Genomic DNA, 113,079 nt, shown 5'->3' on the forward strand with positions numbered 1-113,079 from the left:
CAGTGAAACACACAACCAAATAAATACTTCAAAAGTTCAATCCCAATTAAATTATTATGGTTTTGCAGTAGCACAAATAGTAGCCTCAGTAGTAATGATTAAATTCAGGCGGAGACCGGGCTGTAACTGCTGTTGTAATGGTAACACACGTGTGGTCGCTCGCTCAGGTGAAGATGCTGATGCGACTGAACTGATGGAGGGAGGCAGGAGCGCGCGCGCGCGCCTTCGGGTGGAAGGGAGAGGGAGAGAAGGAAAAAGGGGGATCGTTCTCCCAGTCATATAACGCCACATCTCTCCTTCCTCCTCTTCACTGGCGGCATAAACGTCGCGTTAGCGTGCTGCTCTCCCAATTCAAAGGCGCTTTTAATGCTTTGCTATGCGGAACCAAGAGCCATGAAAATGCTTCGATTCCGGAGTCCGAGCGTCTCCTCCCTCGCGCAGGAGGTCCAGTGCACGGTTCGGCTGCTCGACGACTCCGAAATCTCGTGCAGCATCCAGGTAAGGCGCGAGCGAGCGCGTGTGCGACAGTGCGCGCGCGCGCTCAGTGATGCGACGCTCTTCTTCACTGCAAATAACGGGCATAAAGCTTATTATATCAATAGTCTACATGGTGTTAAACCGTTTAACACTTGTTTGGGCAGTATGCGCCTCGGGAGCGATGATGACGCTTTGCTCAGGGTTTGCTCGTTTCATTATCGCCTGTTAAAACAGTTACGCCCTTGACTTTCTTTGTACTCCAGAAAGATTCATGTACAGAATGCGTTTCGTCTGTAAATAGCTGAATGGCGCAGTATAGGACTATTGACTGCTGTCACTGTGTGTGATTTCCGTCGCGGTGTTTTGTAGAGGTTTGGGGAACTGAGAGCCTGACGTTAGGAACACGTGCGCGTGCATGAGTCTCGTGCGCTGATGGAGAGTTACCTTCTTTCTTTTCCAAGACACAGTGCTGAAAAAATTAAATAAAAAAAGTCTGTGATGGACAACAGTTTGCAGAGGGACCTGTTTGTTTGATCAGTAAAATCAAGTCACTTTTATTTATATCTAACACTTTGAACAACATGTTTGAGCCCTTGAGAAAAAGAAGTACACTGCATTGTTGAGAACCTTTTTTCTGTTTGACTCTGTAAAGTTGCTTTGACACAACCAGTACTGTATAAAGCGCTGTACAAATAAAGGTGACTTGAAGCATCATTTTAATATAAGTACTATGGAGATAATGGGCCTATAGTTTAAAGTACTTTTCTTATTTAATTTTTATACTTTTAACTGTTTTCGGACACTTAATTGCTTGTTTTTGTTTTTTTGTTTTACAATAAAATGTTATTTTATATATATATATATAGTTTAAGTTTATATTAAACAGTTAGTTTAACTTATTTTTCTACACACTTCAGCAGGACTTTAGTACATCTTTATACATAATTCATAACTATTTCTATTGTATGTGGAAATATGGTTAAAGTGTACTGCTGAATGCAGGGATCCGCATTTATAGTAAACTAAAATCTATTTCAATATCATTACTATTGAAACTTGTGTCATGTATTTAAATATATTTGTGATAACACATTTGTAAAGATGAAGTTGCAGTTTAGTTTAAAATGTATTAACTTTAAAGGTAAACATATAATCACTAACAGTACATTTGATTTAGTATATGTTAATCAGCACATTACAATAAGTGTACTTCTGTAAAGCACCACAAAAGATTATTAAAACATAATGAATTAAAAGGTACTTTGAAGTAAAACACTTAATTTGAGTTTATTATTACAGAGTGTATTTCTTATCTATAAGTGTGCTAAGAAACGATTGATATCTGCAAGTAGGTTTTTTAAAAAAAAAAATTTGTTTTGTTTTTTTACAAATATACTTTCAAATTTGGAAGTACACTACAAGTGGTGCAAACCATAGACAACTATGGCATGGATATAACGAGCGGTGTTGTTAGTTAGCACCTGACACTTGTGTTTGCAGATGTAATGATTTGCTCACCAAACACTACTGTGCCACTTCTTCAGATTTCTGGAAAGCCAAGGGAAGCACTGCATAATGTCTAAATGTACCGATGGTGCCCAAAATCTCTGTCTGAGCAGGCGGATCCCTAGCTTTTGAGACGCAGCCAGTGAATCTGATCCCATCATGCTCTCTATGTTCCAGTCAAGATAAATGAGCAGAACCTGTTCTGGGAAAGACTCTTGAAAATGCACTTCCCTTCAGAGCATTCTTAGAGACAACAAAAACATCCAATCCGCTGAAAATCTGCATGTAGTTTTGCTAATAAAAATATCATTGAATCTATAAAGGCCGCGAGGCAGGCGTAACGTAGTTATTGTCGTTCAGCTCTGATGCAGGCTTAAGTGTTGGATGATAACTGATGATAACGGATGATGATGTGGATGTGTAGTCGAGCTCACACTAATGCACATGCAGTCTAATGGAAGCAACATCCGTTTAGTCTCATTCATCCTGAGAAAACTACACTATGATGGTGGAGTCAGGAAACCGTCCTCTTATGATGCTCCTAGCTGGGCTTCAAGTGTAGAGAGCTACTCTTGGACCAGTGAACACAGCTAAAATGCTTTCTACAAACTTTTAAAATATCTCTTGATGTATCTGTGGAAGAGGTGAAGTGTAAGGAAGAGATGACAGAAAGAGTGATGTGCACGATGCATCCCAGTCTTTTTATATATATATATATATATACATTGTGTCTCTTTCTCCGGTGAGATGTTTATAAACTTTTGAGCTAAAAGAAGGAGCGCTCTGTTTTGGTCTTATGAATATTTCAGAAAGCCACGAGGCTCTAATGGCTTCTTGTTCTGTGATGGCTTTCTCCTGCATATTTCATGACCATCCTCATAGACAGAGGCTGCACTTTTACATGTTATAAGCACTCAGTTCTTAGTTTTTTATCAGCTACATGAGGAGTTAAATGCCGTGTTCATGTCTGCTGTCGTGCATCGTGTCGGTCAGCAGTTAGTTCTTCTCCTTGAGTTTGATTGGTCAAGAGATTGCTGATATACACACCTTTGAGTTTTCACTGTGTTTGCACATTACGTAAAGTCTGTCAGTGCAACCCAATCTCATGAGTAAACGTTGGGTGGCATTTTATATGAATTCATGCAAAGTGACTTGTACGGAAACTTAAGACTTTTAGGAAAAAAGCAAGCCTAACTTGTGATTGGTGCAGAAGCAGATCGTATGAAAATTATTTTGTACAAATTCAAACAAATTAGGCATCAATTCACCAAAGCGTACAGTAGTTTCTATATGAGACTGTGTTGGTCAGTATGTGCATTAGAGAGAATGATTCAGTGAATTTTTACCAGTAGTCTGTTAGTGATTCTACATTATATGAAAAAACTATAAATCGGACTATAATTCGTATCAGTCCAAAAATACGTCATGATGAGGAAATGAAACATATAGTGTAGACTACAGGAGCACTGAGCAGCATAGAGCGCCCTCTCGTGGCTGGAGACGGTAATGTTTTCTCTTGGTTCATTTCTCTCGGTTCATGTCAAATTAATTTTGATAAATAAGTCACACCTGACTAAGTCGCAGGAACAGTCAAACTATGGAAAAAAGTGCGACTTATAGTCTGGAAAATACGGTACGTTTGGATTATTTTTGACTTTACACGTTCATCACAATCTTGAACCATATTTTTTTATAAAAATATAAAGTGAAAGAAATTCTATTCAATTTGATTTACTGGCAACATGAAGTTGTCACGTGTGTGTTCTGTGTTTCTGTTCATCTTGCCTTCTCCTAGTTTTCCCTCTGTTGCTTGATTAGTCCATAGTTTCCACCTGTGTTAATTTCTTATCTTATTTAGTCCATCGTTTGGTTTTGTAGAAAAAGCCCTGTCTTTGCTCAGTGTGTTTGTCCTGTCGCTGTCATATAAAGATGTTATTTTCTCCTACGGTCCCATGAAGTGTTATTAAAGACTCTGTTTGTTTGACTATCTGCTTCCTTTGTACCCCTTCAAGCTCCTTCGCCTGGCAACCCGTGACAGAAGTGTGTTGAACTTTACATGTCAAGGTTGTGAATCTAATGAAAAAGAGGAATTGGGGAGAATCAATAAAATATAAATAACTGGTTGCTATTGTTTTTATTGTGTGAATTATATGTAATCATGTAAATAATAAACAGTGACTGTAGTCTGAGTCCAGATTACATGTAATCAGTTACTATCCAGCAATGATTTTTACACATTACATCATTACCGTATTTTTCGGACTATAAGTCACACTTTTTTCATAGTTTGGCTGGTCCTGCGACTTATAGTCAGATGCGACTTATTTATCAAAATTAATTTGGCATGAACCGAGAGAAATGAACCGAGTGAAAACATTACCGTCTCCAGCCGCCAGAGGGTGGAGACGGTAATGTTTTCTCTTGGTTCTAAATAAATGCGACTTATAGTCCTGTGCAACTTATATATGTTTTTTTCCTCTTCATAACATATTTTTGGACTGATGCGACTTATACGCAGGTGCGACTTATAGTCCGAAAAATACGGTACACTGTTTTGTATGAATGAGTCATTGAATTATTCACTCAACTGATACTTTCATTACTTTGATTCAAGAAAGAAACACGTCTTCTCTGTGTCGCTCTGATTTCTGAGTCAATTTTGTTTCGTCTTCATTTGGAACTATTTTCTTTGGCAAGAATAGATGAAGTAAAATGTAAGTTTCTCAGTATTAACTTCTTGTTTATTAAATGTTTGTAAAAAAGCAATGTGATGCTCGTGATCATGCCAGTGTTGTCTGAATAGCAGGGCTATGATCCTGCGGCAAACAACAATGATTTTGCATTTACTTGCAAAAATGTTGCATTCCCCTGAGAAACTTTGCATTTGCTCACAACAATTTCACGTTTTCCAAAGAAACGTTGTGCGCTTGCAGAAATTTTGCATTCTTTTGCAAAAGTACCGAGGTCCTCGGATAAATGTAGCTAACTTTGGCAAAAGTTTTGTGTTCTCTTATAAAACTTTTTGAATTTCCCTGAAAAAAAAAAACTTTGCATTTACTTGCTAAAGCATTGAAAAATAGTTCTTGAAATAGTCTTTGAAATGTTGTTTTTTTACTTGCAGTTCTATATATTTGCCATGAAACATCCAATGATTTTAAAGATTTGGATATTCTGAGGTTGTAGCTCTAGTTTTTACCTGTTTTGGACTGAATGAAACCATTTCAAGTTCTAGGCAGTGTATATTGTAATCAGCATTTTCCAGTATGTTACCGTAAGTAGTAAATGCGATGTATGTGTGTGTGTGTGTGTGTTTTGTGTGGATCAGCACTCAGTGAGTGTCTTCTCAGTGTCTGAAGGACAGATCGCTGATGCATTATTAAGGCAGATCATGCTCTTCAGTGTAACTGCTGCATCACTCATGTGCCACTGATGCTGCGCTTTTCTTCTGCATTTACAATCCTTACATGGACAAAACTGAGCCACACAGAACATTTGGAGTGCCTTTAGTGACATTAAATATGAAAAAAAAAAAAAAAAACGTATAACACTGAATGTCTTTCAAGCTGAAACTTCAGAATTTGATAGCCAGTTATAATTTCTGTTTTACTGGCGTTCAGTAATAAGAAACTGGAATTACCACGGTATTACCATTTTTAACATTTAGCTGTGGTATTACAGTGGTGTTCTTATTATTATATGTCCCTGTATATGTATCATTATTCATTATGGTATTTGGTATGTAAATACCATCATTATCATCATCAAGTTTAGCGAAATCATTATATTTATATGCAGTGGGTACGGAAAGTATTCAGACCCCATTAAATATTTCACTCTGTTATATTGCAGCCATTTGCTAAGATAATTTAAGTTCATTTGTTTTCCTCATTAATGTACACACAGCACCCCATATTGACAGAAAAACACAGAATTGTTGAAATTTTTGCACATTTATTAAAAAAGCAGTGCTGTCGATGATTTTGAAGCGTGTTGATGTGCACGGTCTCGCTCTCCTCTAATGTGTGTGTGCGGGCGCGCTTTCCGGGAGAAATGCTCATATAAGGACTTCCGTTCTCGGCTACGTCATTAGATCCACGATCGAAAAAAGAAAAAAACAGCCGAAACTTGTACCAACCCGGAAGTAAGATTTCCGGGAAGTAAGAAGTCATTCTTCTAAATTATTTTTTAAAACTCAGTCCATGTTTAGCATGAGACTCCATCTGTTTAACACTGTGAACAACTCTGAATACACGAAACACCACTGTACCCCCCCTTTAACTTAAACTGGAGTATTTTGGCTACTTTCAATAGCTTTCATTAGAAAGTTCAAAGAAAATAATTGACAAGGAATTCTTAAAGTATAAATAAAACTAAACTTCAAATTTAAAACAAACAAGAATCTGTGACATCTACCAATTAAAACACAGCAAACAAAAAGTAACCAGATATATTAAGTAACAAGGAAGTACTGTGATATTACCCTGTTTTGTGGAGATACCATGGTGTCTTATGAATGCATTTTTGCAGTATGAAAATAGTAATCACTGAGTACTCGTGATATATATCAAAGTATCATGGCTTTACCATTCGATACCTGCAGTGTTTTGAGGGGAAGGTTATGAGGACGTCAGCAGCTTTATTCAGCGGTGTCATGACTGATTGAACATTGCTATTTTGGTATTAAACCAAATGCAAATCGCCCCATCTGCAGAAATGTATCTCTCATTCCCTCTTTTCATCAATAAACGTCCAGAGGGCAAGAAGGAGAGAAGGTGGTGTTGTGCTGGAGACTATAAATAGTGCTCATGCTATTCTTATCCTCCTCCATGTCCTTTGATTATTTTTTTTGTTGCAAGAGTGACTGAAGAAAGAAGAGATGATAAAACAGGAGGGGTGTGAGTGAATGACGTCATGCTGTGGTGTTGAGTGATGTGCAGTGCACGTGTACAAACCGCTGCGCTGCAGAGACGCTGTGTGTGTGTGTGTGTGTGTGTGTGTGTGTACATCTGTGCCCAGGACACAACACTGCTTGTGTGGTTTTTATTAATGCTTTGTTAAGCCATTCTTGTTCTTTTGCTCAAACACATTTATTTTTGGAAATATAGAATTTTTGGAATATTGGAAAAAAATATGAATTTCATAAAAATATATATATCGGGGATAGAGGTAGGTTAAGTAATGATATTTATTAATATTTAAAAATGAACTTAGGTATTAATTGTATTTATTTATTGTATTTCCTTATTTAGATAGTAAGCATGCGTGTGTGTGTGTGTGTGTGTGTGTGTGTGTGTGTGTGTGTGTGTGTGTGTGCGTGTGTGTGTGTGTGTGTGTGTGTGTGTCCTCCCATTCTGTTTGTACATCAGTAGCTTGAGGCAGTGCAGTGACTGTGTGTGGTGTGTGATGATAGATATTTTAAGAGACAACAGCATTTTTGGCCATTGGGGATATATGACCCGTTAAACACACAAACACACACTGATACACACTCACTTCTGTCACTCACAGCACTTCTGCTGGACACTCCACAGAACAGCACATTCATCTACTAACTAATATTTCACAAGTGGTTTACTTCCAGGTATATATATATATATATATATATATATATATATATATATATATATATATATATATATATATATATATATATATATATATATATATACATACATACATATACACCATATTGTTAAAAATAGATTATTTCTCAGTCGGTAGTCTGATACCTAAACACAAATAATCTCAAATATAATTTTTCCCAAGTCAAACAGAACACTCTTGCATTTAAGGCTAAATGTGTATAGTATTACATTAATGTATCACATACTTTAATTCTAATTCAAAACGAATTGCTAAAATTGCATGCAATTAAAATTTAAACTATAATACATTTTCATTTAATTGGAATTAATTTGCGTATATGTTCTGGGAACAATAAAGGTCTGTTCACACTCAAAGCAGTGTATTATTTCAATCATAAGTATTTTTTTTATATATGCTAAAGTGTACCTCGTTTTCACAAGGGAACCCAGAACAACAAGATAATTCACTTAAGCTGTCCGTGTAAAATGAATAAATGTTTTATGTTGCAGTTGTGATTGTTACAGATTCATGCATTTTGAGAATAAAAGTACCACATTTGCCATCTTCAGCATCCTGTAGTTTTCGTAAGCAACATAAGTGATTACTTACTCTAAAAATGCAAGGTTTAATCAACAATCAATTCAATTTCTCTATTTAATCATTGAACGTTTGTAATAAATAGTTAACATTTTTCCAGCATGACGTGACTTTAATTGTCTTGAATGATTCCATCATCACCAGTGGATCAGTTAGAAATAGTGAGTCGCACTCACTAATAATTGAGATATTTTCTGATGCAGGAATTGCTTTATGCATTGAAAGCAGAATGGAGCAAATGTCACCTCACAAATTATTAATACAGCCAATCACATTTTCAGACGGCAGGTCTACATGCACAATCAAAAATAGCAATCAAATGTAGTCTAAATCAGTGTACATGGATGTGTTATGTTGCACGGTATATTTGAGTTATAAATCAAGAAAAGAGGAAAAAATTTATTTTATTATTTTCCTTCAAAACACTAGACAGATGTAGGAACTGATAAAGAAATGAACATGTGATACTCAGAATATGCTTACATCTTTAGGTATGTACTGAGCATGAGATATAAAGGCATCGTCTTACACCGTCGGGTCAGTTACCCTTCAGATCTGTTCGGCATTATCCACTTTCCTTCGCTTGGGGATTAGAGGATGGACAGAGAAATGCTTCTATGGTTTCAAGATTAGATTGCTCCCATTATAGCTATAAGTGTTGCACAGGTCATCAGGGTCAGATCCAGAACAATACTGGAGAACTGTTCAATGGATTCAGAGTCTGCAGTGTGAAATGTCTGTGACGTCGGCGTCACTATACAAAAATAAGGTTTTTTAGCATCTCGCGCAATGAGCATCTCAGTTTTATTTAGACAGTGTGTCCATTAAGAAGCAGTTCAGGTGGTACTTCAAGCTTGAATATCTCAGATGTTTGGAAAATTTCTTTTTAAGGATTTTACATACAGGCCATGATTAGTTCATCCAAAAGAAGATATTTAACAAACATTTCTACTGTTTCTCTCCACACGATAAAAGTCAATGGGATCCAAAATTTTCATGCAAAAACCAATGAGGTTTGATGCTTGGCCTCTGTATATACAAGTTGATCATTGATGTGACTTGAGATAACTGATACATTTTTGTAGGACACATACAAATTGGTTCAGAAAGGTGTGATTACATTTGCTATCATTCAGCAAAATTTAGCAGGTGTTATCCAGGCATTTCAATTGTGAATTTATGTGCTCAGGAATGAGCTGCAATGAGCTGGACAAGCGAATTAGCTGCACTGGCCAACAGAAAGTTACTTACTTTGAAAGTGACTTCTGTGTGAGTTGTGTGCATGTCATGCATCTCTATTGACCATAGACAATGGGCCTTTTTTTGCGTAACAAATAAAAATCACTAATGCTGCCACAATCAGGACCTGAAGCTCCGCTGAGCGTCACTAAAACACGCCTCTCAGAAACAACGTCATGCAACCTCATCGTTTCACCAACAATGAGAAGTTATCAGAAAACTAATAAGAAATAAATCAACATGCGCAATCACACACGAACATGATAAAGCGTGCTTTGGTAACTATTCAAAATCAAAAGCATTGATGTTTTAACTATAGAATAAATGATACATTGATCATAATAATTTAGTTTATCAGGACTCAAAATTAATCACACATAAATACACTTATTTCTATTGTATTTATTTATTTTTAATGCTTCTGAAAATAGCGTCTCTTAGGGTCGAGTCGGTTTCTGTTTATTTGTAGCCACAGTATATAATGTCAAATACGTGGAAAACATCTTTTTTGGAACAATCAAGAATGAAAACCTTTTCTAGTACACCCCAAAAACCAAATCAAGACTTCATAAAAAGGCACAATAGGACCCCTTTAAGTTGGCACATTATTTTAAGCTCAAAGATGAGACTTTATTCCATGTGTAGTCTTCTGAACAGCATTCTCACTTACCGTATTTTCCGGACTATAAGTCGCGCTTTCATAGTTTGGCTGGTCCTGCGACTTATAGTCAGGTGCGACTTATTTATCAAAATTAATTTGACATGAACCGAGAGAAATGAACCAAGAGAAAACATTACCGTCTACAGCCGCGAGAGGGCGCTCTATGCTGCTCCGTGCTCCTGTAGCCTACCAAAGAAAGCATAGAGCGCCCTCTCGCGGCTGTAGACGGTAATGTTTTCTCTTGGTTTGTTATGTTTTTTTTCCTCGTCATTACGTATTTTTGGACTAATGCGACTTTTACTCAGGTGCGACTTATAGTCTGAAAAATACGGTATTAGGAGTCCTTAAAATTTGTTGAAATTATTGTTGAAATTCAGAAATTTAGTGAATCGTGAATTAGAAATTAGGTCCTGTAAGCGTGGCTATATATAAAGTATATAAATCACCATACCTCCAGTATTTTAGTACTTATCAATCCTTCGTATTTGGGCCAAGGACAGACTAAACCATTCTGAGATATGAGGGGTTAATGGGAATCGACAGAGGGTATGTCTTTCAAACATGGTCAGCTGCTCAGTTGAGGCAAGTTTGCATGTCGTAAAATGCTAACATTTGCCTTTTCCATTATCTTCTATCTTCTTTTCTTTTTTTGTAACTTTGATTTTCTTATTTTCTTCAGGTTTTCCTGCTCACATAAATCACTCACTAATTTACACTCTTCCCTGTTTTGTCCTCTGCTTATGATATGAACGGATCCTCATAAACTCTGGATTAGCAGACATTAGACGTTTAGTTCTAAGGGAGACACTCTTATAATTGATATGGCATGGGTATTAATTACTGAGCATTTTATGTAGGGCAAAGCTTTCATGGTCCTACACTCTGTTTGTTAAGACTAGAGCTGCTGACAGAGGTATTGCTAATGCTAAGTGAATCTCTCAGGGATTTTGGAAGGTGCAGAGTTAAATAAAGTGGAGCAATGAAGCATGGTTGCTTTGTGTTTAAACTTGTCTACCACACCATCTTTTTAAACTCTGTGATAATCGATCATCTCTCCCCCATCCTGCCTCCATCGTTTAAGCATGCTCCTTCATTATAGCTGTTTGTTAAAGCAATCATCACTATTACTAGTGCTCATACTGTATATAGGATTAGCATGTAAACAAACCATAACATTTAACATTTCTACATAGTTTAATTATTCAGTGTTCCAAAAAACCATAGTTCCAACAAACATTTGTAAACATTGGTAAACCTGTTTCTTATTAGTTTGACATATGGAGTTTCATATCTCAGTTTACATTTTTTAATTTGTCAAGAAGAGAATGAAAAGTGGCTGCTTTAAATAAAGCAAAACAAAAGAGAAGAAAACTGTTGCATAGTCATCTGTTACTGTGTTCATTATTTACAGTGATAATCTGACATTAATTACCCTAAAAGCTGACAAAAATCTGAAAACTGATCAATAAGCAGAAGTTATTATTCCACCACCTGTACCACCAACAGATCAATTGTGGTGCGAACAGAAGTGTGACAAAGTAACTAAGGTTTTGCAAAAGTCTTGACTAGTCTAGTAAGTTAATTTCTCAAACGATGATGCAACACTCTAGAAACTACAAATAACACCCGTACATTAGTGGCTACAAACTAACAACCACTCAGAACAACAACTGCATAGCAACACCCTAGAAACCACAAATGACAACCTATAATAGTGGCAACAAATTAATTATCACTCAGAACACCTTAGCAACTGCACAGAAACAACTTAGAAGCCACAAACAACACTTAACAATAGTGGCAACCCACCAACAGTCATTCAGATCACCTTAGCAACCACATATCAACACCCTAGAAACCACAAACAACCACTTACCATGTGGCAACACACCAACAATCATTCAGAACACCTTAGCAACAACATAGCAACACCCTAGAAACCACAGACAACAATTTATCATGTGGCAACACCAATTATCACTCAGAACACCTTAGCAACAGCATAGCAACACCCTATAATAGTGGTAACAAATTGATTATCATTCAGAACACCTTAGCGACCACATAGCAACACCCTAGAAACCACAGACAACAATTTATCATGTGGCAACACACCAACAATCATTCAGAACACCTTAGCAACAACATAGCAACACCCTAGAAACCACAGACAACACCTAACAATAGTGGCAACCCACCACCAGTCACCCGGAACACCTTAGCAACAACATAGCAACACCCTAGAAACCACAAATAACACCCTGTGATAATGTAAACAAATTAACAACCACTCAGAACACCTTAGCAACCACATAGCAACACCCTAGAAACCAAAAACAACTTATAATAGTGGCAACAACTTAATAAGCACTCAGAACACCTTAGCAACCACATAGCAACACCTTAATAACCACAAACAACACACCAATAATCACAGGTCAGTATTGTAGGGTATTATTGGTGGTTTCTAGGGTAACGCTGCGTGGTTGCTAAGGTATTGTGACTGGTTGTTGGTGTGGTGCTACAATTCAAGGGTGTATTTGTGGTTTCTAGGGTGTTATTATGTGGGTGCTAAGGTTTTCTGAATAATTGTTACACTCATAACACCTTAGCAACCACATAGCAACACTCTAGAAAAGAGAAATAACAAACTAATGACTAATGCAGATGCAGCGTAATCAGTTTGTTTCTATTTATAAATTAAGTTCTTTCTATCATTGTAAGAGAATAGACATGTAATAATATAAGAAATCTCTTCTTAATTCTATCCAAAATAGAACTTGACCTACATTTTACATTAAATATGTGCAGAGAGAGACGTGTTTGTTTTGTAGTCATTGATATTTAGAAACTTTAAGTGAATGATGTTGATGTTGTTCTTCACTGTACTGTTAGAGCAGAATCTCCAGCTCATAGAGTCACTCTGACTTTGCTCTCAGTGAGATGTATTTCACACATCAGGAGTGTGCTATAGCACCCTGCGTCACATCACATGTAATAACAGCAAGGTCAAAACACTGATGGTCATCATCAGTCCTGTATCAGACCCGAAAGCCTTCATCACTCACTGAATACCAGTGTTCACTGCAGGACCTGAACATACAGTACATTAAAAATGATATCCTTATTTGTATTTTTTTTAATGTTTTCTAGATTTAATTGAATTTAATGTTTACATTTTTTACTGAAATTCAAATACTATTTATAAAAAAAAAACTGTAAATGTGTTTACATTTACATATTATCTTATGAAAAAAACAACAACAACCAAAAACATTTTTGTTTAATTTTGATTCAGTCAGTGAAGGATTTGACTACCAATATCTTGAGAGTCTGTGAGTCTTTAAAAGAAACTGTTCAATAAAACATTACATTTTATGGTTGTTTTTGGGTGTGAGTGAGTATAGCACAATAAATAGATAAATAAATTAGCCAATATAAAAAAATATTGACAGTCCTAATTTACCCCACATTAATATATTTTGGCACACTTGTGAATCAATGAGTTTATACAGACAACAGTAAATACGATGATATGTTCATGAGAACTTGTCTCACTTGTTAATTTTATCCTAAATATCTGATGTAATGACTTTCAAAAAAGTTAAGTTGAATTTGATTATGGCTTTGATTTGTGTTGATTAGATTTTTCTTTCCTCTCCAGAGAGACACTAAAGGGCAGTTTCTCTTGGATCACGTGTGTAATCACTACAGCCTGCTGGAGAAAGATTACTTTGGCATCAGATATGTGGACCCAGAGAAACAAAGGGTAACTACACATTCACAACTCAAATTTCTTTTGGCTTTAAAATTCAGTAAGAGAATAGTTTATGCAACAGATATACTGTTTAAGCACTTAAATCATCCTAAAAATGAATATCATTGCATTTGGTATGACAATATCAAAAAGACATCTGTAAATAAAATGCTGCATTTTTACAATAATTAATAACTGCACAATTAAACTTAAATACACAGATAATTTGTGCATAATTTAAAATCATGTCTCTTGATCGTGTCTCCACGAATGTTTTTATTATCATCAATATTACATTTATTTGCATTATCAAAAATACAGAAAAACTATTTTGTCATATTGTGAACTTTTATTGTAATTTACAATAGCTGTTTTCTGTTTGAACATATATTCATATGTAATTTATTCCTGTGATCAAAGTTGAATTTTCAGCATCATTACTCCAGTCTTCAGTGCCACGTGACCTTCAGAAATCATTCTAATATGATGATTTGCTGCTCAAGAAACATTTCTAATTATTAGCAATGTTGAAAATAGTAGTGCTGCTCATGGGAACTGTGAGTTCAAGAAAATAATTTATTTGAAATAGAAATATAACCTCACAAATCTTAAACATACTTGTTTCTACACTGTCACCATGTTAGATATTTTACCACAACTAACCGAGGGGTTTTACCCTGCTGTATGTATGACAATGTTTCTTCAGTCGAGCAGAAATCCTCCCAGCAGTCATTTATTTTGCAATATAATGTCCATTATAGAAAGAAAGGGAGGGATCATCAGTAGGAATGCTTGTCCAAAGTGCTTACCATGAAAATGCTGATTTGTCACCATCTTTAGCTGTCAGTACACAGCAGTCGATAATTTCTGTCTCTTGTCATTGTTTTACAGCATTGGTTGGACCCGAGCAAACCAGTCGTGAAACAGATGAAATGTAAGTGTTTTTATTTAGTTCTTGCCCTCAAGGTGGCAGATTCAGCTTTACTGGTAGAAGTTGTGAACATAATGTCTGCGTTGTAGCACAGTTTAGAACATTTTGTAATTATCATATGATAAGATTTCATGTTTTCCTTTCTCTGCTGAGTGTTGCAAGCTGTTTGTGAATAGATAAGATTCCTAAAGTTTCAGAGACTAAAGTCTCAAACCCAAAGAGATATTCTTTATAAAAGTTAAGTTCCATGCCCTCCTGAAGCACGTTGTTTAAACACGCCCCCACATGTCTACATCACGATGTGGGAAGAGTTGCATAGGCCAAAAGTACCTGGATGAACTACTATTTCCGCCCGGATTCTGATGGGCATATTCTGGACACTTTACTCTCTAATGAGTCCATAGGAGAGGATTTATGAATGGCATTGAAGAGATGCAAATGATAATGGTTGATGTAGTATGTCAGATTTTTTTCATACTACCCATATTTATACTAAATAGAACATTCTTTATTCACAAAGTAAGTTCAAATTCAAATGTAGCTCCCACTCAGACAAATTCAGTACGGTTTTCTATGATCACGCACCTGGAGCACACACAGAAAATCGCCTTGAACGAGTACTGAATTGAGCTCTCTTTCATGTCTTATTGCTTTTGAATGGACAAATAGGCACACAATGATGTTAAGATGTCTGTTTTGATGGCTATTCATGTATAAATGGTTGCTTATTTCTGAACAGTTGGGAAAATATCGGTGTATCTGTGTATTGGCTCAGTGCATTAAGTCTTAAAGTGACAGCAGCCTAATATACCTGCTACGGCCTGTGTCCTTAACATAAAACAACATAAGAGGAAATCACTCACTGCTCATGACTGAATCACTTTACTAGCTTTAATAAAGGTTAATACAAAAACATATTTCTGCTTTAAATAATGAAGGATTGCTGTTAAAATGAACACTGCATTTCAATATAAATCTATTCAATGTGCAATTTTGCATATGGGGAAAACATTTATCCACGTGTGATTCACAACAGGTTCAAGTTAGTCACACAGATTTGGTGCTTTGTCCATTATAAAGCTGCTTGGTTTGAAAGTACTATTTACCATAGGCAATGGACTTTTTTTTCCTACGAAATGTCACAGAAAGTTTGCTAACATGACCAAACTTAAACAAGTTAAACGGGCATTAAGAAAAGTGACAGAGAAAGATTTTAGACAAAGTGTGAAAAGCAGACATGCTCACTTCTGTGACGTCAATGAAAGCAATCGTTCCCCCTGAGCTCGAAACTTCTCAGACTCATTACATTTATCTTTGAAGACTTCATTTCATTCTCCACCAGAGGGGTTTCCCTCATCTCCTGGATTAATATAATCATTTTAGATCCCCTCATGGCCTCGGTTACAGTTCTCTGCATAATCTGTCTCACATTTAGCTCAAGTGAGTCCGTCTCTCTCCTCTCGCCTGATTGTTGATGTTGTGCTGTTTTCAGGTCAGCAGCCGTACACTATGTGCTTCAGGGTGAAGTTCTACCCTCAGGAGCCAATCAAGATCAAGGAAGAGCTGACAAGGTAACAGGACTGTGGTCTAATGATCAGATGGCGTTAGAATAGCATAAAAACAACCCTGGCTAGCTCCGAATCGCTCAAGTGAGACGGAGGATTCTCTGGAAGTGGTTTGCATTTTAAAAACACCTCCTGGGGAGATCCCAGTTCCAGTTTCATTTGGAAAGAGCATGTTTACTATGCAGCTGAAGCCAGAACGGCTGATCTGTGGCTGCTTTCAGGTCAAAGTAACCAGTGTGATCTCATATATATATATGATATATGATATATGAGTGACCAAACTGTAAACACAATAGAAATCAGCTAATCTGACAACGACAAGTTTAGTTTGAGTTCATTATATTTTTTGTATACTTAATAATACTTCAAATATTATCATACCAACCAAATTTCAAGAACTTATTAATTAGGCGTAAACTTTTCAGTCATTTTGGACATCATTATTTTTGCAAAAATAAATATGTTTACTCCTCAGTTTTCTCTTAATGGGATTTTTTCCCCTCAAAAGGAAGAAAAAATCATATTCTGAATAGACTGTCAGTGTCAATTTGTGTCACATAGTCCTCTAACATTATCAGAGAGCAACGGTCCAAAAACAAGCTTTGATCTCAAACACACACACACACACACACACACACACACACACACACACACACACACACAGATTGTTAGTGTGACTAACTCATTAGTGCTGCTCTCACAACATGAATCTCAGTGCATGTGTACCATCTGAACAGTGAAGATAAATGTATTTGTCTTTCTGGATCCTTCACGCTTTCTCTGCGCTCTGGAAAACCAGAGTGTTCCAGTGGCCAGAAAGAAGCTTGAAAGAGCGCAAAGGCGTATCATATGTGTGTGAGAGTGTATCGGGGAGCCCAGGTTATTTGAGTTTAAATGGGAACATGCAGTGAAAAAGGAAGAAAGGGATTGAGATGGACAGGGGATGCATTAATGTCAACATTCATGCTATTTTCTGCTCCGCACCAGAGATTTTTCTGTTAAAGTTCAGTTTGACACAGAAAACAACTATATTTCCTTCCTACCTCTCTCTCTCTCTCATTATTATTTAATATAAACAATGTATTTGAGTGCAGTGGGATCGGAAGAGCGAGAATGAAGAAAATGGAAACACGCAATGCATTGCATTCCTGTTGTGCAAACTCCAGAAGCATGAAATCTAAATGTACCTTACTAATCTCATCGTGAATGATTAATGAGTGCACCTTAATAAAATTTATTTATATATTTTTCCTTAGAATACCCTGTTTCACTAGGAAATATGTCACATACATCTTATGAAATAGAAGTATTTTTGGGGGTTTTGGTGTTGCTGATATTTTGTGGTTTATTGGTCTAAGACAGATCTCTATAGTGACAGTTGTACTTCAAATGCGGCATAGATCAGTTTTATTTATTTATTTATGATCCAAGTGTGAACAGCAAAAAAACTCAGTTTTGTTCAATTCTAAATCAGACACATATCTAGAGATGGATAGGAATTCAAGTTATTTTAAGTCAGTCTAATTCTACATTCGTCATAATTGTGTATGATTAAGGTTAACTGAACATTTTTTTTTTTACCTAAAAATGGAAACATCATCTCAATTAACTGGATTTAACTAAAAGGAATTTAATCAGAATAAATGAATTTATACAACCAATATCATAAAGTATATTCATTTATATTATATTTAGAAATATCTCTTTAAAGTAGCAGTCACAGGTTACCAGTTTTTGCAGTGAAATAATCATCAAATTATGAATCGTACTTTATAGATACTGTATGTGTGTGTGTGTGTTTGTGTTTTTGTGTGTGTGTGTGAGTGTGTGTGTGTGTGTATATAATTTTAAACATAGATTGATGAAAGTTAGATCTCAAATGTTATGACACCTGCATTGAGCAGTAAAAATAAAAAGTAAGAGTTAAAATGATAATGCTTATTCTTTTTCTATTCTATCTGTTTTCTCTTTATTTATAATTAAAAAAAATAAAAAACTTGATACGTGTACTGTGTTAAGCTAACTGAGACTTGTTATAGCACGTATATATCATTGTCCTTATTTGTTAGTCGCTTTGGATAAAAGTGTCTGCTAAATGACTGCATTAAAATTAAATAAATTATTAAAATAATAATAAAAGCTTATTCAGACCAGTCTCTGAGATGGGCCATATTTAAAGGGTCATGTTGGATTTAACAAAGCAACTGCAATTTGACTTGTACTGTGAATGTAACCAGGGGGAGAGAATCTGTGGTGAATGTTTCATGTCACACTCTTTGGAAACGCCCCCTCTACTGTTGTTCCTATTGTCAGGTATCTTCTGTACCTGCAGCTGAAGAGAGACCTGTACCACGGTAGGCTGTTATGTCCGTTCGCTGATGCTGCATATCTTGGAGCTTGTATAGTACAGGGTAAGAATACAATCTCATCTACAGACAGCTTTTACATCCAATCACATTTCCATTGCATTTAGTTATGTAACCGAAGCTCGAGTACTATGTGAAATCAGACCCTTCCGGCGCCAGTAACACAGTGTTCCTGACACATTTTCTTCTGGAAGCTTTTTAACTAATGAACAGCCATATTTCAAACCTCTTTCCACATTTCCCTGCTCATAAAATGAACAGCAAAGAGAGTTTCTGATACATATGGACCTCATTTAGATCAGGAACAGATTGAAGTCTTTTGTTGCAGATACATGGGCTTATCAGATTTTCATATAGTCGATTGATGAGTTTTAAGGCTGTTTACCTTTTTTTAGCTGAGCTTGGGGACTACGATCCTGAGGAACATCCAGCAGACTACATAAGTGACTTCAAGCTCTTCCCCAAACAGTCCCTTAAACTAGAGAACAAGATCATGGAGATCCACCGGAATGAGCTGAGGTGAGACGGAAAAAAAAACACCAAATTTAAGCCACATGCCCACTGTAGAACTACATTTAATTGTACACTCCCATTCAAACGTTTGGGATTGGTAAGATATTTAATGTTTCCAAAAGAAGTCTCATCGAGGCTGCATTAGTTTGATTAAAAATACAGTAAGCCAAAATTTTTAGCATCATTAGTCCAGTTTTCAGTGTCACATGATCATTCAGAAATCGTATTTCTTATTATTAACATTGTTCAAAACAACTGTGCTTCTGATCAGTTTAATACATCTTTGCTGAATAAAATAACTACTGTTTTTACTTTTGAACAGTAATGTATGTGCAACCTTCATAATTTAGATACTGTATATAGTATTAAAGATTTGATGTAGTTGTAGAGTTTAATGTAAGATTGTGTTGTTTGTTTCTGTAGGGGTCAGTGTCCTGCTCTTGCCGAGTTAAGTCTTCTTCAGAGGGCTCACACACTGGACACATATGGAGTCGACCCACATCCCTGCAAGGTAATGACTCGCCTCAAAAACTACAACATCCATGTATCTGTTAAAGCAGTTGAACTTATTTTACTTGACATGCATATGAAATATGCAGCACTCATGTGTGAGATGTTTAAAAAAAAAAAAAAACACTACTCAATGATCAAAGACGTCCAACTAGCAAATTTACCTGAAAAAAGCTACTCTACGTATTTGAATGCAAAAACTGCTGTGACTGAAACATCATGAATCTGAATCTGATCTAGTCTAATTCATTTCAGGATTTCACAGGATCCACAGCTTTCCTGGGATTCACTGCAAGAGGGTTTGTGGTTTTCCAGGGAAATAAGCGGATCCACCTTTTAAAATGGTAACTTTTTTATCCCTTTGAAATATCTTCACTCTTCCTCAGATTCACTTTCCATCATTACCTCACCCTACTCAGTGTGGTTTAGTGTACAAGTGCGGTCACATTAACAATATTTCAGAGAAATTTCACAGACAAAAAAGCTCATTGTCTATTCTCAAAAGTGTAGCAAAGTATGAAGCACAGCTCAGACAGAAGTCCCTTTCAAACCAACCAGCTTCTGTTGGTCAAAATGATGACCATGACCACGTTGAACCTGCTGCGAAATCTACATTGGGTAATCTTTCGACCTTATGAAAAATTCTATGTTGTGTGGATTCTTATTGAAATTACTGGATTTTGTATGCAGTAATTTGGTATTGTTGTTATTCTTGGAAAAAGTCTCCAATTAAACCCTGTTCTTAAAGGCACAATATGTAATTTTCTCCACTGGAGGGCACGTTTTCGAAATAAACATAGAAACAAAGGCGTAGTTTGATGATGGTGTGGAATCATGGGAGTTGTCATCTTCATCCTACAGCCGATGCAATCCAATGGGACTCGGGCAGAAATCATGTTCATGGATGAGCTAATGATTTATTAACGTGGTAGAATGAAGCAGGGTGAGGCTGAAAGCTGTCGAAGCACAACGATGCCGCTGAACGAGCGTGACACACGGCTCGAAAGCAGCGGAGCTTTTATTATGCCACAGTTGGTCGCTCCTGCTCCTTCTGGTCGTGCATATTACAAGCTTCTTTGGTGTTTCCATGTTTTCTATGAAACAAAACCGAAAAAATCGAGGGTTTATGATGTCATTGGCAGGTGACGCATAAAAATGGACAAACATGGTAATTTGGTTAGGTGTTGATGCACAAACTACTAAAGGTTCTTAGAACACTTATATGTTGCATAGGTATAAACATATAATATACACTCTCAATTAGCCTTTCGCTAAAAAAATGGATATCTGGATGCCTTATATTTTATTTTATGTATTTCATATTATTATTTTATCTATTATGCACCTTTTAAGCAAAAGCAATTTTCTATTTGTGAATTCTGTTCATCAACAATGGAAATAAAACATTTTGATCCTGATTCTCAAAACAACAGAGAAATGTTAGTTAGCTAGCTTTGAATGGCTTTGACACACATGTAGGTTTAGCTAGCTAACATACCCTTGTATTTGAACAAAATCGCTACTCGCAATAGATAATAATAGACCATAACATATGAAAGAGAGTGACCAGCATGATTGGTCCACAAGGCGGTGCTGGTTGCATTTGAGGTAACGTTTCAGGTCATGGGGTTTCTCAGATTTCGCTTGAGACCGGTAAGCATTAGCCTCGATAGTAGTCGTGTCCCCTTCATTGCGTATTTTTATATTTTGAATGTATCCCTCCACTGCATACTGCAACCCCTTCTGCCTTGTAACAACAATGAGTTTTACATAGTAATTAACTCAAATGATATATAGGGAATTTGAATAATTAATCAAGAATTTGATTAATATATATCTCAGATGACAGTTACATTTAATTTGATTGATTATGAAAAATAGCTCAATTGCCAATACCAATACTAATCACAGGGCACTGTAATTTACTCATTAATATGTCAATATTCCATTCTTTATATCAGTTGTTGTGATGTCTCTTACTGTAAATTACTGCAAATCAAACAGTGGATTGTCCAGCAAGCCAAATTGACCTATCAGTTTTCAATAGAGATATCACTTTTTATAATTCAAGGAAAAATATTCTCTGGCCATGAAAACATTATCCTATCATTATGATAAATTTAGTTTCTAAATTTAAAGCTTGTAGCTAAAGACCAAAACATTTCAGTGACTCGTAATGTGAGTGGGGTGGAGTCCAAGCCAATCATTTTATATATGGGTTTTTAATAATTCAACTAGTAATACATCAAACTACAAATCACACAGAGTAAATATGCGTACGAAAATACAGACAATAAACATTTACAAGACATAACGGAATCCAAATAAAAGAGAGAGAGAGAGAGAGAGAGAGAGAGAAGTAGAATGGGATCACATAAGGAGCTCAGGTATGAAAATCATAGTCAGTAACTTTTAGAAGCCAACAACAAATCAGATCATAACAACACTTTAAAGCAGCATTTAAATCTCCATAGAGAAAGTGATACTTGCAAAAGGTGTCCCATGTGAGTGGCGTGAGATCGGCGTCGAGCTTGTGAGCTTTACGCGCTGTTCCCGTTGAAACAGCCATGTGCCATGAAACGGAGGCCATGTGACGCGCATGCACGCTGCGCTTGGCGTGAGCGTGGAGCACGTGGTCCTTTGTTCTGTCCTCGCGCGGTATTTGAAAGGTTCAACAAACATTGTTCCAGAATTCGTCTTCCTTGCGTGGAGAGGCGAATAGTTGAATAAACTTAGTAAAGAAAAGAAAAGAACGAAACGAAAGCTTCTAAAGGAGCCATTAAAATGGCTTTTTCTCTCAGCCCCTGTGCTGAGGGGGTTTGCGCTGTGAGCGCGGCCTATGGCCGCGCGGAAACAACGTTGGAGAGCAGCGTATCCGAGAACGGGGAAGAGGAAGAAGAGCAAGAAAAGGGGTGGACCTTGTTCGGTCGACTCTTATAGCTTGAGATGTTCACGCCTCTTTTCGCGTGAACCACCCAATGAACATCCGCGATCTGAAGCGGCGGGAAAGTTCCTTTGTCTCTGGGAACAACCCACCCTAATGATTTAGGACTTGTCCGATTTCATCAGGGATATTCTAGCACGTTCGTAATTCCAGAATAATACATTTTTCATTACTTTACTTTAGATAAGTGGGTCTGTCAAAGCATGACGATTAGAACAAGACTAGACTTAATATATATATGACCAAAGATCTAATTTTTAGATCGAATTACACATTTAAAGATTTGTTTAACACATGATAACACTGCAGATGTTGGGAAACATCTAAATGTACCAAAAGGGAATACGTAATACATTTATAAAACATGAAAACAGAAAGTTAATGAATACATTCCATAGAATGCATTGTTCAAAAGAAGCCAGTGACTTGGCTTCTCTCCTGTCCTGTGTGGTCGTAACTTTTACAACCTGCAAAAGTGGGGGTTGCAGAAACATGGCTTTCTTTGAGAAGGTTAAAGTGAGGAGAGACATTTCCTAAAGTATGAGCTTGCAACTTATACTCTTCACATAACAAGGATTAACCATTTTATGCAATCCAAAAACATAATTAAAATACATATTAATAATAAAATGAAAGTAAGGAACTTATACAAAAAGGTTTCCTTTGTCTCCAGTGTGTTGGAGGAATTTGGGTTGGGGGTTTTCGTTTCTTCTTTGAAGCTCGCATGGGTATCGTAAAGTAATTTAAGTCCAGCCAGGCTGGCATTTAGTACCAACAGTCTGAATTTATAAAACAGAATTTAACCCATGAATCGCTGACCTGCATATCTGTTACAGCCTCGATCTGGAGGTTATCGCGGAGGTATTGCTCCAAAAAAGGTCACTGACACGCACTGGTATACCTCTTCCCGACATGGCAATATGTCGCGCTGGTCGTGTTTGACCATTTGTTTGTCGGAGGTAGCAACAGTAACTAAGGGGGCCGGGGCTCAGCGAAAGGCTAATTAGATCATCAGAAGACCAAACATGGTATAGGTTACATGAATGAGTGGTTCTATCATAAGCATACATAAAGCAATACAAAATATAAACTATACACTATAAAATATACACAATGACCTTAGGTAATGTGTGTTCATTCGAAGTAAGGTTTTCCTATGAACTAATTAGGGAAGAGTCAATTTTTATAGGCATTGTGTGTCTTTCCTAAGGGTAAATGAATTGTGGGTTGTGCTCTGCCCGCATTCCTTTGGGCAATAAAACCACTGATATCTGCATTGGTTGCTATGAAACCAGGGCCTGTTTTGAGTTGTTAGATGCATTTTGGGAGAAGGGTCCATAGACCCACATAGTTTGTTTGTTAAATGAGGGATGTTACAGAGTATTTGTTAAATAAAAAAAATAAAAAAAATGTGTGTCTGATTGGTCCAGACCCAACACTGTTCTAGGGTTTTTTGGATAAATTAATACAAAAAAACGTACATATTGTGCCTTTAAGGCCACAATGGGTGGTAAACGATAAAATTAAGCCCAAAATCACTGGAGTTAATGACTACAGACCTGTCGCTCTCACATCTGTGGTCATGAAGTCATTTGAGAGACTGAAGGACATCACTGGAACCTTGCTGGATCCTCTCCAGTTTTCCTACAGAGCAAACAGGTGGATGATGCAGTCAGTATGGGATTGCATTACATCCTGCAACACCTCGACAGACCTGAATTATGCAAGGATCCTATATGTGGACTTCAGTTTGGCCTTTAATACCATCATACCTGACCTTCTCTCAGACAAACAAACTCAGCTGTCCGTGCCCACCTCCATCTGTCAATGGATCACCAGCTTCCTGACAAGACAGGTGGCAGCTAGTGAGGCTGGGCAAACTCACATCCAGAACTATCACCATCAGCACTGGTGCCCCCCAAGGATGTGTTCTCTCCCCACTGCTCTTCTCTCTATGTACGAGTTAGCCAATTCTACAATTCCATTTCTACAGGGGTAGTAGAGCATGCTAAATACCCTCAAAATAAAGGAAAATAAGATCTGGTGAATTATCCAGTGCGTATTTGCGTTTGCCTTTGGACCGCTTCAGAAGTGACTATTTACAATGTGTTTTTGCAATGTTAAGCAATGTAGCCAATCACAGACATATCTGTCAATTTCTTGATTGCAATGACCAATCAGAAACATTTCAGTTTGTCAGAATACACTCACAGCTAAAAGTGTTATTAATTTATTAAGTGCAGTTTTGGTGCTTGTGAATCATCTAATAACTAACTAAGTGCAGAAGCGATGTAAATAAGAGATTCACTGTGCAGTTTAATGAGCCTCACTGATTATAACAGAACTTTGGGAGATCATGATGAAATAAGATGAGCGATGCTTTTTAGTGATAATACAGGGAGCACGCTTTGCGCATTTTCTAGGCCATAATCCATTTAGAATTTTTATTAAACTTTAGTTTTTTGGGCACATACACGCTGCAAAGTTTGGGTAATGAAATTGGCATTAGAGCTTTAATCGGGCCTTAAAAGTTAGGCCCGACAGGACCCGAGCCCGACAAGTACATTTTGATTGACAACTTTTTAAAAGCCCGAACCTGTTTACAGCCCAACATTATTCAAATGTGCGCACACACACAGCTCTTTTGCCTTTGGTCAAGAACAAGTCATTTATAGATGTTTTAACATAATTTATTTATAACTAACGTAGACTAGACCAGTTGGAAGTTGGAATAAAGAATGAACGGACATGACCGGAGCGCAAGCCCGAGCCCGACCCGAGCCCGCGTAAAATGATATAAATTAAGCATGAACCCGACCGAACCTGTCGGGTCCCATCGGGTTCGGGCAAAGATCTTCAGCTCTAATTGGCATTTTATTCGCTGGAATCACTCCTGAAATAGCATTAATAACCATAGCAATGGCCGGGATACAGCACCTTTTGTATGTTTCTCTTATGGCTTCAGACGTTTGTTCTATTCGAATGTACAGTAAGTGCCCTGCGAAGTGGACATCACAGGATATTCTGCCATGATTCCAGTTCGAAGTGAACGTATATGTTCATTTCAAAGTGCACTGAAGTGTACGAGATGTGAATTTAAATTGAATTTATTTAGAGAGGTATATGATGTCACACTTGTCCGTGTGTGAAGATGTTGGGCAGCGCAAATCTGTGAATTAATCTTCCAAGTGAAGTAAACTTCAACAGATTTCCCCTGCTCAGGGAGTAGGGAGCGATTAATGGGAACACAACTCATGCATGCTTACTTCTAACGAGTTGATTTTATGAATCAGGTGTGATAGCAAAGAGACACATAGAAAAATGAAGAGCAGGGGGGTGAGGACTGGAATTGGGAAGTGCAAGATAATGCAAGCTCCGGCTCTCGCTGTACTTTGATGTCATACATATCGATCGGTCTTCACAGCGCTGCTTCAAGTTGAACACACATATTATGTAAGGCTGGTTGGAGAGCAGACTGTGGGTGCTCATGATCTATGACATAGGTTTTGTATGGCTGTTAACACCAGCCCACAGTCAACAAGCAGATAAATGCTTTTGAAGAGTTTCCCTCTCATAGCATTAGAATGACTGTTGACATGAAGCTTTTGCATTGACCGCCTCACTTGTAACATTTAGTTTGTATGCCTCACTCTTGCAGGGCAGATGTCAGCAAGTTTAAGTTTGAAGGGAAAACGTTTTATGTGATTGGAGTGCAAAGAGAGGTAAGAGACATTATCCTTTTAAACTGTCATTCATTTTAGTCATATGATTCATAATACATTTACCCTACATGACTTAAAACCATTTATATTTTCATTATGCTGTACATTGCAACATGAGGATGTTATAAACACAATTTTATGTTTTCTTACATTCATTTGATAGCCTTGGTAAATTTATTGTCATTGCCCTGTATTAACACTCCCTTCTCCCTATTCTTCATTTTACTATAATAAATAGCTGCAAATTAATTTAAATGATTCATAAAGAATAAAGAAATAGGGTGACCCTGTGTCCTCTTTTTGCCCACATGTGTATAAGACAGGATTTCTAAATTGCCTAAAATGTCCAGGTTTTGTTTCTGTTTTCCTATTGACAGTCCTCTACATTATGTGCAAGTTTATTTGCATTGTTTGACCGTTCTGTGTGGATCCTGCCTTTCCGTATGCCATGATTGGTCGATTATGTACAGTGCATGCACACTATTGTTCAAAATATTCAAGTATGAAACAATAGGAAAACAAATCAAAAACCTGGACATTTTAGGCAATTTAGGAATCCTGGCAGAGACATGTCCGGGACAAAACAGGGCATATGGTCACCCTACTACTAACCTGCCCCTTATACTTCACTGTTTTCATGCAGATATCAAAGTGGCTTTGTTTTGCCAGTACAGATTTAAGGCCTGTCCACACCAAGGATGATAATTAGAATGATAACTATAAACATAAAGTTGTACTTATTGCTCTAAATCTATGAGTACAGAGATCAGGTCATAGAGGAACGATGTCATTGTAGTAACTTTCCCGCTGGTGAACTATAAAAACACTGACAGCCAATCAGAATCCAGCGGACTTTGAAAGCTCAAGCATGACACGGATGACAAAACTGCACTATGTGCTTATAATAGACAGAACGTCCATTGATGTGGGCACCAATATAGTTATCGTTATGGTTCTTGGTGTGAAGGGGCCTTTGTTCAGCATCCTGTGCCTGTCATTCTGTTTGTTTGTCATGCTTTAAATCTAGTTTCACATGTGCTTCTGTCTTCTTTTCTCTGTGTGCACTTTTCCATTGCTGGTGAGTAAACATATACATCATGGCCATTGATTAACTCATGAATTATGATTACACAGCCTACAGTACACATTTCTGTCCTGATTTTAATCCGACTTTAGTTGTAGTGCCCAACATATAGTATTCACGAGCATTTCATAAATAATCCATTAAATAAAATTCATTAATAAATCATTTTATTAAATACTGTTGAAATAATATGGAATAATTTTAAATGATCTTAAATGAAAGCACAGTCATTTTAAGCAATGAAATTGTCCACAATTCAGAATAAATCTCTTGGAATTAGTTTGTCAGTATAGCAAATTAAAAATATATAAAAGGGCCTAAAAGTGTGATTTTTAGAACTTAAAACTGTTATTTTTATAATGAATGTGCATTTTTCAAATTATGCCAAGCACTAAAAATAAAAATATCTTTAAAATATGTTTATACTTAATTTCATATACATATGACTAGAATCACAAAAGTTGAGAACTACTGGTTTAAAAACTATTCAATATTTCTTAAGTTGCTTGTGCATATTATATGTGGGGTATGAAACTAAAGTGTTGTTGGATGTCTAGAACTGTGTGTGTGTGTGTGTGTGTGTGTGTGATTGGTTAATTCTATACAATGTCATCGCCTGTCTGGGTCACGACCCATGCAAGCCTGAAAGTTGATTGACAGTGGGTTGATTTTGTATGTGAACAGGGAGAATCAGTGTGTGCTGTTCTCACTGAAGACTGTGCCTCTCTGCATGTTCACACACACTGGAAAAGGATGTGTGTGCCTTTACTTATACTGGACATGTGACTTTGTTTCACACACACGTGCACACGCCTGTCTGTGATACACACTATACTGTCCAGAAGTGTCGGAGTGTACACCTTTCACTATCCTGAGACGATGAGCAACGGCTGACCTGTTCTGCTACTCAGAATGATTTCTCAATTATTATTCATATACTTAAGAGTCAGGCAACTGAACAGAGCTTAGAGACTTCTTACATAACCAGCAACGTTTGCGCTCCTCACATGAATTATTCCTCAAATTTTGAAGCATAATGAGGAAATTTGTGCTATTACTATTTTTCGCATCTGTAGATCAACATTAGCAAAGAAATCAACTGATTTACAGGAAAGGACAAAAAAATCTTTTCAGAGGCCTTTGGCTCCTATAAGAAACACAACTAGGTGCCAAATTAATTTTTTTTAAGTGCCACGGAATAAATGTGCTTTCTTTCTTTCCATCTTTCTTTTTTTCTTTCTTTCTTTCTTTCATTTTAATAAAGTTTGTAAATGTCCTGGGAACTGAAGTGGGAACTAAATATTTTTTCTACATCTGATGTCACAGCTGGTAATCCCAGTTAGTTTAGCAGTGGACTGTCTCTTGTCATAGATGGGGTGAGCACTCTGACATTTAGCTTTGCTTTAAAGACGCGACTGTAATCTCTTTGTGAACGTTCAGCAGTATATTTTCAGCAGTTTGCTGCTAAACGGCCTGGAAGTGGTTTGTATCGATTTCTTTCTGGATTCACGGTTTGTTTAGTAGCCTACTCCATCTATCGATCCCAGTCTCAGATTACACCACGCGCGGGGTTAATGGAACTTGTTCTCCTTACACTTCTGTTTTTCACAGCACTTTATCAGGCCCCATATATATCTCTGTCACATCGGCCTTAGACATACATATTCATATTGGCTTCAGTCCTGGATGCTTAATCCAGCATGTATATTTGCTGGGTTTAGGTTGTCAGAGTCTGGTTGGCAGTTTTAGCACATTCACCCCACTGTAATCTCAACCGTGTTAATGAGAAACAGGAATCCGACATATTATATATATATATATATATATATATATATATATATATATATATATATTAAATTATGTTTTTTTACATTCTGCTCATCAAAGAATCCTGACATTTTTTTTAATGGTTTCCATAAAATATTAAGAAATAATAATAAATGTTTCTTGAGCAGCAAATCAGCATATTAAACTGATTTCAGCAGGATCACGTCACACTGAAGACTGGAGGAATGATGCTGAAAATTCAGCATTGCATCTCAGAAATAAATTATTTTTTTATAATATATTACAATAGAAATGAACATTTTAAATTGTAATAATATTTCAATAAAAATATTACTGTATTTTTTATCAAATAAATGCACCTTGAGCCTGAGATGTTTATTATATAGTAACTGTTTAAAAAAAAAAAGTACAAAAGTGTCACTGGGGTGGTATCTTTTAAAAAAGTGCATTTCTATACTTCATTGAGTGCTGCTTATTAGTACTTCAAAAAAATGTAATAGTACTTTAAAAGTACATATACCTAAAAGATACATATATGTTTTGAAAAGGTACTGCACCACTGACAGATTTTGTACTTTTTTTTCTGACGGTGTGTGAAGATCGTCACTGCCCAAGGTCTTGTCAACAACCTCTAGTTACATTCCCAGTATAACACCATCTGTATGGTGTATTAATGCTAAAATATAAAACTGATAGCAGATTTGGATTAATTCAAAACATTTATTACACTAATGTTGGTTCTTTTAAAACCCATTGCATCTATCGTGTAAATGAAGGTTAATAAGTATTGTGTACATTGTGTGTATTCCAGTCAAAGTGTCTCTAGTGGGTTGACTGACTGTGCCATTATGACGTGTTGTTATTGATCCTTATTCTCATATTCCCCTCTCTGTTCCCGGTAAAGCCGTCCTGTTTCCCGCAAACTCACTCTCACTAACATGCACACAGATTTGGGTCAGCATTTTGTTCAGCTCTCATTATTTATGACATTGTGCTCAGATTCCATCTTTGTGTAATTTTTTATGTCCTCAGTTGCTTTTACCTCCCTGTTCACTTAAGATAATTGTATCTACCTCTGCTGTTCCACACTTCAATTATTCATTCTTTCTTTTCATCTGACTGCAGAAGAAACTGGTTCTGACGTTCCACACATCCACACCAGCATCCTGCAAGCACCTGTGGAAATGTGCCGTGGAAAACCAGGCTTTTTACAAGTAGGAGTCCTACTTTTCTCTTTATCTCTCTCTCTCTCTCCTCATCACACTCTGGATGTGTTTCTTTCTAAGAAGCATATGTTTTGGTCTTTTTATGCAATACCAGTCAAAAGTTTGGGGTCAGCTTGATTTTTTTTTTACAAATAAATTAATCATTTCATTAAATAAGCATGCATTTAATTGATCAACAATGACAGTAAATATTTGTTATGAAAGAATGCTATTATAAATAAATGCTGTGGTTTTAATTTTTTTGTTCAATAAAGAATCCTGAAAATAAAATCACGGTTTCCACAAAAATTTCATAACTGTCTTCTTCATCATAATAATAATAATTAGAAATGTTTATTTGGCAGTGATGGAGTAATGATGCTGAAAATTCACTTTATCCATCACATGAATAAATTACATTTTAAAATATATTCAAATTTATAACAATAATTTTAAAATGTAATAACATATTAAAATATTACTGATTTTATGATCAAATAAATGCATACATTATTAATATCAAATATATCTGGTGAACAATGTGGAATTTCTTAATAAATCACTGCCTCAATAAATAAATAAATAATAAATATATAAATAAATATCTATAATTTTTATGGACTAATTCAGCAATGAGGATAATAGTGTCAGTGTTGTGGACATGTGTTTACTTGTTTTACCCCATCTTAGTTCCTGTTTCCCTTTTTTGGTCATGTTTCCTGTTCATGTTCTCATTATGTTTATTTGGTTCAAGCTGTGTTTTCCCTCATGTCAACATATTCATTGTTTCCAGGTGTTCCCTCTTTAGTTTCTTTGTCTACTTAAGCCCTGTGTTTCCCTGTTTCTAGCGTCAGCTGTTAATTGTCATCCAAAGTTCCAGTTTTTTTTTTTCATTTAGTTGGAGAAGTTATTTTTTATGTATCAAGATGGCCGTCCCCTGGAAGATTACATCAGGGAATTCCTCACTTGCTCCACATAGACTTCCCTTGACCGTAGGGCTCTTGTGGACTGTTTCTGGAGTGGTCTCCAGTGTCGGCTCCAGCCTCATAGCTCGCTCCAGTGTCGGCTCCAGCCCCAGAGCTCACTCCAGTGTCGGCTCCAGCCCCAGAGTTCGCTCCAGTGTCGGCTCCAGCCCCAGAGTTCGCTCCAGTGTCGGCTCCAGCCCCAGAGCTCAATCCAGTGTCGGCTCCAGCCCCAGAGTTCGCTCCAGTGTCGGCTCCAGCCCCAGAGCTCAATCCAGTGTCTGCTCCAGCCCCAGAGTTCGCTCCAGTGTCTGCTCCAGCCCCAGAGCTCGCTCCAGTGTCGGCTCCAGCCCCAGAGCTCAATCCAGTGTCTGCTCCAGCCCCAGAGCACGCTCCAGTGTCGGCTCCAGCCCCAGAGCTCGCTCCAGTGTCGGCTCCAGCCCCAGAGCTCAATCCAGTGTCTGCTCCAGCCCCAGAGTTCGCTCCAGTGTCGGCTCCAGCCCCAGAGCACGCTCCAGTGTCGGCTCCAGCCCCCGAGTTTAGCTCATTGAGGGCTCCTTTCCCCGAGTTTAGCCCAGTGAGGGCTCCAGTCCCAGAGTTTAGCCCAATGAGGGCTCCTGTCCCTGAGACCAGAGAAGGCTCCAGTACCTGAGTTTAGACCAGAGAAGACTCCAATCTCCAATTGTAGCACAGAAAGGGCTCTAGTTCCCATGTCCAGCCAAGAAGAGCTCCAGTCCCCAAGTCATGGCCAGGGAGGGCCACTGTTCCTGAGTTAGTCTTAGGGAGGGCCTCAAAAGATGAAATTCTCTCTAAGGAATAATTTTTTTGTGGGTGGAGGGGTAGTATGGGTCCATCCACAGTGGATGGGCCGAGTGGCGAGGTCAAGGCCATGGAGGCCATCAAGCCATGGCCTTCTGTGTTCCCTACATCATGACTCCCCAAGGTCCCTGTTTCGCAATAGTCTCCTAAACTGTATGACTCCTCCTGAGTTCCTTGCTCCTCCATGGCCTCTTGAACTGTTGGTTCCACCATGGCCTCCTGAACGGCCTGTTACGCCATGGCTTTTTAGTCTGCCTGTCCCACATGGCGCCCCGAACTACCTGCTCCGCCATGGTGCCCTGAACTGTGTTCTGCCATGGCACTCTGGACTGCCTGATCTGCCATGGCTCCTGGGACTGCCTGTCCTGCCATGGCCCCCTGAGATCCCTGATCTGCCCTGGATGCCTCTGGTGTCTCCGTCCTGTACCAGGGCGCACTTTCCCTGTTTCTAGCGTTGGCTGTTAATTGTCATCCAAAGTTCCAGTGTCTGTATCATGTTGCTTGTTGGATTCAATTCTAATCAAAGTATTCTCCTGTTTCTCCTTGTTCAACAAAGAGTGATTGTGACAGATATAACTGTAAAAATAATAGAATAGGGAATGTAATTCAAACTTACCTTTGTTCTAATGTTTTATGATTTCACTAATTAAAAAAAAAGTGGACATAACGTCGACATAACAGAGTTGAAAAGAAAATATGTACCGCATTTTCTGGACTATAAGTCGCACTTTCTTTTCATAGTTTGGCTGGTCCTGCGACTTATAATCAGGTGTGACTTATTTATCAAAATTAATTTGACATGAACCAAGAGAAATGAACCAAGAGAAAACATTACCGTCTCCAGCCGTGAGAGGGCGCTCTATGCTGCTCAGTGCTCCTGTAGTCTACACTGAAGACATAGAGCGCCCTCTCGCGGCTGGAGACGGTAATGTTTTCTCTTGGTTCTTGGTTCTAAATAAATGCGACTAATAGTCCAGTGCGACTTATATATGTATTTTTTTCTCATCATGATGTATGTTTGGACTGATGTGACTTATACTTAGGTGCGACTTATATTATGAAAAATACGGTATGTTAAATATGTTAAAGTTAAATTTAAATTAGGTTTCAATGAAAGCTTTAAATATGCATTTTTCTATATACATTTTACAGAGTAACATGTATATAATAATGTGACTAAGTTCTGGTAATTTTAGCAGTATGAGGTCACGGGGACAAACCTAGCACACAGATGGCACGGTTAGCTGAGAATGATCCTGATATAAGTGCCTCAATATCTTTCTCTGTGTCTAGTTACTCTGTGTGATTGGTGTCACGTTACTGTTGAAAGCCCTTTAATTAAGAGCTTAAATGCCAGCCAGACAGCAGGCCTGCCTCTGTCAAACAACAACACTGGCTTCATATTAACACACACACACATCAGTCAGTCAATCACAAACTGCCTTTAATAGTCAGGCCACGCTGTATATGCTTACTGATTATGTGAGAAAAGCTGCTGAATTCTGATAATTGGATTTAAATATAGCAAAGAGTATTAAACAGAAATTAGAACACTGCATATTTTCAGTAGCATAATAAAAATTCAATACTCCTTCAAAAATGCAATTGTAAAAAGTTTCAACGTGAAAGTAGTTGATGGGACACAAGACACTGAAGTCTAAGCAACCCATTTTGAGCCTACATAACTAAATGTTTGTTTACTGCTTTTTCTCTCATTTACTGTAGATGTGCAAAGTCCAGTCAGATCAAGACTGTGTCCAGCAGCAGTATCATTTTCAAGGGAAGCAGATTTCGCTACAGGTGAGATCGCATGCTTATCTGATGGATCTGATGAACCTTATGTCAAACTTGCTGGTATTATTATTTAACATATTTGTTTCTGGTTTGATTCCAGTGGTCGGGTGGCTAAAGAAGTCATTGAAGCCAGTTCAAAGATTCAGAGAGATCCTCCTGTTGTTCACAGGTCAGCCTCCATACTCCTCACTTCTCCACACTTCACTTACTTCAGGCTGTTCATGGTTCAAAATGACCACAGTATTATGGAGCCAGACCAGCCAAAAAAATGATACATTTACAAAACAAAATTCAATTAATTCAAGAACTTAATATGTACATTTGTCTAAACATCTTAAATGTATATTATGTCTACATAGTCATAGTCAACTTTTTTTAGCGATTTGACTTTCACTTCAGAAGTTCGTGTCTTAACATTTTTGCCTCTGTGTCTGTTTCTATGGCTGTTTCAGGTCTCAGTTTGGTCATTGCAAAAGCTTTACTTCACTCAGTCATAAACAGCTGATAATGAACATGGAGCCTCTCCTACCAGCATTGAGCTCCAGCAGGGAGAACAGAGACTCCTCCGCAAACAACGGTAACACACCTGCATACATACACACATTAACAGTGCATCTTCCTCCCCTGTAAAGATCTTTAGCTCAAAAAAAAAAGAAAAGAAAAGTACCTTAAAATAATACTAACAAATATGACTCTGATCCATTCACGAGACTCCTTTAAAACAGACAGTGTTGCCAGGTATAACACCCTCAGTTCTCCAGGGCCCTGTTCAGATTGAGCCGATGAGCTGCTGCTATCTGTAGAGACTCCATTCACAGCTTTAAAAATACTTGTGAGTCTCCCAGCAGAGAGCATGTTTGCAGCGATTAATACAAGGCCTGCTCAGGCTTGAGCTGATTGGGAGTGTGTTGAAGCAGCGACACACAAATACACATGATTATGTAGATAGAAGTTGCTGGTTTAATGAAGTCCGTAAACTGAATCAATTAGCTGTTTAAACTGGAATCATTGAGGCCGAGTGAAGGAGGAGCAGGACTAGAGCGTTTCACGTGATGAAGACGTGGAGTCCATGTGAGGAGACCTGAGGCTGCTTCATCAATGCTAAGCCCTTCACAGATAAAGTTACCAGAGGACAGGACAAGCTTTTAAAGACTGAATGTCATACTGGCCCTTGCCCATCCGGAATTAAAACAATATGGTTGCTAAAACAGGCTATCACTTCTACACTTTAAGAAGTAGTGAAATTTACAGTTGAAATCCGGCAAATGTGGTTGCTAGAACTGCTAGAAAAATTATTATGACTTGTAATTGTTAATTTCCAAACTTTATAAATTGTATTATTTTAATTTACTTACATTACCGTATTTTTCGGACTATAAGTCGCATCAGTCCAAAAATATGTCATGATGAGGAAAGAAACTGTATATAAGTCGCACCGGACTATAAGTCGCATTTATTTAGAACCAAGAACCAAGAGAAATCATTACCGTCTCCAGCCGCGAGAGGGCGCTCTATGTTTTCAGTGTAAGCTACAGGAGAACTGAGCAGCATAGAGCGCCCTCTCACAGCTGGAGATGGTAATGTTTTCTCTTGGTTCTTTTCTCTTGGTTCATTTCTCTCGGTTCATGTCAAATTAATTTTTATAAATAAGTCGCACCTGACTATAAGTCGCAGGACCAGCCAATCTATGAAAAAAGGTGTGACTTATAGTCCGGAAAATACAGTAAATGTCTCATTAGATTTATTATAGTTTTTCACCATATACAGTTAGGAAACTTGTTACTAACCAATTAACAGGTTTTTACAGTAGTATTTTTTTCTTTTACCGTTAAAATTGTGATAATTTTTACAGTATTCATATTGATCATAGAAAGAGATTGGAATAAACTAGTTTATTTTACTAAATTTAACCTTTTTATTTTTAAATTTTAAACTCAACAGAGATGCCCTATAAACCTATTTAGCTACTCTTTATGTAAATTAGATTTTTTTAATTTATTTTTTTTAATTCATTGTTCTGGTATGATTTTTGGTGTTTTTGTGCAGTACCAAATCTCTGGGGATTGAGTTGATCAAACTTTATTTCAGTTTCCACCCAGGACAGCAGTGACTTATGCTTGAAAACCTGGCTGCTAAAGAAGCTTCTGGCTTTTTAAGAGTGGAAATTTACAACTCAAGCAAGTGACATCAACATGGCTTTTGATTTAAATAAACCAATTGTGACCCTGGAGCACAAAACCAGTCTTAAGTTGCTTGGGTATATTTTTAGCAACGGCCCAAAAAACACTGAATGGGTCAAAATTATAAATTTTTCTTGTATGCCAAAAATCTATAGGATATTAAATAAAGTTAATGATATTTAGTGAAAGTGAAGTGACATTCAGCCAAGTATGGTGACCCATACTCAGAATTTGTGCTCTGCATTTAACCCATCCGAAATGCACACACACAGAGCAGTGAACACACACACACACACCCGGAGCAGTGGGCAGTCATTTATGCTGCGGCGCCCGGGGAGCAGTTGGGGGTTGATGCCTTGCTCAAGGGCACCTAAGTCGTGGTATTGAAGGTGGAGAGAGAGCAGTTCATGCACTCCCCCCACCCACAATTCCGTCCGGCCCGAGACTAGAACTCACAACCCTTCGATTGGGAGTCCGACTCTATAACCATTAGGCCACGACTTCCCTGATATTTAAATAAGATATTTAGTAAATTTCCCACAGTAAACATATTAAAACTTTTTGATTAGTAATATGCATTGCTAAGAATTAATATGCGTTTCATTTTTATATACAAACTTTACATTTACTTGTGAGAGGCAATGGTGAAAAAGAAGTGCCCTTAATGGTATTAAATGTGCACTTGTGGTGTACTTCAAATATTAAAAGTAATGTACTAAATTTCAACTTCATTATAAATATATAACTGGATTATATGTGCATGCATGACGTACAAGTTTCAATAACAATGACATTAAAGTATATTTTAGTTCAACCTAAATGCTTGTCAGTACATTCAACAGTACACTTTAATCATATTTCAAGAACAATACAATTATGAAATTACATAAAGGTGTATTTAAGTCCTACTTAAATGTGTCAAAAACCGCTCTTAAGTTCAACTCATTGCATTTAATATAAACGTAAACTATTATACGTTTTCATTTAATTGCAGATAATATACTGTACAATTAAGTGTCACATTATTACGTATATTGTTAAAGTACATCATTTCTGTAATAAGAACTGTTTTGCTCTTTTTCACATGGAAGTACCTCACCATAAACTCAGCTTTTGCCTTTGTTTTTGTAAAGAAAAGAAGAGACAGGTTTAATTTTTTCTTGGTAATCAACATTATGCATAAAATACTATCAAATGGGCTTAGCTTGTAATGATCCCAGAATATTCGGGCGAATGAGATTTGTGAGCTCCAGTGGAGGGGAACAGTATTCTGCTCTAGTATTCCATTAATATCCGGTCATGGAGTATTAATAAAATAATAAAAGGAGTCCGAGGTCATTCTGGGTCTACAGGAGGACATCTGATGTCTGCTAGCTGTACTGTACTCCGGACTGGATCTTTTCTTCACAAGCGGCCGCTGTGATTAGCAAAGCCTTCTGCTGTGACTGATGCTGTATAAATAGCTCATCCTGCATTTGGGCTGATCCGGCCTTAATGCCCCGACTTTGTTCACATGTCCGCTCTCCGGTGAAGTAAAGGGGCTGGCAGGACCCCATCCTATGAGACTTAACCCACCTAGAAGTGTCAGAGACAGTGTTTGACATCGTTTAAGCCAGCAGGACCCGTGAGAAGGTCACTGTTCAGATATGGAGGTTTTCAGAGAGCAGGGGGAGCGTGTGGTGGGTCGTGAAACGGTTGCGGAGGAAGGTCTACGGGATGAGGTTATAAACGTGGCTCTGGATGAGAGTTTAGAGGAGCGAGCAGATGCCCTGCGCTGTCAGGTGAAGATCACCACACGTCACAACCTGCAGCTCCGGATGGCCAACTACACGGCACGAGACGTCTATGTGCGGCTGCTCGGCCACGGAGATCGCATCTCAGGAACCGGTATGGACGCTCCCAACACGATGATTTAGCAGTTTTGGCATCTAACATGGTGATTGTAAAGGTGGACTAGATTTCAGGATCATTCCTACTTCATCTCTTCATTGAATAGTAATTTTGCATCATTCTGAAAACTTTAAAGAGTTGGCGAAAAATTTGTCATCCATTTACTTACCGCATATCATTCCAAAGTTGTTCCGAATGTTAAAAGATAATATATTCTGAAAACCGTCCAATGTGTTTTTTTTTTGTCCGTTCAGTTGAAGTCAGTCAGAGGTCACTTAAACTGTTCGGTTACCAGCATTCTTCAAAATATCTTCTGTGTTCTGCAGAAACAAGTAAGCCATACAGGTTTGGAAAGAGACGAGGATGGGCAAACGATGACAAAGCAACAGAAAACTCTTGATTCTTTAACTCTTGAACAGCACGAATAATTACATAACTGATTCAATTAAACACAGCATAAACATAATACTACAAATGCATGAGAACTTGAATTCAATTGAAAGTTCACTCAAAAATGACAATTCTGTTGAGCACAAAAGAACATATTTTGAAGAATGTAACAGCTGATGGTAGCCAGTGACTTCCATAGTGTTTGTTTTTATACTATGGCCCCTCTAGGCTTGACATTAACATTTCAAGGGGTCACGCAAGACCCTATTTAAACATTAAACACCCAGGAAGATGTGTTTATCCTATCTTTCACAAAAAGTAGGGTATTTTTCCGTACTATGGAAGTTAATGGTGACCATCATGCGTTTGGTTACCCACATTCTTCAGAATATCTTCTTTTGTGCTCAGCATTTCAGGAGCTTAGTTTTCACAGAAAGGACAGACTTACAATGATACATTTTCATTTATTAATTTACTTAATTTAAATGAGTGAGTGTACCATAAAATAATGAGTAATGATGATATATGTTTCATGAGACGACAAGGACTATGACTAATTTAAATGGAGATGTAAATATTAGAGACTGGGTCATAAAATGAAATGATTACACTGTGGCTTACAAAAAAGAAATGATAAAGTAATTACCATAGTTGTAGTTTCAAATAAAAGCATTCAAATGCATTAACTTTTTTTTTCTTTTTTTTTTTTTGCATAGGACAAACCATTTTCTTTAGAAAATGGAATAAAAAAATCAATTTCTCTGTGCTTTGCTGTTATGACACATCATATGAGAGGAGGGCATGTCAGCTTTTGTGTCAAATCACATTCTTCTCTTTTCTTTTTCTTTGAATCTCTTTCACAGTGTTTAAAACATCACCCTCTTGTTTAGTTATTGTTGCCACGGTAGCCTTGATGTCTGTTGCTAGTGACGACTGTTGCCTCCTCCTGGGCTAAATGGCTCTTTATGTGTCGCTATGGTGACATCTTCTCTTTGACCATATGCCTACATCTACTCACTTAAGTGTGTTTCTGTAGAAGCTGTTCAATAGATAACTCACGATTATCCAGTTAGTTTGACTACGCTCACATTTCAGGACTGATAATTGGCTGTCAGTGCTGATGCCCTGAAATTTGGTACATCCTGTCAGTGACGGATCATCAGTTACCGAGTGTGGAACTCACCATGCTTTTCATGCAACAATCCCGTTTGATCTGAAGAGACGTGAATTATTTTTTGATAGGATAAGTATCATTGTGAAGTGAGAGGATGGTTATATCAGACGACAGCAGAGCTCTCTGTGTGTGTGTGTGTGTGTGTGTGTGTAGGAGCATGGACGTCACTGACATCTCATCCAGGAGACTTGTCTTAATCCACACTAGTCAGGCAGCTAGGGCTATACTTAGACGTACACAGCCGTGCTCTCGACTGCTGGATAAACACACACACAACATAAACCCCAAAAAGGAGCAATCGCTTTCAAATAGTATTATTATTTTCATATTTTATTAAATGTTATTTTTATTTTATATATTTATGAAACATTATTATATACATCTAGATTCTAGCTATTATCCATAAGAATTTATTTACACACACACACACATATATATATATATATATATATATATATATATATATATAAGCTGTTGTAGAATCATTCAATTTCATTGTGCTTTGTAATAAATCACATGACAACTGTGTAAAAAACATGAATAACTTACAGTCAGTTTTATCATGGTTAACTGAAAATAAAACCATAAAAACCTTTTCATAACTTGAAATAACGCTACCTAAAATGTACAGGAAATGAATTATTTCAGCTGGATGCCAATGCACAATTTCTTATATATATATAAAAAAATACAGACTTGTTTTTAATAAACAAAAATGTATCAAAATCTTAGAAAATATTATTATAAAAAAAGTATTCTTCCTAAGCATTATTATTATTGTGGTTTATAACAAGTAAAATTTTCTTAAAAATAAATAAAAATAAAAATAATAATAAAAAAATAAAATCATTAAAGTTTTTTTACACCCTCATAGAAGTGCAAACTTAATCTTGCTTCTGAAATTGTTAGATATGTATATATGGGTTAATTTGGGACATATTTTATTATTATATATATTTTTAAACAAAATGTGTGTGTGTGTATATGTGTGTGTGTGTGCGTGTGTGTGTGTGTGTCTGTGTGTATGTAATATCTGTTCATCTGAATGGTTTATGTTTTATTTTAAAAGCTCTTTTTGCTTTCAACAATTAGAGTTGCAAGTCTATCAGATACTATGAATATGTCCACGTCCACAGTGTCTCCTGATAGTAACTTGTATATCCTTCAAGAAATGTTGAAATAACAGTGTTAAAATGAATTTTAAAGGGACAGTTCACCCAAACATGAAAATCCTGCCATAATTTACACAAGAAGATATTTTGAATGTGGATAACCAAACAGTTGCTGGTCCCCATTGAGTCCCAGAATATATTTTTCATACTATAGAAGTCAATGGCTACGGTCAGTTGTTTGGTTACCCACATTCTTCAAAATATATGTTTCTTGTGTGTGCAGCAGAAGAAAGAAAGTCATACATTTTTGGTGTGCACAATGGCAGAATGTTCAATTTTGGCTGAACTATCCCTTTCTGAACTTTCAGTGATAACACAACCAACTGTTCGCTCTGCAGGACTGTCGGCTTTGAAAGACTCGGTTCATCTGTCTCCACTGAAACCCTCGGTCACTTCTGAGGAGGTGGAGGTGAGGGACAACCCCGTTCAGGAAAGACGTGAAGACGAGGCAGTCAAGAGGATGAGAGCGGATGAGGAGAGGAGAGAGATACACGCAGACCACGAAGATGAAGCGTGTGCTGCTCTCCCCATATCTGACACAGCGTACAGCCCGTGTGCCAGTGTGGTGCCCACGCCGGTGGAGGAGAGCCAGGGCGGCGTAGACCTGCTGTTCCAGAGTCCCGCGCGGCTGCTGAAGGAGCTCCACGCTGACCCGGAGATGCAGCTGGAGCTCCAGGCCGAGAGGGAGCGGGAACTGGCCAGAGAGGCGTTTCGTCAGTCGCTGTGCCTCCCGTCGAGTGGACGGCAGCAGATGCAGGCCTGCCTGCTCAGTGCCGCCCGTCTAGTGGTGATGGCCACGGGTCTCCTCGTGATTCTGCTTCCTCTCCTCCTCGTGCTGCTGGAGTCGGACCTGGACATCTCGTTCCTGCATGACATCCGGCAGACGCCCGAGTTTGAGGAGTTCCACTACGAATACTATTGCCCCCTGCGGCGCTGGTTCCTCTGCAAACTGGAACTCATGACGGAGCAGCTCTGGGGCGACTGAGGGTCACAGGGAACGGGGGCGGGGATAAAATGGACAGGACAGGACAGGTTTGCTCTCCTATATCACAGGATTTGTTCATTCACACGCCGATGCATTCTTGTAGCAGTACTGAAGGCGGTTTTCAAGCAGTAGAGCTGTAGTTGTCTAGTGTTTTAGCCATAGCGTTAGACAGCGGACAGCAGCATGGGCCTTTAAATGGTTAAGTCAGCTTCATTAAAGGTGTACGACAAGCACAGCGCTGATATAATTGCATTGGAGCATTATACATTTCAACATCGATGATGGATATGTATGCCTATTCAATATTTTCATTCATTTCATTTGCCTATTGTCATAAACGTGTGTCAGTCAGGGTCTAAAATGAACTTTTTGTGCCCTATATTTCAATCATGAGTGAAGTTCCTAATTTATTCTAAGTTATTTTTCAGGTTTTTCTTTGTTTTGGTTTTCCTACGACTATTAATAAACCCCCTTTCTGTCTAATATATGAAATACATGCTTATATTTTATTAGCAAGGATGTATTTAATTGATCAGAAGTAACGGTAAAGACATTTATAACATTACAGAAAGTTTTCGGTTTCATATAAACACTGTTCTTTTGAACTTTCTGTACATTAAAGTATCCTAAAAAATATCAGTGTTCTAAAAAAAAACAACTGTTTTCAACATTAATAATAATTAGCGGAGCCTTGAGCAGTAAGTCATTATATTAGAATGATCATGTGACACTGAAGTCTGGACTAATGATGCTGAAAACTCAGCTTTATCACCACGGAATATATTACTTTTTTAAAATATATTAAAATGGGAAAAAAGCTTTAAAGCTAAAGAATTTCATAGGTGTTAATGTTTTTACTGTATTATTGATCAAATAAATTCAACTTCACCAATAGGAGTCGATGGAATCAATGTACGTGTATTTATGAAAAGAATCAATTCTTATTAGCTCATGCAACATGCAACAATTTGAGGTTAAAGTTGTTTGTAGATGCAAAATCTTTTTTTTTTTGTAGACTATTTGTGTCGCTTTGATTTGATTCACTTATTATCATCGAGGATCACTGCTTAAATGTGTTACACAACCAGCCAACTGGCCTGTAGAACATTTTTACAAACCACCAAGTGTTATTCACATTTGATGCTTGCAAAAGTTCATTTTGGACCCTGCTGCCAGTTTGAGTGTGAAATCTGGTATAAACTCACATGAAGAGTCCATTTGAAATGATTCGATGTCTTTGACTCAATCAGCCTCCATAACAACAAAAATAATGCACATTGAAGAGTATGCAAAATGTAGAAGAGGCGCAGGCAGGTAATGAGCTCCGACCCGCTTCCCTAAATCAAGACTTATTTTCTTAAATATCAAAATACAGCCATTAAGATGAGTAGTTTCTGACCTCATAACACTGTACTGAAATAAATCTCTGCTTCTTGCAGAGCAACACACAGAGATATGAGAGAGAGGGCAAGCTATACATGCTAAAACTTAATATCTCTTTTTAAGATTTTATAAATTTTTATGTGACGCTTACAGTTACTTATATTTTTTGGCAAAAAAACAAACAAAACAAAAACAAAAAAGCTTAAGTTATTTTATTTAAACGGATTTACACTAAAATGTAGGTGGTATTGAAGTTAAATAATTTTACTATCACCAACAATTTACCTTAAAATACTGTGATGTGTTTTCATATAGAATAGCACAAACTATAAAACATTTTTTCTTCATAATTTCAGATGTCATGAGCAGATGTTACAGCATGTTGCTAGTACAGTTGATCACTGTAATCACACAACATATATAAACAAAAAAAAACATAAACAAGATGCATGGAAACGCCACAATTTGAAATATTATACGTTAAAATAACATAAGTTTTGTGTGAGTACCTTTTTGTAGAAGTCAACAATGAAAGTGCGGCTAATAAAATTTAGTTTACAAACTAAGTCCATTTGAGCCCAAAAAAGGTGCCAATTTCATTTGCAGACTGGGTTTTATATATATATATATATATATATATATATATATATATATATATATATATATATATATATATATATATATATATATATATTAATTTGTTAATGTAAGCTTGTTTTGTTTTAAAATAAATTAAAAGGCAAAACAAAAAGGTAAAATTGCACCTTTTTATGTTGGTCTACTCTAAGTTTTTTAACTTCATAATTGCGAGATATAGACAAATTGAATTTTATATTTAAACTCGCAAATATAGGAATCTGACTGGTGAAATATAAATTCAGAAATTTGAGGAAAAGGAGTCTGAATGGTGAGATATAAACTCGTTAATTTGAGGAAAAAGAGTCTGAATGTGAGATATAAATTCAAATTTGAGGAAAAAGAGTCTGAATGGTGAAGTATAAACTCGCAAATTTGAGGAAAAAGAGTGAATGGTGAAGTATAAACTCGCAAATTTGAGGAAAAAGAGTCTGAATGTGAGATATAAATTCAAATTTGTGGAAAAAGAGTTTGAATGTGAGATATAAACTCGCAAATTTGAGGAAAAAGAGTGAATGGTGAAGTATAAACTCGCAAATTTGAGGAAAAAGAGTCTGAATGTGAGAAATAAATTCAAATTTGAGGAAAAGGAGTCTGAATGTGAGATATAAACTCGTTAATTTGAGGAAAAAGAGTCTGAATGTGAGATATAAATTCAAATTTGTGGAAAAAGAGTTTGAATGTGAGATATAAACTCGCAAATTTGAGGAAAAAGAGTCTGAATGTGAGAAATAAATTCAAATTTGAGGAAAAGGAGTCTGAATGTGAGATATAAACTCGTTAATTTGAGGAAAAAGAGTCTGAATGTGAGATATAAATTCAAATTTGTGGAAAAAGAGTTTGAATGTGAGATATAAACTCGCAAATTTGAGGAAAAAGAGTCTGAATGTGAGATATAAACTCGCAAATTTGAGGAAAAAGAGTGAATGGTGAAGTATAAACTCGCAAATTTGAGGAAAAAGAGTCTGAATGTGAGATATAAATTCAAATTTGAGGAAAACGAGTCTGAATGTGAGATATAAATTCAAATTTGAGGAAAACGAGTCTGAATGTGAGATATAAATTCAAATTTGAGGAAAAAGAGTCTGAATGGTGAAATATAAGCACAACTGTGAGAAGAAAAGTCTAAACTGTGAGATATCAACTTCCCTTTGGATATCATGTTTTTTGTTTAGTTATATGCCCGACTGCCCATGCAGGGCCTTGTACTGAACACTGGCGTTCTACATAATGCCAGACCTGAAGAACCTGTGAAGACTCATTTCATATGCTTGTTATGTATTTCATTAAGTCGAGGCTAATGCATGAAATGACTACATTTGCTTTTCCTTCAGAGGTCCAGGAAGAAACTCATGTTTCTGGACTGGCCGGCTCGCAGCGCAGCACATTAACTAATCGAATTTACACAGCTACTTGTGATGCAAATCTGATGTGATGTTACATCTGTTGCTGAGGTGATAGCAAAAGGGCTAATGACACATTTCTGTCAATGCTTCACCCTCAACAGAGTTCTTGTTTGAATCCAGTTCAACATAAACCTGATCACTGATATTTACTGTTTAACAGCAGGTGGCGCTCTCAGGAACGAATGTCAAATACTGAAGGAACTCTTTATTCTATGATAAAAAAAACAAAACAAATATGCATATTCACATGCAGACATGTATATGGCTATGTTACCACAAGGTAAATATTTGACTGCTATTGTATGTTATTTGTGGCTCATTGTGTGGTTGATATTCACGCAGACCAATATTTATTCACCATTACAATAAGTGCTTCATCAAATCAGAATCAGAAAAACACTAACATACTACATGTGCTTGTCATTCAGTCAGTATTCATCAATGTAAACTAATAGATCTTTTTCTGATATGTCACGAATACATTTTTTTTTAATCGCATACTGTATACACTACCAGTCAAAAACCATGGACACACTTAACTCTATTTATGTCCTGATTTTCTAATAGAAATTGGTAATTAATATTAATCAGCATGCAAAATTACAATAAATTAATATAGATTTATAATATTAATTCATACAGATATTTCATTGATATTACACACACACACACACACACACACACACACACACAGCAGATATATATATATATGTTGGCTTTATATCAAGTATATTTAACTACTATGCATTAACATATAATCTTGTGATACAATGCATTTATTTTGTACATAATTGTTTTTATATTGCACTTGCATGTAAAATACTTGTATGTAATTATAACTGTAATTCATTTCTGTGAAGACACCTATAATTACAATGTGTTTTGCTTAACAACATGAACACAATAAATACATTTATACCAAATATATATTTAGTTTTCTACATAGTAGTTAAAGACACCTAATATAAAGCGGGATTTAATATTTATAAAATTTTAATCTAATGGCTTATGGATGAATCTTATGTAAAATGTTAAGGACAAAAACAAGAACAAACAAAACTGTAAAAAAAAGTAACTAGGTTGCAGCCAATAGTAAATACAAATTTAAATCTAGAAAAATAAGATCAAATTCAAATTTGATTTGCCATGTTATGTGGTCTCTACATAATTCCTACAGTTTCAGTGTTAATTCAAAGTTATTATATTCACGTTTTAATAACAGAAGAAAAAGTGTGTCAGATCTTTTCACTGATAGTGTAAATGTCCACATACACTGAATAAAGATAACACTGACCGACTCTGCATGTATAACGTCTGTAAATACAGTGAAGAAGAAAACGTCCTTCTTATTTCTCACACGCCTGACCTCGTGTATTCAGCTAGCTCATCTGAGTCTTACTGTATATGATCATAGGACTATGACAAGGACATGCCAGCTTTTTTCTTTTGCGTTGTGTTCAGGTTTCTCTGGACTTTCAGCTCAGGGTTGAGTCATATTCATAAAGCAGTCAGAAATAGAAATAGAAATACAACATTAATGCTTCGTTCTGATGCTGCTGTCAATGTTGTGGTTCTCATTTTAATAAAAACATGACATATGTGGAAAATGTAGATAATAGGTAGTCATGCTTTGCGCTTTAATGTGTGCTATCATGACCAATGAAAGCAGAGAAGTAGTGGTCACATTCAGTCATTCGCTGTATGGCAGGCTGATTGAATGAATTTGCCCATTAACCTGAACATCTCTTATTGTATATCGTAGTGTGGCAAAATATAGATGTGCAAACTCATTTGAATTGATCAGAGGGTGAACATATTTCATATAGCATTCAGAAATGTCATGCACTTGAATTTGTTTATTGTTTTTGTAGCCTTGCTATTCTGTTGCATGATGGGACACCCATGAATTCATTGTTTTGGTAGAACTGTGATTTTATTTCCCTACAAATTAAAATAATTTTTCAAGATTTGTTGACTGAAAACACGGTTTCCACGTTTTCAAATGTTTGTTATTATGCAATAGTTTGTTTCATTGCAAAATCTTAGCATTTTCTAAACCAATTTCTTCTGGTGAATTTTTACAAAACCTGTCAAGAACGTCATATCAGGGTCACAATTTACCCCAAAATCCAAAGAATGTTATTAATATGAATTATTGGTATTAAGAAAACGATGCCTATATAACATATTGTGAAAAAGAAAAATCATCTCAGTGTTTCTGATTAAAAAAATAACAAAAACTAAATATTGTTTGTGGACAGCATGATTTTGATTTTCTCATTAGAGTAATGTCAATATAATGAGAAATGAATAGAAAACATCTGGATGCATTACAAAAATGAGGATTTGAGAGGAAAATGTCCTTAATTATCATGAGAATAACATCACAATGCAAAAAATATATGTATATTGTACTTTCTTCTTCTTATTATTTTTAATGTGTTTTCAGGATAAAATATGACATGGAAAAGTTAAATTAAACCGTTTGGATGACAGTATAGAGGTCTTTTAAGTATATGCTGTGATTAAAATAAATTGTCAATTGAGGGAGGAAAAAAGAAAAAGAAATAATGCAACATTCACCAATTCTTGTCATTTACTTTGAGATCTTGATCAGCATTTTGTGTTAAAGATACCCTAGAAGAGCATCTGTAAAATGCTTGTACATGTTTTTTTGTTTTTCATCTTTAGAGGTTTGAGATCTTTTTGACTGGTGATTTCTCAGCGGTATGTGAAATGTGTTTTGTTTGCATGTTTATCAGCTTTCTGCAATCTGTCATCTAATTTCAGAATACAGCTCTGGGAGTATCCAAAAAAAAAAGAAAAAAAAAGAAAAACAGTTTCCAGATTCACTGGGAATGGCCTTATGAAATTTGTAAATTGATTTTTGATTGTTTATATGTTTAAGAAAAATAAAATATATATATATATTGTTTTATATGTTAGTACTGCCACAATAAAACTGGAGTGTAAACATTGCAATCTTTATTTTTGCTTATTAAGACTAAAGCAACATTGTTAAATGCAACATTTCTGTTCAATAGCAACAGTGAAAGCTTGAAATAAGAAAATGAGACATCAGAATTCAGATGTTCCTGACATTGTCATTCATATAAGTATGAACTATTTACCGGTAACAAATGTTTTCCACAAGAAAATGTTTTTTTAAAAATTGTGCTGTTTATTTTCAGAATATAACATGACATTATGTAGTGAGCATTAAACGCCAACTGTGCTGTTGTGAAATGAACAGAGCAAAGATAATATCCACAAAAGCTTGTCAATCGGTTTTAAAATGCTTCATGAGGTTTTCAGCACTGAGCAGAAATATATATGTATTTTTTTTAAATATATAATTTAAAGCTACAAGACAAAAATAAATTATTTGGATCAAGCAGCAACTTCCAGTTTTCATTCAACAAATTCTGTAATTCGTTTCTTCCAAAGATGCAAATAGTAATACTAAAGATTCAAATAGTAATCCTACTTCTTATAACGTTTAATAATTCTACCTGACAAACAGAACTTTTTGCACTTTTCAATCAACTTCCATACACACACACACTTTTCAAACACACATTACAGAACTTTTGTTTCATTGCACTAAGCTGAAGAAAGTTTTCATGTAATAAATAAAGGCAAGGTACAGCATACTGAGGGTCTATTCACTCCATCTGTAATGAATAAACATCTGTAATAAAGAAGCGGTGAAATTCAGGGCTGTTAAAGGCAACACATGACACACAGTGATGTGCTTCAACAACTAACTAAAAATCTTTTGGGGTTGAATTTGGGGGCTGGGATCCTGTGGTATCTTACCTCTCCTGTCCAGCCGTGTCCCATAACTGCAACACTGTTGGTGTCACAGTGTCTGGGTTGTGTTCCCTGGGTTTCCACTAGATGTCCTCCTTTCCCACGGTGTCTGTCACTTTATGAACTGTCTGTTCCCTTATTTGGTCACCTTCCTCCTTGTTTGGGTTAAATTGATTATTCCCCACCTGTCTCCAGTTCCCTCATTACCTTCTGTGAATTTATACCCGGTCTGTCTGTGTATGTGTCACGGAGTCCTTGTCTAATGTCTTGTCATTCTGTAGTCTTGATCCTGCCTTGTATTTTGTCTGTTCGTGTTTATTTGGATTCTCTGGTTTTGACCCTGCCTGGACAGTTTAGCCTTTTGCATTGCCCCTTAATAAATGTCTTACCTGCACTTGGATCTCTCCGTGTTTCCTGTATCACCGAATGTGACAGTTGGGACACCGTCCACCACCAAGGTTAACATCTGAAAATCAACCCCTGTAAGGAAACAGACACACAAGATTTCACAATCTCTGTGACCGTTAGAGATTATATTCAAGTGTGGTAAAGTGTTTGAAAAGTCTTACCCAGTGTGGCGCTATTGTTGCCTTTGAACTCGAAGGAGGAAACTAGACTTTCCCACTGCAGCGTCTCCCGCCAGCACAATCCTGTAAGCATTCTCCAAAGGAGGCTGAGTCACTGCTAACACATCCTGCGCTCACTGCACACACACACTTGGGCTTTAGAACCGAGATTTGATTTCAGGATGCCGTGGGTCAAATTTAAGGCTTCATGATACTTCTGGCAGGTGAATCCAGTACCTCTGTGAAGATGGCAGAGAGGCATTTCTTTCCTGAAGCATTAACGTCGCTTTCCTGAGCAGGCTGTGATGGAGTCCAGCTCAGAACGGATTCACGTTCCGACCCGATCACAGCCTCTTCTCGTATTTCCAGAACCTGTGAGAGCACACAGCTTACTTTAAAATATTAGCATGAGTCTCTCTGATAAAGAAATGACAGCATGTTAAGTACACTGAGAGAAGCCTTTGAATTATTAATTACCTGTTCATATTAGTCTTTTTTTTTATTCTCAAGAAGATTTTATTCTTCAGTGTAAAAAAACAAAAAAAACATATTCATTATGTAAAAAAAGTGATCAAATAATCACAATCGCTCATAACAATTACCTAAAGAAAGTCAATGACTGCTGCTAATGAAGATCTACTGTCACAACAGTGTGAGACTCTTTTTTTAATTCATTACAGATCATGTTTATTGCTTGTCAGGGATACATTTGAACTGTATAAAGTGGACCAGGAATGCATAGACAACTACTATTATTTTTCTTCACTAAGACTCTCTGGCCTTATGAAAAAGAATTACACTTAATTATGCTAAATATGCATTTATTGTGAATTTAATCATTTTTTGTTCATTAAATTACACAAATTTGTCTTTGTTTTTATATTATTTTTATGTGACTAACAAACTAAAGCACATGTAAAGTACTTATTATAATTTTAATGTGTTATTTGATATTTCTTTTGAATTTACAAGTACTAATTTCAATGTAATCTTTATGAATAATTACAAATATAGTTAAATATGTACATGACATACAAGTTTGGATAGCAATGACATTAAAAGTATATTTTAGTTGCTTGTCAGTACATTCAGCAGTACACGTTTCAACAGACAATAGAACTGTCCGAAAACATTATATTCAATTGAAACTTAAGAAAATTATTTTAAAGTATATCATTTCCTTAATAAGTGTTCTTTTTAAAAATTCTGCTAAAGTGTACATCTTATTCACAAAGGTGTAAAATGTTCTAAATTAAATGAAAAGTGTAACTGAAAGAAAGTGACCTTGTCTGTAGTGTTTGGTTGGTTGGTCTGATTTACTGATATCATACCTCTGTATCTGATGTGTCTCCAGACACAGTGGTGTTGCTGTTCGCTGCTTGCTCAGGACTCGGGCACCAAGTTCTCTCATGCTCGTAATCGTAGCCATTATTGGAGCGCAGGGTGGACATGCCGTTGTCCACGGAGCTGTCGGGAAGACTGTCCTCCTCACAGCTGCGTCTGCGCATGGGGTCACACAGGGCCAAACCCAAACTGATCAAAGTCCTCGTCCACGCACGTGTTGCAGCACCTATGGATGTGTCAGTGGGTCAACATCACTAGAAACTAGATTCGCATGTCCTTAAGGGAATAGTTGTGCATTAGTTTTAGGATTTAGTTCTGTATATATAAATGAAACATTTTTTTTTGTTGTTGTTGATTGTCAGAATCAATGCTGTCTTTGCCATGTAAAGGATGTTATCAGACCAATCGTAATTCAGTATGCAGATATTACAATGACCTCGTCACTGTCAATTTAGAAAAGCATGCATTCTACCAACTGATTTTCTATATTTCGAACTTCTATATTAAATACAATATATTTCTCAAAGAACCTATCTCAAAATGGCTTAGAAGCTGCGTTAAATACAAAACAAACTATCTGAAGGCATATTTGGTGTTTGGTAGCAGAGGTTTCATGAAGTGCTGTGTGTGATCAACTCACCTCGATCTGTCTCTCCAGGTTCACTCTGAGAAGCACTTCATAAGAGCCTCATCTATGTACAAACACACAGATCGACATATTTAGGATGAACCTAAACATTAACCTTAGGGTTAACCTTAACATATAGGATCAAGGTATCTAAAATATGGCCATGCAGAATAAGGCATTAACATGTGCTTAACAAGTACTGATAAACAGCCAGTATTCTTGAAATATGCGTGATAATAATCAACGAGTTAATTGTCAGAATTGGTCCCTATTCTAAAGTGTTACCAATTTCAGCTTTTTTACTGTTTGAATCTGTCATAGCTTTCATTGGTTTCACTTAATGTCCTCAGGTTGATGATTAGTAATTAAATATTTGCGAAACCTGACAAAATTGTTCATGCAGGGAAATTGACATGCTACTGACATGACACATTTAGCTGGGATTGTTAGAAGAGACAGTATAGGTTACTTCAAAATACATATTTGATAGGCTTTTTAGAAATTCCTGGTCTGAAGATCTGAATCCCAAGGTTTATCACATATTGTATCAATAACTAAGTCAACTGTGACACACACACACACACACACACACACACACAGTCCGTACCATTCAAAGTTGATGCTTTGGTCTGTGAGATCACTCTTAAGAGAGTCCAGCTCACTCTGCAAGAACGCAATGTTAGTGTGGGACTCCAAAAGCTCCTGTTTCAACTTCTGGTTTTATTGAAACACTTGATATAATATCATACACAATTTCAGTGGTCTAGGCTACGGATTCAAAAAGAAGCCATACCAGCAAAAGTCTGATACTCCTGTTTTGGTTTTCAATCTAAAATAATACAAAGAAATATATATTTTTAAATAGCACTTTATACAATACAAATTGTTTCAAAGCCGCTTCAGTAATAAGTAACAAGAAAACAGTAATAAACAAGAGAAATAACCAACCTGGGGGGTATTCCAGAAAGCAGGTTATGTGACATACCCGGGTATGTTTAAGAGTAAGTAAGTGGATAACCTCAACTTTGGGTTCCAAAAACAGAGGTAACTTTCAGGGTATGTTAGTAGTCATAGCAACTCACTCTCTAAATTTAACCTGCTCCGGAGCAGGTTATGTTCCAGGGTTAGTTCACTACAGCGAGCCTTCAATCGGGTGACAGATTATTACAATATGTAATGTAGCCTATTTTATTTATATATATATATATATATATATATATATATATATATATATATATATATATATATATATATATATATATATATATATATGATATGTTAATGAGGAAGCGCTAATATAAGTAATATTCTAATATGATTATTTATTTTATTGGCATATATAAGAGTTATCTATAAATTATGTATTAAGAGGTATGCATAAATTATAAAACAATATGACAAGGTAATGTTTCACTTATATATATTTATATATTTTATTAAAGGGGGGGTGAAATGCTCGTTTTCACTCAATATCCTGTTAATCTTGAGTACCTATAGAGTAGTTCTGCATCCTTCATAACTCCAAAAAGTATTTAGTTTTATTATATTCATAAGAGAAAGATAGTCTTTACCGATTTTTCCCGGAAAAACACGACCGGCTGGAGGCGTGACGTGTGGGCGGAGCTAAAGAATCACAAGCGCGAGTAGGCTTTTGCGTTGAGAGCGTTTGGAAGCTGTGAAAGCTGTGAAGGCTGAAACTGAACGAGAGCAGCAGCAGCAAGGACTCGCTCCTAGCGGGGCTCGAACCCGGGTCTCCGATGGGAGGCGGACGCACTAACAAGGAGGCAGAGATATTTTAAGCAGTTTTACTCACCGCCTGTGGTTCCAACACACAATCGTGACCCTTTTTCGTTGGGATTGCATCATCCTTAAGAAATAAACGATGTGCAAATCCGGCGTCAAACTGGGCTTTGTTTGTAAAACAATCATTTTAGAAAAGCAGGGAACAAACACAAACACTTGCACAACTCCGTTGATGCTCTGTAAAAATAAACTCCATTAACTGGTCCCTTAATGCTGTTTCTCTTTTGGTAATCTGTGCAGGGTTGTCTTGCCCTGGCAACCAAAAACACACTCCTTTTGTGACATTTCGTGACGCTCTCGCTCTGATCAGTGAATGTCTGTGCTCTCAGTGCTCTGCTATACGGGAGAAATACTCCTTCAAACTTAATTTTTGAAACTTTTGAATCCAACTCTTTAACAATGTAAAAAACTCAGTATGCATGAAATAGCATTTCACCCCCCCTTTAATTACATGTTATATCTCACACATGGAGTGGTATTTTCTATAATGTCTGAATTCTAAATCAAAATACATATCTGATATGACTTTATGTATAATTAGCATAAAACAAATAATACAATTTACATTCTCAAGGATTGGGAAAAAAAATTAAATGATTGCACAGCCATCAGTAAGGTGGCGATATGCACTAAGCTCCTGTAACTCCTTAGAGTTACAAATGATCTGCTCTTATCATCTGATCGTGGGTGTATCTCTCTATTAGTTTTATTGGATCTTAGTGCTGCGTTTGACACAATTGACCACAACATTCTTTTGCATAGACTTGAACACTTTGTTGGCATCAGTGGAAGTGCATTAGCATGGTTTAAATCGTACTTATATGACCGCCATCAGTTCGTAGCAGTGAATGAAGATGTATCATATCGATCACAAGTGCAGTATGGAGTACCTCAAGGCTCAGTACTAGGGCCGCTACTCTTCACGCTTTATATGTTACCCTTGGGAGATATCATCAGGAAACATGGTGTTAGTTTTCACTGTTATGCTGATGATACACAGCTCTATATTTCCTCGCAGCCTGGTGAAACACACCAATTTGAAAAATTAATGGAATGCATAGTCAATATAAAAAATTGGATGACGAGTAATTTCTTACTGCTAAATTCAGAAAAAACAGAGGTGTTAATCATAGGGCCTAAAAACTCTGCTTATAATAAACTAGAACACTGTCTAAGACTTGATGGTTGCTCTGTCAATTCTTCGTCATCAGTTAGGAACCTAGGTGTGCTACTTGATCGCAATCTTTCCTTAGAAAACCACGTTTCTAGCATTTGTAAAACTGCATTTTTCCATCTCAAAAATATATCTAAATTACGGCCTATGCTCTCAATGTCAAATGCAGAAATGTTAATCCATGCATTTATGACTTCAAGGTTAGACTATTGTAATGCTTTATTGGGTGGTTGTTCTGCACGCTTAGTAAACAAACTACAGCTAGTCCAAAATGCAGCAGCAAGAGTTCTTACTAGAACCAGGAAGTATGACCATATTAGCCCGGTCCTGTCCACACTGCACTGGCTCCCTATCAAACATCGTATAGATTTTAAAATATTGCTTATTACTTATAAAGCCCTGAATGGTTTAGCACCTCAGTATTTGAATGAGCTCCTTTTACATTATACTCCTCTACGTCCGCTACGTTCTCAAAACTCAGGCAATTTGATAATACCTAGAATATCAAAATCAACTGCGGGCGGCAGATCCTTTTCCTATTTGGCGCCTAAACTCTGGAATAACCTACCTAACATTGTTCGGGAGGCAGACACACTCTTGCAGTTTAAATCTAGATTAAAGACCCATCTCTTTAACCTGGCATACACATAACATACTAATATGCTTTTAATATCCAAATCCGTTAAAGGATTTTTAGGCTGCATTAATTAGGTAAACCGGAACCGGAAACACTTCACATAACACCGTACTTTCTACATCATTAGAAGAATGGCATCTACGCTAATATTTGTCTGTTTCTCTCTTGTTCCGAGGTCACCGTGGCCACGAGATCCAGTCTGTGTCCAGATCAGAGGGTCACTGCAGTCACCCGGATCCAGTACGTATCCAGACCAGATGGTGGATCAGCACCTAGAAAGGACCTCTACTGCCCTGAAAGACAGCGGAGACCAGGACAACTAGAGCCCCAGATACAGATCCCCTGTAAAGACCTTGTCTCAGAGGAGCACCAGGACAAGACCACAGGAAACAGATGATTCTTCTGCACAATCTGACTTTGCTGCAGCCTGGAATTGAACTACTGGTTTTCGTCTGGTCAGAGGAGAACTGACCCCCCAACTGAGCCTGGTTTCTCCCAAGGTTTTTTTCTCCATTCTGTCACCGATGGAGTTTCGGTTCCTTGCCGCTGTCGCCTCTGGCTTGCTTAGTTGGGGTCACTTCATCTACAGCGATATCATTGACTTGATTGCGAATAAAAACAGACACTATTTCAACTGAACAGAGATGACATAACTGAATTCAATGATGAACTGCCTTTAACTATAATTTTGCATTATTGAGACACTGTTTTCCTAATGAATGTTGTTCAGTGCTTTGACGCAATGTATTTTGTTTAAAGCACTATATAAATAAAGGTGATTGATTGATTGATAAGCAGGTAAACAACTAATGAACAAAAGAAGAAGAAAGAAACAGCTTGGCGTGCTTTTTCTTAGCGTCCGTTTCTATAGTGACTCGTCGATTCGTTGCTCTGTTGAGAATGTCTTGAGTCTTAACCAGGACCATACTCTGAGCTGAATGAACTAACTCCCGGACGTGTTTTTGGAACCACATACCTCGAGTAAGCAAGGTTTGGGGTTAAGCAACCGAGAGTTCAGGGTTTAGTTCACGGTAAGTTAACCCTGCTTTCTGGAATACACCCCTGGCCTCATAAAAATACGTACCTCTGTGTATGTACTCTTCTCTTTTTACGAACCTTACTGCACGTTTCGCCGCAGTTTTTAAAGAGAAGTGTCCATTGAGTGGCTCTAAATACTGGTTCAATACGTGAACCCTGGCATGTTTTTATTACGCTGATATACTGTAGGTACGTATTGCTGTGTTTTTATTATGTTGCTTTTGGTATGTAATGCAGGGGTCAAAAAAAAGTTGTCACAAAACTGATAGAAAAACACATTTGTTGATGCAACCGTTTCATTTCAACTTCCTTCTATGCAGATTTGAACTGTTTTGTCAAACTGTGTTAAAGGATTCAAACCGTTGCTCCTCGTTTCTCAAGTACATCTCCGTACTCTGTGAGCTACTGAACAAACCTATCGTCTATGAAAACTCATAGATATGAAGCTGGATATGTGCAATGCTAATGCCCAAAATCATCCGTTTAAAAATATTTTTTATTTTTCTATTACATTGAGATAGGTATGTATTGCTGTGTTTTTATTACGTTGCTTCTATCCATTATATCCATCAAGTAATTGTGCAAAAATAAGGCTTTCTTAATCGAAACGCTGTAGATTTGTGTGAAAATGAATGAAAGGTGTTAAAGTTTTACTGCCTCTACTGTTCATTCATTTTAGTAACCGCAGTAATATGTACTTATGGGTACATATCTCGCTAAAAATTACCCCAGGTACATTTGTGCCATGAGACCAAGACTTACTACTTAGTAGAAAATAGCAACATTCATCAATTCTGAAATAAATTCAGTTTTAGCTTTAAAGAAGCTTTACAGAAAGTATGGCTTCATTATTTAGCCTTAATTTAGTTCAGTGTTCAATTTAGTTGAATAAGCGTCAATGTTGCAAGTTCATCAATTATCAAATAAATCAGAGCTCTACAGAAAACAATAGTGTCCTTATATAGCTCCAATCTATTCAAGTTTTGTTCTCATTTGACAGTATGAGTGCAGTCAAATCAAAGTTTATATCTCTAAATTTGTATAAGCTCATTGTTATTATGAATTTGGGTACCTTTTCTGCCCTAACTGAAAGTGAAATGAGATTTCAGTGTGGGTGCAACAAGCTTCCTTATTGTTGCCATTAGTTTTGTAAAACTCAAGTGAACAGTGTTGTTGTGGTCAACTGACAGGTTGAAAGTAGTCTGTTAGATCTGGATTGTTAGATAAAGAGAACAACACTGCAGAGTGATTGTATTTAATCTGTATGACAGAATTTAATATCTGGGTGAAGTATTCATTTAAATTAACCTTTTAACCTTTTTAAGTTCTGAAAAAATATATAAAATGTAAGATGATTTCTGGGTGTCCCTCGTGCATTGACACATAATAGTAACTCCCAAAACGCAGCAGTATGTGTGTTCAAGGCCAAAAATGTTTTATATAGATAACAAAAATACTCCAAAAATACTCCTTCCGGATTGTCACAAGTTTCGGAAAGTTTTTTTCCGAGTATGGCTCTGTGTGATGTTAGATGGAGCGGAATTTCCTTATATGGGTCCTAAGGGCACGTCTGCCGGAAGAGCGCACGCTCCCATATAGCAGAGCACTGAGAGCACAACAGACATTCACTAGGGGTGTAACGATACGCGTATTCGTATTGAATCGTTCAACGAAATTTATCTGCCAATTTATTTTTTTTGCTGTATCTAAAACGTACCGAACCGAACCGAACCGTGACACCAGTGAATCGTATCGAACCGAACTGTGAATTTTGTGAACCGTTACACCCCTAACATTCACTGATCAGAGCGAGAGCGTCGCGAAATGTCACAAAAGGAGTGTGTTTTTGGTTGCCAGGGCAAGACAACCCTGCACAGATTACAAAAAGAGAAACAGCATTAAGGGACCAGTGGATATAGTTTATTTTTACAGAGCATCAGCGGAGTTGTGCAAGTGTTTTTATTTGTTCCCTGCATTTCGAAGATGCTTGTTTTACAAACAAGGCCCAGTTTGACGCCGGATTTGTACATCTTTTATTTCTTAAGGATAATGCAGTCCCAACGAAAAAGGGTCACGATCGTGTGTTGGAACCGCATGCGGTGAGTAAAACTGCTTCAAATATCTCTGTGTTGTTAACTTAGCTATCGGCGTGTAAGCACATCAAGTAAACAACATGCGATGTTGTCATCAAACTGCACTTTCCAAATGTACAGCTTAAAAAAAAAACTTAGTCATTTTCCAAAACCGCTAAGCAAAAATAGTCGTCTCAGCACTTGTATGGGAGGTCGAATCGAAGGTCAAGACGGCGAAGGGGTAACGCCTCCGCCCGGATGCCCACCGAATCGTTTGTTTGTGCCGGAAGAGTTACGGTCCGAGGTTATTCAGTGGGGCCACTGCTCTAATGTTGCCTGTCATCTAGGGATAAGCCGAAGCAAGGGTTTAGTTAAGCCACGATTCTGGTGGCCACTTATTGCTCGCGACGTTCACGATTTAGTTTTGCTCAGCCTGTGCCAGTGGTAAGTCATCTAACCGACTTCCAGATAGGCTTCTTCAACCGCTGTCTGTCCCTTTGAGACCCTGGTCACATATCGCTCTAGATTTTGTTACCGCCCTCCCGCCCTCTAATGGCATGACGATCGTTTTGACCTTAGTGGACTGGTTCTCAAAGGCGTCACATTTCATTCCCTTGCCCAAATTACCTACAGCCAAGGAGACAGCGGTCACTGTCATTGATCATGTCTTTTCCAACTGGTAGACGTGGTTTTTGACAGGGGATCCCAATTTATATCAAAATTTTGGAAATAATTTATTTTGCTAATTGTTAGGAGCGACGGTTAGTCTGTCTTCGGGTTATCACCCTCAGAGTAACGGGCAATCTGAGCGAGCCAACCAGGATTTAGACAGAACGTTGCGATGTTTAGTCTCCAAGAATCCTTCTTCCTGGAGCCAACAACTCTCTATGGTGGAGTACACTAACAACTCTTTACCAGTGTCAGCCACGGGCCTCTCTCCGTTTCAGAGTAGCTTAGGTTACCAGCCACCTGTTTTTCCTAGTCTGGAGTCTGAAGTCGCGGTCCCCTCTGCTCATGTGTTTGTCCAGAGGTGCAACCGCACCTTGACCAAAGCCCGCGAGACTCTGCTCCAGATGAGGAAGAGCACTAAGTCCAAGGCTGATCGCCACCGGTCGCAGCCTCCCGTATACGTCGTGGGTCAAAAAGTGTGGCTTTTTACTAACATTCAGTGCCGCTCTGTTTCCAATAAATTAGCTCCCAAATTTACTGGCCCATTTCTGGTCACCAAGATCATTAGTCCGGTGACAGTCCACCTCAAACTACCTCCAGCATACAGGAGGATTCATCCCACCTTCCATGTGTCCAAAATTAAGCCCGTGTTTGATTCACGTATTAATCCACCTACCCCGGTTCCCCCACCACCGCGTCTCGTAGATGGGGAGCCAACTTATTCAGTAAATCGGATTCTGGACTCGAGACGGAGGGGACAAGGATTCCAGTACTTGGTGGACTTCGAAGGTTACGGTCCGGAGGAGAGGAGTTGGGTATCTGCAAAGGACATAATGGATCACTCCCTTATTGAATACTACCAGCAGGTAGGCCCTTCTGGGAACTCCATGAGGCATTCCTAGAGGGGGGGGGGGGGGGTGGGGGTACTGTCACGGTTGGTAAACCATGATCTCTGGGTTTTTCACTATGTGGGTGAGGTCTGTGTGTTACGCGTCAGCAGTGATTGTGGGCGTCTCCGCTAATTGTCATCAGCAACAGCTGTCACTCATTACTCATCCCTTTATATTGGTCTGTCTAGCGTCTTGTGTTTGTCAGAGCGTTGTTTTAGTGTTACTCGTCTGTAACAGGAGATGTTTTGCTCTCTTGTGTGTTTCTGCGTTTTGGATATCCGTGTCACCCCGGAACCCCGTCCACTCATCGCATATCACCATCGGATCATAACTTACCTCTCGGCTCGCTTCCCCGCAGTTCCTGTGTCACCCTTTCCTGCTGCCAACTCATCACCGCCCTTCGGATCCTTCACTCAACTGCATCTTCCTTGACTGTGTATCCCCGGCCAATTATCATCTATCTTTCCATCTTTATGTATTGTGTCATTCATATAATTAAACATTCATTACTCACACTTGCTTCCTGCCACTCCTTTCACCCAGTCGTTACAGTATGTGAAAAATAATGCAATTTTTGAACATTAAACCATGCTAACATATTCTGTTACACTCAATACACAAAATAAGGAGCTTGGAAAATAGCATCAAATGAACCTTTAATGGCCCAGAAATCAACACAATGAGCTGAAGAAACTGTAAATGTAGCATCACATTTCATCTTCAAAGAACCATATGCGGTATATTACTTACAAATTATAGCCCATTACTTAATATTGAGAGATGTTCATATCATACATAATCTATTACTTTACACAAATTAAGGCAATTTTTTAAAGACAATTTTTTGTTTACTTTTAAATTACTTTTACCCAACTCGTTATCACTTTGATTTGAATTGGACCATTTTGACATAAAATATGAAGAAAAGAGAATTGATTCCATTCTTTGTTATCAACAAGATGAAGTGCATCAGGGTTTTCCAAAACGGGGAAGTAGCCTGTTGATTTGATATATATATATATATATATATATATATATATATATATATATATATATATATATATATATATCAAATCAACAGGCTACTTCCCCGTTATATATATATATATATATATATATAGTACTTTGCAAAACTCTTACCACTAGCCACTAGTATTTTCACCAAAAAATAAAAAAGGGTTTTAAGTTATTTCTATGTTTTGCTATACTGTGTCAGTAGGAAATATCAGCTTACATTTTCAAATATTCATTTTGCCATTAAATGTAATAATCCAGTGAGACAAGGAATCTGACATCAGCCAGTGCTCCACACAGAGATCTGATCTCATCATCATCCAGTCTGTTTGGAATAACATGAAGAAACAGAACAGTGTTTGTGTGTGTGTGTGTGTGTGTGAATATGTATAAACCACAGGGGATATGCATGTCTTATAATAATCTTGTACAGAAGTATTATTTAAAGGGGAAAAAATAATTTCTGGAAATATCTTCTAATTAGAAATTGTGTTTCCACAGAAGTCCAGTACACACAGAAACCATATTTTGGACTTCATAACACTGCCTCATCCCCAACAAAAAGCCTCTGTATTTTACAGGATAACCAACCATGTGCTCAGCAATGACTGCATTAATTTAAAGACAATATGGAAAAAGGACATTGGGCTTGTAATCGGGGACAAAGAGTGGAAAATAATTTGGTCAAATACAGGTAAATTTGGTAAGGAATCTGATTACATAATCCAGATTACATGTAATCGGTTACTACCATAGAGCAACTCTAGAACCCTAAACAACCAAAAATGGTTCTTGATACAAAGATGTTGCAAGGAATTTCTGAAGAAATCCTGAAGATTTGAAATCAACCCAGTTTCTAAACTCTTGTATGGAAAGTACAGTGAAGAAACCATGGTGGCCACATGAGTATATATCTATGTATATATGAGCATGAGTTTGTGTTCCTCTTTACAGCAAGTGCCAGATGATCCATTTCTGTGTTCAGGTTTCGGATGTCTTCGGTGAAACTGAGAAGAACTCTTTCATACTGAGGGACAATTCTGGGCTCCGTCAAACTGATGTTATGGTATAGGGTTGATACCTGGTCAATCCTACACACATGAAAACAACACCAAGCCATTCAAACACTGGTCCATTAATGTTGATAAGAACAGAAACACGATTAAATAAAACTGGGTTCATCCTATGGACAATCATGTGTCAACAGACATCATTCAATTAAATGGGGTTTAGTACATCACTAGTAACTGAAAAAAGATGGTGCCAGGTTGTGAATAACTGCATGTGTTGGAGTCTCTTGAGTGATGACTTTGCTGTTCTCTTTTATGAAGTAGCACTTGTGTCATAGAATGCTATGGAAGATACTGATAGTCTATAACTAATCAATGTTCTGTCGACTTGAGCGTGACATGCCGTTATGTGTCTCGTGTCAAGCCTCTGGCTAGGATCACCTCAACCGACCTGTCATGAGATACATCAAACTTCATCTGAAGGAGGACCGACATCAACCAAACGAAAGCTAAAGGTCTCATGACCTGATGGATTAAAAAGTTGGGAAATGAAAACACATGGGGAGATTTCATGATTGAATGATCCTCAAGAACACCAACACCATCACATATCCAGAACATCCCAAGAAAGAAAATTAGCAAAAACAAAGATTATTTAGGGAAATCATTTCACGTATTTCTGCACAGACTGATAACCAGAACTAGGCCAGATATATGTAGTTATTGTTACAAGGTATACTGTAATTCTACCTTTCTTTCTTTTCTTTTTTTTTTTTTACATGTGAGCCACACTGACCTTTCAACCTAAATTATGCAGATGTGTTCAAATATTTTAGCTCAGAGTTTTTGTCAAGTACAGAAGAGCTGCTTCCTCATCATACACTTCTAAAAATAAAGCATGAAAAAAAAACCTTTTCATTAAACTATATATATATATAATCTGACTTTGCTGCAGTCTGGAATTGAACTACTGGTTTCGTCTGGTCAGAGGAGAACTGGCTCCCCAACTGAGCCTGGTTTCTCACAAGGTTTTTTTCTCCATTCTGTCACCGATGGAGTTTCGGTTCCAGGGGCGAGGATTACGCGGGGGACATGTCCCCCCACTTTTAATATCATGGAAATTCGTCCCCCCACTTTTTCAGTCAAATGTGTTCGCATAGAGGTCTTCAAGAGCTGGTGTGAATAAATATAGATTTAAACTCAAAGAGACAGGATAGTCTGCGCATGACCTGATATTTTATTCGGAACCAGAATGAAAACAGTTGTTTTGACAGAAAAACTGCAACTTTTGGAAACACGAAGACATTAATATACGATTGCGACAGTATATGGTTTTTCAAGTAATCTCCAGCAGGTGATAAATACAGTATACTAACAAAACAGTGCTAATTGACATAGATTTATTACAGTAGAATAAGTATATATAGAAACTATTCTGCCTTATTATGTGATAAGTGTTTGTAGTATATTTAAAAAAAAATCATTATTTTTGTTATTGTCAAGCAGTTATATATTTCTAAGCAAATTAAAAACTAGAAATTAGAGAATAATTAAAGTTGCCTATAGTATCCACTACCACAAATCTCTTCTGTTCACCAAGCCTGCATTTATTTGATCCAAAGTACAGCAAAACAGTAAACAGAAATATTTTTATTAGACTATCTAAAAAAGCTTCTATTTGAATATATTTCAAAATATCGAGATTTTAAAGCTTGCTAAATAAAAGTATTCATTTCTATAATTTATATTCCAAAAATATATATATTTTTGAATGATATACTGTATAATGTTGCAAAGGCATTTTATTTCACATAAATGCTGATCTTTGGATCCTTCTATTCATCAAATAATGCTGATTTTTTTTTTTTTTTACACATGTTTTAAATATCGATAATCAGCAAATCAGCATATTAGAATGGTTTGATTTCTAAAGGATGTGACACTACTGGACTAATGATGCTGAACATTTACCTTTGATCACAGGAATAAATTACATTTTAAAATATATTCAAATAGAAAATAGTATTTTAAATAGTAAAAACTTTGAAAACTTTTGCTGTACTTTGGATCAAATAAATGCAGGCTTGGTGAGCAGAAGAGACTTCTTTAAAAACATTAAAAATCTTACTGTTCAAGAACTGTTGACTGGTAGGCTATAGATTACAGAAATGTTCTATTATAATGTTTTATATTATATTGTAGTGTGTGTGTGTGTGTGTGTGTGTGTGTATATTCATTTCTGTCCCCCTCACTTCTGAAAAGATGGCAACGCCCCTGTTCGGTTCCTTGCCGCTGTCGCCTCTGGCTTGCTTAGTTGGTGACACTTCATCTACAGCGATATCATTGACTTGATTGTAAATAAATGCAGAGACACTATTTAAACTGAACAGAGATGACATCACTGAATTCAATGATGAACTGCCTTTAACTGTCATTTTGCATTATTGACACTGTTTTCCTAATGAATGTTGTTCAGTTGCTTTGACGCAATGTATTTTGTTTAAAGCGCTATATAAATAAAGTTGACTTGACTTGATTAACAGATTTTGTCCAACTCAAAATCATAATCAACTGGAATTTTATGAATATTCATATTCAAAATCTTATTCATTTCTTTTGTTAGATAGATAATGAATGTAATTATTAAGAATTATTGCCTTCATAAAAACAGCTAAAGGCAAGGGCAGTAAATGTCCTGATGGGATAAAAGTCAGGAATATTATTAAAAAAAGTCATATGTAATAATAATATTAAAGTTTAACTTAGTTTTAAGTTTATGTTGGGATCCTAATAAATCATTCCCATTTGGAACTTGAAAGATAAATTTAAGTGCATTTTTAAATGGAGTTGTGTCAACATTTCTTCACGCATTTCTTCAGGATTTTGTTGACTAGGGAAAGCTGACAGCTTCTGCACAGACAGCCAGGTTTTTTACCTGGGGATGAGTGTGAGCTGATCTCCCAGGTGGGATTTAAACTCGTCCCAGGTGGCAGAGGAACAATCCCCGGCGGCGGCGTGTTTGCTGCTCATCTCCTCATCATCCCTCAACAAGTGTGACTCCTGAAACCCGTCCATGCTCCTCCAGATTGATCGTGTCATCTTTGTCAGTGTCAAGTCTGGAGAAAAGTGCATCCATCTTGGAGGATCACACGTGCAGCTCGGAACATATTCTGACAAACTCCCATTTCTTGATGCGTCCGGAGTGATGCACATCACAAGGTAAGGCAAAGCAAGGCATTTTATTTATATAGCACATTTCGTACACAATGGTAATTCAAAGTGCTTTACATTAAAGAATGTAAAATAATAATGAAGAAAAATAATAACAAGAATAAAACAAGCAATTTTAAAACTTTTCAAATTATTAAAATTAATTTAAAACAGTTAGAAAATGATTTTACAAGAAATAAAATAAAAGAACAGTGAAAATATAGTGCAATCAGTTTGGACATTGCACAGTGCTCATTCAATAAATGCACAGCTAAACAGATGAGTTTTAAGTCTAGATTTAAATGTGACTAGTGTTTTAGCACATCTGATCTCTTCTGGAAGCTGATTCCAACTGCGGGCAGCATAGTAACTCCCCTTGTTTTGTGTGAACCCTTGGTATTTCTAACTGACTCGATCCTAATGATCTGAGTGGTCTGTTAGGCTTATATTCAGTGAGCATATCTGAAATATATTTGATAATGACTTATATACGAGTAAAAGTACTTTAAATTCAATCCTAAATGTAACTGGAAGCCAGTGTAAGGACCTGAGGACTGGGGTGATATGCTCAGATTTTCTGGTTCTAGTCAGAATCCTGGCAGCAGCGTTCTGGATGAGCTGCAGCTGTCTAATGGTCTTCTTGTGAAGGCCGGTGAGGAGCCCATTACAATAGTCATCCTGCTGGTGATGAAGGCATGAACAAGTTTCTCCAAGTCTTGACTGGAAACAAAACATCTAATTCTTGCAATGTTTTTAGATGATAGTATGCTGATTTAGTTACTGCTTTGACATGACTACTGAAACTAAGGTCTGTCTCCAGAATCACACCAAGATTTCTGACTTGATTTTTTGTTGTTTGACCCCTAGATTCATTCTCCTTGAACACTTCATCTTTGTTTCCAAATGCAATGACTTCAGTTTTTTCCTTGTTTAACTGAAGAAAGCTCTGGCACATCCAACTATTAATTTCATCAATGCATTGGCAGAGTGAGTTAATTGGGCTGTAGTCATTTGGAGATAAGGCTAGGTAAATCTGGTTATCATCCGCATAGCTGCGATAGGCAATTTGGTTCTTTCTCATTATTTGACTTAGTGGGAGCATATACAGGCTAAACAAGAGCGGTGCAAGAATTGACCCTTGTGGGACTCCGCATGTCAAGGATGTCCAATTAGACTTATGCTCTCCTATACTCACATAATATCCTCTCCCTTCTAAGTATGACCTGAACCATTTGAGTACCATCCCAGAAAGCCCGACCCAGTTTTCCAGTCTCTCTAGTAGTATGTTATGTGACAGTGTCAAACACAGCACTGATATCTAGCAATACCAGCACCAATGTTTTGCCAGAGTCACAATTTAAGCGAATATCATTTATTATCTTAACGAGTGCTGTCTCTGTGCTGTGAGTGCTTGTTTGCATTGATAGCCATCTTTAAATAGAGCTGCAACACCCCCACCTCTCCTAACAGTCCTGCAGACACTCATGTAAGTGAAGTTAGGAGGGGCTGTTTCATTAAGGACTGTTGCATTGCAGCTGTCTTCAAGCCATGTTTCGTTAAGAAACATAAAATCCAGATTGTTTGTGGTTATAAAGTCATTGATTAGAAATGATTTATTTTTTAGTGAGCGAATGTTTAAAGATGCTAACTTGATGTCTGTGTTTTGTGTCTGTACATCAATTTTAGTTTGATGCATAATAGGCCGCAGATTAGATGAGTTTGCCCTTCGGCTTGAGATGGCCTTAGACTTTCTATCTCGTGATAAAACTGAAACAAAGAAAGCTACAGGCACACTGGGTTCCCGCTTGTTTTGTAGGCATTTGTGAATGTTACTGTTATTATAGCGGGGACCCGACACATATCACTGAGAGCTGCTATCAGTTGTTTTTGATTCACCTTCAGCAGATAGATGGTTTGGGCCCTGGCGTTGTAGCAGTGGTTGAAGAGCTCTCGCATGAGCAGGGACCACAGGCTTTGGTGGTTTTGGGGCCTGGCGTTTTTTGTTGATATCTGCGGGCTTGCAGCAAATGAGTGAGAGAGTTTAGTCCCAGCATACACCAATTCCTCCATTTTCTGTGAAAAGTACAGAAGTGAAGATGCTGGAGAAAGGGATAATGTGTCTGGTGAGATGAGCTGTGTCTCTGGTGTTTCCGGTGGCTGTGATGTATTGTCCTGGCTTCCCTGGCTGTTTTTCAGAAAGTCGTCCTTGGGTGCTGAATCTTGTAGCTTATTTTGTATATCACAGTCAGCCTGTGAGGAGCTCTGTGGGCAGGGCTCAGCAGGGATAGTGTCTATCAGCAGTGTTTGTTTTGGCTGTACGGTGTTATCAGTTTCCTTGTGGGAAATGTCAACCACATGATGACTCGGACCCGTGTGTGTGTGTGCTGAATGGATTGACATACTCTGCTGAAGGATGACTTAGGAAGAAGTAGATATTGTCCTTAAACACTCTAGCACCAAGTTTGTTTGGGAGGAGGCCATCCGGTTTAAACAATTGTCTATGGCCCCAGAAGAGATTGAAGTTGTCAATGAAATTCACTCTTTTTATATTACAAGATCTTTGTAGCCATGTGTTCAGCCCAAGCAACCATGAAAACATATTTGTTCCACGTGCTGGGAGTGGTCCACTGATGAACGACTGAACTTTGAGTCTTCGAAGTGTTTCAAAGAGTTCACTGAAGTCCTTCTTAATGAGTTCTGACTGCTCTTTCCGAATATCATTCTTTCCCACATGGATGATGATTCGATTTGCAGTCTTGTGCTTCATCAGAATGTTCTGAAGTTCCTTGTTCACATCAGAGACCGTTGCTTGAGGAAGGCAGCATGTTGTTGTAGTCCTGCTACGGATGTTTCTGATAACAGAGTCACCCACTATCAGAGTCCTTGGCTCGGCTGCGCTCTGAGCTGAAAGCCGCTGTCTGCTCGTCCTTGAGCGCCTGTTAGTAGCAGTGTTTGCTGCTGGCTGATCAGATCCATGTTTAAATACATTTGGGGATTCCTCACCCACATTTATTAATGCTTGAAATCTGTTTTCCAGATGTATAGGGGGTGGTAGAATACCAGTATTTACAAGCCTTGTCATAGTCGAATCTGGGGTAGAGGAAGCTACGGCAGCAATACGAGAAACTCGTGACAATCTGATGTCTCGTGTTCCTTTGGGTCTCGCTCCCTGTTTGTGCCATCGATTATTGTGATGATCAGTTTCGGCTTGTTCCTCTACGCTTGGTACAAACTGTTGAGATTCAGAAGATTCATGGGACTCACCGGCTGTATGCTGAGAGGGTCCATGATGACGGTCTGCTAAGTGTTCCGTCTGTTTTGGAAGTCCAGCAAGTAACTTTGTTTCAAGAATCACAATCCTTTGTAGAAGTTTGCAGCAGTTTATGCAACAAGTAGATCCAACAGGAGGCATTTTCTCTCTATTCTGTTTGAATGTAGGCAGTTGTTTTCCCGTCTCAGGAATGTAAGCTGCTGTGGCAGTGGGAGGCAAAGTTTTCTTTTTGTAGTATTATTCCAGTCCCAAAGAGTTTTTATTTTTAGCGTTTGTGACAAAAAAATCTGTTTTTTGAGCACTGTGTTGATCTGTTGATGTAGAAATCTTGGAAAAATCAGAAAAAATTACAGAAAAAGAAGCAAAGCACAGAGCAGTATGCTAGAACATCCGAACGGTAGCAAAGTCAGAAGCCGTTGGCACGGCTCACAGGCACGGAAGAGCGCATGGAGTCTCTCCTTCTGCACATCAGACCCCATGACTTATTATTTAGCAAACATTATGAGATTGACCTTGTGGTATCATGCTTACACTGGCTCTCTGAGTTCAGTGAGTGGATAAACGCCCTTTATACTAACTGTGTTAAGTAAACAAGCTCCTTCAACTTTTAAAGGCATTTAGTTTGCGGCGGCGCATCACAAGGCTACCTCAAAAACACCTAATATCAAATATTCTTTACAGTACAAGAAAACACACGTTTAGCATTCAGTTAGTTATTAGAAATCACACTAAAAGACTCTCAATGCAATGTTACAGAGCAAGCCTACCCAATTTTGACTTTCAATGAAAAAAGGTAGGCCTAGTCAAGTCACCTTTATTCATATAGCGCTTTCACTGTTGTCAAAAGTATTCACATTCATTACTCAAGTATTTTTCATGTTGAACAATTTGGGATGCACTAGGCTAGCTGTTTCAGCCGCATATGCCCATTGAATATGAACGCACTTTAGTACAACGCAAATACATTAAAGAACTAGAGATATGATTACTAGTTGCCTATAAGTATTGTAATGGGTCAAAATGTCAAACTTCAGAGGCATGTCATCAATAACCTAATGGAATGTAAATGTACATCCAAGCTTAGCTGCAGGAATCTGCGAGGGCAATGGACAAGAACACTGGTGTACCCGGTGACAAGCGAAAACTTTACAGTAGATAAGAAACCAACTGCTCCCTCGTGACCTTTTGTAAACTATGTTTATGACAAAGAACTGCACAGATACGAATATTCTAATAATCTATCGATAAACACCCACCTCGTGTCCTCTGTTTCTGTTTGAGTCCGCTCGTGGTCACAGATCGTGGGTACAGATTGAAGAGCCCGCTGAAAGACGGAGAGGAGAGCGGTCTGACACCGGTTTCATATGACATTTAAGCAGACTGACTCTGAGGTGATCGCGAATTTGTCTACAGTTTATTGAGCTAAAAGCTATAGCCCTGCTAAAAAAGCCTAGCGACGCCCCTGCTTCTTCTGTACATTTCGGAGAACCAGGACAAATATCTCAATCGATCGCTCAGGCATTTAAGAGGCACTGCAATGAGGCACTGAAATCTGTGTCCTTATTCGGTTCGGTGCATACCGGTTCCATACCCAACCCTACTTTTAAGAAATCTTTTTATCTTTTGTCCTTGCTGGAGTGTGATGTGATTTGTGTTATGTACAGGTGCAATGGATCCCGTTCAAAAAACCAATAGGGTGTCCGAATGTTATATGTTTATACTTCTCATCCAACCACAATCAAAGTCACTTCATCCGGATGGCACGATTTATCTGGATAGGTTTTTTTTTTTTTTTTATGATGACAAGTCGGAATGAAATCAAGCCGAAATGAAATAGCAGTAACAAACCTATTTTTAAAATGTAAGGAGTAGAAAGTACAGATACTTGTGTGAAAATGTAAGGAGTAAAAGTAAAAAGTCGGCTGAAAAATAAATACTCAAGTATAGTATAGATACCCAAAATTTCTACTTAAGTAAGGTAACGAATTTCGAAGTATTTGTACTTTGTTACTTGACACCTCTGAGCGCTTTAAACAAAAAAATAATTCAGTAATGTCATCTGTTCAGTTTAAATAGTGTCTGTGCAATCATTTGCAATCAAGTCAACGATATCGCTGTAAATGAAGTGACCCAAACTAAGCAAGCCAGAGGCGACAGCGGCAAGGAACCGAAACTCCATCGGTGACAGAATGGAGAAAAAACCTTGGGAGAAACCAGGCTCAGTTGGGGGCCAGTTCTCCTCTGACCAGACGAAACCAGTAGTTCAATTCCAGACTGCAGCAAAGTCAGATTGTGCAGAAGAATCATCTGTTTCCTGTGGTCTTGTCCTGGTGGTCCTCTGAGACAAGGTCTTTACAGGGGATCTGTATCTGGGGCTCTAGTTGTCCTGATCTCCGCTGTCTTTCAGGGCTGTAGAGGTCCTTTCTAGGTGCTGATCCACCATCTGGTCTGGATACGTACTGGATCCGGGCGACTGCAGTGACCCTCTGATCTGGATACAGACTGGTGGCTACGGTGACCTCAGAATAAGAGAGAAATTGACTAATATTAGCATAGACGCCATTCTTCTAATGATGTAGCAAGTACATTGGGTGTTATGGGAAGTGTTCTCTGGGTCTGCTCTTCCCTCTCTGCAGGACATCTAACTCATACGCTGCAAAAGCAGAGCTGTTAAAATCATCAAAGACTCCATCCACCCCAGGAACCATCTTTTAACCATCTGTTAAGTGTTTCCGTAGTCTGACGGCAAAAACCGAGAGACTCAGGAGGAGTTTTTTCCCCCCAAACTCAAAACCAGCCCCTTAACATCTTCGTGTCTCCACTTAATATTCACTTTATCAGTAAGATATTCATCATTCTCTACCTCACATTGACATACATATGTTTACCTGTTTGCACTTTTGCCTCTTGTACATTCCTGTGTATCTTAATATTTAAGACTACAGTGTACTTTCATGCACATTATTTTCCATTCTATATTTAATTCTGCAGTATACATCTTTTTTATATTTTCTTCTTATATTTTTATTGTTTAGTTTTATTTCATTCTTTCATAGCTATATTTATGTATATTTTCATCTGTGTTGTGTTCTTTAATAATTGCACTGTCCATGGAGTGGACCTTACTCACATTTCACTGCTGGTGAAATATGCTGTATATAATTGGGTATGTGATGAGTAAAAATGTTGAATAGTAATTGGCGGCCCACCTACAATACCATCGCGAGGCCCACAGGTTGAAAACCACTGTTCTAAGTATTATCAAATTGCCTGAGTTTTGAGCAGCGAACGTAGAGGATTATAATGTGACAAGAGCTCATTCAAATACTGAGGTGCTAAACCATGCAGGGCTTTATAAGTAATAACCAAGATTTTAAAATCTATACGATGGAGCCAGTGCAGTGTGGACAGGACCGGGCTAATATGGTCATACTTCCTGGTTCTAGTAAGAACTCTTGCTGCTGCATTTTGAACCAGCTGTAGTTTGTTTATTAAGCGTGCAGAACAACCACTCAATAAAGCATTAAAATAATATAACCTTGAGGTCATGAATGCATGGATTAACATTTCTGCATTTGAAATTGAGAGCATAGGCCGTAATTTAGATATATTTTTTTAGATGGAAAAGAGCAGTTTTACAAATGCTAGAAATGTGGCTTTCTAAGGAAATATTGCGATCAAGTAGCACACCTAGGTTCCTAACTGATGACGAAGAATTGACAGAGCAGCCATCAAGTCTTAGACAGCGTTCTAGGTTATTACAAGCAGAGTTTTTAGGTCTTATAATTGACACCTCTGTCTTTTCAGAATTTAGCAGTAAGAAATTACTTGTCATCCAGTTTTTTATATCGACTACGCATTCCGTTAGTTTTTCAAATATGTATTTTTCACCAGGCCGCAAAGAAGCAGAGTATCATCAGCATAACAGTGAAAGCTAACACCGTGTTTCCTGACGATATCTCCCAAGGGTAACATATAAATCGTGAAGAGTAACAGCCCTAGTACTGAGCCTTGAGGTACTCCATACTGCACTTGTGATTGATATGATATCTCTTCATTCACTGCTACGAATTGATGGCAATCATATAACTATGATTTAAACCATGCTAATGCACTTCCATTAATGCCAACAAAGTCTTCTAGACTATGCAAAAGAATGTTATGGTCAATAGTGTCGAACGCAGCATTAAGATCAAATAGCACTGACAGAAAAATACAACCACAATCAGATGATAAGAGTAGGTCATTTGTAACTCTCAACTAGAAATTAGAAACTCTATTAGAGAAATGCGGTCTTTAAATCTAACTGAAATTAGCTTTTTTTCTCTCTCTGAACAAAGTATTAGTTAAGTAGTTAATCTTATTTTACATTCAATTTATATGAAGTTTGTCATATTTTTCACACCATTTCCAATATTTTCGTCATCTCTCAGTACAGTTTACAAACTGATGTCCTTATTTTCTGGCAATAGACGAACAGTAAATGTTTAGCTTGAATGTTATAATCAAAAGATGGCAAAATGAGCAACAGGGGAGCATATTTAGCTTCAGTCAGTAAGGGACCATAGTTTGGGACCACTTGCTGGTCTGGAGTTGTTCTTGTCCACACATTAGTTCGCACAACAATATAAGAAAATACAATTTTTAAAACAGTATCTTGGTTTCAGGGGTGAATGTTTGATCTTGGAAAATGTAAAAACTTACTTCAAATTTAAATGTTTAAAATAAAAAAAAGTTTATTTATTTAAAATGTATTTAAATTAATTCATTTACATGATGTAAAGGGATATGGTCCACTTAATTTCTTTATTATATCCAACATGTTCACTCTCATGTAATTTGTAGAAAGTGCCTTTTATTTTTATATTAATATCATGTCTTTTGCAGCATGTTTTTCCACAGACGTCTCCAACCCAACTCACCAGACCAGCATGAGATGTTGAATCTCCAAGTGTCTGTCTAAAACCGCTTCAGTGATTTGGAGAACAGCGGGTTTGGATCATGAGACAAGCACACAACTAGGGTGGACCATCTGGGAGGAGGACCATCTGGGTATATTCTGCAGTTATAATAGTGTGTAGAACATAATAAGATCTGAGATCTTATTTTCCACTCTTGTTTTTGTTATTATTATCTTGCTGTTTTTCTCTCATAATAAGGATTCCAAGAAGATTGCATCACTGAAACAACATATGCAGCTGCTCATGTAATTTTTAATTAATCTCTGTTGCAACAACCATCATCTTCAAAGAACAACCCCAGTGGACTCTTAATGCAGTGCAAGGTAAAAAAAAAAAAAAAAAAAAAACTATGCCATGATGCAGTTTAATGCCTGAAACACTAGATGGTGACAAAACATTTAAGACAAACAACTGTCATCAGTTTTGATGCCTGCCAAACTTAACTGAGTATGAAACTTGATTAAGCACATGCAGTGTATGTGGGTATCCAGAGTAGTAATATTAATAGTTCATGACTGATGGCATGAAATAAGTTAAATATTGGCCTCAGTTCACACATCATTGAAACAAACTGCCCTTAGGCCATCTCAGCTAAATGTTTATCATAGGAACATGCACCTGCAAGACGGAAAATTAGATGATAGGCACAGCTGGAGAAAACTACTGAAACAACACACACACACACACACACACACACACACACACACACACACACACACACAGACACCAGCATCAGACTGGCATCTTCAAAACATCTCAACTGTCCATTAGAAATAATTTACTAATGATAATTTAATCTTTTCAGTTGCTGTTGTACTTATGTATCTTTACACTAAATTCAAACATACCCCTTAAATATACAAAGATTCTCAAGCTGTACTTAAAAAGAACCTTGTTCTTTTCATGAATGCTTTCACATCTCACTGTTTTAGCAAAAATTGGAAAGCTCAGATCTGACATTAGTTGCATAGTAAAAAAAAAAAGAATAATAATTTTCACAAAAACATGCGTAATATTACAAAATCCCACAAATACACTGAAGCACTTCTCCTTTGCCGAGAAATGCCACACCTGTGAGGAGGATGGATTATCTCGGCAAAGGAGAAGTGCTCACTAACACAGATTTAGACAGATTTGTGAACAATATTTTAGAAAAATAGGCCTTTTGTGTACATAGAAAATGTCTTAGAGTTAAGCTCATGAAAAATTTGGGAAAAAAACAAAAGTGCTGTTTTTTTTCTTTTTTCAGTGTATATACATAAACAAATAAACATATACAGTATATAAATAAATGAATGATAGTGTGCAGTAATGAAAAATTCTTATCGGAATTAATTTAATATAAATAAAATAATTATACATTATTGAAACTAGGAAAATTGTGTGTGCCAATGTTAGTATTTGCATAGTTTATGCAAATTTTAATTGCACAATTATTGTGCGCAAACAAGATGATTGTTATTAATGATAATTTTGGAGTTAAATGTGCATAATTATAATGAAAATAATGTTAAAATGCTAATTAGAGTAATATATTATATATTATAGAGTATGATTATTAAAATTATTTAAAATATATTATATGTTCCCCAACAGGAATAACAGGAATTACAGGATTACATTGAAAATAAATTCAAACAGAAAACTTTTGCCTCAGTAACACTAATAAACAGCTAATATATTAATAATAGGCATGCTAATAAGCAACTAGTTAATATTGGTCCCTATGCTAATATGTTTATATAAATACCCAATTTATACATTTGTATATGTCATACTTATGATTAACATGGTATTCAGTATTTTATGTGTTAGTTGTAAATCTTGAAAACAAAGCTAACGCAATGACAAAGGAAAACTGTGATAAGTACAGGGAAAGTATCTGCTAGCCCAACAAAATAAGAGCAAATCACAGAAACAGAGGGAAAGGGAGAAACGTATAAAAGCAGATCGACAGAAAATCTGGTGTGAAGAGACGTGTATAATATAGCAAGTATAAAACATAAAGAGAGGGAGGGAAAATAGAGAGCAGGAGAGACCATGCTGTTAGTTAGACAACAAGCCTTAGTGTCTCTCTTGCCATGCTTGGACTGGCAGCGTTCTGGACTAAACCACTCTTCACCATACGGGAAAAACATTTGAGAGAGACAGAGTGTGAGTGTGTGTGTGTGTGTGTGTGTGTGTGTGTGTGCAGCCTGAATAAGTGAGTCCAGCCCGATGCACACCACACCTCTGCAACTGTCCCTCCGAACTATCTTTAATCCTGCGTGGATGCATGTGTGAGTGTGAACGCACATTTCTCCATCAGCGTGTGTCTGTATGTGTGTCACACGCTGAGTCTCTTCGCTCTAGTGCTCTTTCTGCCTCAGTCTGAGGACGGACGTGTCCTGTCGTCTCTCCTGCTGGAGTTTGGCCGCCGCTGCTTTTGCCCTGGAACACCTTTGGCCTCCATGAGTGCGTCTGAGGAAGTCCAGCCTCTCCCTGGAAGGTAAGACCATGCTGGAGTGTCACAGGAACAGGGAATGTGTTTTTCTCATGCTTGTTTTACTGAAATCAGAGGCTTTTCCGCTCAAAGTTCCTCTGGGACAAATTTCAGGATGCAATCTTCCACGACCTTCTAGAGTTTCTCTGATTTAATTTGTTTAATGTGCAAAGCAAATTATGGATCAAAATGTGAAAGCTTGCATTCTTGCATTGAACATTGAATATATTTGATGAAAAAAAAAAAAAAAACAGTAAATTTAATACATTTAAAAATACATTAAAAACTAATATTGTGAAATATTATTACAATTTAAATGATTTTCTATTTGAATATATTTTCAAATGTAATCTTTTACATAATTACCCAAGTGTTATTATATCGTGCATATAGTCTAATTATAATAAAATCAAATGTGTATATGTGAATTATGATAATTCAAGATTAATTATTTTATGTCTGCATGAATTACTACTGTATGCCTAATCATTTTGTTAGGTAATGCTGGCCTTGTTCAGAGCTCATATATATATGTGTGTGTGTGTGTGTGTGTGTGTGACCCTAGACCACAAAACCATTCTTAAGTGTAAATTTTTGAGATTTGAATAAATGAGCTGAATAAATAAGCTATCCATTGATGTATGGTTTGTTGGGATTGGACAATATTTGGCCAATATAAAACTATTTGAAAATCTGGAATCTGAGGGTGCAAACAAATCTAAATACAGAGGAAATCACCTTTGAATTTGTCCAAATGAATTCTTAGCAATGCATATTACTAATCAAAAATTTAGTTTTGATATATTTATGGTAGGAAATGTCCAAAATATTTTCATGGAACATGATCTTTACTTAATATCCTAATGATTTTTGGCATAAAAGAAAAATCTATAATTTTGACCCATACAATGTTTATTTGGCTATTGCTAAAAATATACCCCAGCGACTTTTTCACAAAAGACTGCTTTTGTGCTGCAGGGTCACACACACACACACACACACACACACACGCACGCACGCACGCACGCACGCACACACACACACACACACACACACACACACGCACACACACACACACACACACACACACACACACACATATATTGGCATCTGAGGCATTGCAAAGTATTTAGGTTAAGCTTAACTCCCTAGACAAATAGTGTAGCTTGTTATTTATTTATTTATTTATTTCTATGACTTGCACATGACATGCTTCTTCAGTCAAGTGGACATTCTGGCATCTAGCCTGGACGTTGTGACACAATGGTAGCAAACTGCTTCTTGTCTGCTGACTTGCGTCACCGTCTTCATACCACTATACTTTGAAAGCTTTATATTTAGCTGTAGAGTTGTTAAGAGCACAAAAGCCTTCTTACATCCTGATCTAAACGTTATTGAGTGAGTGAACATGGCTCTTATAGGAAAAGCAAATCTGCCCTGTCAAACATCAGAGGACTAATTTGAATGTAATAGACTGGTTTGGCTCTGGAATCCATTCAGTACTAAATCTACTTTGCAACAGAGTCTTACTTTGAAGGTAAGCAACATGCGAGTGTTGCTAGCATGCTAGCAGTATGGGATTTGAAGCAATCAAATTTTGCTGAATTACTAACCATACTTTTTACATTTAATAATGGTGTCGCAGGGGTGCTGTAACAGGGGGATGGTTAGTACAATTCCAAGGGCCCGGGATGTGTGTGTGTGTGTGTGTGTGTGTGTATCACTTATTTGTTAAGTTCATCTCTGTTCATCCATATAGTATACAGTACTCAAGGCCAAAGGGTTACCAGGAAAAAAAGGATGCTGAATTAATTGCGTTAAATATTTTTTAATGCAAAATAAATTTGTTAATTTCGACAGCCCTAGTTAAAACGCATATGAATGTACACTGAGGGCCAGATTTACTAAACAGAGCAAATTAGCATGAGAGCGCAATCCCATAAAAGCACTGATGGGAGCGGGAGTGTTCTGCGGCTGATCTACTGACAGCATGCACAATAAAAAACAGACACAACCAGATCATCTCCATATTAACCAACACAATCAACACAGAGCAGGGCAACCTGTGACATGCTTTTTTAGGCCGTAAATAATGGTGCAAATACAACTACTGCAAACCTTAGTAAACCGTGTTGCATGATTCATTTAAATTCTCTCCTCTCATAAATTTAGCATCTGAAAAGGACGCTCCTACAAAATAAAGTGAAAGTGACATGTGGCCAAGTGTCTTGGAAGTTGTGCTATGCATTTATTCATCCAAGTGCACACACAGCATAGTGAGTAATGAACACACACAGCAAGTGAGCAAGCTGTTAGTAAATCTGGATGTTAACTTCACTGAAAGAGTTCTGTGGTGTGAAAAAAAAAATCTATTATATTGTGAAATATTAATACAATTTCAATTTTTGTTCTATTTGAATTTTTTTTTTTTTATGTAATTTATCTTTTTTTGATCAAAGCTGAATTTCCAGCATCATTACTCCAGTCTTCAGCGTCACGTGATCCTTCAGAAATCATTTTAACAGAAACATTTCTGATTAATACCAGTGTTGTAAACAGTTGCTGCTTTGTGGAAACCATGATCCTGAATGAAGAAAAAAAAAAAACATCTGAAATCAATGTCCTCACTGTCACTTTTTATAAAAAAAATATAAAAAGCATTTGTAACAGAATTCTCTGGCACTTGACCAGGGCTGCTGTTGTTTCTGCAGTCTCATGTAACATCTCACAATGACACCATGAGTTTTATTACAAGGACAAGCCCCCTAGAGTAACCCGGGGTTGAGTGCTGTTGACGTATAGCTCACTTCTTACGGGCATCGATCCAGAAACCCTCCAGTCTTCAGCCTTGAGCGTTAACCACTGCAACACGGCCCTTTAGATGTTGTATCTGGGTGATCGAAATGTTCAAACTGAAAAGATTCTCACGATTCATTTAGCCTTGACCACCCTCCACGGTTAATAAACACCGGATATTGTGGGTGTTTTCAATTTTCACCACACATATTGCATTAAATTTTGGATGAAAACCACTTTGTGTTATCTAACCATAAAATCTTTTCCTAAATGGGACTGTTATTCTTGTTGGCAAACACCAGATATATTTTCACACAGATATTTTTTTGAGTATAGTCCATTGTGCAATCCGCTCTGACTGCATTCACACAAACTGGTGCCTCTTTATTCTGTTCTCTGCTACTGAACTTCTAAAAAATAATGGGGTTTTTAGGAGTGCATGGATTTTAAAGGTTCTTTATGTAACCTAACCGTTGATTTCAATAAAGCACCTTTATTTTTAAGAGTGATTGTCAGTCTCTCTGTGGTTTCTCAAGGAGCGCTCACTGTCCACTGACAAACACACAAACACATTCTGGCATTCCTCTAGGTATTTATGGATGAAATATGATCTGTTCTTACAGGCAGTGTATGGAAGCAATATTTGTCAAAATGTGCTCTCAGGTGTCAGTGCCGAAAGCCTCGTGGGGAGTGCTCTGGGCGTCCCGAGCTCGATTCCTGCCTAGTGGACCTAACCGGCCAAACTCCCCGTTTTTTAATTTTTTTATGTTCCTACGTATTTTGTCAGATATTTTTATAGTAATTTATGTAACATTTATGTTCTCTTACAATAAAAAAAGTGTACATTTCAAGTGGAAATATGTATTTGTGTGCACATTTTATTTGCATCTTGGTCAAAACGGTACATGAAACATGTGAAATAGCATTTCGAATTTGTAGTGCTTTTATATATATATATATATATCAATACATTTTATTCAGGATTCAAATTAAATTGTGTTTTGCCACTATACTCATGTAACCAAATAGAATTTCATAATGTGGTGTGCCTTGGTTAAATACTGGTTAAACATTGCACATTATGCCCATTGTTGTAGTAAATCTGTTTATTCCATCCCATCCATATCAAAAACACAATGCAAAGAGGAAAATAGCTTGAGTTTTTACTCATGTTCAAATCGAACGTGAATTCAACTCACTGACCAACAGAAAGCTGCTTGGTTTGATGGAGTCTTCTGTGTGTGTTGTTCTTACATACATTACAACACTGCTGACGGTGGACCCTTTGGTGACTGCATCTTAACGGTTATAGAGTTTCTGCCTATGAATTCAAGTAATAAATCTCCATTAGGTCCGCGAACACTTTCGATTATACAGTATCATGATTTAACTACTGTTAATGTCATATGATTGTGATTCATTGCAACTTGCAACTGCATGTTCCCTTCAGAAATCCCAAGGAAGATAAGTCCCTGAACAAAGACTAGATTCACTAGTATGTGCCCGGGGCTGAAGGGTTCTGCTTGAGTGTATTCAGTTGTACCACACCTCCAGGCTTGATTGGGTAAGATCAGAAGATAGCAGGGTTCAGAGACCTGTAGATATCTAAACAGGGCACAGGACACTAACCGGCATTATTTTGAACTCAACTGAAAATACAAAGTAGAAAATACAGTACATCAGTACACAATCACCCTCACGCTGCTCCAAATGTTGTTGCTTCCGTGGGACACAAAAGTAGTTGCTTAGTAAAATCTTCAAGAACCCTTCGGTTCTTTATGAGGAGCACACGAACCAATGATGCAACAGACGGGAACATTTTTAGCAAATAAAGTGTAAGACTTTACATTTTATTTCTATGCGCTTTGTCCAGGGTCAGAAATCAACTTTTCCATTAAGGGCCAAATCGAAAGCTATTTTAGTTATCCCTGTAAGAGCGTTTTTTAGAATTATCTTATTAACCACTGATGGAATTTTCCGTCAGTCCAGGTCTTCATAGTTATAAAGACCTTATGTAGCTCCGCCCCTTTTCAGAGCAGGATCTACTCCATCTATGTTTTGAGCAGCACTCAGAATCCAGTCCAGTAGACAGATTTGTAACATTTCCTGTTGGGAACTCCCTAATTAGAGTTCAGTGCTCAATGCTGTCGCTCTTTTCTTAATTTTTTGGACTTACAGTTTTGGTTTATTTTCTCAACTTTATATTTTGAGCAGCTTACCAATCTGTTGCTGGACATCAGGGAATGTAGATCTTCAGAGGTTTTACTTGTAATAATTTCTAGGACAACAAATAATTGTGGTCAGTGTGCATTAGAGCTCTCTACAAAACAGCTACTTTATGTGCAACATAATAATAATAATAATAATAATAATAATAATAATAATAATAATAATAATAATAATAAATGTTGCAAAACTGACAACAGCTGATTGCAAGAATTTATGCAAGAACTCATTACAAACAGATTTCCAGGCATTCCAGGATGTGCTTCTATATGTGCTTCCCATACTGTTTCTTAAACGTTCATTCCATGATTTATAGGCATCCTCTATCATACTAATTCACAATAGCACAGATTGTTTTAAATTCATCTAGTTTATTTTAGTTCAGGACTCCCTAGTCCAGTTAGTAATCTCTATTTTATTTGTGTTTCAGAAAGCCATTTTTTAAACCATGTTTAACTACTCTAGATTAAAATACCTTTACATAAAATATATAAATTATACAAACTGAAATTGTATCTGACTGGTAATTGCATTCGTGCACTCAATTCATGTGTTATTAGTTAATGCTAGAAGAAAACAATGCATAAAAACAAAATCTTCAGTGCAACATGGGCAGATCTATGTGAGCAGTTGACACATTGTCTTAATTTTCACATTTTACTGCAATATTGACAGTCATAATTGTTTATAGTTTAATTATGCAGAGGCATTTGTTTGTTAATCACGTGTGTTTGCTTGAATCCTAGTAATTACAGTTCCTACTTTTTAGCATTTACACTGTCAGGCATAAAAAAAATAAAAAAATCAGTCAATACATTCCTATAGTTTCACTCGGGGTTTGTTTGGAGTCCATTTCGGAAGCAAATTAAATCTGTTAGTCTCTCTTAATCTTGACCATGACAGTCTCCGAGTGTCAGGATCCAGAATTTGTTCATGAGTCATCAGGTTTCTGTGCTTGATCGGCTTTAGTAAACTTCATTTTCAGAAGTGTAGAGGTGGCTGACATGACTCTGATGTTTCATGCGGCGCTGGTGCTAATAATTGCGTGGTTATGTAACTCGAAGCATCTCATTGAGAAGCTTAAAGCATGGTGCTTTGAGAGCAAAAGAGAAAGTCCATAGCGCAGATTCAAAGGCTCAGAACTCAAACAGTCAGACTGTTATCTGGAGAGGGTGTCTGGGGATGTTGAGATTTGAGCTCCTATCATCTTCAAATGCTTTCTTTCCTATAGCGAATGTGTAGTGCACCTGCCACAGTAGCATAAATGTGACTTTCCATTTCTGTAATTGGCAATCATCCCATAAGCATTTGATCCCCAATGCACAGCAGTGATGATTCACTGATTTCAGAAATAAACTTGATGGCTCTTTTGACAGATTTGGAGAATTTAGTAAAGTGTAGAACGTCTGCAATGCTAATTTGATAAATCTGTTGTTTTAAATATGCATGTTATGCTTTGGTGCTTGGACAGGTGTGTGTTAGTGTTATTTGACAGCATCTGTCATTTCAGTGAATATAAAGTATGTTTAACCTTATAAAGCTTATTTTATCATATGTTTCTAAGGCCTCTTTATGTTCATCATGATCAAATTATTGTTGAAAAACTTGATATACACAATCTACTGCATGCTTTCTCTCATCTGAATTACAGTTTATACTTTTTTAGCAATAAAAAGGGCTTTGTAAAACATCTTGTTGTGGTATACGTGTGTCTTTTTGCTGTGAAAACTGAAATAAAAAAGATATAATTGGCAGATATAGAGTGACAAATAGATAAACCTGTTGTTTATAGTCGTTTTAAAGGAGCATGTCACACTAAAACATTTGTGAAATTTCATGTCAGTTATGTACAGAAATCCTTAGATCGAAATCTAGAGCCATATCAAACTTCATGAGACCACCCATAAACTTCCTCCATTCAGATTAATTTTGATTGCATGGGACACTGGGATTGAACGTTATCATACTTTTACTAATAATTGTCAAATCCAAACAGCAATTAGCAACGCTGATACAGTCATCTTAATCAGTTACAGGCCAACCTTGATAAAGTTTCATGATTTCATAATTAACTTCTTCCCACATCGACCCTCTTCTCCCTGACCACATGAGGCTGAGGATAATTTCAGGAAGTCCGTGCATTGCACTGCTGTTTATAAGCACCATAATATGTTCCCTGAGAGTTTATGTGGGAATACTGAAGAGAATCTAGAGAGATTAACTGAGTTAGGCAGGATTATAGAGAAAGGTCGGAGGATATTATCTCTGAAACTCTTGAGGAAACAAATCATGTGTCCATTTGAATGTAGCTCATCATTTAATACAAATGACCTTCATATAAAGAAAACAATGACTTTTAAACAGATTAAATGACAGACAGACAGACAACGACATGAAAGATTATTAAATACAGATGAAGGGATATTTAAATGGGTAGTGGAAAAAAAAGAAAAAGGAATGGACCATGTCATATATGGACCATGAGTTTTCATAAAAAAAAAAAAAAAGTTCATTAAGGGGTTGCTGGATCTCTTAAAGATCAGGGATACAGGTGTGCACTTGTGTGCATCTTACAAACCCTAGTGTGACTTTCATGTGCCAAATGTTTCCCCTAGATAGCAAAAAGATTAAGGCACTTTGTTGGAAGGATACAACATTGGACTTTAAAAGTCTTTAAAATATATATATATATTATTCAACAAAGGGATAGGGAAAAGAACTTGTTTAACTTAAAGCAAATGTTGAATTTCATCCTCAGGGAAGGCTTGTATTAATACAATATGAGTGATTTTATGCAGTTATGCTGGACACATACTGCATGATTTACACCCTAATTTTCACTCACTGACAATTTTGTGGAAGTCGCCGACAAATAAAATGACCACGGTTATTGCTTTGTTGCAGGACATTAATGTGATTTTGTGGGTTACGTGTGGGAGATAAATTTAATACCATTATACTATGTTAATACTGATTTACATTAGTTTAAAAGCATAGGTGGAGGAAGAACAAAGACTAGCACAAGGCTAAAAGAAGCCTAATGTGAGTATATTTTTTTATTTATTTTTTTAGCTATGCACATCATAAACCAGTCTTTCTTGGAAAGAACCAGATATGGGTGTCATGTCATAAAACATTTTTTCAATACTTTCTAAACAAAAGCAAACATGAAGCTGAACTCTTTTGTGAAGTGTCGTGTTCAATGGGACTGCTCCGCATCACAGATGCAATGCTGTATCAGGTGTGCTACCGAGCAAGTTTACTATCTCAAAAAAGCAATACATAAGGAGCTGCATATGCGCAAACGTCAAAATGTATAAGTTTCAGTGCTGTCAAATGATTAATTGCGATTCATTGTTTGACTGATTGAAGTTTTTGTTTACAAAATGTATTTATTATGCATATAAAAATACACAAACATAGATGTATATATTTAAATATATATATATTTACATGTATTTGTATATTTATATTAAAATATAATACATATTCAGATTTTATATATAAACAAAACATATTTTTCTTAAATATATACATTCATGTTTGTGTATTTATACACATAATAAATATACACAGTACACACACATATGTTTTGTTAACAGAAACTTTTATTTTGGATGTGATTAATCATTTGACAGCACTAATTGGTTTACAAATCATGCAAAATGTTTTGAGTATTGTGCAATCATAATTAGTGTGAAAAAATAAATAAATGTTTGCATTTTACTCCCTCTGGTCTATGCGTTTTGCATTTTTTGCAAAAAAATTTAGATTTTAGATTTAGCTTATATTAAGGGTAGCTAGTTAGTAATAAAAAGGATCCAAATATAAAACTTTAAATCTAAATATTAAATGTTAATATAAAAACAGATGGATGTTTGAGCTTGATTAATGCAATAAGCACTGCTTGTAAAATGTAGAAAAAGAAATGATATCATATATTTTCCATCATATTTTGATAATGATCAAAATGAGGTCATTTAGTAGTCATAATTATATATGACAACAAATGGCTCAATTGTTTTTATCTTACCTCTGACATAAAGTTAAAATTAATCTAACAAAGTAGTGATTTTATTAAGTCACTTGAGATGTGAAGGAGCAATACAGTCTTTCTTTGTAATGCTGGAACTAAAGTGTGCATTAGAGCTGATGTGTATGGGTTCTCAAACACTGTAGAGCTTTGCAGAGTAGCATTTATATATTTGCCCTTAGCAGGATGCACTGAAGGCAGTTACTGGAAATTACAGTGCCACTGTTAACAGCTCCAAAAGCAGATGATCATTCCCTGAGAGGCAATGATTGCAACAAGCCTTCCAAACAGCCTGCATGGGAGCTGTAGGAACTGAGACGAAGAATTGGTTATAATAATTACACTTCTGAGCGTTTATGGATTAGCTCTTATGGTGAGACCGTATTGATAATTTTCTAATCCAACTGCAAACGCTAATTACTCAACAGTCAATCCTCAGAGGAAACTTAGCAGTGCATTAACAGACATAAACAAGCAGTCATTAAAATAATTTAAATGCTTTTAAATATGTATTTTTCTTTAGATTTAAAAATGTTACCTCCTATTCAGTGTCAGTTATTTGTAGGTTGATTTTCCAAAAGAGTGTAAACACTGTGGCTCTATCAAAACATCGCTCTGTTTCATTTAGCCAAGGTGGTCTACATAATACCTGGAGAGATCTTGTCATTAACATTCCCATTCATCTCAATGGCAGCTGCTTGGCTGACGCATACAGGTCCCATTGGAAAAACCCGATTTGAATTCTGACATCTTTGTTCACAAGCAGTCAAATCTGGACAAAAAACTGAGCCAATCACGTGAGCTGTAAATGCCATGTGGGTAATCAAGTTGGAAAATGTTGTCATGACTTCTGATTGGCTGATAAAGCCACAAGAAACACAAACAATCTCAAACTGTTCACCAGAGACTATGCTGTCCAGGTAGCATCTTGTTATATTTTAAATCCAGTTCAGTGAGTCAAAAATGAGACAGTTGATGTAACTTCAGGTCAGAAGTCACAATACAAACAATCATCATCCATCACTGTGATGGAGGGTGAGGGTGAGCTGAGTATGGTGTGGCAAAAGGGCCAAAACAAGGAGGAGGATCTCATTGACTGGGAATCTGATCAGGAGATCGAACTCCTCCCTCTCCTCTATCTTCTTCTCTGTTTCAAGTGGATTTTTAAAGACTTTCGTTCGTGTTGCTCCAGCGACTCCTTGTTCCTCTCCTACAAATAGTGACAGATGGACTGAAACGTAAAATGTCCGTCACTGCCTATATTACATTCATTATGTTATATACAGTGTTGGGGGCAACGAGTTACAATGTAACGGATTACAGTAACTATATTACTGTTTTGGGTAGCGCAGTAAAGTAAAGTCGCTCTCCGTTTGTCAAGTGCTGAAATGTCGTCTTATAGACGGTTTCATCGGGCGTACGCGCCTGGCCCTAAGTTAACTTCGGTCTGGCTGCGGTGCCTTCTACAAACGCAGTTAAAGTTAAGGTGATGAGTAGACTGAAGTTGGGCTAAGGTGTTTGTGATGTGGGATGTGTTTCCCATACATTTATTTATTTTTGGTGACTCGCCACAATTTTAAAACTAAACGATTTTCCAAAAGGCTTTGTTGAATAAACATGAGCACGTATTGCACGTTTAATAATAATAATAATTCCTTACATTTATATGTTTAAATATCAAAATGACACACAGGTGTTTTTATATCACTGTATTTCTGAAGGAGGACTTGCAGGGGGAAAAAACAGTTCATAAGGCTATTTTAATAAAATATATTTTTTTTTTTTGCATTTAAATAATTACACATGCTAAAAAAAAAACATATGGTGAAAAAAAATATATAAAATATCATAGGGCCCTAAACATGTAATTTAAAAAAAAAGTAAAGTAATAAGTAGTGAAGTTACTTTTCAAATGCAATAACTAGTAAAGTAATCTCATTACAATTTACAGAAGTAACTAGTAGCTAGTAACTAATTACATTTTTTGAGTAACTACCCCAACACTGGTTATATAAACAGTTGAATGTTTGAGCTTAATGCAGTAAGCACTATATTTGTAAAACTGAGAAAAAAGAATGAGATTATACACTTCCTGACATTTGTTTTAATGTTTTAGTTACATTATTTAGTAGTCACAATTTTATTACAAATGTTTTTGTACTGCGATGCATGGCATATTGATTCATCAGACTGTTTTCACACTGTTGCATGATTATAGTTGTTGGATACAGCTGAGAAGATCATTCTGAATATTGAATATTTTCAGTAAAGTATGTTACCTTAAGAAATAACCATGCTTTAACAGGCTTAAGCCACACTGGATAATTGAGTTGTAGTCTGTGTTTATCACTACAATGGCTTGTTGCATGATGCAAGTTAAATAAACTCAACGTAGATTTAGAGTTGCTAAAACTCAATTAAAATATTAATTAATTAATATTAATAATGTTAAATGCATTAAGGAAATAATATAAATAATGCATACTTCATATAAAATAAATACAATAAATAATTAGAAGCAAAAGCAGAGCAATTTTTCTTACCTGGGTAGCCACTGAAACAGTTTAATGCAGCGGGTCTCAGGATTGAGGCAAAACAAGGATTTTTAAAAACTGAAATAATAAGTTACTTATGATAAAAAAAAAATATGGTGGATAACTAATTCAATATGCTGTATTTTGTTTTGTTTTTGTTTTTTCTGCCAAAATGATAATGCATTTTGAAATATTTGGCAATGTTTTGAAATTCTGTAAATGGCAACATATGTTCTGCGTTTTCAGTTCATCCATCACAATGAAAATGGAAGGTTGTGCATAGCATTATGGGATACAGTAGAGTGCAATCTGTAGAGTGCTAGATAGCTGGATGGATGCATTCAAGCTCAAAATCACTGCTGATGTCAAGATGAAAGATTAATTACATTTTGTTCTTTTCTTACCCAAAATTTAGAAGACATGGGTTAAACCAATGTTGTATGGATTATGCTTATGCTGCCATTATTATTATTTTTTTTTGTTTGTTTGTTTTTTCCACTGGTTTGCATTCCATGGACCTACAAGTGTGCTTGTGCTATCTTTCTGTATAATAAGTTTATTAAGTGTCCATGTGCTTTTGGATCAGTGTACCAAAACGATGGTAGAAGAAATTGAATCCAGCTATCATAGGAGTCCATATGCACAGTCTGTTGGCTGCGGATGTGATTCTGATGTTGCACAAGGAGCCAGTTAGAGATGAAATCTACTGACGTTCAAACAATTGCCTCTAAGAGCGGAAATCTACATGCAAATCATAAACATGCTGCTGCTTATATTTTACATACACAGTATTTCAAAGTAAATGTAATACCTCTCCTCAGAGACGCTGAGTGAAGTAACAACATGAAAAAGACATTTGCATCAGAGTTTGTGCACTGAGTAAATGCAAAACAGTGATGAAACCCTCGGTTCATTTTTAGAGTGGTGTTAAGAGACAATTTAAATGGTGACTCATTGATGCATTTGAGTCAATGTGTCATATCAGTCCATTTGAGAGGTTTACATAGAGGCATTCATTACAGTACATATTCGCCATGCCTGCAAAGCAGCTCAAGAGTACACCAAACACTTTTTTTTTTTAATTTAAGAATAATTTGCCTTCGCTCCCCTCTGCAGATAAGAGCACATCAAAGCATCCCATTCATTCCTTATGCGTTTCGCAACAGCGAGGCTGTTGACCGTTAAGTTTAAATGCTAATGGCTCCAAAGCCGATTATGGTGGAAAATTTTGATTAAAGAGCAAAGGAAGGAGAGAAAAAATAAAAATGGGTCTTTAATGTTTAAGCATGGTATGTATGATGGCAGTTTACTATGTTCCATTGTGGTTTCTTTCAGCATTGAAACTGGAACGAGGTGGTGAGGTCAAGAAAATTTAATCAAGCTGCTTGAAAATTAGTATTGGAATTACATAATGAGCATATTAAAGTATGAGGAAAGGTGACATGAAGGAAAAAAAAAACTGCATGGTTGAAAAGGAAAATGTGAAATTGCTAACATTCAAATAAAGAAATATCCAGCCCTAAATGTAAGATTTATGTATTATAATTGTATATAATGCATATAATGTGGTAAAAGTTATCTAAGCGAAAAAAGAATTAGATTTAATAATAAACTTTATGTGTTTTTTTAATACACAATAATCAGGTACATATATTTATCATCAGTAATACCAGTTCAGTTTTGCTAACTTATTCATACTGCGTTGTTAGACGCTATGAAAAAAAAAAAAAAAAAAAAGCCGATCACCGTTGACACACCTCTCTGTGGTCAGAAGCTGATTCAGCGACCGTGCAGCCCTCAGTTCATCACCAGCTGACATCCAGTGATTTATAAAGTTATAAAAGAGTAAATTTCTAGTGATATTGTTGCAAATGTCACACTGCGAGTGTGGCCCGTGCAGGGAATCCAGGGATGCAACAGAGCAGTGAGTGCGTCGTCTGTCTGGGTAACACCCACACAGAGACCGCATGCTTACTGAGATGGAATGCTCTCGCTCAGAGTATCAGTCTCACTCTTCTCTGCTTGCTGACCAACTTCAATTAAGTCAGCTCCGCTCTCCCATTTCTCCTCTCTCAGCAAAGCTCGGAAAATAAAACAATAAAGCCACGGACCCTGAGCAACAGGGTTTGGGCGATCCCACACCAGCACAGCTGTGAGTTTGAGTTTCACTCTTCTTTGCTTGCAATTCACCTTCAATGAAGATGGCCCCACCCCTCTGTCACTGAAAGCTTCAGGATCAGACGCATCTGGACCACACCCACACTGAGGTCACACCCACGGGGTCTGATCATTGCATCCAGCAAAGCACTACAGCCTCTCTCATGCCTCCAAGCACCCCATTCAGTTTCAGGTGCTGATGGCAGTGTGTTTGTTGTAATTATGGATGTGAACACTGGGCCCTTTCGAATAGTGCCTACACAACCAGCCGCTGTTAAAGCGAGAGAAAGGAGACTAAATTCCCTAAATTACACTTATCATAAGTGTTGGGTCCTCACAAGGCAGCTTATCTCTCAAACCAATCCAACTCTTTGTCACATGGGTTGAGGTCTGACAAGCCATCTCCAAAATGTCAGATTGGGTTTTTGGGGATTATAAAACGGGGCTACTCACTTCAATTTGCTCGAAGAACCCTCTGATTTAGCGGCATGGTCCCCACCTTAGTGCAGACTCACGTCCTGTGCTCCGAGGTGATGAATTGACTGGCAAAAGGAGCTGTAGAGACAAGTCAGAGAAAGCCACTGCTGCCTCGTCCCCAAAAAAGATGGTGGCCTCTAGCCCATTCTCAATCTCATGCACCTGAACGGCGCCCTCATGAAACAGCTATTCAGGATAACTGTTTTGGAACAGATTCTCTCACAAATATGCCCAGGGGTCTGGTTCTTTTCTCTGGATCAGAAAAAAATGCATACTGTCACATCCAGGTAGCCCACCCCACAGGAGATTCTTGAGATTTGCCTTCAAGGGAATGGCATATCAATACACGGTTCTTCCCTTTGGACCGTCCCTGGCTTCTCTCACTTTTATGAAGTGTGTAGATGCGGCTCTCTCCCCTCTGAGACATAAGGGAATCTGTATTCTGAACTACCTCAATGACTGGCTCATCGTAGCACAGTCGGAGGCCGAGCTAATATCTCACAGACCCCTTCTCCTCAGCCGCTTAGAATGCCTGGGATTCAGGGTAAAGTTTACAAAGAGCTTACGATCTTACTATGAACCTCATTCCTGGAAACAGTTTTCGACACACATCAGTGCAGTATTCACATCAGAATGTGCACTGCCATACAACAGCTCATGGCTTCCTTCGAAGTTGGAGCCTCTCGCCCCCTAAAAGTATTTCAACCCACATGAAAAGAACCTATATGTGGATGTATGTGCATATATAAAACCTATATGCAGTGTATATGCGCATCTATGCTGCATATATGCACTTATGATAATATGTATGCTGCATATATGCGTATATATATGCCGCATATAGGCAAAATTGAGGTGCATATATGTGCATATACAGGAAATATAGGTCTTCTGTATTGCTTCTTCTTATCCACATATAAGCCCTATACATACAAGATATGTCTTCTATATAGTTAATGGCAGGATCTGGACATTTTGTAGCTCATATCCCATCATACATGATGCCTAGCTCATATTTTCTATTATCAGGGCAAACACTAAGAATTAACAGAAAAAATTATGCAAGAACTTAAGTATGTGCGAACATGTTAAATTGGTATCACATGTAATTGGCATGTTATGGGATTTAACTATGGCAATATATTAACATGATATACAGAGTCGGACATTTACTTGAGTACAGTACTTAAGTACAGTTTGGAGGGATCTGTACTTTACTCATTTTATCATTTTTGGGGAGTACTCATGACTTTCCTCAAGTACATTTGAGAGGCAAATATTGTACTCTTTACTCAGCTACATTTTTATCCATAACCGTAAGTACCCGTAACTTCTTCGGCTCCGTCCACACGGAGACGGACCCCCGATCTGCGTCCACATGAAACCGATGTAGTATACATGCCAGACCAGCATGTGGCACTGTAATTCTGCCACAGAGATACACTTAAAACAGAGAAGAAGACATGGATTTGCTGATAAACCTTGCGCGTGGTACACAAACAAACATGGAACAATACATTTATTAATCCGTGTTAATGTTGGCGTTCAGTGTTTGTTCATGTTTTTGTTGCTGTTACGTGATATAGTGGTGCTAATGATGGCATATTTTCAGAAAATGTACAGTTCGCCGTCCAGACGAAATGCTAAGGGTGGCGTTTTCAAATATATCCACTCTGGGACCCGGTTTCAAAACATCAGTTTCACTCTTCCAAAACGGCAGATCTGTGTGGACGAAAATGCCTATCCGCTAAAAAAATTTGTGCGCCGAAAATAAAAATCTCAAACACCCTATCAAACGTCATTGGATAGTGCAGGAAGGTAGAGGAAGAGGAGGAGGAGGAGGAGGAGGAGGCACCGGAGGAGGAGGATGATGAGGCGCGTCATGACAGACCTTCAAAGATTAATCTTTTTTTTTTCTGTACAGTTTTTTTTTTTTTTCTTGTACTATTTGATTGTTCTTGTACATACATAATGTACATTTCTATATTTTGGACTTTTATTTATGTTGCCTAGCAGGTTTTTTGTCTTATTTTTTGTTCTTGTACTATATTTTTTGTTTTGTACTATTTGATTGATCTTGAGTAAGTAAATAAAGTACATTTCTACATTTTGGACTTTTATTTATGTTGCCTAGCAGCTATGGATTTTAATTTTACTATTATAGGTGAACATATAGGTGCATATATACGTGCATATATGTACCTATATAGGTATATGTATGCACATATATGTGTGTACATATATGTGTAATTATATGTGTGTATATACTGTATGTACATATAATATAGGAAAACGGCCAATTTTATATATGTCACATATATTAAAAACCTATATCAAAACCTATATTGAAACATATATGTTTATATAGGTTTTTTCATGTGGGAAAGGATGCTAGGCCTCATGGCCTCCACATCACCAGTATTACAGTTGGGTTCGCAAGTTCCATCCCATGTGTTCTAGAATGCTGTTTCCATCAGTTCATTAATAAATCAAATGCTGTGGAATGAAAATTAATATGTAATTAGATCCACCCTGAATAGAATAATGTACAGAATAATGAAATATAGAGATAAACAAAACACATTTTAAATACCATCAAGGGTTTTTCACAGTCACATTTGAATAACATATTTCAAATCAGCAATAAAATCTGAAAAAAAAAAAAAAAAAATTAATGGCAAAACCAGATACTCATTTCATTTTTATGTATCAGTAAAAATAAAAGGCAAATTCTTGATCTGTGCTGGCAGTGAGCAGCCAGAATCACCTGCCCATGTGTTTACAGAATGACAAAGTTCCCTAAATACCTATCTACTATCCCTCATTTTAAATGATTTATACATACCAGACGCCACTGCTTTTAACAGTTCTATAGGTTTGAGTTGAAGACAGTTTTTATACAGTTTTTATGAGTCACTGAGGAATATGCATTTGCTATATGACTCTTCCTCAAATTGGTTGTTTTTTGACAGCTTCTGAGATTTACTGTCCTCAGTCGGGTTTAATTAGTGCTTTCCTATGTAAGTAATATTTTTACTGCTTATGCTTAAAAAAAAACATCTGAATGTGACTTGGTGTGCTGGATCTTTTCAAAATTTAGATTTTTGCATGGAAGTTAGTTTTAAATTCCATAAACTTGATAAAGGTACCGTAGCTGCATTCGTGGATGGTTCACATCTCTTACTGTATGTGCATGACCATGGCATCACTGCGATCACGTCTCTTCCTCCTCAAGGGAAGTGGAGGAGACCCCTCTTTCACTACCGTGTTCTGCTCTGGTTCCTTACTTCCCAGAGGTGCATAAGGGCATGACAAAATCGTGGACGACCCCTTTTACAGCCAGAAGTCGCTCATCTCCTTCCTTTATCCTCACTACCCTCGATGGCAGGAGGAGAGAGCAGAAAGAAAAAAGTGCAGTTTCCTTTTCTTCCAGGTTGCAAAGCTTGACCTGCGGCTTCTTCACTCTCACCCACCATTTCCCCTGTCACCGATGACCAAGAAACTCCAGGCTGGGGCTGCCATACCTCCATGCATGTCTCTAGGCTGTCCCTCCAGAGACATGGGGAGTTCTGCCATGATGACTCAGAATGTAATGCCTTATGGGCCATCCAGCAGGACTCCCCATCGCTGCACAGCTGCGGGTATGTTGACTGACACTTTGGTGCCACTCGTATGGAACTCCGAAGCGTGGCTTAATTGGCTGTCCAACCTGTCCCGCTGGCTCATTCAGATGGTTCGACTTGGTTATGTGATTCAGTTCACCAGGTGACCCCTCGTGTTCTGCGGCATTCTCAAGACTTCCGTGACAGCCGAGACACCTCTGTCCTGCACAAAGAGATTGCTGTCCTATTGGCAAAGGACGCAATCAAGCCTGTTCCTCCAGCTGAGATTGAGGAAGTTTTACAGCCCTTACTACATTGTGCCCAAGAAAACAATCCTTGATCTCGAGTCTTGAATCAAGCCTTACATAAGCTCCCATTCAAGATGTCGACACAGAAATGCATCGTCAAATGTGTTCAAGCCCATGATTGGTTTACAACGATTGACCTGATGTACCTGCCCTCCTGTTATCTCTCTGTTGTCCTGACTGGACTTCAGAGGGCTCCCTTTGAGCTTCTGGAATCAGTTGAGCTTAAATTCCTCTCTGCTAAGACAGGTCTTCTAATCGTGCTCACTTCCATCAAAAGGTTCGGGGATCTCAAAGCATTTTCAGTGAAGAGTGCCTTGTGTTAGGGCTGTCCTACTCTCACATTGTCCTGAGACCCTGGCCTGGATATGTGCCCAAGGTTCCCACCACTCCCAGCTGCAAGCGCTGCTCTCAGATTACCGTAGTGGCCAAAAGCTTTGGCAGTGACATACATTTTGTGTTTTGCAAAATTGGCTGCTTAAGCTGTTGTGGTGTTCATTCACATTGTTTCTAGATTATTGTGTAGAGTGACGCATTTTAAATAATTGTTAAAAGCTTCATTGGCCTTAAAAAAATACTTTTCACAAAGCAATGTTTCATCAACAATTTTTGGGAGGAGAAATTGCTACAAAGAATATTGCATCTAAAAGAACCATTTACAGGATCTTCAAGATTTTCAAGGAGAGAGAAGTCTGCAGGACGTCCTAGAGCGTCCAGCAAGTGTCCAGGACTGTCCGCTCCTGAGGAATCATCTATGGAATCATGTCACCACCAGTGCAGAGCTCTGGAAGGACAGCAGATTGTACACACAGTGAGGCAAAGACTTTAGGACAACGGCCTGGTGTAAAGAAGGGCATTAAAGAAGCCACTTCTCTCCATCAAAAAATGACTTGTTTTCCATATTTAAAAAGTTTTGAGGAGTTTGGATAAAGCACTTAGAAAATGTAAGAAAATTACTGTTTTTTTTTTTTTTTTTTTTTACATTACTTTAATAATTCACCATGGCAACACCATTCACAATATCCAGTTTAGCATCTTTAATATCTTTTTATCACGTGGACAAAGTTTTCTGTGAATTGAAGTAGTATGCAATAATACACAGACTGAATAAAAAAATTAAAAAAATTACAATTAAACCAAAATAGCTGACTTCTTGTTAGTTGAAGCAAATAGGAAGTAATCTATATAGCAATATATGTACTGAGTTCGGTGACTGTAGGAACTAACCCTCAACTTTTTTTTCAAAAGGTGGTGCTATGGAGTGCCTCCTCCATGCCTATTTCTGAGCTTATGCTAATAAGGTGTTGATTTCAAAGCATTTTTAAAAGTGCCATATTTCCTTCTGCTTATATCAATTTATCAAAATCCTGAGCATGGTGTGACTGTAGGTGAAATGTTGTGTGATACAGAGCTCCTTGAAATTGGCCATTTTAAAAGCTGTGCCACGAGCCCCCTGGTGACCCTCCCATGTTAAACTCTGCCTGGCCCTGTTGGCCACAGATTCCAAGCTGGAACATGTTTTATTAAATTTTTGTTCCTGAAATCACCAGTATAATCCTGATTCTTTGGATCAAATGTATCCCAATTTTACTAAAAATTAAAAAAAAAAAAAAACATTTTTCAAATTTGATCCAATCTGATGGCCAAAATCAGATCAGATTACTATGATCAACTGGCTCATGATGCTCAAACTTGCACAAATGATACTTAAATGAGATGTTTAGTCTGAGATCATAACTTATTGTAAATTGAAACCTCTCCAATGATATGGAAAAAAAAAACACATAAACAATTGCACAGGCTCAGCACCTCTACAGTGGTCATAACTTTCCACTTGAATAAAATATTGCATAACCAACCAAGCATGAATATCCATTCCTCCAGCTTGCTGACTGGCCAGCGGTCTGTGAAAGGTAAGATATGCTGCAAAGTACATGTGTCAAGCTGCATGTGGCACGAATCCACTGTATGGCTCTGCAGTTACACAAGACTTCTCATGAAGATTACATCCCAAAAACAGCAGGATTTGACCAGAAAAAAATTATATGCTATATTGGAAATACTGCAACCACAAAAAAAAAAAAAAAATTATAGCTGTTTTTAACAAATATTCAATGGATCATTGTACTAATGTTTTAAATGTGTCATAGTTCAAACATAACATTCAAAGATGGATTTCTAATTTTAGGGTAAAATAATAAAATCTATTTCTACAAAATCGTAATTGATAAGTATCAATTAGACACATTGGACGAATGCTAGTTTTATGTAAATAAAAAAAAAAAAAAGAGCCTGTACTTAAAGAAACTAACCGCTGCAGTGATGACAACAGCAGTGGGACCTCTGCGATTTGAGTATGAACTGTTCTGGACTCTAACGCAATGATTTCCATGTCACGCATCAACAATTATTCCCAAAGGGCATAGATGCTAAACATCCACAGTAATAAATGACACTTCACATTCCCAAGCTCAGAACAAACACTTTAGTAGCCGGTAAATAAGGCGATTGTATATAGCCTTCCTGATGTTATCACAACTATTAACATTTTGTCCTTCTGATGCCTTAGCCAGCAGATCAGTGAAGGACAGGCGGAGCAGCCACCCTTGGGCAAAAATCAAGGCAGACTGTGTGATGCTTTAGCTGCCCGCTTCACAAACTACGGACACATAAAAGAGCACTAATCGGATGAGAACTGAATGTCAAGTTGAGTTTTTAGATAGTCTGTTCTGTCTTCTTGTCTAACCTTTTTTATGACCACCATTGATCTGATGATGTTCAAGATGCTACAGGGCTAGTCTGCAATTGTATTTAAAATTAACAACATTAATTGTATTTTAAGAGGTCTGTTATTTCATTAATATAGCATTTGGGGAAAGAAATTGGCCTTTTGGCCAGTGTACATTCTTGATCTAAAATAAATCACTAATCTGTAAACTATAAACATATGATTTGTCCAATTTCAATATATATTTTATACAAAATTAACAAAGGTGAAAAAGATACACCATAAAAAGTGTTTCTTTACAGTGCTATTTCTACCTGCTTTAACCTATACATTGTTGTTATTAACACCATGAGACAAAATATTATAAAAGTTTCAATTCACTTTTATTTTTAATATTTATTTATGAAGTTAGTTTGACATACTTTGTATCATTAACAGTGCTAGTGAAAAAAAGCTAAATAGTCATAAATAGTTCGTATGATCAAACTTTTGGTCTTTGTATATGTAATAAACAAAATTTTTTAATTTTCTAAAGAAAATCTGTGCTGCTGTCCCATGCAAATGTCAATGTCACAATGCTAAAGTGTTGAGGATGGCTGGCAGGGGTGACATTGTGCCTCCACCGGATGTGACAGTTGTTGCGCCATGCCACAACAGCTAAAGTCTGTCTACACTGGATGCGACAAAGCGACCATTGAAAATCATTAGAAATTTGTGTACATTACATCATAAATAGAATGCAGCAGCAGTTTTCTGTCAGGGATTTGACGTGTCGCACCGCATCCAGTGTAGACAGCATCACCGGTTATAATGAAATCTATAGTGTTTTGTTGCACCGCGTAGCTCATGTCCAGTGTAGACACGGTGTGAGTGTTTTTTTAGCGAATTCTTTTGCAGTTGCTAGGGTGTTGTGTGAGTGATTGCTAGGTGGTTACGTATTGCCCCAAAAGTATCTACCCACATGTCTCTATGTGATTTTAGTCTCTAGGCATAATTTATGTCTCTCCTTGTAAATCTACAGGATTCTTACATCCATTTTATTTCTAGTCATAAATCTGGTCACTTAAAAATATTAAAGCACACTTCTACTCAGCAAGCTGCATGATTTGAGACATCATTCATGCCAGCAGCAAAAACAGTCTGTGATGAGTTATATGCGGAAGATTTATACTCAGGGTTAGGGGACTGTTTAAATCCTTAAACCTATGAGAAATAAAAATAGTGATGCTTGCTATAGCATATGTTTTCATGTCTCTGCCCATGATAACATTGTCAGACACAGCAGAATGAAATATGCCCAACTTTTCTGACACAGACGCTATTTAAATGGAACAGAGATGACATCACTGAATTCAATGATGAACTGCCTTTAACTGTCATTTTGCATTATTGACACACTGTTTTCCTAATGAATGTTGTTCAGTTGCTTTGACGCAATGTATTTTGTTTAACAAAAGACTTGACTTGACACCTCATGTGAATGTCACTTCAACATGTAAATGGACCAAAAAATCCAAAGATATGGCAAATAATATGAACAATCAAGGGACAGTTCAAAGACACTGATGTTCCCTATCAAAAGCTACACTCAATGTTTCATTTCATAAACGCTGATGAGAACATTCTTTGTTCGACTGGTTTTGAAATTTGTGTGGCAAACACATGAACAATTTGACTTAAATAACCTAATTCCGTGACGTCAATGGAATGCGTGCATCTTTTTAGTTTATAAATAGACGTGAAATGGACACACGTTTAGGTTTGTCTTCAGGGACCATATTTTATGTGTGTGCAGGCTTTGCACTCCATGATACTTCACAGTTTTCGTTTGTTTAAAAAAAAATCCTGATGGTTTAAGAGGACAACTTGTAGTCACTTCCTGTCATTTCAAAGAATAGTAAAACAGTGAACGTGACTACACTCTAAAAAACGCTGGGTTGTTTTTTCAACCTAAATGCTGGGTTGAGGCCGTTGGATAGGACTTTGGGATGTTTTAACCCAAGTTTGGGTTGAAAATAACTCTCTTTTTTAACCCAGCGAGGCTGGGTTGAGGACGCGGACGTGAAGGAGAGCACGCACGTCACGTCAAAATCGTACGTCTCCAGTGCGAGCAGCCGCCATTTTCTCAGCCTGATAGAAGCGAGAAGCGAGTGAAAGACTATGGTAAGTATATATTCAAAATGTAAAGTTATCTTTTATTGTTTACCCGGTTGTATGAAAGGCTGAAGGTTTTATGAAAGGCGGAAACAAAGGAGCTTAACGTTATATATATATATATACAAAAAAAAAAGAACGGACGCGGTTTTCGCCTCAGACACGGAGGTCTTAACTGCCTCATGTAACATTACTGAACGGAGAATGTACTTTTAATATAACGTCCGTGAATGTATTTTGTCATATTTACATAAGATTTTACATTATCTGTACTTTTTGAGGCGTTAACAGACGGTTATGGTCACGGTTACGCTCATGTGAATGTCTTTTTTTTCGCGGTTAAACTGAATGTGTGTTTGTCTCCTAAAGGTAACGGCATTGTGTAGTAAAGACTAGCATAATTATTTTGAGGCTGTTGAAGTGGTAACTGTTAAAAGTATGTTTTACATGTAATATTTCAGACTTGTCCAGTTCCTGTCTTCATTGTCCTCGCGCTGAGAGTTAAAGACACAGAAGCTGTTTGTGTGAGGAGTCACAGACCTGTGTGAGGATGAGGAGGAGGTGTTCTTCTGAAGAGAGGGACAGACGGTTTAAGGAGAGTAAACTTCAGAATAACATCAATTTATCTTTATTTTTACTAAGACTAAAATAATGTTGTTGTTTTTTTAGATGTTGAAATCCAGAGACAAGATAACTTCATTCTTTTGAGACTGATGTAAGTTAAGTTATTATTACTTTTTTTTTTTTTTTTTTTTCTTTTTAGAAAATTTATGTTTCTGTTGTGTCCTGCCTGTTAACTTCACATTTCTGTCTGTGTGTGTGTGTATGTGTATATATATATATATATATATATATATATATATATATATATATATATATATATATATATATATATATATATGTATATGTGTATGTATGTATGTATATGTTAATATTTTATTGAAACCATTGATGTCCCTCTTTGCAGAACTCAAACTAACTGGAGTTAAGGACACACAAGTCTGCTTGTGTGAGGAGGAGGTTTTCTCAGCTTCTTCTGAAGAGAGGGAAAGATCGTTTAAGGCAAGTAAACTTCATAATTTCATGTTATCAGTTGTTGTTGTGTTTTACTAAGAGTAAAATAATGTTTGTTTTTTGTTTTTGTAGATGTTAAAAGCAAGAGACATGGGAGAGCATCATTCCTTTGAGTTTTTATGTAAGTTATTTTTAGAAAATAAATTTTTCTGTCGTCTCCTGCCAGTTTACTTCACATTTTGATGCAACAACAGTGTGATTACGTGCTTATTTCATTAAGACCATTGATGTCTGTGTTTTTTATTGCAGAAATCAAACCAACTTTGGAGTTGTCTGATTTGGAGAGTCATTATTCTTGGTCTTCGATCTTAGAGGTAAAGTTCACACAAAAAATCATTTACTTGCCCTCAAGTCATTCCAAACCTATAAGACTTTTGTCTGTCTTTACAACATACATTAATATATTTTTAGTTTTCTCATAATATTTGTTAATCCATTTATAGTTTAGTTAATCAGTATTTTCAAGCTTCATAAATATAGAGTTATTGTAGAAGTAAATTCTGATATTTATATATGAATACATCTTAAATTATATGATAGCAAACATGTATGTTCAAAATAAAATACTGGTCTCCCAGACCAGCAATGGAGGACACAAAAAGAGAATATTAAATGTATTCATATGTTTTCCAAAAAATGAGCAGAGTTTGTATGAGTCTGGAAAAACATGGGGAGAGTAAATTATGAACATTTTAATTATTTGGTGAACTAACGGTTTGAAGAACAGCTCTCCATGTACATGAATATTGTGAGGTATGTGAATGTCATGTCTGTTTTAATGTTTCAGTAAAGAAGCTTTCTGAAAGCAATATTTATTCAAACAATATCGCATGTCCTCACACTAGTGCTGCCATTATAGCCTCCTGGAGCGCTGTGGTGGACTGAGACATTAAACAACCGCACAAAGTGTTGAAACTTTAACACAGATTATTTACCTATCCTTACGGATGTGAATACACCTCTACCTGAAAATGGATAGTTTAATTAAATGTTTAATTTTTTCATAAGTGTTTCTCTCAGGCCACTGATGAAGAGCAGGCGGTGACTGGGATGAATGCTGATCAGAGAGGAGAATCTTCTTTCCTCTAAACAGCAGTGGTTTTAAAGGAGGACGCTGCCCTGGATGATGTAGAAGATGTCACATGCTGTGCTGATGGGGTTTTTTCATGATTACATCAGTTATGCTAAAGAGATCATGAAAATTGACCGTGATGCATGATCTGTATTCATGGACTATGAAACAAACTGTAAGTGTATAATTTGTAAAAAAAAAAAAAAAAAGTTAAATGCTTTTTCTGTGTTGTTTAGTAGAAGAGTTTACACTCTGTCATTCATACACCTGCTCACATTCTTTCACACACACACACATGCGTCTGTTAAATGTTATAATATCAAAGTTAATGTTGTGATTTATTTGTGTACTGTCATGCCAGAATAGTTGGAAAAAAACCTAACTAATTGTAAATTTATTGTATGTGTTTTCGTATATTTTTATACAATATATACAATTGAACAAAGTCCAATTTGATCTTAAGTTATATTCATCAAATGTTCAATGCTTTATGAACTCTGTAGCTGTTAATGCTATCCTTTTCTGCATTTCTTCTAACATGTTACTTTTTGACTTTTCTCTTGTTTTTAATAAATATTTTCCTTTTGATAATTATTATTTGTGTGTAAAAGTGATATTTAAAATGAACAACATTTGTAGGTTTAATGCCTAGCTCAATTTGGGTTAATTTTAACGTAGAAATGCATCGTTTCCCCACATGGCTGCACTCTGCGAGTTTATTTTCTGCCAGCAGGAGGCGCTAAGAGCGGGAGAGGTAGGTTTCTCCGGTAACGGCTGCAGAGCGGTGCTGCGCTCACAAACGCTGCCTTATCAAGCACATGCGAAATGATATCGAACATTTTCTAAATACAGTAGTTTTCCTTCTGAAATACAGTGATAAAAAACACCCGCTCTGGTTTTTGAAACCCTGCAATATAGTCATTTTAAACCATAAAAAAGGCAAGCCAGCAGGCTGGGTTAAATATGATAACCCAACTGGTTGGGTTAAAATAACCCAGCGCTGGGTTCGTCCCTTTTTGACCCAGCGCTGGGTTGTCAAAATAACCCAAATTGGGTTGTTTTCAACCCAGCAGTTTTTAGAGTGTAGTATAGACACCTCATCCATTTGGGGAGGTGCGCCTGCAGTCAGAGGAGCGATGTGGAACGAGGTAAAATTAAAAACCCAGACTTTACCCATCAAAGTGCTTTGTGCGCTACTCACTTCCTTCAAAGAAAAGTGAGCCACCACTCCCTCAGTAAAATCGTGGGGGTCGCAATAAGAGGCAGGTCCTTCCCTTTCTCTTGTATTCTTGCCAGATCGGGAGGTTCTCGAACCCACTTCTAAACCGTGACCCGGCACTTCTTTGGATCAGAAAGAGGACATCTCCTCTCTTGCTTTGGAGAGATGCAGACTGAGAGTGCCACTTCGGAGTACTCCTCTAACAAGGATAAAGAGTTACTCAAGGTTGTGACTCAGGCAGTGGCTACAGTTAGACTGGCAACAGGAGTAAGAGACCCCCAAATTGCTGGATGGTAGGTTTCTGTCAGGTGAACAAGAGTGAGAGGGGTCTTTCACCCTTCTTTGGCAATCTCCATGATGAGTTAACTCGTTCATTCTTTATTCGTCCCTTGTTGTTTTCATCTCATATCTCTGTGTCCTCGCCATTGATTTATTTGACCATCGTGGATGCAAAGGTCCAGGGCAACATGATGATGCCCCAGAGGCTGATAATGCCCTGCACACCATGGCAGTTCTGCAGGTGTACCAGGCTGACCTGCTAAAGATTTGATCATGCGCAGTTGCATTGATAAAGAGACATTTTCAGAACTTCACTGGGCCACAGATCAGTCTTTCCAGGCGACTAAGCAGACAGCCCGGCCATTCTATGGCTGCTATGGTTGCCATGAAGAGGCACCTGTGGCTGAACCTCACAGGCATCAAGGACAGGAACGTCTAAGGTTACGTATGTAACCCTGGTTCCTCGAAGGAACGAGACGCTGCGTCGAGAACGATTGGGGAACGCCCCCAGCGTGACGTCTCTGAATCATGTGTGTAATCAGTCCAATGGATGGGCGAGACGTCATAGGCGGGTGACGTCAGAGACCAGGAACCATAAAAGCCAGAGAAACACAGCCGGCACCAGCCTCAAAGGATGAAGCAAGCGCCGGCCAGAGATGCCGGAAGTGTGGCACTGTGACGCAGCGTAAAATCTTACAAAGGTCAAGGGCGTGGACCACCCCGCAGCCTCGCAGATATCATGCATAGAGACACCTGCTAGGAAGGCCTTGGAGGCCCCCACACTTCTAGTGGAGTGAGCCTTGACCCCCAGGGGAGAGGGGAAGTCAGAGGACTCATATGCAAGAGAAATAGCATCTACTATCCACCAGCTGAGGGTCTGTTTAGTAGCAGGAAGACCTCTCTTAGGGGGACCATAACAAACAAACAACTGGTCCGCCCTTCTCCACAGGGCAGCTCTGTGAACGTATGTGTCCAATGCTCGCACTGGACACTTACAATTAAGCTTCTTCTGGTCTGGCTCCCTGAAGGGAGGAGGACTGAAGGCCTGGAGTACGACAGGCCATGGTGTGGAGGAGGGAACCTTAGGGACATACCCCGCACGAGGGTAAAGGAAAGCTTTAGCCAGACCGGGCGCAAAGTCTATATAAGAAGGGGCCACAGAGAGGGCCTGCAGGTCCCCAACTCTCTTGAGAGAAGAAATTGCCAACAAGAAGACAGTTTTAATAGAGAGAAGGCGATCGCGATCTCCTCAATAGGCTCGAAGGGCGGCCTACAGAGAGCTTCTAACACCCCGGCCAGGTCCCACGTGGGGACACGAGAACATACTGGAGGCCTCAGCCTCAGCGCACCGCGGAAGAAACGTGTAACAAGAGGGTGTCTGCCCACTGACTGGTCACCGAGAGGGGCGTGGTAGGCCGCAATGGCCGCCACGTAGACCTTCAAGGTGGAGTGGGTCAACCCTGCGGAGAAACGGGCCTGCAGGAATTCCAGCACTGTACCAATCGGGCAGTTAACTGGGTCGAGCTGGCGGTCTCCGAACCAAGAAGTGAAAAGTTTCCACCTCAAGGCATACAGTTTCCTCGTAGAGGGAGCTCTGGATTGGAGGATGGTCTCAACAACCTCGGTTGAGAGACCAGAAGCTAACTTCCACAGCTCCGGGCCGGGTTGGACTATGGTGCCCTCCGCCTGTGAGAAGAGATCCCTCCTGACGGGAATCTCCCAGGGAGAGCCGTCTAGGAGGGAAATCAGGTCCGAGAACCATACTCGTCCCGGCCAGAACGGAGCTACTAACAGCAGCCGGACACCGTCCCGGCGCACTCTCTCCAGAACTCCCGGGAGCAGAGCAATCGGGGGAAAGGCGTACAGACGAAGCCTCGGCCACGTCTGCACCATGGCGTCCAGCCCCAGTGGAGCTGGATGAGTCAGAGAGAACCAGAGGGGACAGTGCAATGTCACTCGAGTCGCAAACAGGTCCACCTGAGCCTGGCCAAAAACTCTCCAAATCTGCTTCACCACCTCGGTGTGAAGCCGCCATTTCCCGGGCCTCGGCTCCTGCCTCGACAGGATGTCTGCTCCCATATTCATAAGCCCAGGAATGTGAACCGCTCTGAGCGAGAGGAATTTGTCCTGGGCCCACACAAGGATCTGGTACGCTAGTTTGTTTAGACGGCGTGAGTGCAGACCTCCTTGGTGGTTGATGTAAGAGACCACCGCTGTGTTGTCGGTGCGCACCAACACATGGTGACCTCTCAGGTCTGGGAGGAAATATTTCAATGCTCGATAGACTGCTAGCATCTCTAGGCAATTGATGTGCAATGTTAGATGGCGACCACTCCACAGACCGTGGGCAGGGTGGCCACTCATGACCGCACCCCAGCCGGTGAGGGACGCGTCCATCGCTAGCATCACGCGACGACAAGGAGCTCCCAACACCGGGCCCTGAGACAAGAACCAAGGCTTCCTTCACATATCCAAGGCACGTAGGCAGCGCCGCGTGACCTTGATCATGCGAAGTGGGTTTCCCCTCGGGGAGAACAGAAAGGCTGGTGCCGGCTGTGTTTCTCCGGCTTTTATGCTTCCTTGTCTCTGACGTAACCCGCCTATGACGTCTCGCTCATCCATTGGATTGATTACACACATGATTCAGAGACGTCACGCTGGGGGCGTTCCCCAATCATTCTCGACGCAGCTCGAGTTCCTGAATAGGAACTGGGCATTCCTCCTTAATGCCCCGTGTCTCCATCAGGCCTATTTGGCAGCTCTGCCAACATAGTCATCAGTAGGTTCCGGGAGGCAAAGCGGTATGAAAAAAACTCTCACACACTCCTTTTCTGGGCTCCTTACCTCAAAGAAGCTGAACCTAGTCGAGACTTGGTGGCTGACAGTCCTGACAAACATTAAAAGCTTCTTCCCAGCACCCTCATAGGTTTGCTGTCCAATCTCTGCCACCTCCAGTGTTTCAGAGGGCAGCGATCTCCAACAAAGTGTTTCAGTCATTTTTTGTCATGATGCTGGACACTGAACATGTAACGTCCTCCCAGCAAAATAAAGTGTCAAAACTAGTGCACCTTACAGAGAGTATGGCAGTGTGAAAACCCTAAAGATCCCTAAAGATTTTCGAGCTAGGCCAGTAAGTTGCTGTCCATTACTTTAAAAAAGTTCTAGGTCTCATGACAGCTGCATCCACAGTGATAAATTTGGGCTTCCTGCACATAAGACCATTTCAGTTGTAGTTTAGAGCCAGGGGATTTCATCCAATCGAAAATGTCTCAAGTTACGTATGTAACCCTTGTTCTGTGAAGGAGGGAATTGAGACGTTACGAATGGGGATCTCGCCCAAGAGCCCAATCACCTTCGAGTGGTACAAAACAAGCCAATGGTACACAAAGTATCTTGGTCTGCAGGTTTTGCATCGCGAGCTCCGCCCCGCAGAACGGGTATATAAGGAACAACGCAAGCAACTCGCATTCAAGTCTTCATTGTGGAGCGGAGCCAGTGACCTGGCCATTCAGTGACCATGTCTCCATTCCCTCCTTCAGGGAACGAGGGTTACATACATAACCAAGACGTTCCCTTTCAGTCGGTCACATTCGCATTACGAATGGGGTCCCTTACAAAACGCCACATGGCTGTCTTCCAGCGACCCGTGTGAGTGATAGCACCCTGTCGTGAGGCCAGCATGAGTGAGGGCCCATAACTTACACAGAATACACTGGGTAGCATATTCCAGCTACCACCATATACCACCAGCTGCAGGGCCACTGGCGCAACAAAAAGAAAATGAGAACAAACGATTCTCCCTCGGCCCTCCTCCGGGGAAAGGAGTGATCCTGCTACCATCTCCTGATGAGCTGACATCTCCAACTCCGGGTCGCCCATCTCAGGAATGCCGCTTGACCTGGCGTTTGGCAGATTTAGGGGCAGAGACGGGTTGTGCTGCCCTTCTGCGGCCATCTCCTCGCTGCGGCTGGGGTGAAGGCTGCTGCTGTGGCCGAGCAGGCTGAGGCAACTGCGCCAGTGATGAGGTGGAGGCAGCAGTGGGCTGCCGGGGCAGGATGTGTCTGATGGCCTCAGACTGGAGTCTGGCCTAATGGTTGTAGGGTTGGACTCCCAATCGAAGGGTTGTGAGTTCTAGTCTCAGGCCGGACTGAATTGTGGGTGGGGGTAGTGCATGAACAGCTCTCTCTCCACCTTCAATACCACGACTTAGGTGCCCTTGAGCAAGGCATCGAACCCCCAACTGCTCCCCGGGCGCCGCAGCATAAATGGCTTCCCACTGCTCCGGGTGTGTGCTCACAGTGTGTGTGTGTGTGTTCACTGCTCTGTGTGTGTGCATTTCGGATGGGTTAAATGCAGAGCACAAATTCTGAGTATGGGTCACCATACTTGGCTGAATGTCACCTTCACTTCACTTCACTTCACTTCACTGATTCTGGGCGGCAGAGAACTGCTGGGCAAAGCTCTCTACCGCGTCACCAAAGTGGCCATCCTGGGAGACCGGGGAGTTGAGGAGCTGAGCCCGATCAGACTCCCTCATGTCTGCCAGGTTCAGCCATAGGTGGCGCTCCTGGACCACCAAAGTTGAAATCACCTGACCCAAGGAGAGCACAGTGACCTTCGTTGCCCGGAGAGCGAGGTCGGTAGCAGTGCACGTCTCCTGCAAAATCTCTGGGTCAGCACTGCCCTCGTGCAGCTGACGGAGCAGCTTGGCCTGATAGACCTGAAGTGAGATGTGGATGTCTTTTATTCCTGTGCCATTCTCTGACATAAGGATGTTCTGTGGAGACCAGAGGTTAAAAGGTACCCTTAGGAATTTCAGTCTAGTTCTGCTAGGTGGTGGGGGGGGGGGGGGGGGGAGTCGATCCAACGATTTCTTGTTTACTCTCATGCCTTTACATGTGAGGGTCAGACTGTGCCTCTCTTTGATTACTTGCCCCAAATTTGACAATCTCTTTTCCGAATTGACATTGTCAATAATTGTTCTAATGATGTTAACGTTGAAAGCTGTTCTGTGAAAGAGTTGGTTTGTTGGTTATCTTGCTTTTGACTTGTGGCACTAGGAATTTATTTACAACATCCTGTTGCCTTTCGGAGGAATTTGGCTCATGTTTCAACCATGGTCCTGATAGACTCTTTAATTTGTCTGGTTCGGGTCTGATACGCTACAGCTAGCTTGAACAAACGGCATGAGTGCAGACCTTCTTGGTGGTTGATGTAATAGACCACCGCTGTGTTGTCGGTGCACACCAACACATGGTGACCTCTTAGGTCTGGGAGAAAGTAATGTATTACTCAAAGCACAGCCAGCATCTGCAGGCAGTTTTTATGCCATGTCAGATGTCGACCACTCCACAAACTGCAGGCAGGGTGGCCACTCATGAGCGCACCCCAGCTGGTGAGGGACATGTCCGTCACTAGCATTACACGGTGACAAGGAGCACCCAGCAACGGGCCCTAAGACAAGAACCAAGGCTTCCTCCACATGTCCAAGGCACATAGGCAGCACCGCGTGACCTTGATCATGCTAAATGGGTTTCCCCTCGGGAAGAACCCCTTGGTCTTGAGCCACCACTGTAGGGGTCTCATGTAAAGCAGGCTAAGAGGTATCATGTTGGATGTAGCTGCCATCAGACCCAGCAGTTTTTTATACTGCTTGACAGTGAGTGTGCGGCCTTCTCTAACTATCACTCACGGTCAGAGTAGGTGACATATGTGCCTGAATTGTGGTCGAATCCTACACCATGCCTAGATAAGTGGTCCTCAGTAATGAAGAAAGCACACTTTTCTTGGCATTCAGTCTTAACCCCAGCTCTTTCATATGGGCGAGAATGACAGTTCGATGCCGAACCGCCATCTGCTCTAACTGAGCTAAAATCAAGTAATCGTCGATATAGTTCAGTATGTGGATACCCAGGAGTCACAGTGGAGCCAGGGCTGCATCCACACACTTCGTGAATGTGCGGGGATGAGAGTGCAAGGCCGAAGGAAAGAACTCGATATTGGTACGCTTTGCCCTTAAAAGCAAACCTCAGGAACTTCCTGTGAGTGGGAAGAGTGGAGACCTGGAAGTATGCGTCTTTTAGATCAATGGTGACTAACCAGTCCTCAGACCTGATCTGAGATACAACCTGTTAGAAAGTGAACATCCTGAACTTCATTCGCTTGATTTTCGCATTTCAAATGATGCAGATCTAAAATGGGATGCAACCCTCCATTCTTCTTTGGAACTATGAAGTAAAGGCTTTAGAACCTGCACTCTCTGTCATGAGAAGGGATGACCTCAAGGCCTCCTTCCTCAGGGGTGTGTTTACTTCCTGTTCCATGACCAGAGCCTGCTCTGGACCCACCAGAGTGGGAATAATCCCGTTGAAATGAGGCAAAGGAGAACCAAACTGGATTCTGTAGCCTCTCTCTACAGTGTGCAGGACCCATTGAGACACATTTGGCAGTAGTTTCCATGCTGCCAAATGGTCTACTGAGGGAATCAGCCTCTCAAGACTGCCATCTGGTTTACCCAGAGCAGCTAGTTTGGTGCCCTATAATGGCAGACCAGTAGAAGACAGCCGAACTAACTGTTCCAGAGACCGCTGCGGAGATGGCGAGCCTCTCAGCACCGCTACGTTTCTGGGGTGGTAAATGCGAGTGGTGCTCGCGGGAGACCGCTGCGCCCTGTAACTCCAGCAGGGTTGGCAGAACGATCTCTTGAAGGCACTGAGGTGAGACGGACACCATGTAATACGGTGTAACCCACTGCACCCCAAAGGGGACTGCCCTCATAAGCCCTGGGCCAGTGGCATCAGGGCTTTATTGCCAAGGACCTCTTAGCCTTAAGGAAAGTCCGCTGATCTTGCTTAGACTTAGAGGCCTCCGACCCAGAGTGTTTTTTTGCCTAACTGTAGACAAGCTTTCCATTTTTTCAGGGAACAAGGTTACAGTCAATTAACCCGAGATGTTATCTTTAATCGCATATTAACTCTTTCCCCACCAAACATGGAATTTTCCGTTATTTATGAGAAAACACTTCCCCGCCAAACACTGAATATCCCGGGTTTCCGTTTTCACTGTTTTATGCAGAGTTATGAGCTATTGCACATCTCCTGAATGAGTCCAAAATCCCCCGATCATAAACACTGACAGAATCATAAACAAGATACAGAAACAAGCGATCTCATATGTAATCAGATGCATATAAAAATAATGTGATCATCAACAATAAACAGCATATGAATGAAAACTGCCTAATGTTTCAGAGTGAAATGGTGATTGCAGAATTGGTTAAAGACTGTAAAGCATTGGGGGTGTTGATGGAAGCCATCTACTGCATATCTGCTTTGATCATCGAACTGAATATGACCCAGATGTAATCTTTTGCAGTGTCAGCTTTTTGATCAAAATGTTTTTTTTTTTTTTTTTTTTTTTTACGAAAAAAGAAAGCTTGAAGCTAGAATAAAAAATTATTTTGTTGTTGTTGTTTAAAAGTAGAGGCTTTGTTCTTTATTTTGATGTATTGCATGTTCAAAAATGCTGGCAGTGGCTGACATTTTTTTTTTCCAGAAATGCTGGTGGGGAAAGAGTTAAGAGCAAAAGCACCCAAGTAGATGTGGAAAGATTGTGTTAAGGTATAGAACACCTAAAAATGCACATTTTTATGTTGTTTACATGTCTGTCTGGTGCTTTTAATAAACCACTTGGAAATTCATTAGTCAACACCATTGCTGAGTATTTTCCCCTTTAAAACTGGGGTGTTCCAAAGTCTCAAAACGCCTCTGTTTCCTAACCATCATAAACATGCAACCAGTCCCATCAACATGTGGGATGGAGCTTTTCATATCTGGTCAAAGGTTTTCAGCATTGAGCAATGTAGCCAATCACATAGCTGTTGATTTCATCAATGCAATGGCCAGTGAGAAGTAATTCTGAGTGAAATTAGAACCAGTTAACCACATTTTTTTTTGGTTAACATTTTTTTCAGTTTATTATAAGAAAGAAAGTCATCAAGTGTTAGGATTTAGCTTATATATATATATTCAGTCCATCTGACAAAATAAGTACTTCAAAGTTTATCATGATAAATCCTAGTTTTTTTTTTTTTTTAAGTGATAAAAAAAAAACCTTTACTTGGTAATCACTTGGTCAGGTAACCTTTTTTTGTACCACTTGATATAGACTGATTCAGCCCAGGCATTCAGCAAAATATCCATAAAAGAAATTCGCATGACATAAGGGTGACTAAATAATACTGTTAATTTTGTGGAGAATGATTGCTTTAACAGTTTAATGTTGATGCATGTACATCACTGGACAACAGATGTTGAAATGTTCAATGGTGTTTAGTAGATGTTAATGATGTAGTCAATGATGTACAACGTTAATTACATAATCATTCAAATGCTAAACCCCAACAGATGTTTGTTTTGTATGTTTGCATTTTTTGCACTTTTATGTCCATAAAATAATAAGCAAAACAGAAAATAGAAAATCTTTCTAATTTCTGAATCAAACTCATCAAACTTAAACTCATTTCTGAATAGTAATAATGTCTAGTTCTTTCTAAACCATCTGTGCAGTCTCAATCCAAGGCTCATCTATTTCTTCAGTTTATTAGGGTAGTACTCATTACATTCTATTCAGGTCTTGAGAAAGAAACAGTTTTTGGCATTATGACAGCTTTTGATGGAATTACTCATTCAGGATTTGAATACAGGTGGAGAGATATGCTTGGCGTGAGCTGGTAATGAGTCTTCTTACTGCCACAGAGCGGGAATCATATGAGATGAGCATGCAGGAGCTCTACTTATTTTGCCATTTCATTACATAAAGCAAACAACAGTGTGCTGGTTAGAGTTCCTTGACCGACCACATATGGATGAAGCCTCACTGTATAACACATGCAGTGCTTTTACTCTCATTGGAAATATGTGACTCTGCCTACATTTCTGCGAGCCTTTAAAAACATGTAAATGCCTATACATACAATTTACCACAGTTTCCAGCTTGTGAGCAAAATTATGAATTGTGTGATTAAAGAGCCAGTAAGATGAAAATTCCAAGCTTCCTATAAATGTTTATAAGTCCTGTACAATAGGTTTAAATCCATCAAAGGTTAAAAAACATTGTCATTTTGTCAAAATATCATTTTAAAATTACCTCAATTCTCAGAGATCCCCAAATGGTTCGTGCGAAGCTGTTCAAAAGATTCAGTTTCCTTAAACCCCACCTTTCGGTAGCATACTGTGTTCTGATTGGTCAACTGACATAGTCAGTTTTGATTGGTTGTTCCGCACACAACTTCACGGTAAACAATGCGTTAGCATCTGTTTGGGGTGAATTATGTCTTATTCCTCTCATCGCGAAGCAAACAGTAAAATAAAAAACTTGAACAGTCTCGCTGCTTTTTCTTCTGTGTGGGTGTATTCAAGTCACGCGCTTCAGTTTGAATCTGAATAGCTCATTCAGCGCAGGGGCGTGGTCACATTAGATATAATGAAGGAAGACGTGAAAAACAGACATCGCGTTGTTTTCATATGGATTACTTTATCACAGAATATATTCGGCAGCATTTCGACATGATGCTCTCACACCAACCAGAGCGTCTGTGTAGGGGGTGGGGCAGGTCAGAGTAGTTTTGTTTCTCCCAAGATGGTAGGCAGAGATTATTATGCAAAGTGTTCCTAGTGACTTACATAGAGATGGGCAAAAGATTTGAAATCTAAAATGACTCGTTTCAGCGATTCAGAGTCGACTCCTTACTTTAGAAGCCAATAACTTTATAAATTGTGTACTTTTTGGTTTAATTACTTTGCACATTGTTATCCCTGATGGACAGCTACATCATACACTGTAATACAGGTAATTTTTGATTTCCCATCTGTGTGGCTCTTTAAGGTGCAATTATTCATTTGAAACACATTTTAAAATAAGCTCACTGAGCTTGTTATTTTTTGTTCATGGGAAGAGGTCAAACGTGACATGTCAGTGTATGCCAGAGCAGTGAAGATGATTTTACATTGTGATGATTAGAGTAGAATTTATCATAACTCATCCTACATTTGAAATATATTATATATTATGTTGATGAGGACATGTGAATCAAAGTCAGGGTACATTGCAGCAGAATTGATTTCGTTATGCTTTACAAGGACTATAGTGAGATGCAATACTCTTGTAGTTTAGGTCAGCAACAGTGGGCACCTCAGTCATGGTACTGAAGGTGGGAGAGAGCGCTGTACACTCACTCCCCCCACCTACAGTACAATCTCTGCCGGTACGAGACTCAAACCCTCAAACCATTAGGCCAAGACTTCCCCATTAATATATTATGCTGCAATGCTGAGTGTCTGCATAGGCCATGGGTTTCATTTATTCCAGAATTAATTTACAGTAAGCAGAGAGAAACTATATATGCTGTTGAATGTTAATACATTTGATTACTACTTTTGAATGATAATTAATTTAATGCAAAATGACTTGTTCAGACACTTTGTATGTAAGTAATTGGGCTAGAGGAAAAAATAAGTAAACATTTTGCTTTAGTAAGCATGCTACACTTTATTCAGTAAACTGAAACCTGTTTACCATTTTTATTTAGACATTTATTGA

General features: G+C 38.0%; 1 protein-coding gene, 3 long non-coding RNA genes and 1 pseudogene across 4 annotated transcripts; 4 read left to right on the top strand and 1 right to left on the bottom strand.

Annotated features, from left to right (window-relative positions):
• Positions 1-221: 221 nt before the first annotated feature.
• Positions 222-43,795, top strand: frmd3 (FERM domain containing 3). Its single transcript, XM_052603602.1, has 14 exons — positions 222-498; positions 13,731-13,835; positions 14,715-14,757; positions 16,247-16,325; positions 18,633-18,730; positions 19,081-19,204; positions 19,622-19,709; positions 19,964-20,052; positions 26,311-26,374; positions 30,372-30,460; positions 33,958-34,032; positions 34,127-34,195; positions 34,479-34,603; positions 41,171-43,795. Exons 1-14 carry the CDS (start codon positions 367-369, stop codon positions 41,815-41,817), a joined length of 1,827 nt encoding a protein of 608 aa, XP_052459562.1. The 5' UTR covers positions 222-366; the 3' UTR covers positions 41,818-43,795.
• A 149-nt stretch (positions 43,796-43,944) lies between these two features.
• LOC128018225 (uncharacterized) lies at positions 43,945-48,220 on the top strand. The gene is made up of 2 exons (XR_008184787.1): positions 43,945-44,359; positions 44,730-48,220. It is a non-coding gene; the product is annotated as an uncharacterized LOC128018225 (long non-coding RNA).
• A 687-nt stretch (positions 48,221-48,907) lies between these two features.
• On the bottom strand, positions 48,908-68,860 carry LOC128018104 (ras and EF-hand domain-containing protein-like; annotated as a pseudogene).
• A 29,784-nt stretch (positions 68,861-98,644) lies between these two features.
• LOC128018241 (uncharacterized) lies at positions 98,645-99,901 on the top strand. The gene is made up of 3 exons (XR_008184788.1): positions 98,645-98,845; positions 99,298-99,551; positions 99,804-99,901. It is a non-coding gene; the product is annotated as an uncharacterized LOC128018241 (long non-coding RNA).
• A 79-nt stretch (positions 99,902-99,980) lies between these two features.
• On the top strand, positions 99,981-101,573 carry LOC128018243 (uncharacterized). The gene is made up of 3 exons (XR_008184790.1): positions 99,981-100,031; positions 100,160-100,224; positions 100,931-101,573. It is a non-coding gene; the product is annotated as an uncharacterized LOC128018243 (long non-coding RNA).
• The last annotated feature ends 11,506 nt before the right edge of the window (positions 101,574-113,079 follow it).

This window comes from Carassius gibelio, chromosome A8 (genome assembly GCF_023724105.1).
Source record: "Carassius gibelio isolate Cgi1373 ecotype wild population from Czech Republic chromosome A8, carGib1.2-hapl.c, whole genome shotgun sequence".
NCBI lineage: Eukaryota > Metazoa > Chordata > Actinopteri > Cypriniformes > Cyprinidae > Carassius > Carassius gibelio.

Coding starts and splice junctions, on each gene's coding strand:
- frmd3 (XM_052603602.1), top strand. CDS start 367: ATGCTTTGCTATGCGGAACCAAGAGCCATGAAAATGCTTCGATTCCGG. Junction 18,731..19,080: donor TGGAGCTTGTATAGTACAGG/GTAAGAATACAA, acceptor ACCTTTTTTTAG/CTGAGCTTGGGGACTACGAT. Junction 19,205..19,621: donor ATCCACCGGAATGAGCTGAG/GTGAGACGGAAA, acceptor TTGTTTCTGTAG/GGGTCAGTGTCCTGCTCTTG.